Genomic DNA, 144,179 nt, shown 5'->3' with positions numbered 1-144,179 from the left:
AATGAGTTACACACAAATATCACTTTATCATACAGTCAAGTGACTGCCAGTTGGATAGTGGATAAGTCTGCTCCAAATAACATTGTGACAGATGAGAGACAAACCCATACTGACTCATGTAACCAATTTGATAGTGGAGAGGGATCCACGAAGTGGAGGGAGTATTTGAAGTTTACCACAAAATTGTTTACCACAAAGGGGCAACCTAACAGTTTTAGCACAGATTATCTACGAATATTAGGTTTCACAATAGTCTGTGGTTTTAAATAGTAATATTGTGCCATGGAGCATCAAAACTTTTTCTTATTATTATTTTTTTTTTATTGGTAAGGAATAATTTTCCCTTTAAATTCCATTTATTTTATTTTCCTTTTAATTTCCTTTAATTTTTCCGCGTTTATGCTTTTTTTTGGGTCATACAAATGTCATTAAAAATTTGATAGAGGATCTTTGTTTTTCTTCTAATAACTGGTGGAATAGATGTGATGGTTTATCTTTTTTTTTCATGTCGTGATATTTGTTTTCTCAGATTGTAGTGCGTCTGTGACTTGAAAAAGGCTAATTACCTGTTTTGGCTGAGAGCCGAGATAAGAGCTAGTTTTGGTGTATATGAAAGTTTTTGTATGAAATTCTTAGACCTATCCTGAACTTTAAAGAATAAACACCTCTGTTTGAAAATCTTTGCACTTTGCGAATTTAGATAGCGATAAGGGTTCCTGATTGAGACCGATTTTAGAACTTGGGTTCTAATTATTGGTTGCTGTGTTAAAAGTTGCCGCAATAGCCCTATCCAAGAAATACCAAACGTCTGAATTGGATTTTTATGCTGATTTTAAGTATATTATTTTCATCCAGTTTAGTCTTACCCATAAAAAGTTAATAGCCTTAGAAAATTTGCCACATTTTCGAAAAAAGGTATCTTATAGAAGCAAATGGTCGCCATTCTGGTGAAGAACCATGCTTTGAAATGCTTCATCCAAAAAAATGAATACATCATGGTTTCAAACTCGACACAGTTTTGGAAAATAGAACCAGCCAATTTCGAGATGATTTCCATAGGACTTATAATATTTTTTTAAATAAACTGGAGAAATTATACACTACAATGGAGTGGCTCGAACTTCAATCCTCCTGGTAAGGCGGAGAGTCTTAAAGCCATTGTACCATAGTAGCTGTTAATGAATGGGTAATTCTAGGTGTAACGATGTTATATATCTGGCATTACCCGGGCAGTCCCAATAGCAGGTCTAATTAATATATTACAGTAAGTCATCCTCGATTCTTTGCTGGGGATGCAAAGCATATAGAAGCTGACTAAGAGCCAGGCTTCATAATAACTATATATAATTAAAAAAATTAAATAAAACGACAAGTGTGACTTTCCTATTGGTGACAGTATTGATCATTTAGACTAGATAAAGGGAAAAAGAGTAAAAATAACTTGAAAATTGTAATTCTTAAAATAATTAAAGACAAAATAGTCAAAAAGAAAAAAGATAAAAATAATTTTGATAACCCTCTTTACTTTATCAGTAGACCTAGGGAAGAGGGGGGGGGGGGGGCAAAACCATACATTTTGAGGTTTTTGACCCTACAAGGCAAATTTCTAAAAATACAAATTTCCTTTTTTATACGTATTTTAATATTTTCATATTAATAATATTTTCAATATTTTCGTATTTTCATGGTGATTTTTTTTAATGACTTCCATCAAGTTGTTTCTTGGGAAGAGTCAAAAATTGATGTGACAAGGCTATTTGAATTACCCTTATTCCACGATTATCTACCTTAGTTCTGCCCTAGGACGGATGGATGATAGACTATCTAACAAAAAGTGAAATGAAATCATTTTTATACAATTATGACAAAGGCTTATGCTAGCTTTGCCTCTAACTCAGACTATATGTCTTGGCCATTTCTCCAATTAGCCATGGCTTGACGGCAACTTGATTTTGATTCAAATTAAAATCAACTCGCCATCCTCCCATGGCTAATTGGAGAAAAAGCCAAGACAGATAGTCTGAGTGAGAGGCAAAACTGGCATAAGCCTTTGTCAGAATTGTGTAAAAATGATGTCATTTCACTTTTATGTGCATTGACAGAAAGGTGAATATATTATTTGAAAGAATGTAAAATAAGGAGCCTAATCGCAGTACTTTTGACTTACCACGATGTTTTCTTCAAAAGAGTGGTATTTCTAGACTTACCAATTTTAATTACGAATATAATAACAAAATTATTTACGGTTAAAACTATTAAACAAGGGAAACGTAAATTTCGGTGAAAATTAGGTCATTTGCCAAGTTTTAAAATAATATGACCTACAGAGGTATTGGTAAAATTCTAGTTTAAAGCCTTTTCAGAAGGAAACAGCTCAATGAAATAAAAGTAGTACAGTTAGATTCCTTATTTTATGTTGTCTCCAAATATCCTTTTCGTATTACTGATAATGCAATCCACCCTTCTTATGGTCCTATATATAGCCACAATAAAGTATATATTTTTTTTACATCGCATGATCCGTCGCATAATGGGTAACTTCATTCATCATGCTTGCAGCAGCAGCTGCAAACTAGTAAAGAGCGAACCAAATCCCGTAGTAATCAAAAATTAAAAACGCGCATATAAGAAAACTTTCTAGTGAAAAAAAAAAAATGCCATCTGACATTGATTCGGGGATGATAACTATTATTTCTATTTGTCTTAAAATTCAAAGTTTATTGCGAAAATAAATCAATGGTGATTTAAAAAAAAGTCTGAAACTCCTCGAAAATGGTGTCTGATCAAGATGAAAAGCGTACCATTGGAATTATCATAGTCGAAAACCTAGTATAGGGAAATAACAATCCCCAACCTTAAATATCAAGGAAATTCACTTTTTTGCATAGGTAGCACTGATCTGTCTCCCGTTTTTTTTTTTTTGTTTTTTCAAGGGCTAGCGGTTTCCAAGAACATCATAGATACGCTTAATGGCTCATTCAAAGGATATTTCTCACATCTGCGTGCTTTTTATAAGTTTCACCATCTGCAAGTGCCATATGGCACTAAAGATGACACTTTATGCCATGTATCAAGTGGAAAAGCTGTGGCTAGAAGGCTACAAGAACTTCTTAGTCATGTTTAATGGCTTATTTGAAAGCTATTGCTCATATCTACGTGATTTTATCGCTGATATATGAAGCCACGAATATCAGAAATGTTTCCCCTGAACGGAATGCTGGGAATTTCTATATTTTCCACCTGAACGGATACGTTTTATGTGTTTTATTATAATTTTTTTCCAGGAGTGATTATATTGATCTAGCTGTCACTTCGAAAAAAGATTTAATTTTTTACAATTATGAAGTATAAAGGTGTCAAATATACTGGCTTTTGGTATTCAAAATTAAACATATTGAATTAAAAAATTTTATTTGATTTTCTTAACCTTTGTTTTAATGTTTTACTTTGAACAAACTACTTTGATAATGCGTTACTTTTTGCAAACACTGTGTCTACAGGCATTTAACATTTTGGTGTTTGATAACCAAATTCAAAACTGTCGATATTGTTAAAAAATATCCGTCCAACCCTTTGGCATCAGCTCATGGGTACTCTCGCAATGCAAGCAAAAGTTGACGGCATATTCTTACCGAATTACAAAGTGCAATTGCTCAAACCACTTCCTGTTGATTTGGAGGACCAATGAGCGTGCAACATAGAACAAACAATAAAATAATCAATTAAACATGTTTCGAATATTTTTATTTGACTTTTTTAAGAAAAAAAGAAGACATGAGGCATTGATTCATATCATGACACAGAATTAATTATGACGACATAGAATACATTCCTCATAAATCAGACTTTCTATTATTATCAATGGAACCGGCTACAAAGCGGCTAATGTCCCATTCACAATGAGACTGTTAATGCCAAGACTTAGGTAGCGCTTGTTTAGGCCAAACAGTATTTTTCAGCCAATCAGACAATTCTATGAAAAATCTGATTGGCTAAAATTAGCGTTAGCTGAATCTCCGCATTAACTAAATTTCATTGAGAAGGGGCCCTAACCGATGGAAACCTAATCTAAAAGAGGTTACATCGTCTGTATTAAACAGACGCTGTCATAGTGTTAGTAGTTAAAATTGATAGCCAAACTTACAAGCCCCCCCCCGCCAAAAAAAGGTAACGAAAGTTCTATCCAGCCACCCTTCTTCGCCCCTTCTAAAATCCTGGATCTACCACTGAATGAAGGCTCATTATGCTCACAAGCCATACCATCCTGAATACCACTTTTACAGACAGTTTTACACCGTTTTTTTTTTTATTATCGCAACTGAGAAGAGATATTAAACTCAAAACCTTTAATACAATTTTCCATAGGGAGATAGAAAAAACACATTCATCTTTTCTAACTTCTCTAATCCCTAAGTTACAGGCAGCCCTCTTGCTACTAAAAAAAACAAAACATAATGACATTAGAACGATTTCTATCAAAATAATAGAAAATAGACTAACAACTCACAGTATCTATCATACTTTTTACAGTTTCTATCAAGTTATTAAAAATAAACAAAAAACATTCAGGTAACCCATACATGAGATCTATAATAGCTTAAAACGTGTTTTGAAACTTCAATTCTTCCATAGGATCTTGAGGAGCAAGAGGATTTCCATAGAACACTCTTCTCAGAAAACTAAAAATTAAAAGAATTAGAACAAAAAGCCTATCAATTATTAATATTTCACTAAATAATACATACGCCAAAGAAATATTTAAGGTTAAAGCTCTAAAAGGGATTGTTTTTCTCGAAAAATATATTTCCTTGTTGCAATGTTCACTTTTTTGCTAAACATATCCCCCCCCCCCATGTGAAATTATCGCACATGCATAGTTGAGTAGCCAAAAAGAAAGTATGAAAAATTAAAATAATGAAGGAATCTGATGAAAAATGAATAATGATGAAAACACTTCTGACAAAACTAGAAAAAGAGAAGAATTAGAAAAAAAACCTCAAAATTGTTAATATTTCACGAAATGATAGGTACGCTAAGAGCAATATTTTTAAACGCTAAGACAAATATTTAGGATTAAAATATTAAATGGGATTGTTTTTCTCTAAAAATATATTTTCTTTCTGTAATCTTAATTTTTTATTTTTAGTAGGCGCATTCCCACCCTCTCCACGAAAAATTCTTCCACATGCAAAGTTGACCAGCCAAAAAGAAAGTATAAAAAATTTAAATAACGAAGAAAACTTAAAAAAAGAGAAGAATTAGAACCACAATCATCAATATTTTGTTAAGTGATACGTACGCCGAGAGCCCGAGAAAGATTTAGAATTACAACTTATAAAAGGGATTATTTTTCTCGAAGGATGTATTTTCTTGTTTTAATGTATGTTTTAATTAGACCCCGGCGCCGCGCCGGCGGATCGACCGAACTCCGCCGACGAGAGGTCCGGTCGACCGCCACCGAAGTATCGCTACGCCGCCGGCACGCAGCAGGCTCGCTGCCACCGGCAGAGGCGGCGGCTTTCGGCTGACTTTAAATTAATTTTGTGGCAATTCTTTATTGCGTCAACCGCAAAATCGGAGCTTTTCTTCTCGAGTGGTTTAGTATTTCAATTTTCTTGATTAGAAATCAAGCAGGGCTTGCACTATCCCCGAATTTTTGGGTATTTCCCCGAAAATCTATGCGTCACCCCGAAAAAAAAATTGGTTCCCCGAAAATCACGCAATCACGGTGCCACCCCTAGCGATTTATCACCAGTGACTTTCCCTGCTAAATATTACTTTGCATGCCATAATTCTTCACTATTCTCTTGTTCGTCAATTTTCGTCTCTTTTGTTACTTTGCATAAAAACCAGACAGACGCAATATGCAATTGCAAATATTGCAATATGCACAGTTCTTCACATGTTGACAAAAAAGTATCGTCTTTATGAAGTGAGTTTATATCATTTCGAATGCAGTTTCCCAATTGCTATTTCTTAGATCATTCGTATTACATTTACATCGAGGTATTACATTTAAATGATAATATCTCGAAATTTTTTATTGAAAGGAGGGATACCAAAAAGTTATTTTTTTTGTAATTTAAAGCAGAGACGGCATCCTATCAAGGGGTATCCAGAGGGGGGAGGGGGATAGGGAGCTATCATATATAAATGATAAATAATTTAAAAAAAAAAATAGAAATGCCAATAAGTTAATTTTTTTTTGTATTTAAAGCAGAGACGGTATCCTATCAAGATGATATCCAGAGGGGGCATAGGGAGTTATTATGTTTAAGTGGTAGTACCTTGATTTTTTTTTTTTATTGAAAGAAGGAGTGCCCAAAAGCTCAAAAGTTGAAAGAAATTTACTAGATTTTCGTGAGTTATACTTGAAACAGCACTTAAATAGTTTTATCGTCGAAAAGGAAAGTGACATATGCGTCCAACCCGTTTTTTTCTTATTGATGAAACGAGTTTACTTTGAAAACATTCATTCATAAGTACCAGGCAGATTCACACTAAAACAAATTGGTGTGACGAGAGCGATATCGAACTACCCACCTAACTTTGCGCTCGAGTGACAATGGCGCCCTTGGTCCAGTGCCCAAGTTACATTAAAAGGCCAGGTCATAATAAAAGCTTTCAATTTGGGAGGTTCAAGGAGGAGTCTTTGGCAGTCTTATGATCTCAGGGTACTAGATGTTGAAACGTTCTTACGTATCTACAGTTGTTTAAAAAATTCAATCACCTCACAAATGATGACCAAAAATATGCACAAATATAACAAATGTAACATTTGGAATATTATAACACTTTTTTCAAAGCTTTGAAGAAAAGCAAAAAGACTAAATACCCCTAACTACGCTTGAAAGCTATTTTAAAAAGAAACTCTTTGGAGATTTCCATGGATGTGACCATAGCAGAAGCTTTGAGTCTGGGTGGGGATCAAAGAGGAGTCTTTGAGTATTTTGACCACAGGTGACTTATTGTTGCGACTTTCTTAAATTTGGTAATTTTTGTGAGCATTGGAAATCAAAGCTTAAACTCAATAACTGATACCAAGTCTCCTAACAGTTTGCTTGGAGTAAAAGTGACGAACTAGGAAGAAAATCTCAACATCATCCTGGAGCTACTTCAGTCTGCATATTATTTCATTTAATTAAATTTAAAACGGATGAGCTTTTAATTTTTTACCTAAGAAAATAGCTGGCATTTTATTTTTCTTCATACCGAATAAACCATTAAGTGTTTTTTGTTTCATTGTAATTGAAGTGTTCTCATGTGAAGTGCTCATTATGTATTTTTTCAATTTGATAAATTTACGCCTTTTAAATGCAGTTTATAATTTAGCTGATATTAGGTATTTATGAGTTTATAATTTGGAAAGAATCCCGAAAAGAAAAAATGAACAATATCCAAAAGAGCAGCCAAAAGCAATAAAAAAAAATAGCAGTTCAGCTTTAGCCTACATGACATATATTCTATAAAGAAACCACAAAAACTTTAAAATGTGTTTTTTTTAAATTGTTATGAAAAACCAGTTTTTAATACAAGGAAAGCTTTTTAGGAATCCAAAAGAGCAAAAAAAAACAATCAATATCAAAGTCGCCCATTTCAACTGTTTTAAAGGTGACAAAACAGATATAGGCAAAGGGCATTATGAAAAAATTAAGCTTCTAAGTTCAAACTTATATTCAAAGTTTTTACCCAGATAACTGACGAATTTTGTGATACGCTATTTGAAGTTTTGTATGCAGTAATGCTCGATGAAAAAAACCCTACTAATTTTGATAATTATTTCTGTTAAGAATCCATAGCTAATAGATACTTCAACTATTATGCAAGGGTTCTGAAACACCACAGCCATTTCGTTTCTACCAGATTTCTTCTTCGCTTGATGAATAACGAAGAAGACCAGTTTCCAGCCAGCGACTTGTGAAGTTTTGAACTCATGAATAGGCTAGAATCTGTTGTAAATTTAAGCTGCGATTTGAGAAAGACTGATGAAAGCATTAATGTTTGCGGTCAACATTGATCGTGCCGGCGGCGCGCCACCGGCATCTTACCGGCGGTACGGCGGCTGCGCGCTGTTTTTGGCCCTGCCGCCGCCAGTCTTCCCTCATCGGCACGGCGCCGCGTTTTAGATGCAGTTTACAATTTAGCTGATATTAGGTATTTATGAGTGTATAATTTGGAATGAATCCCAAAAGAAAAAATGAGTAATATCCAAAAGAGCAGCCAAAAGCAATAAAAAAAAGCAGCAGTTCAGCCTTAGCCTACATGACATATATTCTATAAAGAAGCCAAAAAAAACTTTAAAATGTATTTTTTTGTTAAATTGTTATTAAAAACCAGTTTTTAATACAAGGAAAGCTTTTTAGGAATCTAAAAGAGCAAAAAAAAAACCAATCACTATCAAAGTCGCCCATTTCAACTGTTTTAAAGGTGACAAAGAGATAACTGACGAATTTTGTGATACGGTATTTGAAGTTCTGTATGCAGTAATGCTCGATGAAAAAAAAACTACTAATTTTGATAATTATTTATGTTAAGAATACATAGCTAATAGATACTTCAACTATTATGTAAGGGTTATGAAACGCCACAGCCATTTTGTTTCTACCAGATTTCTACTTCTCTTGATGAATAACGAAGAAGACCAGTTCCCAGCCAGAAACTTGTGAATTTTTGAACTCATGAATAGGCTCGAATCTGTTGTAAATTGAAGACGTGATTTGAGAAAGACTGATGAAAAAAATAATGTTAGCGGTCAACATTGATCGAGCCAGCGGCGCGCCGCCGACATCTTACCGGCGGCACGCCACCGGCGTGCCGCCGGTAAGAAGGCGCGCTGTTTTTGGCCCCGCCACCGCCGGTCTTCCCTCATGGGCGCGGTGCCGGGGTCTAGTCTTAATACATTTGAAGATAGGTCTTGTTTGTTTAATTTTATATTTTTCAGCCTACTTTTTTTTATATCTATCATGGTATGATTTCTATATAAAAACTCAAATTCAGGACGGGATGATATTAAAAACTTGTTCAATGAATATATTCTTTTTTTTTTTTTTTTTTTTTACTAAATATATGTTCAGCCATTTTTAGACACAAAAAAGACATTTACTTTACCAAAATATATGTCTAGTAGAAAATGTTTCATTTTGTCATAAATTCCCAAAAAGTGCTACTTTTTTGCCTTTTATGTCATTGTGTGACGACACATGACAATTCTTCTTTTGACATAAAATATGTCCCGTTGGGGGCCATGTTTACTAACGGATCTAACGAAATCGGAGGTGAGCATAGCACTAGGAAGATTCCTGGAGAATGGATACCTACGATACTACGGCAAAAGCTTTCAAATGTTAAATAAATACGTTTAACATTAAATAAATACAAAATTAAATTAATACATTTCATACAAATTTTGTAATTATTCGTGAGGAGTCGAAAGGAGTCATGAGGAATTATGAGGAACAATTATTCATTGAGGATTCTGTTTTTAGAAATACTTAAGACTGGTCAAAACTATATGCGAGTGGAGCTGATCATTATAAGAAGCCTCTTAATTATTATAAGAAGCCTCTATAATATATATTATAATATATATAGAAGCCTCTATAATATTAATATATATTAATATTATATATTAATTATAAGAAGCCTCTTAATTCAAACAGGGTGCGCTTGAAAAGCCCTTCTTATTACATGGAAAAACCGTAATACAAGATAATATATTGGATCGAATTTTGGATATTTTTGAAACCGAATTTTGGTTGACAATCCGAGCCAATCGAAAAGCAGGTCGTCAAAATAGTATGACATTGGAAGACTCCATAAGGAAAGGCAAAGGAAATTGGAACTTCATGAGACGGGGTGAGGAGTGAAGTTTTGAACACAATGGAGTGGAGGAGAAACCTATTCAGCTTTGTTGGGCTCAAGCGGGCCTATCATCTGAGAAGGGGAGATCTTCTTGAAGCTGTGTTTGTCTGATTGCTATTTATTTCAATGACCTTTCTCATATTATCTTTTCATAATTAATACGAAATACTTTAAACATGTAACCAATTAATTGGAAATAGTTTAAATATGATTTGATACAATTTACAGTTTCAGACAGTAAAAATTTAAAAAAGATAAATAAAGATAATATAAGATGATAAAAAAAGAAGATAAATGAAGATTACAAGAACAAGATGACAATGAATGAAGAAAAAGCCATTTTTCCTCATCATAATCCTGAAAGAAATGACTCTAAATGGAATGAAAAAGATGATAATGAAGTGAAGACAGTTAATAAGAATAGTACAAGAAGACAAAAAGACGATAAATAATGACTATAAAATAACATGATAATGAATAAAGAAAAAACCAATTTTCCTCATCACAATATTGAAAGAAATGGTTTTACTTGATAGAGATGAAATGAAAAATAGACATTTAGAAGCCACGGTAAAAACTTTCATCAAAACAGCAAATATTTTGATTTTGCATCCGACAATGTTCTATCGACGGGAAGAAGAAGAAATAAAACAAAAATAAACACTAAAATCGAAAACCAAAAACCATAAAGAACCAAAATAAAATAACCCAAGAAAATAACTCAAAATGATGAAAAACAATATGTACAATAGCCAAAAAAAAGAAGAAAAAAAGACTTAAAAGTGGAAATTTATATAAAAATCAATGGTCATTTCTAAGTTTTAGAAAAGTCATTAAAATAAAAACACAGCTACTAACGATTCACAGCAGCACCAAGCCGCCTGAGGCCAACACAACTAGTCAAGCGCCTCCTCCATCCCAACCTATTCAAAGTCTACCTCTTTAGCCCCTTCCAAGAAGTCCACATTTCCCTTAAATCTTTCCTTTAAAAATCCCCCCGCCCCATTCGGGGACATCCAACTTTTTGTTTGGCCCTAGACGGTTTGCCGACATTGGCTATCTTTGGTAATCTATCATTCTTCATCCGCAGAAGGTGTCCTAGCCATCTCAAACCTTTCTTTCGTCATATCTCTAGAAGCGGTATCCACCTAGGTTTTTCGCAGAGCTTACTGTTTGAGATGGATTCATCAGTTGGGTAACACAACAAATTGTTTTATTGTAATTCGTATCCAGTTTTTTTTGCTTTTCTAACATTGTTTGTTATTTTACATTTTGTGGCCAAGCTTTTGGCCACAGTTCGAAGTTTTTTTCAATGAAGTTTTTTTATTTTTAGTTTTTTCTTACCTTTTTCTGTAGTTCAGAATGGGCCCAACAACTGAGATATTTTTGTTATTTTTTATGTTTTTAGTGTTTTGCGTTTTTTCTATGTTTTAGTAGTTCTAGCAACCACTGTCTATGAGACATTACATACAGTCTAATAAAAAAAAGAAATTGTTTGGAGAGTTGATTTTTGTCTATTCAGAATTGCAAAATTTTACATGGCACTGTAGAAATCTAATCTCTGATATTTAACATCTGAAGCATACATATATGAAAAAAAATATTACATTAAATACTCGAATTTGAATCAACTATTGTTCAATATTTAACTCTTAGAATATATTGCAAGCCCGACATTTTAATGAAAACAGTAAAAACAGAATCACTATAGCGCTTCAGGCTGCTTAGTTCATTACAAGAAACGTAATAGATGGCGAAAGCGTTGCAAACAGAACATTTCAGTTTGCCATTTTTGAAAAAAAACAAAAAAACGCTAACATTGAAATCTTTTAATTTAATTGGTAAAAAATTACCCACCCAAGTAACGGTTAATGAAGCAAAAGTTGTAAAAGGAAAATCATAAAAATGTTTTCTGAAGGAGACAAAAACAAGAAAAAAGTCCCTTGCAAATAGAGCAACCATAAGTAAAATTCCACCATTGAGACGATTGATACCAAGTAAGTATTTGTGACATTTCGTAGTCTACAGAGTAAATACTACTGTTTAAAATCCTCCTCCGAAATGTTGAACAATACTTTTTTTTATGTATTTTCATTGAGTAAAGTTTTTTGATAATTTTTTCAAAAAACAAAAAAGAACACAAAATAGCACCCTCTCCATAGATTTTGACAATTACATTTTGTCCACTTACATCCCGATTTCCGTGAGCTGACGCCACTGATCTTTATTGCACCCAATGACAATCAGAGAAAAGAACGACAAAAGAAAGTAAAATTTGCTTACCAGTCAAAGAAAACCATTAAGTTATATAAACCGTTTTTTTTTAATTGCTTTAGTACGTCAATTTTTACAATTTCTTTCCTATTCATTTTCCGACACAAAGAAAGGACGATAAATATCGGTTACTACATCCGGCTTAACCCGAAACCCAAAAACAAAGAGAGAAAAGAAAAACACAGGAACAAAACAAGAAATAACATTTTGCTTACCAAGAAAAGAATACCGCAAGATAAATTATGTAAACAATCGCCAAAATAATCGATTGCCAAAGATGACCTCGAAGCTGATCCTGCTTTAGAAGTTCGGTAGGCTCAAACACTCCTGAGTTGCCTCTTGGTGTTGTAAAGTACCTACAAATAATTAATTTAATCAATATTTCATTTAAATTTGAATTAAATAAATTTCATTCAAACAATAATATGCAATCAATAATAATAATATAATAATAATAATTCAATAATAATATTTAATTCAAACAATAATTTAAATTAAATATTATTAATTAAATATCAATTTAAATATAATTAATTAATTAAATATTCTTTAGTTTACTTAATGATTAATAATATAAACTTGAATACTGAAGAGTCTTAGTTTGACCATATTTTTATGCCCTTAATGAGAGTGGAAAAGGGATGGGGCACTGAAGAGTCCCTGGCAGCCAGGACCGACTACAGTTTGGGATGAACATTATCTCTCGCTTGCTTTTCTTAACTTATACGAAACTAACTGATATTGAAAAAAACTTGAACTTCCTGAACTCATGTCATCCAGTGTCAGTGAATCATAATATCTTTAGGTCATAATAAATTTAGTAGATAGAGTTCTTAGAGTTTGTTCTTTAGAGTACGTCAGTCACTGCATTATTAAAGGTACACTTTGTTTCGCAATGAAAATTCAATGAAGTCCGTAATTTGTATTGCAAATAGACCCCGGCGCCGCGCCGGCGGATCGACCGAACGCCGCCGACGAGAAGGCCGGTCGACCGCCGCCAAAGTGTCGCTACGCCGCCGCCGGTAGAGGTGGCAGCGTTAGACTGACTTTAAATTAATTGTGCGGCAATTCTTTATTGCGTCAACCGCAAAGTCGGAGCTTTTCTTTCTCGTGTGGTTTAGTATTTCGATTTCCCTGATTAGAAATCAAGCAGGGTTTGCACTATCCCCAAATTTTCGGGCATGTCTCCGAAAATCTATGCGTCACCCCGAAAAAAAATTTGGTTCCTCGAATCCCCGAAAATCACGGTGCCATCCCTAGCGATTTATCACCAGTGACTTTGCCTGCCAAATATTACTTTGCGTACCATAATTCTTCACTACTCTTTTGTTCGTTAATTTTCGTCTCTTTTGTTACTTTGCATAAAAATCAGACAGATGCAATATGCAAATATTACAATATACACAGTTCTTATATGTTGACAAAAAAAAAGTATCGTCTTTATGAAATAAGTTTAAATCATTTCGTATGCAGTTTCCCACTCGCTATTTCTTACATCATTCGTAGTCGAAAATTTTATTTTCAAGTTGAATAGAATTATAGAATGCATTCACTACTATACAGCTTCAGCCTTCAGTTGGATTTTGAAATTGATAGCCGACAGATTGTTTCTACAGCTGAATTGTCAGTTTGCAGATTTTTTTTTCTTTTGCTTTTTTTAGATAAGATTTTCTTAATGTTTAATTCAAACTTTTTTAACACCTTATTTTTTAAAGAAAATATAATATTCTTTTTTAAAAAAAGTTAACCCCCCCCCCCCAAAAAAAAAACCTTTCTATTGATACAAAATTTAGCTATATAATAATCTTTGCAAACGGTTGTTAAATTAAAGATTGAAACGGAAGTTACCCCAAAAATATGATTCATAAAAAATTGTAAATTATTGCCTCTAGGGGGGGGGGGGGGCTATCATTTTTAAATGATAATACTCATTTTTTTATTGAAAGCAGGGATGCCAAAAAGATAATTATTTCTTTTCATTTAAAGTGGAGACGGAAGAAAATGATATCAAATTCCCTGGGAAACCATTGAAATATTTTAATAGACCCAGGGCCCCCCATTGGGACTTGTTCATTGTCTTGGGTATTTTGCGATTTCTCATAGGCAACTGGCCTAATTTGGCTTTTGTGTGTGCTCCCTTTTAATTTTATTCTTTGAATCTTATTGAATGCCAGGGCGAATCTATGACTCAGTTTTCCAATAATTTGAGGTATATCTGAATAATTTCGACATTTTTGTTGTTGTCTTTGTACCCCTTTACTCATACCCTCAATTTTTTTCCAAGGAACACTAAGCTGTTTAACGTTATTTTGCGTGTTTGTTTAAACCATATAGTGACCTAGTTAATTATTAAGTAAATGATTTTTTTTTAATATAAAGCTGAGACGGTATCCTATCAAGGTGGTATCCAGAGGGGGGGGGGGGGGGTTAGGGAGGTATTACATTTAAATGATAATATCTCGATTTTTTTTTAATTGAAAGCAGGGATGCCAAAAAGTTATTTTTTTTTTAAATTTAAAGCATAGACGGCATCCTACCAAGGTGGTATCCAGAGGGGGGAGGGTAGGGAGCTATCATATTTAAATGATAATACCTCGATTTTTTTTTTTTGAAAGCAGGGATGCCAATAAGTTAATTTTTTTTTGTTATTTAGAGCAGAGAGGGTATCCTATCAAGATGGTATCCAGAGGGGGGGGGGATAGGGAATTATTATATCTAAGTGATAGTACCTTGATTTTTTTTTACAGAAAGCAGGGATGCCAAAAAGTTGAAAAGTTGACAAAAATTAACAAGATTTTCTTGAGTTATACTTGAGACAGCACTTGTATAGTTTTATCGTCCAAAGGGAGATCGACACATGCGTCCAACCCGTTTTTCTTCTTATTGATGAAACGAGTTTATGGAGACGTGCACAATGGGCAGCTTGCCCAGGAGTGCTTCAATCAAACAACAACAACGAGTTTACTTTGAAAACATTCATTCATAACTACCAGGCAGATTCACACTAAAACGAGTTGGTGTGACGAAAGCGATATCGACATCCCTACCTAACGTTGCGCTCGAGTGACAATCGCCCTTGGTCCAGTGCCCAAGTTACATTAAAAGGCCAGGTCATAATAAAAGCTTTCAATTTGGGAGGTTCAAGGAGGAGTCTTTGACAGTCTTATGACCTCAGGGTATTAAATGTTGCAACGTTCTTACGTATCTACAGTGGTTTAAAAATTCGATCACCCCACAAATGATGACCAAAAATATGCACAAATGTGACATTTGGAATATTATAACACTTTTTTCAAAGCTTTGAAGAAAAGCCAAAAAGGCTAAATACCCCTAACTACGCTTGAAAGCTATTTTAAAAAGAAACTCTTTGGAGATTTCCATTGATATGAGTCATATGACCATAGCAGAAGCTTTGAGCCTTGGTGGGGATCAAAGAGGAGTTTTTGAGTATTTTGACCACAGGTGACTTATTGTTGCGACCCTCTTAAATTCGGTAATTTTTGTGAACATTTGGAAATCAACGCTTGAACATTTTGTTCGGATTAAAAGTGATAAACAAGGAAGGAAATCTGAACATATTCCTAGAGCCACTTTAATTTGCATATCATTCAAGTTTATTGAATTTTAAACGGATGAGCTTTTACTTTTTTTTACCTAAGAAAATAGCTGGTACTTCATTTTTCTTGATACCGAATAAACAATTAAATAATTATTATTTCATCGTAATTGAAATGTTTTCATGTGAAGTGTTCATCTCGTACTTTTTAGTTTGATAAATTTACTCCTTTAAATGCAGTTTATAATTTAACTGATATTGGGTATTTATGAGTTTACAATTTGGAATGAATCCCGAAAAGAAAAAATTAATAATATCCAAAAGAGCAGCCAAAAGCAATAAAAAAAAGCAGCAGTTCAGCCTTAGCCTACATGACATATTCTATAAAGAAGCCAAAAAAAATTTCAAAATGTATTTTTTTTAAATTGTTATTAAAAACCAGTTTTTAATACAAGGAAGGCTTTTTAGGAATCCGAAAGAGCGAAAAAAACAATAAATATCAAAGTCGCCCATTTCAACTGTTTTAATGGTGACAAAACATATCGGCAAAGGGCATTATGAAAAAATTAAGCTTCTAAGTTCAAACTTATATTCAAAGTTTTTACCCAGATAACTGACGAATTTTGTGATACGGTAGTTGAAGTTTTGTATGCAGTACTGCTCGATGAGAAAACACTACTAATTCTGATAATTATTTATGTTAAGAATACATAGCTAATAGATACTTCAACTATTATGCAAGGGTTCTGAAACGCCACAGCCATTTCGTTACTACCAGATTTCTACTTCTCTTGATGAATAACGAAGAAGACCAGTTTCCAGCCAGCGACCTGTGAAGTTTTGAGCTCATGAATAGGCTCGAATCTGCTGTAAATTTAAGCTGTGATTTGAGAAAGACTGCTCCCAGGAAACTTCCATCCCCATAGAAAATTCCCCCTGGAAAAACTCCCAGGTGAAAATTCGCCCACCCGCACCAGAAAATGTATGCATACTTCCCAATGACAAATACTATGCGTAAACAATGCACAAATTTTTTAGCTTAAAGACCTTCCCCCTGCGGCTGTGAGGGTTTCATGTTATATCCAAAAGCATAGTTATTGGGCCTTTCAACTATGATGAACAATATGGGTATCTCAAAATTTTGATCAGATTTTGGGAATAAGAGCGGCCGGGGAGGGGGCTTAGTTGCCCTTCAATCTTTTTTGTCTCCTAAAAAGGGCACTAGAACGTTTAATTTCAGTTCGAATGAGCCCTCTCACGATGCTCTAGGACCAATGGGTTGATACACTCACCCCTAAAAAAAACAAAAAAAACGCATCCGTGATCTTTCTTCTGGCAAAAAATATAAAATTCCACAGTTTTGTACCAAGGATCTTGAAACCTCTACAGCAGGGTTTTCTGATACGCTGAATTTGATGGTGTGATTTTCATTAGGATTTTAAGACTTTTAGGGGGTGTTTCCCCTTTTTTGAAAAGCAGGCAAATTTTCTCAGGCTCATAGCCTTTAATGGGTGGGACTAAACTTGATTAATATATCTTTGATAAAGGTAAATGTATGGTAAGGATAAATATGTCCTTGATAACTTGATAAAGCCTGATTTATATCCCTGACCCTGATTTATTATGCTGATTCCCAATCTATGCATATAAATGTACCCAATATGAATACATGTAAACGAACCTGAACAAACAAACAGAAAACACAGACCCTGATAGTAAAAAGTTCGAAATTAAACCAGGTTAAAGCACTTTACCTTATAAGCCGGGTCTTAGCCAAAACCTAAAAAGGACCTTGTCTAAACACAACAGTCCAAATCTGTCAGAATCTTGCCATTTTAAATTCTACAATCAGAAATCATTTATTTACAGACAGCTTTCATAGTCGTAAATAAAAATCACAAACTAAATTTCGCTGTCATTTACAAACCTAGTCCAAAGGCATTTTGTTATAGGCACTGGTAAAAAACGGCAGAAATGAATTGTTAAATCGATTAGTTCTGAAAGGCACTGGCACTAATTTGTTCATCTTTCTGGTATTAACTACTGAGTTGGCAGCAGGGGGTAGAAAATGTCGTGCTTGAGGTTAGCAAGGAGAAATTGTCCGAAACGCATTATCAACTGAAACCTGCGATCTCTAAGAGTTTCAATCAAGGAGGCACACTTGTGCCTCTTTGAAGAGGCGACCCACCACAATGTTAAGCTATTTCAGGTCCTAGCGGTCGCAGAGAGACGGCGGTGATCGCATTTTGTAGCCTGAGCTAAAACTAAGAAGCATGCAAAATTTCACCCCCCTCCGACTTTATGTTCATGGGGGAAAGTGGGCCGGAATTTTCGACCCTCCTACCACAGCCCCCCTTTAACGTTGTCCGATCGGGCCGAAATTTAGAGGATAAGCTTTCCTAGGGCCTGGGAGCTTATCCTCAAAATTTCAGCTCATTCCGATCACTCCTTCCTGTTTTCAAAAACCAAATATAGCCACTTAATGTTCATCAATTTTTTTTTTATCTGACACGGCTACAGGCCACAGTTGGCAACGGATCCGGGTGAATTAGGACTCATTCGAAGCGGAATTCGACCTGTTAGGGTCTTTTGATATTTTCAGACCGAAAAAATTATCCCCCGAATTTACATTTACGAATAACCTCGTTTTCGTATAAGAACCCATGTTAATTTTTGAAATTCCTAAAGGCATAGTATTTCATTGTTAAATTAGATCAAAATAGTCCTCTTAACCTGACAAGACCGACTGCAAGCTTCCAGAAATTCCAGCTCTTTCTCAAAAGTTTTTTTTTCTCGAAAAACGAAAATTTTACTTTGTATTTGCTTGCGTCGAAAATAGATTGCAGAGACTAAAAATAATTTAAGAAGAGTACTCTGATGGTACAGTGGTCACTATTCCTGTCTGTCATGCGGAAGACCCGGTTTCGATTCCCCGTCAGAGTAAATTTTTTATATATTGAATTTAAAGTAGTATCTCTTAAATTTAAAGTTTAAAAAAGAAACTCAGTTTCTTTTTTAAATCCAATCTATTAAATCCTTCGGCTCAATAGGCGTCTCCAGAAGAATATCCCAGTCGGCCTTCAGCTTACAGGTAAGTCTCCAGTGCTTTGATAACATACCATATACCCGCATGCTCGAAGAAAATTTGAAAAAATCAAATCTTACTGTGCATTTGATTTGAGCATTCAGAAATTAAAAGCCTTAACAAAAGAATCTTCAAAGGCGGGGGGTTTGGGGGCGGCAGCTTTCCTACTTTTACTCATTACACGATCAGCTAACAGTTAGTCAAGAAATAATAAGTAATAAACTGTACAAAAACGTGCAGAAATTATTTGAAAAAAACTACGTTTTCTAAAGAGTTAAAGAGGCTGAGTCACAAGTTCGAACCTTAAAACGTACAGGGATTAGGAGGTACAGTACAAGCAGACTTCGTTCGTGTTGCAAAGCATTTCTTTGCAAGGGAAAAAGTGGGGGTTGAGGGGGGCGGAAGACCCCCAAAATAAAAATCTTAAAAAAAGAGGCTGCAAAAGCAGGGAGTTTGGGGGGGCGGCAGCCCCCCAACTGTACCTCCTAATCCCTGTACGTTTTAAGGTTCGAACTTGTGACTCAGCCTCTTTAACTGTTTAGAAAACGTAGTTTTTTTCAAATAATCTTTAAAGACTCAAGAGCAGACTTTTAATCTACAAATTTTTCTCCAAGGATGATTTAACTACTCTTTGTTGGACTCCTTCCACATCATCACTTAGATATTCAATTTTATGAGCCTGAGGCCCCCAAACGGGACATGCATATTCTAATGTGGGACGTATGTATGTTAGATATGCCATTTTCAGCTGATTTACTGGGAAACCCAAGCGGCGCATTGAAATCAAAGAACGTAGTGCACAGTTGTTCTGTCTGGACTTGCCCTTGAATATGAGCTCTAAATGAGCAATCAGCGCTAAAATTAACACCCAGGATTGCAGCTGACGATACAAGCGGAAACCAGGGATCTGGGAAAACAGTATCTCGTTTCAGCGGATTGAATCTTACAATTTTGGTTTTGCTTTCATTGATCTGCACTATTTGTACTACTTTTAACTATTTGTACAAGAAATTACAATAATTTCTTGACAATCTAGTTACTTAAATTTATATCATGGCAAAGTTTAAACAAGTGTATAGCGTACAAATTTTGTGATAAATTTTATATCAGCTGAACTAATCAACAATTCTGGGGGTGATTTATGGAGTATGGTAACTCTATGGCAAATTATTTTAGAAAACTCTTTAATACCCTTGATTCTCCTCTCACTAGGCATATTTTCAGACACCCCAACCATATTGTACAGTTCTAATACATTAAATTTATTTTTAAGACAGGGTTTTAAACAATGAACAGGGGAAGCGAAAGGAAAACTCTTAGATTTGGCAATAAATAAGGGGAAATGTCATCTAACTACTAATTCAATTTAAGATAATACCTTATATATATATATATATATATATATATATATATATATATATATATATATATATATATATATATATATATATATATATATATATATATATATATATATATATATATATATATATATATAAGTGCGCTAGATTTAGGATCCTATGTCCGAGAGGACGAGGGTTCGAATCCCGATGTACTCAATTATTTGGTTTGGGACGGGGGTCAGTGGTGCGACTCTGTAAGCTCAGCCAGAGTCGACCCAGCTTTAAATGAGTACCTGGAGGTATCTGGGGGAGGTAAACAGGAAGGGTGTGCGAAAGCACAGGATAGTTGGTCAAAAACCAGGTCATTCCTGGATGGGACGAGAAAAGTAATAGAAACAAGGAATTCACAGAGGGCATTAATAGTAAAGCTTTGAATAGATTGAGGTTGAGGAGGAACATGAGCAGTTATAGTGGCTAAGCCAAGTTTCAAGAATGATGAATTGTCAAACAATTGTCGCCATCTAACTGAGACCAAACAAAAACCAGGTCATTTCTGGATGGAAAGAGAAAAAGTAATAGAAACAGGGAATTCACAGAGGACATTAATAGTAAAGCTTTGAATAGATTGGGGTTGAGGAGGAACATGAGCAGCTGTGTTGGCCTAAGACAGCCTTGTGCTGCTTTGAATTGTTAGTTGCTGTAGTAGTAGACGCAGAGCAGATAATAAATGGCATCAAGACGATAATTTTTTGGCAAAATTAAAAAAGGATCTTTTTCATTCCTTTCTATTTCGACTTTTGTTAATTTCTGGATCAATTTACCATTAAAGTGAAGCTATTTGTTGCAAACCAAACAACTAGTATCTCAAAACATCCGCAAATAGTTTGGTTTTCAATAAATAGATTCATGGTTGCAAAAAAACATTAATGTGCAGTTAGTTTTAGCCATAATCACCATTTAAACGACAGAAACTCCTCTTTAACGTATTTAAAGATAATATAATTGGGAGGAAATCTTAATTAAAGCCAAAAAAACTTGTTTCAGAACTATACTACCCCGTAAGTTTCTAGGTGAATATCATCAGCATAAGCAAGGATCCAACTGGTTATATTCACTCGTTGCACGAACTCTGATAGTTATAAAAATTTCCTTAGAAATAGAATAAAGCATGAAGTTAAAAAGAACTACCTTTTTCACGTCAAAACGATGGAGAAGCCAATAAGAGTGGTTTAGAGGGCAGTCGCCAGACGCAAATGCCCTTAAGGATCAACTTTGTAAGTACTTAAGTGCATCTATATAAATTCTGGTTAGCCCATTGGATTACTTAGAGCCAAAAATATTATATATGATGTAGAGTACAAAATAAGAAAGTTTACATTAACAGTTCGATTTTTTCATACGAATCGTTAAGAATAAGAAAATGATCGTAATTCATATAAAAAAGCAAGGCTGAAAAGCAAGATGAAATCCCCTGATAGCCATTTCACTTTTTGACCTCATGATCCCAGATCAGTATCTCATATTCTTTAGAAATTCATTTTGTAGCTGAGAGCTTTTCATCATCAATATTCATAATGATAAATTCGCTGTAAACTTCTGATTTTTATATTCTTTTTTTTGCGTTGCGTCTTTCTCCAGGTTTTGACTCGATAATACTATTCCAGCTTCTTTTAATGTTAGACATTTAAGATCAGAAACCCTATCTACTACTAATAATAATTCACCGGAGCTTTAAGCCAATTGAGTCCAGCACATCTGCGCACGCCCTTTCTCCAAATCCACCAAATATATCAAACCAAGAAAAATATAAATAAAGTACACTTACTGATAGAAAACGTAAGCACCAACTGGCAACGTCATTGCCACAACAAACCAATCTCCAGTTAGCATAGGGATAACGGTGAGTCCAAAATTCACTGCGATGTGAGGTCCAACCCACTGAAAGACAAATGGATCAACCAACAAAGTGTTCTTACAAAGTTGAACGAGAACAGAGAGTGAGAATGGGGAGAGAGAAACGAAAAGAGAGATCGCTGCACATCTATCGCAATAACCCACTGAAATCAGTAGCACCAATTAGGAAGGGCAGGGGCACGCTTTGCTCCAAAGATACTGAAAACCCCCTTTTTTTGGTATTTTCATTGAAAACACTTATTTTTTTGGCATTTACTTCAAGAAAAATTCAATAAATTTAAAAGGGCCAGCCCTCCGCTAGATTTTGAAAGATACATTTTGCCCTCACACCGGAAAAGGGGGATGTGTTTGAGACCATTGGGCTCCAAAAAGGCCAAGAACATTCAGAAAAACCTATCAGGGAATGTTAACGAGAGTGTTGATCTGAATCAAAACACACCATGTGCATGCAGATTGTCAAAAGGGCACATCTCAGGAATGGCTTAGGGTATTGAGTTGAAACCTTCAGAGAATGATGATCAATTGAGTAAAATACAATATGTTTACACTACTCCTACTTCTATTGTGACTGCTACTAAGGAAAAATGTATTAAGGCAAAAACTTGAGGGTAGGTTGAGGAGGAAATTGAACTAAATCTGAATACAGTATGTGAAAACAGGCTGTCAAAAGCGTGTATAAGCAATATCTTAGGAACCGCTTAGAGCAATAAGTTGAAACTTTCAGGGCATGATGAGGGGGGTGTTCAATTGACCAAAATGTATTATGTGCATACTACTATTTGGTATGAAGCTGAAAATTTGGAATAATGAGGAGGAATTTGAATTAAATCAAACACACTATATGTATGCAGATTTTCAAAACGGCATATTAGCAGTATCTTACAAACAACAATTTTCGTTATTTTCATCTTTGTACTAAGTATTATTCTTTTGAATTACTGGAGTATTAAGTTGAAACATACAGGTCATGCTATGGGAGATTTTGAACAAATGAAGAGGCAATATTTGCATGCTACTACTACTACTTTTACTGTTACCATTACTACTGCTACTACTGGTACTGCTAGTGCTACTACTGATAAAGCTAACAGTATTAAGACGTGAATTTCAGGAAGTGTTGAGAGGATGCTGAACTAAATGAAAATGAACTATTTGCATGCAGTTTGCCAAAAGAGTTGCGCATCAGTAATGTCGAAGGAACTGCTTAGGGTATTAAGTTGAAACTTTCAGGGTATGTGGATGGGGATGTTAAAAAAACAGAAGTCGCGCTATGCATACTGTTACTAATGCTACCGCTACTACGACAAATTACTGCTACAGATGCTATGGTATTAAGATAAAGTTTTCAGGGAATGTTAATCGGGGTATTGGACCAAATCAAAACACTCTATGTGCATATAAACTCAAAAGGATTTATCAGCAATATCTCAGCAAAGGCTAAGAGCATTAAGTTGAAACTTTCAGGGTACGTTGAGGGGGATGTTGAATTAACAAAAAGGAAGTATGTACATACTACCACTACTATTGCCCTTACGATTACTACTATTACTGAAGCTAATGGTATTAAGGTGAAAATTTCAGAGAATGTTTAATTAAATCAAAACACATTATGTGCATGCAGGGTGTCAAAGGGCATATAAGGAAAAGGAAGGATGCGGCACTAGACCCTTAAGGTCCAAACCGGCGGTGCTGATCTCCGTTTCGTGGCCCTTCAGCCAGGAAGTGCAATGGGGGGCTGGGGGCCAGCCAACCTATGCTTTCGCAAACCCTTCCTGTTTTACCTTCCCCAGATTTCTAGGTGAACAGTTTAGAGTTTTAAGGCTACTAAGGCTAAGGATATGGAGGTGAAAATTATATGGGTATTGCATTAAATCGAAACAAACTATGAGCAAGAAGTTTGTTATTTGCGCATATCGGCAATATCTTAGGATTGGTCTATTAAATTGAAACTTCAGGGCATGTTGTGTGGGGATGTTGAACTAACCAAAAGGCAATAGTTGCATGCTACTACTGCTGCTTTTATTGCTAGTACTACTACTGCTGCTACTACTACTATTACTACTTAAGATAAGGGTATGAAGGTGAAACTTTCGGGGAAGGTTTAGAGGGAATTCGAACTAAATCGAAACACACTCTGTGCATGCATGTTGTCAAAAGGGCGTATAAGCAATGATCCAGGAATAGTCTAGGGCAGAGGTTCTCAAAGTGTGGTACGCTTACCCTTGGGGGTGCGCAAAAATTTTTAGGGGGTACGCGGTCGGCCGGCAAAAAATAAACAACTCTTTAACTCTAAGACTGGCAATTTTATTTGTATTTTAGGTGTAGTTTACTTAGTACCGGTAACTGAGAAGGGATACCTAAAATTTTTTGTGGGTAAAAAGGGGTACAGTGTCTAAATACGTTTGAGAACCACTGGTCAAGGGTATTAATTTGAAACTTTGAGGGTATGTTAAGGGGGAGATTTAGCAACAAAAAGACACGTATGTGCATACTACTTCTTCAACTTGTACTACTAATGGTACTGCTGCTACAATTACTACTTCTTCTACGACTGCTACTACTAGCACAACTGGATCTAAGAGTATTACGGTAAAACTTTCAGGGAATGTTGAGGATGACGTTGAACTTAATCTCAGCACACTATGTCGATGCAGGTAATTAAAACGGCGTAAGAGCCATAACCCAGGAACAGCTTAGAGTATTAAGTTGAAACTTTTAGTGCATGTTGAGGGGGTATTGAACCAACGAAAAGGCACTATACGCATACTAGTACTACTACTTTTACTGCTACTAAGGCTATTAAGGAGAAATTTCTAGTAGAAGTAGTAAAACTACTCCCACTGCAATTAGTACTACTATTACTAAGGCTAGTGGCTTTAGTGTTGAACCATAGACACTAGCAATGTCTCAGAAACAGCTTAAAGTATAAAGTTGAAACTATCAAGGCATGATAGATCATAGGTCAGGTCGTATTGCGTATACAGTATCTACACCACAGTTTATATAATTATTATTTGAAAAAAAACTACGTTTTCTAAAGAGTTAAAGAGGCTGAGTCAAAATGGCGACCCAGACCACGTAAAGGGATTAAGTGTTACTGTGGGGGGGCGACCGCCACCCAAACCCCTACCTCCTTATATAAAGGGGGCTGTGCCCTCCTCAACGTCTTGCTTTTTACGCTAAAGTTTTTATTGTTTAAAAAAAGAGTTGTAAGAAAGTCAAACTTTAGCGTAAAGAGCGAGGCGTTGAGGAGGGCACAGCCCCTTTGATTATGATTCAGCCCGATCAGACAACGTTAAAGGGGGCTGTGGTGGGAAAAATTAAAATGGGCTCTTATAGGAAAACGAGGTTTTTCGTAAATGTAAATTCGGGGGATAATTTTTTCGGTCTGAAAATATCAAAAGGCCCTGCTGGGTCAAATTTCGGCTCGAATTAGTCCTCATTCACCCGGATCCGTTGCCAACTGTGGCCTGTAGGCGTGGCTGATAAAAAAAAAAGAAGAGAAATGAACTTTTAGTGGCTAGATTTGTTTTTTGGAAAACAGGGAAGGAGTGATCGGACTTAGCTGAAATTTCGAGGTTAAGCTCCCGGGCCCTTGGAAAGCTTAACTTCTATATTTCAGCTCAATCGGACAACGTTAAAGGGGGGCTGTGGTCGGAGGGTTAAAACTTCCGGCCCACTTTTACCTATGAAGATAAAGACAGAGGGGGGTAAAATTTTTCACATGTCTTAGCTGGAGCTTGGGCTACAAAATGTAATCACCGCTGTCTCTCTGTAACTGCTCGAACCGGAAATCGGTTAACATTATCGTGGGTCGCCTCTTTATAGAGGCACAAGTGTGCCTCCTTGATCCAGTATGATCTTTCCCTATCTCACCCATTATAAAAACCCGGACCAAGGTGCGAGTCCTCCAGAGAACGTTTTTGCAGATAGAAACATAGGCGGCATCAGATCTTTTCACGGGTAGACAAGTCAGACTGTGATCTAATCGGAAACAAGTGGAAACCCGCTATTACGAATAATGCACTGTTGGAAACAATCGGAAACAGACTAACCCGCTAATGCAGAAATAAGTGGGAGGAGCTTTTTGTTAGCACCGAGAACGAAGACCAGAAATGATCTGCGATAAGCTTACTGGATAATTATATGAACTGTGATCTACACAATAAAAATAATTTTACTGCTACTACTACTAATAGTACTACTGCTATTAAAAGTACTACTTCCAATGCTCGTACTATTACTTATGCTACTATGGCAACTACTATTGCGAATGCTAAGGGTATTAGTAAAACTTTCATGGAATTACGAGGGTAGTGGTGAACTGAATCAAAACACACCATGTACATAAGATAAGATAAGTTTTATTCTTCATTATAAATACACATACAATATTACATGCCATTATTCCCCCAAAGGCTCATTGGCCTGTACAAAGGGGGAAGACATATGAAATGCTTACTCAAAAATGAAAAACAAAACACTTGCTCACATACAAAGGAGAAGAAAAGAAAATATAGATACAATGAAAACTATAGAAGAAATAGAATAAATAAGCTAAATTAATTAATTAGATTAAACAGACTAAAAAAAAAAAAAAAAAAAAAAAAAAAAAAAAAAAAAAAAACATAAATAAAAATAACATCTACGAAGCCAAAAATTTTTAACAATTTTTTTTTTTTTTTTCCTTTCCTTTTTTTCCTAAACAAACCGAATGAGTGGCACCCTCGAGCTGATTCAGGCAACTTATTCCAAACAATATGACACGCCATTAGAGGATTAAAATCTGACCTTATGCAAGGAGTAAAAGGAGTAAAGAAGGACACTAAAGAAGGAGTAAAGAAGCCCCAAGACCTTTTTTGTATTTATTCCTTAGGAGCATTACGGAGCATACACACATGCACTTATAAATACGCACAAAGTCCTGAAACTCTTTTCGAAAAGATAATTGGTGGAGTTAAATTAAAACGTAGATTTTTGTTCTTTATCACTATTCTCTATTGTTTTCTGGTGTTGGTAATGAATTTATAAATATACTTAAAATCAAATGACTGTTTATTGTCAAAAGTTTTACTCGTTTTTATACTTTCTTCTCATTTTAAATATAGCTGGAAATGCAATGTAGTCTAAGAAATTATTTACGATGTACAAATGGACCACTGAAATTTTTGGCCACAAATGCATAAATATCTTGCATACATATTGTGTATGATTACATCAATAAATGAAGATTCTTTACCTGGCTAGACACTTTTTTAACTGAATTCACTGCATATAAAAAATTTATAAGAATCATGAAAATTCGGCACTTGTCAATTCAAAGAAACACACCCAAAAATAGAACTTACGTTAATCCTAATGATGTATACCAAAACAGGTGATAATATAATACTTTCGAAACAAAATTATGAGAACTACGACAAAGAATTATGGAAAGCAGGCCACGCACAACCAATTATATTAAATACCTGACCCAACTTAACCTAGCCCCTAACCATCTCTGTATATTAAAAAAAAAATAATTAAACACGTCTCACATAAACCCACAACATCAGGCTGTCCATCCGAAACAATTTGTCATAAATTATCAATTGACGAGGAGAGACCCTGAATGTTAAACTTAAATGCTGTCAAAGAATAATTTCCTTTGGTAACCTCCTCTCCCCCCAAATCCGAAACATATTTACTATAACAAATAGGGTTTATATTAATCGAACTTTGATTAACCTGACCCACATAATTATTTACAATACTAATTACATCGAAAGGATTATATTCAAACTCCAAAGCCGACTCTCATGTCTTAAAAAATTCACAAAAACAGGTTTTACTTGGAGTCTATTAGTCACCAGATGAACCAAAAAGAAATCTTTACTTAAATCAATTGCAAAAGAAAAACCTGTCAAAGGATTACAAACAAACAAATAACTAATTGGACAGCAGGTATTATCGGAATGAACCATAAGCACTGAAAGAGAAGCAAAAATGAAAAAATAAATAAATAAAGTAAATAAATGAAAATCAATGAACTGTGGAAGGCATTTACAAAATAAGAAAAATACTAACAAGTCACATACTAATGCATTCATGCGAATAGTTAATTTTACGTATACGAGTTTCACCCGGAACTTTGGCTAGAACTTGTCCATGATCAGACCAAACACTTCTTGGACCAAAGGAGCTGCGAGCCGCGTTTAATAGATCGTGACACTTTTTAGTTAGGTTTTCAGACACAAATACACCTGACTTAACCAACTTACTTTTTGCTGCAAACACTTTTTGAGCAATAACCAAGTTTGAAAATTTTACCAGGATGGGGGCAATTTTCACATTCTCAGTTTGAGTAGCAGGCTGACGGAATCGATTAGCCTTTAAGAGGTCCATTTTTTTGAAATCTTGCAAGCCCATTATTTTTGTTATCACTTCAATAAGATTATCCATCAATTCCACATTGGGGTTTGGTTTCACACCGTAGAAAATTAGGGTGTCAAGTAAGGTATCCTGCTCAAGTTGGTCAACCCTGTCCTCTATTATAGAAATTTTATTTTCAAGCAAGTTCACAGCTTTATAAAGTCTTTGAAGGGTTGATTCAATTTTTTCAAATTTAGCATTATATTCAAGGGAAATAGAATTATAAACTTCGTTCACAATATCTTCACTGATAATTTCAGAAGCTCGGCGGTCTTTCATTGTGTCTAATTCGACACGAGAAATGTCACTCAATAGGTTGGACTTAGTGTTCATTAGTTCCTCTTGAGTTTCATTTATTATTTCCTTTAAAGTTGATGCTGCTGCGGAAGTCAGAGTTGACGGTGCTAGGCTGGATTTTACTTTAGTTTTTTTTAGTAGAGACAAGTAAGCTTTACTCTTAGTCTTGAAAATATCAGGGAATAGGCGCTGCTCTTCAAAAGCCTTATTTACATCTTTATCTGTCCTTGTACAGGCTTCTTTAAAGTGCTCATTCCAGTTGAGGATATGAGCTTCAGCTATAATATGCTCAGAGTGGGTACCGTAGCAAAAGACTAGGTATCTAGCATGATTTTTCTGGTCTTTTGTGGTTTTAATAACTACTGATGGCCATAAGGGGTATCCCTGAAAAGAAACTAGGACAAGATCGAACTCTTTGTATTTTGCCATTATACAATCTGCAGATACGAGGGGGGGGCACTACAGGGAACAAAATTCAACTACTAAATGTTCCAATCTTCCACTCCAAAGTACTCACGCTTGTAATATGTGCTTAGTTCCTTACACAATTTCAACAAATTTCAGCAAGAACTATATCCGATTCAATTGAAAACTTGTTTAGCTCTTCACTCCTTGAACTCTAACAATGAACTGAACATATGAACATATGGGTTATCAATGGTGTTTATAAGCAATATCCCAGTGACGCCTTAGGGCATCAAACAGTTCGTGGTAACGAACTGTAAGCAAGGAGCGACCCGGCTCAATAAAACATAAAATCGCAAAGAAAGGAAGAAAACGAGGACAATTAACAGTCAGTGAATTAACAGCCAGTTTTTTCACTGGCTGTTAATTGTCCTCGTTTTCTTCCTTTCTTTGCAATTTTATGTTTTATCATGATTAGCCAGTGTGGTCTCAGAAATTATTTACCTGGCTCAATAGTTACCGAAACTCTATAAAACAGAATTTGATACAAATGGATATATCAAAAGAATCGGAGTTTTATATTGATTTCAAATATTTATGTTTCATTAAGTTTAATGTTACCCATCAAAGGTTACGAGCCTGGGAAAATTTGCCTGATTTTTGAAAAATGGGGGAAACACCCCCTAAAAGTCATAGAATCTCAATGAAAATCACACCATCAGAAAAGCCTACTGTAGAGGTTTCAAGCACATATCTGGAAAAATGTGGAATTTTGTATTTTTTTGCCAGAAGATAGATCACGGGCGCGTGTTTATTTTTTTTTTTTTTTTTGCTTTTACCAAGGGTGACCATATCGACCCGGCGGTCCTAGAATATTGTGAGAGGACTCATTCGAAATGAAATTAAAAGTTCTAGTGCCCTTTTTAAGTGACCAAAAAAATAGAGGGCAACTAGGTCCCGTCCCATGCCCCATTTTTTCAAAATCGTCCGATCAAAATTTTGAGATAGCCATTTTGTTCAGCATAGTTGAAAGGCCGAAAACTATGTTTTTGGACATAACATGACCCTCCAAGAGCCCCTAGCGAAAGGTTTTTAAGTTAAAAAATGTGCCCTTTGCTCACGAATAGTTTTTGTTATTGGGAAGCATGCATACATTTTTTTTTTGGGGGGGGGGGGGTCTGTTGGTGGAATTTTCCATGGGGATAATTTTCCAAGGCAAGGGAAGTTTCCAGGGGGGATTTTTCAGGGGGAACTTGCCAGAATTCCTATACGAAATTCTTCTTATGTCTTGCTTTCTCATTGCCGACATAATTTTATACGTGGAGATGTTAAGGGTTATTGTCCGGGGTAAATTGTTACCAGGATTGAATTGTTTATAGAATAAATCCTTGAAAAGGAGGGATTTTTCTGTGGAGGAGTAGCCGGATTTCCGAAAAATTAAGCAAGATTTCCCAGATTTCCCGGCATTATTCAAAAACGATCACAAATTAAATAAAAAATCAAACAAGTTTATTCAACTGAAAGTAAGAAGCAACACTAAAACTTAAATTGAACAGATATTTTTACGTATATGGGGGGGGGGTTACTCCCCCAAAACACCTCGCTCTTTACGCTAAAGTTTGAATTATGTCCAAATTCTTTGATAACGACTCTTGAAACACTATGTTAGTTTAATTAGAACAATAAGAAGTTTTTTTTAAGAACTAAATCTTTATTGTAAAGAACGAGGGGTTTTGGAGGAGTAACCCCCCTCATATACGTAATAATTTCTGTTCGTTTTAGGTTTTAATGTTGCTCCTTACTTTCAGTTGACTTCTACGTTTATATTACTTCTACGTTTGCTACAATTGGACTAAATCAAAATAGATTAAGTGCATACGGATTGTCAAAATAGACCAAATTGTCAAGATCTCCGGTGGGAAATCTTGGGGCTGCAATAGGGTATAAAGAAGAAACTTTAGGGGAAACTTTATGCTGCTTTAAAACTAAATCAGAAGGCACGATGTGCATGCTGGTTGTCAATAAGAAATCTCAGCAGTATCTCACGAACGACTGAGGGTATTATGTTGAAACTATCAGGGCTTCTATTATTACTACTTCTGCTCTTACTATCGAATGAAATGAAAAGGGGGTAAGTGCATTCAGGTTGTCAAAACAGCATAAATACAATGTCTTAGGAACATAATAGGATTTTAAGCTGTTTTTTTTTTCAGGAAAAGTTGAGGAAGATGTATCCAGATTGTAAAAAAGGGTGCATATTATAAGAAATCGTTGAAAATTTTTGCCAAATATATGAATAGGAAGCCAAAAATGGATTTTTATAGAGAAAAACCAAAAATATTCTTTTCTTAACCAATGAAAAAGATTAAGTCAATTACAACCAACAGAAATCAATTAAAAGAAACTTGTTCCATAAGTTTTTCAAAGAAAAGTAAAGAGCTACATTAAACCAAAGATGAGCAGAAATAAAGTCAAATAGTATTACAAGCGTAAACCTACCATAAATCACAATAAAAACATAAGTGAAATCCAAAAACGAATAGAAATTACAATAAATAACCGAGCCAAACTCAAAACGAGCAGAAACTAAAAGGGGTGGAGCTGACGCCTTCCGTGCTTTCTATTGACCAGAATAAAATTTGCAAATGCTGATTTTTCATACAAGTTCCTAATTTTCAAACTTGGCGCCCGCTAAGTGTAGAATCACCTAAGTGCATGGGGTTTCCTAATTTTTAATAAGTAAGAAAAACCCATGCATTCATTCAGTGAACAACGAATAACTTCTCTGGATTTTAAATAAAAGCTGTTTGGCAAGGTTTTATGAACTTATTTTATAATCAGTCAACAAATGAAGGTCACTTATAGCGATATTGTGTGAAACCAGTCTGACTGGTTTTTAGCAAGAAATTAGACATTAGTAGACGCTTTGTTTTACAGATAAACGTATTACTCTTTTAGATTAACAAATTTGTACGGAAAATAGAGTTTGATTTTCGGGCTGTTTAGTGTATTCCACTATTCTGAACTTTCTTCAGTATAATTTGGAGAGAGGAGCAGAAGATACAGTTATTTTGAAATCAGCTGTAGACTTTTTCGAGCTGACTGATATTGCGAAAGGGAAGAAATTGCTGTGGGAAAAGCTGTTGATTTCGAAGGCTTGTCCTAAACGTACTGGACCAAATGCTCCAATGAATCACCTGAAGGACATGCTAGAACTGATTCAGAGAATGAAAACTGGGTCTAATCATATCCTGCTCGTTTTCGTGATACGTTCCCCCTTCAGAGGTTCCATCTTTACCTGCAGTAGCCTATTCTAGGTTCACGGCAAAAATTAATGCACTTCAACAGACTTTGCTGCAAATTAAAGACAAGGTGACTGCTTATGATCTACATTTCCCTGGGTTACCAAGGGACGATGGTGCTCCTATTCCAGTTGAAACGAATAAAGCGACAATCGTTATCACGAAGACACCGCATGATCTTGACAATCCTTCGAAACGAAAAGCTGTGATTGATAAAATTCCCGGACATGAATGTGTTGAGAATATTCGCGCCTCGGGAGACAGAATAATACTGAATATTGACAGCATCGTGGCAAGTGGCTTTTGCGATTCAGCCCGTTTGGTCTTGCGCGGATCGGATGTGAAGGTTGTGGAAAAGAAGTTTTATGGAATCGCGAAAAGGATTGGCGACTCGTTTGATTTATCTCTGTTCAAGAACTGTTCTGGGGTTATTGAAGCCACCCGGATTGGCAATTCACGGTGTGTCAAGATTGCTTTTAGTGATCAAGGATCTCTTATTTCGGCTCTTAGATTGGACTGAAAGTTGAATATGAACTGATCCGTGTCTATGAATTTAATGAAATTCCAAGATGCTGTAGAAAATGCCAGTCTCCTGAACATCTAATTGCTAACTGTCCCAGTACTAACTATCCCAGTACCTCCCATAAATGTTCCAGATGCTCCAGTCCTCATGCGTACTGCAAGGAAACCCCTTGTACAAATCCCATAAAATGTGCAAACTGTGGAGGTGATCATGTGGCACTTAGTTTTTGCTGTCCCCGTCTCCAAGCTCTTGTTAAGAACGTTACTGGGCGCCTTCATAAATGAACTGTCGCAAAATCTATGTGTGTTCGTTTAACATTAACGGGACTAGAGATAAAGTGCCAAGCCTGGAAGAAAAGTTGAGCAATCTTCATGTCCTTTTCCTGCAGGAACATTTGCTTCCTGCCTCTAGCGTGAACTTTTTGCGAAGGAATCGTGATCACATTGTGTTTGGTACCAACGCTAGACGGACTCTTGCAGATTTATCCCCAGTGTACTACCACTCATCTGAGCACTTTCTAGCTGTAAGACTTGGTGACACTGTCCTAATAAATGCTTACCTGTCGCATGCCAAAAAGTCGGTACAGTCGTTCTCGAGCTTTGCCAAGTTTTGTGATAAGCTCCAAGGTCTAATTAGTGGCATCGAATCTCTTGGCTACTTGCCGGTGATCTGAATTGCAACATTCACTTACCATCCAGTCGTTCTGAGACCCTGCTAAGTGCTCTACCAGCTGCGCAAAGGATTATAAATAAAGATTGCAGCTTCTCATATATCCATAATAGTGGTGCATTTTCTGATTTAGACCATTGTGTGTGTTCGCCCCTTCTTCATTCCTCTGATGTTCATGTCGACGATGAGGAGAGGATTATGCCCACCTCCCTCTTATTTTTGATCCATCTATTAGCTCTATAATCAGCTTCAGTGCTCCTCCTAAGCCTAAAAAATGGACTTGCAAACGTGACTGGGGTAATGCAAATTGGTCACTCTATCTTTCGACTCTCGCTTTGCTGCTATCCAATATATCTGTAGCTTTTCATCTTCTTTGTGCTAGCTATTTTGTCAGTGGTGTCCTCCGTCAGCTAAATGCTTACTATAGAAATAGCACCTCTTTAATCAAACACGCTGAAACAATAGCTGTTCCGTTTATTCATGTACGACTTAAAATCCGCAAGACATTTTGGAAATGTAATTCAAAACTTAAGAAAGTATTGAACCAGGCCAAGTTTTGGTTAAAGTTGTGGATTGCTTGCGATAGACCTTCTATTGGGAAGTTTTTAGCATCAAGCAGAAAACAAAATGCTTATAAGCGTCCTCTTCGAGCAATTCGGTTTTCGGGCGCTGAATTCCCGTCTAATGGTAAACAGTGGAAAAGTGTGCTGAATGCGTCAAAACTCCAAGATTCTTGTTCCAGTGATATTATTCCAAGATTGTTGTGGATTAATCACAATACATGCTTCTTTTCCTGGATTAATTATGCTGTTCATAGCTGTTTTTCTGCTTTACTGGCAAAGGTTCTTCCTAATAGGGTGAGCCAAAGACATATTATTCCTGTTGAAAAATCTAATCTCTTCGTGAAATCTCTTCGACGGTTGAAGTCAAGGTCAAGGTCAAGGACGGCTTGTGACCTTGCAGCTCATCTTGATCCGTGTTCCACTGAGCTTATATCGCATCTCCAGTTATTATTTCAAATGTGCCTTCCTAGGTCTATTGTCCCTAATTCATTTGTATGTGGAAGCGTTACTTCTATACTAAAAAAAAGAAAAACATCTATATTCATGTAATTCGTATAGGCCGATTACTGTCGCCTGTACTCTAGGTAAATTATATGAGTATGTATTGCTTCCACACATCGGTGAACTTACAAACTAAGAGGCTAGACAATTTGGATTGATGTTAGGTTGAGTTGTAAACATACTCGTCGCGTTTTAATGCAACTAATTATGGATGCCACTCGAAACAGCTATAGTCATAATTTTTGTACCCTTGATATATCGAAAGCATTCGATATTAACTGCCATGCCCAAGCTTCTATGCTCTTAGTCAACTAGGTGTGAATGCGTCTGTGATTCTTGACCTAAGGTTTTGGTATTCAAATTCATATCTAAGATTAAATTCAGGAAGTGAGGCTTCTTTCTAACATATACCAGTTAAGTGTGAAGCTATCCAGGGGGGAGTTCTCTCCCCCCGTATCTTTATTGCTTCCATTCAATGTGTTTTGTCTGGTATACGTATTTTTTATCTTGTGGAATTTACAGACGTATGATACTTAAGCTAGGCTGATGATTTGCTTCTTTTTAGGCAGACTGAGCCTGGTTTAGTACGTTCTGTCCGATCCGTTGCCGCTGCATTTGCAAGTATTGGGTTATTCCTTAATGTTGATAAATGTGAATATCTTATTTTTAGTGGGATTAGTTCGTCTCATCCTTTGAATTGCAGCTCTTTTTCTCTGTCTGCAATTCACTAAGTTCTTTTCGGTTTCAGACAATTCGTGATGTTAAGAATAAGCTTAAACTGGGATATTCTAAAATTGTTGGAAATCGTGGACATTTCCGGCGACAACCACTAACAAAGCTGTACTCGAGTTTTTGCGACCATTCCGTGTTATCTTGCTCTGGTGTATATATGCTTCTGAACAAAGGTGACATAAAAAGGGCCAAGACGGATTACCATTGTTATTGCAAGTTTTTACTTTATTTACCACGATTATTCCGGAACCGGAGGTTAATGAGTCAGTATCAGGCATCAGATGTTGTTCTTTCCGTTGAAAAAATAAATTCGAAATTAATTGATGAGGTACCAATCCGTCTTGGTCCTAACCATCGTCTTATCCGCCTGTTTAGATAAGTTGTTGTGTCTTTTTCGTGTATTTATTATTTATTTGTAAACTAGTTTTTTGTGATTTGATATACTAGTGATTTGATATATATAAAGTTATTAGGTTTAATGTTACCCATCAAAATTTACCAACCTGAAAAAATTTGCCTAATTGTTGGAAAAAAGGGGGGGAGCCCAAAAAAGTGATCTTAATGAAAATCTCAGCGTCAGATTCGGTATAACAGAGAACCCTGCTTTAGAGGTTTCAAGCCCCTATATACAAAAACGTGGATTTTGCATTTTTTGCAAGAAGAAAGATCAAGGATGTATGTTTATTTGTTTGTTTATTTTCTCCAGCGCTGAGCGTGTTAAATAAATGTCCCTGAAAGATCGGGAGAGGGCTCATTTGATCAGAAACCAAAAGTTCTAGTTTTTTTTGTTTTTTTTAAAGAACCAAAATGATTGGAAGACCACTTCCCACGCCTCTTTCCCTCAAAGTGATCCGACCAATATTTTGAGATAGCCATTTGATTCAGCATAGTTGAAAGGTCCGTAACTATACTTTTGGAAATGATATGACCCCCACAGCTCTCAAGAGAAGGACTGCAAGTTATGAAATTTACATAGCTCTTAAATTTTCTGTTTTCCGAGGTAGAATTTGCCAGAATTCTAGTTTTTTGTTTTCTTTCTTGGTACTTCACTTTTTTCCCTTCTGTAAGTGGTAAGAAATATATCATCATTTTTTTTTTGTTTAAATGAATGTTCTTTTTATTTGTTTATTTTACTTAAAGTGTTGTGTGTGTTTATTTTTTTTCTCTCTTTACTCCACTTTTTATCACATTGTTTGTGCAGTGGGTTATAAATAAATTATTATTATTTTCAAGACGTATATGGTTGTGGAAGTATCCACTTAACAGACTTATAGAATAAAATTTCATTTTTTAATGTCCTTTGTACTTAAATGACTATCCAGATCTGGTTTCTACCCAACGATCGGATCATTCGAAAATTTTACTCAGAACTTGTAAATCTTAACCACCATCACCAAACAATAATGCTTACATAAAAAAAAAATCATTTTTATAATCACGCAAAAAGACTGTAAAGATTTAACAGTAAGAGACTAGTAAAATTTGTTTATATTGTACAAGGGGCAGTTCTTATGTTCAACTTAACTCCATTGGCTTCACAATTACATATGTTTTAGGTAAATCACAGGGATGTAGGAAGATATAAAGCTAAACTTATTACAAACATTTTCACATTCATAGAAAAAAGGTGTATGCTTCGTACACACAGTACTTTCGTATGAGGTGCAAATACATTTCGACCTGCGTTTTTTGATTCTAGGACAGACACACCACCAACCTTTCGAATACCAGCATCTAACCGAGGAAGTCTCTTGAGTGACTTTAAAGAAAGTGGTGGCGACTGGGAAATCATTTCACAGAGTTTTCGAGGCGTGGTCTGGAGACTTAGTGTGACCCTTGGTTGCGAACCAATAAGCAAAAGCCCAAGTTCGATCAACATTTTTCGATTAACACTGAGACGAATCAGATGATAGCTGATATATGGCAAGCTCTATCAGCACTTGAATACCGCAGCTAGACATGAGTATTTATGCTAGCTATGTTCATCATTGCATACGAAACAGTGTGCGGCGACTTTTTGTGTAGCTTACACGTTTTAGGTCAAAGGAGTCAACTCCTATGTCAGGATTATGTCTGGTTTCCCAGTATGTTCTACAACTGCAAAATATAAAGAGGAAGGAAAAAAAAAAACTTGCTCTCTTTTTGGGAAATAGGATATTAGGGCTGCCTCTCTGGTAAAGCAAAATATAGAAGAGTTGATTCAAGTTGTGTTTTGGGTGGAAAACAAGAGACATGCACATACACGGGAGAGGAAATCAGTAATAAAGAAAAGGATTTTATTTGATCGTTTGAATCAGAATCGCCCAAATCACTGAGAGAATTTAAGTTTCCGACGGGACGGGGGCTTCCCCCTGGGGATACGCATCTCCTTTTTGTTTTTCCTTATAGTCCAAAGGTAACTAAAACGTATGAGCCTAAGCATCTCGATAAATTTAATCGAGGGATACCAATTATCCCCCAGGATAACATGATTCGCGCCCTTGAGGTTATCACTGAGCATTGATACTTCGCGAGCTGGAAATATGATATTAAGCAACATCACATAATACCTACATAATACCCTCAGCAAGAAAAGCCAGAGATTAATTAAGGGCCGTAACATTACAAAAAAAAATCAAGGGTTATGACTTTGATTTTGAACAGCCTCATCTTGCATCTAACTCAAGTAACAAGCAAAACTAAAAGTAAAAGAAAAAAACTTACAAAATTGAGTCTCTCGCAGCATTCAAGGACATTTATCATGTCATTTTCCAGGTCAGAGAGTAAAACAATCTAAGAATTTATAGTGAAGGAACAAACTTTACATATTGCCATTTATTGCAAGTCAGAACATATAATAAGTAACATATAAGAATATACACAATATATTCCACATTTGTTTTCTAATAATCACACCGTTTTAAAATATGCACCAACTTAATCCCTGACAAAATTAATCTTACATACGTATTTGCAGGGCTGTTCCTAGGGTTGGTGGCACCAGGGGTAAGATTAATTAGGGCACCCCCTCCCCGACACAAACATAAATAAAAAAAACCACAGAAGACTCAGCACCATACTAGTCACAGCGACCAGGACAGCTTGCCCCAGTCACACCCCCCTTTGAATAGCCCTACGTATCTGCCAAATACAGCTTAGTTGAAATGAACAGATAAATGTGTTATAAAGATGTCCAAGAAACTGACGGCCCTAAGGTTATTAATTGCTCATAAGGTAAAATTACAACAATTTACTTAATACTGGTTATGCTTAAATTGCTTGGTTGCAAAATGAAAAAATTCAAGACTGAAAACCCTTTTGGATAAACAAAATCAATACAGCGCAATGAGAACGAAAACAAAATACTAAATCCCGCTGCTTAAAAAAGTGTCTCATAGATTTTCAAGAAAGTGGCTCCTAAAAGCCTCTAAATCAGTCAAAAGGTAAAACTACAACTTAAAGTTTCAAAATGTTGTGTTTAGAGCTACTAACTCTGGTCACAGTCACCCACTTGGTATTGTCAATTAATGCTCCATTCAAAGCATCAAATTCTAAAAGATCATTCAACTTTAGAACAAAACTTGCCCTCACTGATAGTAAAAACTATTTCCAAATACTCTTCACATTATTGGTCTACTTTTTAGATGAGCAAGTTCAAAACAGCTTAATAAGAATCAAAATAAAATAGCAAAGGGTCTCAGTTCCACAAAAAACTGGTTCAGTCCCAGAACCTTACTCCTCTACACTCATTAATCATTCAAAAGCCAAAATTAGGACATTAAGCTCCAAAATATAAGTTTTAGCGTAAATGAATCCTGGTTATGGTCAACAATTAGGTATTGTCAATTAATTTTCCATTCAAAGTATTGGGATCTAAAAGATTATTCAACTTGTCTTCATTGAAAATGAAAACTCTTTCCGCATATTCTTCACTGTTTTGGTCAACTTATTTGAAGAGCAAGTTCAATACAGCCCAATGAAAATAAAATATCAGAGAGTCTTGGTTCCAGACAAAAAAAAATTAAAAGTGTCTTATAGATTTCCAAGAGCCTGGCTCCTCGAAGGTTATTAATCGTTCAAAAGGCAAAATTACTACTTGAAGCTTCAAAATGTCATTGTTTAGTCCAACTAAATTTGGGTTATATTCACCATCCTTAGTATTGTCAAGCAATGTTTCATTCAAAGCATCAAAATCTACAAGATCATCAAATTTTAGAACTGAAGAGTTCTCATCAAAAATGAAAACTCTCTCCACAACTTTTGCCACATATTCTTCACCATTTTGGTCACCATAGATAATAATTCCAACTTTGAAACGTTGGTCAAAAGCGTCTTTTAAGGTTAATGAGAGTCGAACATCTCTAAAGATCATCTCAGGCACTTCTAGTTTTCCATGCCAACTTATCAAATAGCATTTTTGAAACCATACCCCTTTTGGGTAGAACTCAACAATCCATTCATGGCTTTGTTCCGAATCTTTATCTGAAAACGAATAGGGAGTGTTAAATAACAAAGTTGTTGAATGATATGGCTGCAATTGGCGAAAATTTTCAAGGGTTATTGGAGCCATCCATTTTTCAGCTATGTACAGCCTAGGGGTGAATTGCAGGGATATTTCCTCAGTGTCAGAAATAATTTTCTCAAGTTTTGACCAATTTCCAGAATGATAATCCATTCCTAAAGCCATTCTTCTGACAAAGAAATCATTATTTCGCTGGACAATCGAAAAAACGACTAATTTTGCAAGTTCAACTGGTGATAACATACCAAACCTCAAATAGGATACAATTTCTTTGACTAAAATCGACTCATTATCAGGTTCGCACAGTGCATTCACATCTAGCCATTCAATAATAGCTACCGTTAGGCTAAATTCATCACTAACCACTAAATCACTGCACTGGAGGAAAGCAATCAGGGTATCTTTGTCACAAAGCAAAAACTCTGGTTTTTTCATGAAAGAGTGAAAGTTCCATGCAATAAAGTTAAAGCAAATACTAGCCAAATCATGGTGCCCACAATTTGAAGTATATTGCAACCATGTCACTAGTTTTCCCAAATTTGAAGCAGCAAGTACATGCTGATTCATATACTTTACACACAGCATCACAAGATCTCTAACATTATATTTATCAGCAAGCATTAATATAGATAAAACAGACTCAATTTTTAGTGTAATTTTTCCAGTATACAGATATGCTAAGAAATCTCCAAAGACTCGGCCACAATCTACATTTTCTTGAAGAACTATTTCCTCAACATTAAACTCTGTCCAGTTAGGATTTAATAGCATAACTTGGAAGACATCACTAGATGCACATAGAATAAGACGATGGGCAGGGAACACTCGGTCACCAATTCTAAGGGAAACGTCACTTAGTAGCTTTTCGGCATAGAGCCTTGCTATTTTCGTAATAATTTCAGACCCGTTGTCAACCTGCATGGCTTCTCCACTTGATTCTTCCATTATTTTGATAATAGGTCAAACCTAAGACAGAAAGTTAAGGAAATATTCCGAGCTTGATGTTAAATGGACTTTTAGTTATAAGATAGAATCTCAAAAAGCTTTGCTAAAGTTATAACATACTCCTAGGCAAGAAGGGATAGAGGAATTCATCCTCCGAGATTTGTCTAAATACAGCCCTAGTAAATTTTAGACAAGATGAACTGTTTGTTTCAATACCCGAAGGCATTAAAACAAATAGTGCGGTAATTCTAATGATCAAAACACAAATAAATTTTTTTAGACAACACTCACTTGCATGGGGGGGATGGTTCCTTCAGACCCATCTTAGGAGTAACCGTCCCTCTATTCAAGAAGTATAAAGACATTCATATCCACATACAAATTATTCCCTACTAACATTGCTCAAGGTCTACTTCCTCTGGAAGAGCATTTCATAAATTTAGGCACAGAAATGTACTTTTGGTAATTTCTAACTAGGAGAACACTCTCCATCCCTATAATTTTGGAAGAATACAGGGCAGCCACCCATTAGAATTGGGATTCGCTTTTTTCTGGAAAAATTGTGGCCTATAGCTGAACATTTTGCTTCCCCTAAAAAAAAAAATTATCTGACACCTCCTTCCCTAAAAAGGCCACATGCTCGTGTGCCTCTGCACATTTTGGTTTCTGAACAAACAGATGAACTGACATGTATTAAATAGAGGGGAAATTTAGTTAATTTTTTTCAGGAGCACTATCAAACACTAAGCTACTTAAAACAGCACAAGATTTTCAAATTCTCATCTGAATGAGCCCTCTTTTGACAGCATACAACTACTGGTTTAATTACACCACTCTTGAAAAAAAAAACATGCATGCATGACCATCTTACACTGCAAAGCTAGAACATTTTGTGCTTTTGTAGATAGTGGCTTTAGGATTCATGTACATGTAGAATTGTGCTCTATAAGTTTCATGTAGACAGAGCCCTTTTAGGAGTTGTGTTGCCTGTTTTTTCTAAAATGATGCAAATCTTCATTAGCTAATAGTTTATGAATAGCAAACTTGAAACAATTGAATTTTACATATTTGGAATAAGCATAAATGGTAGATTCTGTTGAAACATCAGCTATAATCCAAGTTTTATTCTAAAGTTTGGCTTCTATTATAAAATTCGCTCTATAAACAACAGTTTGTTACTACCTACTGTTTGTTACAATTTGATACATGACTCTTTTACATGTAATTGTTTCTGCCCCCCCTCTTAAATGTTATTTTAGAATTCATTTTTAATACTTGTATAACACCACTTCTGACATCCTTGAAAAGTTCAATCCATAGAATATTTCTCTTGAAAGAGAAATATTTCTCTAAAACATAGGAGTCAACAACAACAAAATATAATAATAATAATAAAATAATGGGATTATCAGTTACATGGGATTTCTAAGGGATTCTTCAAAAAGATCTTAAGCTTTTGGCTTAAAAAGATACTTTTTTGAGCTTAAGACTCCTGGGCCTTCCCTTACAGACAATCTGATCCATAACTAGGCCCCACAGTAATTTTGAATATAATTTGTAAACAATTTTATAAAGCCTCAAATGAGGGATGTATGCAAGGGGGTAGAGCTTTAGGGCAGAGGTCTCCTCGAAATCCGAAACTTCCTTCAAACACCAGGCAATTCTTATTTAAACTTCCCTTTTTTCACATTATCCCCCCCCCCCAAAAAAAACAGTGTATGTGCCTGCCACAGGTAATTTGACACAGCTAAATAAAGCTTAGAATAAGTTGTCTACATTAACCCCTTATTTTGTACGGACTGCATGTATCTTTAGGAATGTATGCACCACTGTGCATCAAGACCTCTGAAACTACAAACCTTAGTATATACCAAAGTATAATCACCTACGGAACAAGTACTGACAAAACCTATCCTCTCCACACAAAAAAGTGACGCTTTGCCCGCGTCTCCGGAGACGATTCCATACCTATGCGAACCTGGCAACTAAATTTTTAAAGTTTCGTAGGTGATTATACTTGTTCCGTAAAAGCTGTATTAAATTTAATTTATTGGCTCGGAGCGATTAAGTAGTACAACATTTACCCTCTAGAGGCGCTGAGGTACGCGGGGTCACTTTTGGAGTTTTGTGAGTACTTGGTCAGTATGTGTTTATACTTTGGTATATACATATATTACTTAGCATACAGATGAAAAAGACTGAAACTTCACACACTTATTACTAGGCTACTACTACCACTACTAACAGCTGACTAAAGCATAAATATGCCAGAGGCCAATAGAGCTATGCACATTCCTTCTGCACCGCAAACTATTCAAAGTTTCACCCTTTGCCCCTCTACTGAAGCTCCACTTTCTGTTAGAGTGTTTCTCATGACCTCTTCCACTCTATTTGGGGACGATCTGCTCTTTGTTTGGCCCTAGATAATGACTATACTGAAAATATATGGCCCTAGATAATGACTATATACCAAAGATAATAACTTATAACCATAAATAATTAGTAAACTAAGCTCCTGTTGGGTTGAAATGAGCCAGAACTTAACTGGTTAAATAATAAGCAGTCATGGCCAACAAGCAAGTCTTGTTCTATGAGGTATCTTCAAATGCTTATTAGTTGAACTATGAGGAAACAAACAAGCAAAAACAAAAAATATGTATACTGTAAACAAAAAACAGGAAATGGGATGCCATAATAGGAGAATGCCATTGATCTTTATAGATCCAAAGTACCAAAAGCTGAAGATGCTGACCATAGTGACCAAAGCAAATGAGAGAGCCAACACAAGGCGTTTTTGAGAAGCCTAAAACCTAATGTTGCAAAGGCAGCTCATGACGACCAAAGGCCTAAACAAGCAAAGGCCTAACAGTTATTACAAAATAAAGCGAAAAGAGACAAATATGAGAATATGTAGATAGAAACAATAATAAAGACATTTATATAAATATATAAATTAGTAAAAACGAGTATCATATAAATACAATAGATATTTATCAAAATAAAGCTTATCTATGTAAATAAAGAGACGTTGTTATTTTTCGTTGTTATTATTCATTGCTATTAAGATGCTGTTATTATTTTTAAGTTTTGGCTTGTTAATTTTCTGCATCCCTATGGTATTAATGTTTGAGCATTGGAGGACACTTTTGCTAGAATTTCATGGCTGAGATTCAGCATCATACTTCTACTAAAATATACTTTTAAGATTTACTTTCAATTTTCTTAAAACTAAAAATGCCCATCAGAAACATAAGAAAAAATGGTAATTTTCCTGCTTTTTAAGAAAGTTCAGATTATTCACTAAGAAAAGTTCTGAACAATATCCTAATTCTGATTTAGTGGAGGGATATATCTGAAACTAATGAATCATTATCCTTTTTGTGCCAGCTGCAGCTGTAACCTTCTCAGAAAATAGATGTTTGTATTGCACAGTTGCACACCACTGAAGGGAGGTTGATGGATCTCTTTGTATGTGTGTGTGCAGAGACGGGGGGGGGGAGGAGCAGGAGTGTCAAAAGTAATTTTTAGGTTGAAACTTTCAGATTTTTGTGAGATATCCTTCAGATCAATATGGAGGGTGATTTATCATCCAGCCTGCCTTTCTAGCCTCTCCAAAGCATAAATTTGACATAGTATACTTGAACTAAACATCTGAGGAGGTAAAATCTCTTTCCTTATTGCTGAAATAAATCGAGTGTGAAATAAAAGATCACATCTATTCACCTACCCATGAACATGAGGAGAGAGTTAGCAGCATTCACAAGTAGTAATTGTTGTTCAATGAGCCCCCACCCCCATAAATAATAGGGGGGATGGATGTGAAAAATCACTTGTTATTTTGGACCCCAAGCCTTACAAAAATTAACAGTTTACACTTTCTTCATGGAACAGCATGAAGAAACAGATCTTTTTTTTATATGTAAGCTTCTACTTATAGACCTGTATATTGTTGGTAATTTCAATAAACCTGAAGTTTAACCTTATTTTCAAGTTCCTCTCTACATTCACTTTAATAAAAAAATCTTAAATTTAATTTAGACAGGGTTGACCTTATTCAGAGAAAGCTGACGAGAGATGGGCCTCGCATTTCGAGAAAGTCTTAAATAGACCCAGACCTGACGATCCAGAAGTAGTACCTGACAAACCGTTTTTACAAATTGACATAAGTGCTGACCCCCCGAGCAGTGAAGAAGTGATGACAGCTGAAAAATGGACGGGCACCTGGAGTAGATGGGATCATGGCAGAGATGCTGAAGGCGTCCCTTCGTGTCTGCATAACCGCTTGGACTACTCTCCTAGTGGCCATCTGGAATAGCGAAAAAGTTCCAAAAGACTGGACCAAAGGTATACTAGCAAAACTCTTCAAGAAAGGCAATGCGCTAGTCTGTGACAAATGGAGGGGCATCAACCTAACGTCTGTGCCTAGCAAAATACTAGCCACAGTCATACTAGAACGCCTAAGAACAGCCCTAGAATCACACCTCAGAGAAGAGCAACACGAGTTCCGACCTGGCAGTTCTTGTTCTGACCTTATATTCATTCTAAAGCTGATGATGGAAGAGTCAAGAGAATGGAACAAAAAGATGTACCTGTTCTTCATTGATTTTGAAAAGGTTTTCGATTCTATTGACCGAGATACTTTATGGAAGAGTCCAAATTATTACGGAGTATCTGATAAACTAGTCAAAATGATAATGGCACTTTATGAAGATAGTGAATGCTGCGTTTGCACAGAAAATGGGGACACGCGTTTCTTCAAGATAATGTCTGGAGTCAAACAAGGTTGTGTACTATCCCCGTTCCTGTTTGTCATTGTAATGGACTATATTATACGGCAGTCTTCAAGCTGTAGAGTGAAGATTAGCAGCCGGCAGATCTCGGATCTGGACTTTGCTGATGATGTTTTTCTTCTTGAAGAAGCAAAACAGCGACTGCAGCTGATACTCAAAGCAATAGATGACAAGGCCGAGAAAGTGGGACTTGTGGTGAATGTCAGTAATACAAAGAGCATGGTAACATCTGACTCCCCACTGATACTAAAATGCAAAGGCAAAGCAATTGACCAGGTCAAAGAATTTAAGTATCTTGGGAGCTGGATTGAATATGATGGTGGAATAGCTAATGAAATTGAGAGGAGAATTGGACAGGCGACATTGGCTTTTAATAAATTAAAACCAGTTTGGCGCAGTAGTAAATACTCTCTGCACTTAAAGCTAAGACTCCTAAATAGCAATGTGATGTGCATCCTCCTCTATGCTAGCGAATGCTGGAAATTAAACGTCCAACTAGAGAAACGTGTCCTAGCTTTTGAGAACATGTTCCTTAGAAGGATCCTGAACATATTGTGGCAGGAAAAGGTCACCAATATAGAAGTCCGTCGGCGAACTGGTCAGTCATTAGTTACTGACCTCCTGATGCGTAGGAGATGGACGTATTTTGGTCACGTCCTTTGTATGCCAGAGGATCGACTCCCAAAAACACTATATGAGTGGCGCCCCGAGGGGAGCCAGAAAAGAGGTCGACAAAGACACACCCTACGACAGCAGTATGACCAGGACCTGGGAAGTGCGGAGCTGTCTCTTCAACCACAGTGGGAGGATTCACGGCTGCAGCTCAGTTCCGAGATGTCTGGCGAGGCTTTGTAGACACCCTATGAGCCATTCCTGGCTCTGGAGGGTCTAAGGTAGGGTGACCTTATTCAATTAATTACTACCACTGAAAGCAAATAAGCTTATATTCAATCATGGAGTTGCCTAGAATCAAAGTAACAGACATGGTTGCATAGTAAATAGAAATCAAGGATAAAATTCCATTCTACTTTCAAAACAAAACCTGTAATTAGAATTATATTGAGAAAATGTTCTTGATTGTGGTTGATCATCCCATTGCTACATTTACTACCATTTTGCAGTACAGGCTTCTGTCATTCTCTGAGGACAGATCACATATGGAAAGTGTATTTTTCCTTGACATAATGCTTTTTTCCTACTGATTGCTTCCCCCTTTTCCTTTTTATGAAAGATAGACATGCAAATATCTTCTACATTTGCCCCCTTGGACAAGAAACCGTAAAATTATTCATTTGTATAAGCTATCTGACCCTAATATTAGCATGAATAAATCTCTATCCCGTTTTCAAAGTAAGTTTAATCATCCATGGTCAACAATTTGTTCACAATAGTTTTTTTTATATTAATGTAATGCATATAGTCACTGTTCGTATTAATGTAATGAAGAGTTTTCTTTTGTCATGTGTTTGAATTTTTAATGTGTGTTTGTGTCCTTCTTTTTCTTCTTTTTTTTTCTTTTTTGTTTTCTTTAGTGATTACTCCGTCTACTGTACCTTTTTTTGATGGGCAATAAATGAATAATAATAATAATAATATATCCTTCAATGTTCACATAATTCTTTTTCTAACAGGTCTGAAATATATGTGTGACATATGCCCACTCACTCAGGGAACAAACTGCCAGTAGCAACAAAGCAGCAAGAGGCATAGACAATATTTTCCCTAACTTTTCAGATACTCTGCATTTAACTCCATTTAATTTCCAGACCCAGTATAATATTACATCCAATTCTTTCTCACCATTGATTTGCTACTACACCTATCTTCATATTATGATCAAGTCTAGATGGTAAAGGTTCCCTTACTGCAATCATATCCCTCTTCAATATTTACCTCCATTCAATATTCGTGTTATACCCCCAAACCCCATATACCAGTCTTTATTAACTCCAAAGGTAACTGGTCCCTATTCTGGGAGAGATGAAGAAATTAGATTTCTCCTTTGTCTCAATCAATTCTGACATTAATTCATTGAAACCAAACTGGAAACCATAATATTACAGGCAGCTAATTCTGCCATATGCATGACTAGGCAGAATTTATATAGAGACTCCAAGAGACCTAAAAATTGGTGGCATGAGGAGTGTAGGGCTGCTGTTCAGGCAAATAGGAAAGTTTGCAAAATATTTCAAAAGAACCCATAACCATCAACAGCAGTTTCTTATAAGCAGTCATGTGCCAAAGTTTAACTGGTATGTAAGAAAGCTAAATAGTCCTCATCATCCAATTTCAGCTCAAATATTAGCTTTGGAACTCAATTTCAATGACTCACCAGTTTATCAGCCAAATCAATAGTGGTAAGCAGCCTAATGATGACCATAGTTATGACATTATCCAGGACAGTTCTCTAATTGTCTCTGATAAGAAGATAGCAAAGATTTTAAGCAACATCTGTAAAAATTATGGCTCAGGTTCTCATACCCAGTCACCCTCCTTTTTTTACTTTGCCATGCACGTCTTTACATAAACATGCCCTTCTGAAACTTTTTTCCCAAGATGAATTCAATGCAGCACTTACTTCATTTAATATTAAGTCTTCCCCCATGAAATGATGGTACTTATATTAAGTGGATCTTTGAGTTGAGCGCCCCAGATGTTTTACCAACTGCCCTCTTAAAACTTTAGTCTTATTTGGACAAACCTAAAGTTCCTGGATGCTTGAAAGATTGCCCAAGCATTTCCAGCTTTAAAACCCTCTTATCCATCTAGTAGCCCTAAGTTTTACTAACCTATCTCTGTTTAAACTGCTGTCAGTAAAGCCCTTGAAAGACTTATTCTGTCAAGAATTGAATGGTTTGCTGAAATTAATAATCCCCTCCAAAAAGAACAGACATGCTTCAGAAAAGGACATTGCACTTTAGACAACATTACCCACCTATAGATTCAGGTTAGTAAAAATACCCCCAAAGTGTTTTCAAAATCTAGTAGGGGTCCAGTCCCCCCACTTATTAAGGCCACTGCAATCACAGTACTTATACTCTTTTATTGAGCCTTAGCCAACTTAAGTTGTTCAGCCAAAGAGTATGCAAAATTAAATTTTAGATCCAAGTTCTTGCACAATTTTTGCTACAAACTCAAATAATTTCTTTTAAGGTAGGATAGGAGGCAAAACTGCCAATAACCCTATTTAAACTGTTTCCTAAACACATAACCATTTCATTTATAAGTAAAATTCAATAAAATATACAAACAACAAGTAAACTTTTAATTAAGGAAGTGAAAAAGATATACTAACAAAAATCTGGATTGTATGCACCACCATTTTAATATTTATAACCATGTTTCTCTTCTTTTGTTGTATAGTTTTTTCACCTCACTTTTATATTTTTGCTGCTTAGAGTGTTTTGTTTTATAAAGGCCAGAAATATTTGGGTTTTTATTGTTATTTATATTTTCACTGTTATAATGAAATGTTTTACCCATCATTAATATATTTTTGTTCGATTTTACAGATAGCCTTATTTTTCAAGGCCTATTAGCCTTAGTAGCCCTATTTTTTCAAGATGTTTTCCCTTTCAGTATGTATATTAAACATTGTTAAAATTAAAATCAGGTCTCCTCTACATGGTTACCTTGAAGGAAAACGGATTACCTTAAGTTGCATGTCCAGCAAAATAAGGTTGTGGTGAACCTCCTGTAGAACATCTTGCTGGTGGTGTGACATGACAAAGGTTTGGCATCCTAGGTTAGCCTGCACTCTGCATTGGCCCAGTCACAATCAACCCCTTTCTTAAATGCATCTATGGTTTGGGAATGGATGCTGGTTTTAGAGAGGCTGTTCCAGTAAGGGATGGCACATAGAGAGAAGAATTGCCAGTGCTCACATCAACAACAATGGGGACTTGCAGCTGCTTTGTGTGACCTCTTGTTGTATTTGCAAGGGATGAGGAGAAAACTCGACTTGAGAGGTTGTTTTCATGACCATTTTATAAGCTGTAGGGCTCAGTTTGCTTTAGCTACTTGAGCTTGTGTGTGGCTGTGGAACTTGAGTTCATCATTGACAATAACAACTTCAAGTAGGTAATCTCCAATATGGTAAGGTTGTCTAGAATTGTTGTGTCCAAGATACAGGACTTATGCATTTTGACACATTGAACTGGAAACCCCACTCAGATGACCATCTAGATAGTTGTTCTAAGTTTTCATGCATTGTTGAGTGATTGGGGGTAATTTGCGCTTGTCCTAAGAGCTTGCAATTGTCAGCATATAGTGTCAGTGGGTTGTTCAGGTTTAATGTACAGTTGTTAATATATATTCTGAACAATGTGGGCCCCAAGATTGTGCCCTGCTGGACTCCACTGATGACAGGAATTTCATCTGAATAAACAGTTTTACTGATGGCATCATAAACTACTACCCTCTGAGTTCTTCCAGTAAGAAAGGCTTCAATCCAGGCAACTATATCCTCATGTACCCTGTATGCTTCCATTTTCAGGAGAAGAACTGGATGCTGTAATTTATCAAAGGCTTTTGATTGATCAAGCAATATGACATCCACCAGAAGGCCATCATCCAAGAGTCTGGTCACAAAGTCATAAAATTCAATGAGATTTGTGTCAATTCAGCAATCTTTACAAAAACCGTGCTGAATTTTTGAAAGTGACTGATTTCTTTCAATGTAAGAGACCAGTGCATCATTTATGATGCTCTCAAGAACCTTGCATACAGCAGAAGTAAGACTTATAGGGCAATAATTACTGGCTTGGTCCTTTCTCCCTTTCTTGAAGATGGGCTTGATGTTGGCCTACTTCCAGTCACTTGGGAGCACTTTGGAAGTGAGTTATGTCAAACAATCACTGCTAGTGGCTCAGCAATTTGTTCAGCTGCTTCTTTTAATAGTCTAGGTCATAGATTATCTGACCCATCAGCTTTATTTGCATCCAGTCTCTTAAGCCTTTTCAGAACATTCTCTACACTTATAATTGTCATATACATTGGTTCTGCAAATTTGCTTTTTCTTTAGCTTCTGAGGTCTTTGTGTCATCCTTTTTCACAAGGTCTGGGATATCATGTCTAGAGGGATTAGCTGCTGAGACATGGTGCCAGAAACCCTTCAGATTCTGCTTTGAATCAGCTGCAATTGCCTCCTCATGGTTTTTTTACAATCTTCTGAGTCAAATTTCTTAGCCTGTTTCTGCATTTCTTAAATGTGTCATAGCAGTTACCACATCTGTACTTTATGTACTTGGTCCATGCTCTTTTCTTCTTCCATCTAGCCCTTATGACTTCTTTGGGTAGGTAGGGGAGTGTTTATGCTGGGGTGACCAGTATACCTGGGTATGTTTGTTTTCTGTAGCTAAGTCTACTGTTTCAAATGCCTCCCAGCTTTTTTCTATATTGCCACCATCAACCACATTCTCCCACTTTATCTTTGACAGGTCCGGCAGTATCAACTCATAATCTGTAAAAGATTTTTCAGTTTATTTTCCTTCTTAGCATTCACATGTATCTCAGTCAAGATAGAAATATGGTCACTGCTTCCAATTGCAGGGAGATAGGAAGTAGAAATAATTTGTTCAGGGTCATTTGTGACAACTAAGTCTAGTAAGAAGAGTTGTTGCTGGTGCATGAATTGGGTTGGTTGGTCAATAATATGTGTCAGTAGGTTGTCAGTGAGGGATTTAGTAGTGACACAGGAGGGGCTACTTTCAGGGGGGAATCCTATACCTTCAACCCACTTAACATCAGGCATATTAAAATCTCCAAACAAAAAGAATGTTGAATACTCATGCATTCAACCATATTGCATTCATGTTGAATGCAAAATCGAGTCTTTCAGGGTGAGGAGTAGTTAAGCCTATAGAAGATAATAATCTTTGAGAAATTAAGTAAGACCTTTGATGTTTGGGCTAAAACTGTGTAGTTCACAACCAGACAAAGAAAGGGTGTAATCTAGACCCCAGTTTGCATCCCTCTCAGATTCCAGTTTGCCCTTAACTTCTTTATTTATGTATATGAGCTGTTCTTTACATATGCACTGTTGTTGCTTTTTATTTTGTCATGTAGCAATAAGCTAAGGCTCACTGTTACTGCTTGGACACACTGAAAGGAGGCTAAACTGGGATGTCACATCATAGCCTTAACTCCACCAGCAAGATATTCTACAGAAGGCTTAATACTACTGTATCTTGCTGGATATTAAATCTAAGGTAATTAGTATAATGCTAGTGTTGTCTATGATTAAAATATTCAAGCTATGGTTAAAATATTCAAGTTATTCATATACTTAGACCATAATGAAAATTTAGACAAGTCTTACAGCCTAGAGAAATAATCCATTTTTCAGGTGCTAAAATAGAGATTTTACAGTTTTGAACTGGAGAAGAGGTGAAGAGCTGTTGAACTAGGCTACTCAAATTACCTTAAACTGCAGCTTGGAGCAAGTTAAGGACTTCAGTCCCTATGACATCTCTATGATGTCATAAGATGTCCTAGATGACATCTGTAGGAATGATTTTCTTGTTTGGCTGTTTATTAATTCCTGGGTCAGGATTTGGGTATCTAGCTTACTAGGTAACCTATCTTACCATTTAATATAGACTATAAAAATATCTTTCAGAATCAGCCAAGAGCTGATCTTCTTTACTTTTTAGTTGTCCTTTTCCAGGACTGCAGACTAAGAAAAGTTTTCATGTTTCAGTGAAGACATGGTATAGGGTAAAAGACCTCTTTTTGGGAATGACCACTTTTCTTTGGCATTCTGGAAAACTAGCAATAGGTTTTTGGACCACCCTATTTTACTACAGCATAATGCAATGTGAGGGCAATAATAAGAACCCACCTTCTAGGTCAAATTTTAACCAATAATTTGTTAGCTCAAATTAAAAATGCGGTCTCTGTTTTGATAAGCAATTGAAAAGAAAAAGTAGTATCTAATATTTGTGATTTATTGAATAAATATCAAGCAATAAAAGTTAAATTTTTAGAATCAGAAGAAAGTCAGCTTTCTGTTAATATGGGAATAAAAGACTGAAACACTAAAAGGATATATACATCAAAATAGGATAATTGGTATTTACAAAAAGAGGCTCCTATAGGTAAGTGAATAAACTAATAATTTCAAGTGTTTAATCTCAAACACTTTTAATAATAACCATATTCATATATAGCTTAGATTTTTGGCTTTTCTCTGGTATATACAATTCTTCCCAATTCCTCTTTGATAACAAGATGTGAGAGTTTTTGTTTTATGTAATTTTGCTAAATTGTATACTGTTATTTTTTTATCTACATCTAGAATTTGGGTTGTTGAGAAGGAAACATGATTCCTTAATGTCCAAGTACATAGCCCAAATAGTATACTTCCTGTGATTTCTGGCTTTTGATTTCATCACAATTGATTCATTTTATGTGTATATGTATTGAAACAAGAGGGATACATGGCAAAATACATGGTTCAAGATTTTAGATTCATACCACAAACTCAAAGCTAAATTTCACTTTAGAGTTTCATCATTGACCTTTTCTCAGATTATCTTATGCAATCTCAATATTCCTATCTAGTTTCTGTCCTGTAGGTAACCTTACCTGTATATGGCTAGCCTTCAAATAGCCAACCATGACAAAATTTTACTTTTGCTACTTTTGGCTATCTTGGAAAGGGGCTAGGTTAGGAAAATGAAACTTTCAGGGATGGGTCTACAGGCTAAAGTATGTCATGGGAAGGTATTTTGAAGTACCTACCTCCACTCCTTCTCCCTCTAGAGGGTTCTCACCTTTGATGACCTTTAAAAACCTTTGTGTTATAAAAGTGAAACCAAATATATTTTGCAAAATAGATTTTCTGCTTAAATGAAGTACAACAAAATTGTTTTTGGCATCACAACTTTGCTCAATCACAATTTGTAAGCTTTTAAAGATATGCAAATACATTTCCTAAATTTTGAAAAAAAACAGGTAAATATTTACCAGATCACATTATTGACTCACAAACAAAGTGAATATACCACTTGATGCCTTTTTTATGCTCTTTCCAAATATAATTATCATTTTTTTTGGAAATGAATTTTACCCCCAACCCTATATATACCAATTCAGGGTATTTATTTGCACATTAGGGGGGTGGGGGTAAAGTTTAAACTTACCTCCCATTTACATCAGAAGTTAAATTTGCCCCCCTAATGGGCAAATATATACCCTGAATTGGTATATATAGGGGTGGGAGTGAAATTCATTTCCAACAAAAATAATTATTTAATTTAGAAAGAGCATAAAAAAAGGCATTGAGTGGTAAATTTACTTTATTTGTAAGTCAATAGGCTAATGGGATTTGGTAAAAATTTACCAAAAACATTGATATAGCTTAAAATTCTACTCAAATTAAAGGAAATGCATTTTCAGAACTAAAGCCAGAGAAAAAGAAACTGGTAACTGAAATTTAAGGTAAAATGTTGTTTTGTCAAAATTTCAAAAGTATAGACCTGTCATGTAGGCAAATTTTAGGACCCTCTGGAGGGAGGAGTGGAGATAAGTACTCAAAATACCTTCCCGGGACATACTTTAGCCTGTAGACCCATCCTTGAAAGTTTCATTTTCCTAACCTAACACGTTTCCAAGATAGCCAAAAGTAGCTAAAGTAGAATTTTACCAAGTATATTGTGATGTATCAGTAGCAGGTAGGGTATCCCTTTAGTCCTAACTCAAGTCCTACTTTAGTCCTAACTCAATAATATGATTTGGTAGAACTTTACCCTATTACCTTACTTCAGACCTAAACATTAGCCTACTTGAAATCTAGGCTAAAAAGTGTTCTCTTCAGATTTGTTGATAAATCGCCTATATATCAACCAAAACCTCAGGTGCAAATTGGACTTTCGGCTATAAAATTCTGTTTTAAAAGGATACGTGATATACTGCAAGTCCAAGCAGAAATCCAGCTGGAATTATTGAGAACAGGAAAAGCAACTCTTCAAGGTCCATCTTTTGCGCTTATTTCTTCTATAAAGGTTCTCACCTCATTTTTGTTCCTAGTTTTGACTAATTAGAGGAATTCGAAAGATACTCTTTTGAAAATTTTTACTAGTAATTTGTACAAATAAGTAAAATAGAGCTTATAAGAACAGAAAAATAAAATATTTTAATTTTTAAAAAACGTCATTTCGCCTCTACTTATTTTATTCTAATTTAGGGATTTAAAATATTGAAAATTCCAGGACATTTAACTCCGGAAGAAAAATAGTAGATATCCGTTTTTAGAGGTAGCTTACTTAACTTTTTACTATTTATGTCTAAATTTTGCTGGTGGAAATTCGTTTTAGATATGTAATAGTCTAGTATTGTACCCTTAGTTTTCAAACGTCTAATGGGCTCAATAATTCTGGTGGTCTACTCATTACAGTACTACTCAATAGAGAGCCAGACTACTGTTAGTCCAAGTTTAGCCTGTCTTTTTTCAGATTTGATTTATAATTTCTCAATATTTTCGATTATGAAGGTAAAAGATGTATATACCACTTGAAGTGCAGTCTTTCCAAATATGTTGAATGGTAAATTTTGCAATTTGAGTCATTAAGGGGTGTTTACAAAGTAAATTTGCACTGAACAACAACAGTTTAGCTAGGGTAAAAGTGGATATATTGGTTGAAGACTTCTTCATGCTCCTTCAGAATTTTAATTGCTTCTGGGGTAAATTGCATCTTCAGCATTTAAAGGTTTCTTATTTTTTAGCCAGACCAAAAAGTTATCAGCACTAGGCTAGTAGGCTAAAGGTTTTATGAGTGATTAAAAACCTACCATTAGTTTGTAAATAAATTATTCTAAAGATAATATACTCCAAAGGCACCTTTATAACATTCAATATGCTATGTAGTCCTAGGCCAAATCCAATCTGCTTTAATAGCATTATTAGGCCTGTTTTTTCCCTCATTAATGTTTTAATATCTTACATCTTTTGTCAGAAAACACTTAAAAGTGAAATCTTTGAACAAAGATCTTACATCATTGGTTGTTTTTGTGCAAATGTCTTTCATCATTCTGCTCTAATTAGCGGTCTGAGAACAATGATGAGTAGATCAAGTTTTCGCATCATTGTTCTATATAGCAGAACAGTGGTGTTCTTCACACTTTTTGGTAACATCAGTGAGCTGTAAGATCTTAGAACAAAGATGAGTTAAAAAACGATAATCTTTGCAGAAAGATGTAAGATCTTAGTGCTAAAAAATGGGCCTATTATTTAAGGGTAGGCTAGGCCTAGGCTATACTTAATAATAGCCTAGGGCTGTTTTTTAGCACTAAGATCTTGCATCTTTCTGCAAAGATTATCATTTCTTAACTCATCTTTGCTCTAAGATCTTACAGCTCACTAATGTTATCAAAAAGTGTGAAGAACACAACTGTTCTGCTATATAGAATAATGATGAGAGAACTTTGATGATATACTCATCATTGTTCTTAGACTGCTGATCAGAGCAGAAGATGTTTGCACTAAAACAACCAAATATAAGGTCTTAGTTCAAGATTTTACTTTTAAGTATTTTCTGACAAAAGAAGTCACATTGATGATGATTGTAAAAAACATGCCTAATGCTGAATTTGTTGGGATCTGTCTGAATTTGAGTTTACTCTTTAATTCCTAGCAGTGATAAAGGCAAAGCTAAGTTTTCTATTACAGAAAATGGTTTTACTTCAAAGCAACTGCTAGATTAACTTAGGCTACTAAAACACTGAAAAACTTACCCATTAGTATTCTACAACTACACTTAACAAATCATTGACAGCACAATAGGACTCGAAGTAAAGAGGGACATCCACCACATGGCTAATATGGGAGTAAAGTTCATTTATGACGCAAATAGATGTTGCATTTAGATTGAGGATGTAATTCTAGGTATATATTTGCACATTAGGGGGTGAGGTATACATTCTGTGAATATATAGGTTCTAAGAAATTCATGAATTTCTTAGAAAAACTGGAAATACAAAGGAAGAAGTGAAGATAAAGGCTCTCCCCCTGCAAAATGTGTTAACTAGGATTATTCTGCATATTTTGGAGTAAGAATTGTTTTCTTAAAATGTTTCCTTATGTCCAGCTTGACTCCTAGGCTTAATTTAAAGATTTGTATATATATATATATACACTGTCAAATTAGCCATCTAGTGGTATCCCAGGTATTTTTTCTTCAAGGCACTTAGTGTAGAAGTTGTCATAGAAACTTCAAAAGGAGGTCATTCAATTAGAAATTGAAAGTTCTAGTGTCCTTTTTAAGAGTCAAGTAATTGAAGGGCAAGCAGCTCCAATCCCCATCATTTCTGTATATACATCCAGTAAAAATTTTGATATGACCAATTTGTTCAGTCTTGTTGAAAGGTTCAGTAACTATGTCTTTGGGGATGTTAAACCCCCCACTCACTGCCTACAGGGTAAGGATTGTAAGTTATGCAATTTGTCCATTGATTTGCATATAGTATAGATTATTGAGAAAGGTGGGTATGTTTGAACTTTACTTCCAAATTGACTAAGGGTATTCATATAATTTCAGACAAAGGGCATTCAGGGGAGTGTTGAACTAAATCAAAACATGTTCTTTTGTATATGGGTTGTCAAAAAGCATAAATTGGGAATGACTGATACGGGAGAAGATCAATCAACAAAACATGACATTATTTGCTAGCTACTACTGCTTCCTTTGCTACCACTAAAACTACTGCTTCTATAGTGAGTACTACTGAGACTGAGGGTATTGAAAGAACATCTGAAGAAATGCTGAGGGGAATTTTGAACTTCAAAATATACTATATGCAAACATATAGTCAAAATTGTGTACCAAGAATATATTTAGAACAGCTTACCATATCAAGATGCAGCTTCCAGGGTATCATGAGGGGGATTTTCAACTCACTAAAGGGCAATATGTACATGCTACTAGTGCTATTAATATTGCTATTGTTGTTAGTAGTACTATTAATACAACACTATTACTGCTACTACCAGTACTACTTTGATACTAGCACTTTTAAGGTTAAGCATATGAAGGTGAAATTTTTAACTAAATAAAAACAATAAGTGGCTACAGATTGAAAAAGAATGGATTTGGATCCTAAGTTAAAACTTACAGAGAATAATTCAAGGGGGAGGTCATTTGATGACCTCTTCCTACTATATACCTGCCACTACCACTAAACTACTACTTATATTGCAACTACTTGTAAGGCTAATATTGTTAGGATGTTAAGGGGGACAAAATGGCACATCATCAATATTTTTTCAATGGCTTACTATATCAAGATAAAACGTTTGGGGTTTCATGAGGGGAATGTTGAACTGACCAAAAGGCAATATGTACATGCTGCTACTGCTATTACTACTGTTGCTAATTTTGTAATACTACCACTACTATGATGCTAGAACTTAAGGCTAAGCATATATAGGTCAAAATTTGAGACAATATTAAGGGGAAATTTTAATGAAATCAAAACAAATTATGTGCTAAGATCTTACATCTTTTGACAGAGAACACTTAAAAGTGAAATCTTAGCACTAAGATCTTTCATCTTTTAGCACTCTTTTGCAAGCATCTTTCATCATTCTGCTCTGATCAGCAATCTAAGAACAATGATGAGTGTATCATTAATGTTTTCTTGTTATTGTTCTATATGGCAGAAAGATGGCATCCTTCACACTTTTTGCTAACATCAGTGAGCTGTAAGATCTTAGAACAAAGATGAGCTAAAAGAACAGAAATTTTTGCAGAAAGATGTAAGATCTCAATAATGGATTTGGGCATTAAGTTGGAACTCTTAAGAGAGTGCTTATATGAGAAGATCAATTTGCCAAAAGGCAATATGTGCATGCTACTACTCCAACTATTACTTGTAAGGCTAAGAATATTAAGATTAAAATCTTTGGAAGTATTTTGGGGGGAAGTTGAACTAGATTAAGATTATGAATATACAGGTTATCAAAATGACATATCAGCAATGTCATAGCAACAGCTATTTGTATTAATTCTAAACTTCCAGGGCTTAATGAGGGGGATGTTTTAACTGAACAAAAGACAATATATTGATACTACTGCTGCTGTAAGTACTAGTGGTATTTCTGTTAATTAAATGGAAAGAAATTACTGTTAATTAAATGGAAAAAAACAATTTTTCTTGACTGAAAGTAAGGAGCAACATCAAAACTCAAAACAAACAGAAATTATTTTAGGAATTTTTCTGTTTTAAAAAACAGAAGTTTTTCAGGACTTCTAAAAGGGCTTTTATTGTTCTAATTAAACAAGCCTTGTATTTCAGGAGTTATTTTTAAAGAATTGGGAGAAAATCACTGTTGATTTGTCTGGAGAAAACCAGACAAATTGAGTTGGCAAAGAGAAAGCAAGACATAAGAAGAATTTTGGTAAATTTTCCCTGGAAAATCTCCCAGCAGAAAATTTGTCCCCCCACCCATCCAAAAAATTGATGCATACTTCCCAGTAACAAATACTATACATAAACAAGGGGAAATTTTTATAACTTACAGACCTTTCTCCAGGAGCTTTTGGGGGTCATGTTATCTCCAAAAGCATACTTATCTGGCTTTTCAACTAGGTACTTGTTTAGAATCCAGAAAACATGTGACAATTGTATTGAAGATTGAATAGGCATTTTACTGGATAATGCCTAGATGCTGTATAAACAAAGGGTTTATCACTCTGGGAACTATATTTAAACTTTAGTTTTTTGAGCTTTAGGGGGAATAAAAGGTACCTAGGTTGGGTTAGGTTATGTTACAAATTGAATATATGCTATGTTTTACCCAACCCCCCCTCCCCTAATGTGCAAATATTTAGCCCAAATTTGTTTCTAAACTATAATATTTTCATCTTATTTTGTATTATTTCATTAGCATTAACAAAACTTTCACTTGTTGCATGTTTTCTGGATTCTAAACAAGTAATTTCAACTATGCTGAACAAAACGGCTATCTCAAAATTTTCATTGGATGACTTTGAGAAAAAAATGTGTCATGGGAGGGGTCCTAGTTGCCCTTGAATCTTTTTGGTCACCTAAAAAAGGCACTAGAACTTTTAATTTCTGTTCAAATTAGCCCTCTCCTGATATTCTTGCACGACTGGGTTGATATGATCACCCCTGGGAAAAACAAAGAAACATGCATCTATGGTCTCTCTTCTGGCTTAAAATAAAAAATCCCATGTTTTTGCAAATAGGAGCTTGAAACCTTTACAGTTAGGTTCTCTGATGCACTGAATCTGATGGTGTGATTTTCAGTAATATTCTATGACTTTTAGGGGTGTTTCTCCCTTTTTTTAAATCAGGCAAATTTTTTCAGGCTTGAGGCCTTAGATAGGTAAGACTAAGCTTAAAGAAACTTATATATTTGGAATTTGCATAATAAGCTGATTATTTTAATATATCTTGGTATCAGAATTCTGTTTTTTAGAGTTTTGGTTACTATTGAGCTGGGTTGTTCCCTACTTACAGTCCATTACCACAAACTGTTTCATACTACTATTATAACTTTGCCTAAGGGTATGAAGGTGAAATTTGCCGGTAGTATTGAGGGGTGGAGTTTAACTGAATCACAACATGCCATCTGTTTGCAGGTTGTCAAAAGGGTGTATCAGCAATATCTTATTAACAGTTTGGTGTGAGAAGTTGAAACTTACAGGACTTGCTGTGGGACATATTGAACTAACCAAAAGGTAATAATGGCAACATAATACTACTGCTACTACTATTACAACTGGTACCTCTACTGAAGCTAAGCTAAGGCAAACTAATTTGGTGATTATTGACAAATTACTGAACTAAATCAAATCACACTATCCTGTATAAAGGTTGTCAATTGGTTCTATTAGCAATGCTTCAGAAATAGCTTATGATATCAAGTTGAGTATTTTGGCATTGTTTGTCGAGTATTCTATCAAGCATTAAAGATTAAGCAAGGTTAGAGTAAGTAAAGGGTAAACAAGCAAGCCACTTAAAAGATATGCATTAAGCATCTATAGTGACCCAAGCACCTACAAAATAAATATAATATAAGCAACTTAATAAATAAAGAAACCATATATTAAACACTTCAACTAGAGAACTCTACATCTTCCTTCTTTTGACCATCTTGTTCTTAGATCAGTCTTACGGGATGGTCCAGGCTATAGATTTAATCTAGCCAGTACCTTTAAAATCCTTCCTCATCTAGTTGTCTTCAAGGATGTATGTTGTGGGAGCACTGTAGTTTTGGCTTTGGAACAAGATGGTGTGTTCTGAATATCCTGATCACTTGGATGTTGATTTGTTCTTGGTGTTTCAAAAGATTCTTCCAGCAGGCTATGATTTTGATGGTGTTGCTGGATGGCAGACCTTTTCTAGCAACTCCTGGGATTGTTCAAGTATCTTTGGCACCTCTACATTTATCAATGATGGCATGTAGTTTGACAGGTACTATCACTGATGAAATGGCATCTACAGCATCATCTGATTTAATAATTATCAGTGATTTCAACTTCCCATTAATCGAGTGGGTTGATGGTCTTGGTCATGTAGTATCTAATAATGGAGATTCACCATTTTTGTCTTGCTTATCTGATAATTTTTTTTACCAAACGGTTGACAAGCCAACAAGGCATTATGGCAACCAGAATCCTTCCTTGTTGGATCTTGTAATTTTGAGCAATCCAGATTCCCTTACCAGGAATGAATTTCTTCCTCCAGTCAGCAACAGCAACCACTCAGTTATCCTCTTTGTTATCCTTGAACATACGTCTCCAACCTAATGTTTGTCCTCAAACTTTTATTGACTACCAAGCAATCCAGAAGGAACTAGCCTCAATAAATTGGTCTAAACTAATTATTTCTCATATTAATATATCATGGACAAATTTTAAAGAAGCCCTATCAATTGAAAGAAAGCACTCCCGTATCATCTACCAAAAACGCTTCCATTCCTCACAAAGGATGCAAAAAGAGCAATCAACAGGAAAGCCAGAGGCTGGAAAAGGTACAACAAGGAGAAATCTCAGGAAAATTGGATAAGGTATGCAAAGGCTTGGAATCTTGCCTCTAATGTAATTAAAGAATTGAAGTCTCAGCATGAGGAAAAGCTTGCCACAAATATCAAGACAAACCCCAAATCTTTCTGGAGACATGTTTCTGCCAAAAATCTAAACTGTCACATTCCTGACCTCAGACACAATGGCACAGCCCACTCATTGCCAATAGATAAGGCCAATGTATTAAATACCCAGTTTGCCTCTGCCTTCACCATCCAACCTTGTTCAACTATTCCATCAAACTTAATATGTCATCCAATGCCAAAACTATCAATTACCAAAGATATGGTCTTAAATAGCCTGGAAAAACTTGATGGTTATAAATCCAAAGGATCAGATAGAATACACCCAAGACTTCTTAAGGAATGCTGAATTGTTCTCAGTTCTCCCTTGTGTGAACTCTTCCAGCTGTCCCTACAAAATGGAGAACTACCGTCAGATTGGAAAAAGTCCTATATAACACCAATCCACAAAAACGGCCCCAAAGATAATGCAGAAAATTACTGTCCTATTAGCATCACTTCTGTAGTTGTAAAGGTGCTTGAGAGATTTGTTAATAGAGCTTTAATTCAGCCCTTGGAAACTAATAACATCCTTACTTCCAATCAACATGGCTTCAAATCTTTAAGATCTGTTGACACTAATCTTATACACACATACGAGTATGTTACATCATTATTTGATAATGATGTAACTGTTGATATGTTGCTCCTGGACCTCTCAAAAGTATTTAACAGGGTTTGCCATGAATTCCTCATTGCCAAACTAAAAGCAGCAGTTGTTGATGACGTTATTGGCCAGTGGATACAGAGTCTCCCTTCAGAACTAACACAAGTTGTAAGAGTTCATGATTCTCAAGGTGTCCCTCATTGCTCCTTGTCTACAACTGTTTTAAGCAGCATTCCCCAGGGGACCATTCTTGGGCCAAGTCTCTTCAACTTATATATAAATGATGCTCCCAATCTCCTCTCAAACCTCCTCACTCTTTATGCTGATATTTCAAAACTTGTTGGTAAAGCAGCCACAACCTCTGACTGGCAATCTATTCAAAATGACCTTAATATTCTTGGAACTTGGGCTGATGCATGGCTTCTCTCGTTCAATCTTGACAAATGCCATGTAATCCACTTTGGTAATCATAACACACATCAGCAATACCATCTCCAAGTTAACCCCCTTTCTGCAGTCTCTGAAGAAAGAGATCTTGAAGTCATTGTTGATCATCAACTAAAGTTCAGCACCCATGCAAAATCTGTATCATTGTCTGCCCTCCTATCTCTCAGAATGATCAAAAGAATTATCTCTAGCAGATGCCCAAGTATGTTTATGAAGCTCTACAAGGCACTAGTTTGCCGGCGCCTAGAGGTTGGAATGTCCCTGGCATCACCCTATTTCAAGAAGGACAAAGAAATTCTAGAAAGAGTTCAACAAAGAGCAACCAAAATGGTCGAAGACCTCAAACAAATGCAATAAAAAGAGCGTTTACGTCGCTTGAAACTTCCTACTCTTGCACACAGGAGGAAACATGGTGACATGATAATGACCCATAAAATTATTTCCAAAAATCTTCTCCCTCATCTCCTTACCCCTCCCCCAGAACATTCTGTCACTAGAGGTCATTCCAAAAAGATCTTCAAGCAACGCTCCTTAGTCCAAGAAAGAAGCCATTTTTTTAGCCAATGAGTAAAAAAACTTGTGGAATCTACTCTCTGAAAATACAGTGGCCGCTGATTCAACAGGTGCTTTCAAGAAAAATTTGGACAAAGAATGGCTACAGCAAGAGTTCCTGTACGACTGGGAAGCTGCTGAGTCCTCAACCAAAATTTAATCCTCAATCTCAAACCCCTTGAAGTCATAACAGAGCATTACAAGGATGAAAATCCTTAATTTTGCTCCAACCTGCAATTTGAGGTAATCTAAGGTAGGTACACTCATTGGTGCTGTATCTGGGGCATATAAACTTCCTATTGTGTTGGTATACCACTACATCTTCTGTCTCTACAGTCACTGAGCAGTTGCTCAACTCATCATATATATGGGTTACTTTGGCCTTGATCCATCTTTTATTTGATTTTCGATTTTTATTGAGCCATACTGGTTGACCTGGTGTTAGTGGCTTGATTGGGTGTTTACCCCTGTCATATGACTCTTTCTTAGCTTCTTGTTGCTTTTGTCTGGCTGCCTTGTACTCCTGTATAGGCACGGCTTTGGGCATAAAGCTAGTTTCTGTTGAGGGCATTGCTGATCTTAGCTGTCTGTTCATCAGAAGTTATGATAGGGATGCTAAGTCATCTATAGGAGTGGGTTTGACATTAGCTTGGTAACACAGGCCCTAGAGATTGAACCTTGCTATAGCAACACACTGCAGGGATGGTAATAGTCAAGAAGCATTTTTAATCAGATTGCTTACTTCTAATTAACATAATCTCTAGTTTAATGTATATAGAGTTCAGTGATCATAGAAATCTTACCTAATTGGCCATAGGAGGTCTAGAAGTTTATTATCAAATGAATGTGCCAACCATGTCAAATAAATGTGATAATTTTATTTTTGGCATTAGCTACTTCCTTTATTTTCAGAAAATGCAGATTTTTGTGAAAACATTAACAGGGAAGACCATCACTCTAGAGGTCGAACCATCTGATACTATTGAAAATGTCAAGGCTAAGATTCAGGACAAGGAAGGGATTCCACCTGATCAGCAGAGATTGATCTTTGCTGGCAAACAGCTTGAGGATGGAAGGACTCTTTCTGACTACAACATTCAAAAGGGTGAGTCAAAAATAAGTCTTTGTCTCTCAAATTTTAAGTTTTCAGTTTCTCATTTTCAATATGGTTCTCATTATGGAAATTTTCATTTATTTAAATTATGAATGAGACCCTGAAGACTTGAGGGGTGTTCCACATGGCATTTTTGATTAATAATGATAAGTAATTTGCAAAGCTACAATCTTTGCCCTACTTTGTTGTTGCTCAATAACATTCTTTCATATACATTTTCATAATTTGTTAATGCTGTTTCCCAGTGGTTCCTAGTCGATTTTGGGCCATGCCCTCTAGGCATTTCTAAGTCCTTATGCCACCTTGTGATATTTAAATTTTGGTATTCAAAATTTTATGTGTTTTCACCTGAAGGAAGTTTAAAAGGCCATTAACTTGGTCTCTTTATTTGGGTTGTCCTCTAAGCATATTTTATACTAATGAAAAATATTGTCTGAGTGTGATATGTTTGACATGAAAAAAGTTGTTTCAAAATTAAAATTAAGGCTGTAAAGTATTGTCAGCCAAAGAGTGCACATTCTGCCCCTGACCCACCAAAATAGTGCCATGCCCCACTGGTTTGGCCTGTGCCCCATGTTGGCAATCATGGCTAAAGCCCTTCCTTTGCTTGCAATTATAAGAGTGGGTATAAGATGTTATGTTTTAGTTATCATCTGATTTGGTCTATTTTCGTTTTCAAATTAATTCAGACATTAAAACATTGTCAAAAATGACAGAGGTGTCACACATCTGTGTCTCAAATGTGTGACAATTGCTCTTTTTTCCTTGGCACTATTAGTATGAACTTCCCTATTCCAAGGTTCAACTTTGCTTAAACCTCCCTGAACCATAAAAGTCTATGATCTATCTTATCATTGGTGCTTTACTGAAAACACATTATATTACATATTTTCTTTACATGTTACACTATCATTACATATTATAATACAAACAACATTGAAAAATAAACATAAAAATTACGTTGAAGTAAAATCTTGAATTGCTGACCTTTCAGCAATTAATATAATTATATATTAAAGACTAAGTTTATTTTTATTAGTTCTTTCCAATGACTGTTAAGGATACGTAGTTTTCAATAAAACGCAAATGACGCAATAAGCTTTAAAATTTCACGGTTACAGAATGGGGTAGGAACCAAACTCATTTTTGTAGTGATATTTGTTTGTTTTGATTTTGACTTGAATATTCAAATTAATTTTTTTTTCATTTTAAGATTTATTCATTCTTTTATATTAGTATATGCTATCTGTATGTTTGCCATGATTGTTTATCTAATTTGTATTCGTTTTAAGTTTCAAACCAGTGTATTGTTATTAAGGATAATTGGCTTCTGGAACTGCCCTGAGATTTTAACAATAGATTTATGTTTTAAATCCATCAGGGGCAAATGGTTTTCATAAAAAAAAAGCAATAGGTCTTTAAAGAAGGCCCAAACCTATGCCATTCAGTCATCTCATTTGTTATAGCTTTTTACTTTATTGGTTGATTTCACTTTAAACATTTTTTTATGTTTTATCAAGGCATGTGATTGCGGGGTTGTACACAGGAGAAGGGGGACCTTGGGGCCAGGGTCCATCTGAAATCCTAAATTCTCCCCTAATATTTGAGCATTTATTATTTGACATATAAACAAAATAGAAATTATCATTACCCCCTCCCTCCCTCAAAAAATATTCTGCATATGTGCCTGCCACATTGGATAGGTGGTGTATTCCTTGACCTTTCTCATCTCTTGACATTATATTTAAACTATTTTGCCTTTTGGTTCTAAACATGAATTTTGTTTCTTTTGGGTCTCATTCAAAGATGGAATTGCAGGGATTTAGTGCCATTTCAAAATGATAAGTTGGTCAAAGTGATAAAAGACTTGAAAGCCTAATTAGAGTAATAAGGTTATTAGAGTAATTAAAAACCTAATTAGCCCCTCTGAGAGAGAAAGCGGGCACAGCTTTTTCAGATTGCATAAAAATGATTGATTTTACTTCTTTATATCATCCTAAGGCAGATAGGCATAGAGTAAGGCTATCTAGATAGTCTACCAGTTCTGTAAGCCCTTTGAAAATAACATGAATAGTAATATCTGTTCTTATTATGTTTGATTGTTCATCTTAATTATTGCTTGTTTTAGGTTTAACATATTATGTGACTTTAATTCTTTTTTTTTTTTTTTACATCTCTTCACTTTGCATGGGGAAACACGATGTGAAATTGACATTAAAAATGACCAAAGAAGTGTCATATTTTTATTGAAATTTATTTAGAAGCTAGTTTACCACAAATAAAAAAGATTCTGTTATAACCTAGGGATAAGTCATGCTTGACAATCTCACATTGTCTTCCAACAGCATAGATCCTCTGGTTTTTATTAAGTTTTGGAAAAGCTCTGGCTTCCAAAGATGGAATTGCTGGGGAAATTGTGCCATTTCGTTTGGCCGTTTTGTCACAATAAATTTTAATGTTCAACAAGTTCTTTCATCCTTTGTGGCCAAATTTACAGTGTATCATGCTTGGGAATATAGTTCAGCAGCTTTTGACTTACCAAACAGCCTTATCTGATACACAAGGTATACATATCTTACATTACACCATATCTTACAAGGTATAATATCCTTGGGAATATAGTTCTACAGCTTTTGACTGAAACTTGCCAAATACTAGCCATATCTGATACAGAAGTTATTTTACACCAATACACTTTGTACACTGGTATATTATATCTTACAAGGTATCATATGCTTGGGAATATAGTTCGCCAGCTTTTGACTTAAACTCGCCAAATTCCAGCCATATCTAATGCGCAATTGTTGTCTGACAATTGCATGAGGGAGCCAGTCTTTGTGAAAATGAAAAAAATAAAGTTTTCAGCTGCTATGAAATATTCGTCTTCTAAGCTGATCAAAGATGAATAAGGCACTGTGTTTGAGGACTGCATAATCATTTCACCACCAACGCATTTTGTGTAAATGTATATATAGCTGTACTAGCTTGGCAGACACTAAATGTTTGTGAAGTCCGAAAATTGTAACTAATTGCATTAACAATGCTAAAGTTTCTCAAATGGTACTAAATGACCATTGAATTGAATAGTCAAATGGAAGGAACTAAATGACCGTTGAAGAGTGAAGAGATTGACAAGTATAAAAATTAAATGCCAAGCTTCTTTTTTTTTCGTGTTCAGGCTGAACATACTAAAGGGTCGTATTCAGGATTTTTGATCGGGGGAGGGGGGGATAAACGCATGAAAATTTGTTTATATTCTTTTTTTGTTACGTTTTTACGATTCGGACAAACATTTCGGGGGGGGGGGGTTCAACCCCCATCCCTGGTTACGGCCTTGTGTTCAGCCCTGCTATTCCATGAAATGTTTCACCTTTAAGACTAAATATAACGAAAATATTTCCGGAACGTGAAAACTACATATCATACAACTAGAAAATAACTTACCTTATTACTAAGACTTGAAACTGATCAAGCACTTCTTGGGAACGAAAGTCAACCTGACCAATTTGGTCCAATTACAGTAGATACAATGATGTTGTCAAATCTGTTACATTATTCTTTAGTTATTCCTTTGCACTCTATCCTGATATTCTATAAACTGATTCAACTTCTGATTAAGCATATTTTCGATATTTTTTTTATAAATTAATTGGTTTTTGTAATAATTGTATATTTGTTACTTGACTCTTTGGTAGTAATAACAAACATAGAAATCCGAAGTAATTTAAAAACTTGTGTATTATTATTTAACCTTAAAAGATACTCGGAACATTAATGGTGATCAATTGAGGTGTAAATTTTAGTCTTCATAAGTTTCTGAAGAAGCTCGTTTTAAGTCATAGATTTTACATTATACACTCTTACTATGCACAGAAATGTTCTTGGCGAGCAGTTGACGCCCTAAACTTGTAATCCTGTCACCTTCAAGGCTGAAGTCAGAGTCCTGGTGTTGCTGCTTGTTTAGTTTGGGACAGGGGTCTGTGATGTGACTGTCAGCTCAGCCAGAGTCAACCCAGCTCTAAAGGCGTACCTGAATAAATGTGGGGAAGGTAAACAAGAGGGGTGTACGAAAGCACTGGATGGCTCTCCCCCAATTGTACTTCCTGGCTGAAGGGTCATGAAATGGAGAGTAGCTCAGCTGGGCCATAAAGTTTAGTGCCACATCTTTCATCTTTTTACTTTTACCTAAGGGGCAAAAAGTATTTTAATTTTAATGTCCTTTGGTACTCTGGAATAATCCAAATCATGCTGCTTACACACTGGTAAATTTGTATTCTTTCTTATGTACTTCAAACCATGTACCATTGAAAAAAACAGCCAATAGAGGGGGGATTTCTCAAAAGCTGTGTATGGTATTCCTTCTTTTAAAAATAACTTCCCTGCTAGTTTCCAGTGGGGCTGCCATTTCAGTTTACAGTTGGGGTAGACAAGAGCCACAAATTCTCATGTAGTATCTAAATGCATAAAGGGTCTACTTCTACCAAAGTTTATGAGTTTCTCTGGTGTATCAATAAATGGCATTTTCTGTGTCTCAAACCTTTAAAGAGCATGAATTAACCTGACATAAATTGGGGTTGGTCATTCAAATACTATTTCTTTAGTCAATGTTAATGTCAGATTTATTCTGCCTTAATTATGCTGAAATTTTGGTGTTTTTATGAAGATCTTGAAGGTTTTACTTTCAATTTAGCTCGTATATGCTTCAGTTTCAGTTTTGAAAGTATGTTAATTCGAATGACCTATGACTTTAACCCAAATACAATTGCTATGGTAACGATTTCCATGCTGATGGTTAAGTAATTTAATATGTATTTTTAAGGAAATTATTCTTCTAGTTATTATTGATAATGATTTGTTGTATATTTGAACTGTCCTAAGATCAAACATGTACAAATCTTAGTTATGGGATACAAAGCGAGCAAAATTTTAGTTTTTATTATTTTACTTGAGTTTGTTTTCCACTTCTCAGAATTTCTACTTCAGAATTCTCAGAATTCTGAGACATTGGCAAAGGACTCAATATAATGCTGATTCATTTTTTTAATACAGTTTTGAAAATACTATGTTTCATTGCAGTAATTGTAGCCTCAAAATACTTAATTACCTTAAAATACTTAAAATACCTAGAAAAAAATACTTAAAATACCTCAAAATACTTAATTTTTGAAAAAATGAGAGCTTCGAAAATTTCTTTTCTGGTTGCATTAATTGTATCTTAAATTTCATTAAACGAGTTGTTTTGACAGGGTTTTAACATTGCTGAGATTATTTCAAAAGGTATAAAATTGCTGCTTTTTAATTTAAAGAAGAACGTTATCGAAAATTTATTCTTTCTATTAAACCTGGTTTACCTTGTATTTCATTTTATTGTTTATTTCAAAAAGAATAAATTGCAATAAATTATTTTCAGAATCGACCCTCCATCTTGTGTTGCGCCTCCGTGGTGGCGTCATTGAACCCTCTCTTCGCCTTTTGGCTGAAAAATACAACTGCGACAAAATGATTTGTCGTAAATGCTATGCACGTCTTCATCCTCGTGCCTCTAACTGCAGAAAGAAGAAGTGTGGACATACTAGCAACCTTCGCCCAAAGAAGAAGCTCAAGAAGTAAACTGTTTACTTATGTATTGATGATTGTGTAACGTCAGTCATAATACAAAACTGTTTGTGATCAGTGCCATATTCTGAATATTTTTCAGGGCAGAGATTTGGTGTACATTGTGTAACGCACATTCCGAAAGTAGGCTACTATACCTAAAAATGTAAATTAATTAGAAAATTCTTTCCGTTTGTCTTATCTCCTTCAATAACATTGTCACCAGAGATGCAATTTGTTGTAAGGGAGGGGGCAAATGACCCTCCCTCCCGAACCCCAGTTTGCCCCCCTTCAACTAAAATTTAGCATCTTCAGAAACATTGTCAAAACTAAAATATGCCTACATAATTCAAGCATCCACAGAAACAAATTAGTTTTCTTAAGTAAACTTTGCCTATATGGTACTATATATCTCATTTTTCATTTTCACTTGACTTGGAAAAATTGGCTCCAACTTTACCCCCCCCCCCTCAAGATTTGGACGAAGTTATGCCACTGATGGTCACGGGGAATTCTGGAATTCTTTTTGGGCATCACCGATGCTAAATTGACAAATTCTTCCAGTGGTAGGGGTAGAAGTTATATTTACTGTCATAGCTTTTTTTTCATTCAAAGGGATTGGGGTTTACGTAAAAGACCGATCTGAGTCCCCTGCTGAAACTCAGGTAACTGGTGCTCAAGTTTCAAGCAGAATCCTTTTTCAAGTCGCCTATTCAGCTGTTGATTAGATTGGGGTTCAAGCATTGCAACCCCAATCTATTTTTGTTTTGCGATATTTTGTTAGGAGGTTTCTTCTTTTAAAAGTTGGGTGGGTCTTAGGTGGGGTGGGTCTGGGTGGGAATTATTTTCAGAGCTTTCGACTGGAGATGACGTTTTCTTTTAGCTTGCCTGATACTTCAAGTGATAAAATGCAATCAAAGATCAGGTTATGAGTTGACTAGGCTAGAACTTTGACGTGTTGGCAATTACGTCATGACTTGAAGCTCGTTCAACGCATTGATTAAAGATTGGTTGGAATATAACCATATGATGCATCATATTATCTGCCTTTTTTGAGGATTAGGGCTTCGTCTGACCCTAATTGCACATCTAAAGTAATTCAAGCGATCGCAGAAAATCTTTAGTTTTTTCAGCCATGGCAGTACTAATGGTGTACTTTTTGTGTCGATCCGACGCCAATTTTAGGGGGGTTCAGAATATTTCTGGGGGTATTTTGGGCCGTGTTCGTCCTGTACAAGGTTGCAGCCACCACTACAACCATGATTTATTTATTTTTATCAGGAAAGTTCTGTGAATGGTTTCCCTTGAAAAACACCTTTGTCATAGAAAGGACTTTGCCACTCAAATTCCCTATACAGACGCTTTGCATTTTTAGTGACACAGCAGGAAAATTAAAAAAAAAAGTTCGATACCAAGTCATGAAAATGCTGGGCGTAGGGGCAAGAGTATTTTTTAAAATCTAAGGTGATTTTGATGTCTTTCCGATTTTTGCAATGAAAATACAAAAAAAAATATTTTCAGTGAAAATATCGAAAAAAATATTTTTCAAAATTAAGGAGGGTAAGTACTCCCCCCCCTACCCAAAAACACATGACTGATTACACATTCTATATTTCTTTTTTTTAAGATTTGGAAAATTAAACCTAATAATTATATTGAACAAAGTTCTAACTCTTAATTATCGGTAGCTCACATGACACTGAAATTGTCTTGCTACTCAAATCCGAGAAAACACGCTTGGAGATTTGGAATGTTGCCGAGAGGAAAATAATATGAGCATTATTTTTTTGCCGTTAACGATAGATTTATTTTTATAATATATATTATAATTATTTTTTATATAACCTCGATTTATTTATTTTTATTAGGAAAGTTCTGTGAATGTTTCAATGAAAATATCGAAAAAAATATTTTTCAAAATTAAGGAGGATAAGTACTCCACCCCACCCCCCCCCTACCCCAAAACACATAACTGATCACACATTCTATATTTCTTTTTTTTAAGATTTGGAAAACTAAACCTAATAATTATATTGAACAAAGTTCTAACTCTTAATTATCGGTAGCTCACATGACACTGAAATTGTCTTGCTACTCAAAGCCGAGAAAACACGCTTGGAGATTTGGAATGTTGCCGAGAGGAAAATAATATAAGCTTTATTTTTTTGCCGTTAACGATAGTGAAAACAAATAAATGGTGTAAGATAGTCTGGCTGGTAGGACCATTCCATTCTAAGAATATTTATCGTTTCCTGAGCCCAATAACCGTCATTCTCATAAGATTTTTCTTCTGGTTGTTACAAAGTTGAGAAGTCTTCGTCGCAGGTCAACATTTAAAAAATTTCTGAGACCTCACTGGCTAAGCATAAAAAAAGTGAAAAAAAAATGTAACGAAGAGAAAAACGTGTGGATACCCATCCAGTGAAAAAAAAAATAGTATGCATATATTTAGATTGGGCCCTACGGTTTTTCCTGTTTTTATTTAGTTCTGAGGACTTCCATCTGTTTTTTTTTCTTTGCCCACTGTTCCCTTTATTGCATGAGGATGGTTGAGTACTTCTCGATCGAAATAAAAACTTTTTTTCTTTCTTTCACTGGCTGGAATTATCCTCGTTTTTTCAGAAATGGATAAGTTAATGTTGGACAACATATGGTTTTGGAGAGCATGTTCCCTCTAATCCTTTGGTAATAATATATCTTAGGGAATATGTTACGGAATGTTAAATCTGGAGATTCAACTAATCCATAGTCCCCAAATGGAGAATCATGGTGCACCTAAGCTCCTGGAACCCTGGCCCTAAGCAGGATTTGGGTATTGTAAATATGGAACCTTATTTTATTATCGCATTTGAATTTTCAATTCTAGCCAATGGAAAGTCAATGCCATCACCAACTGAGATCCCTATTGTTCTAAGTGTAAGCTCGGAATCTGTTTTGATCCCGTAATAATGTGGAGGACCGCCACAGTTCCTGATTAAGTTGAAGTTATAATGTTTACTAAAATACTCAAGATCATACTCGTGAATCAATTTTTCTGGGAGGGGGGGCAGATGCTGTCAAAAATAGGTGAATTACGTGGAAATCATAGAATATCTGCTGGCGGTTTAAAAAGAGCTAGTCAGTTCCCCCGTCTGGCGATTGTAATTGTCGGGTCTTGCCGTTCATTTTTCTTTAGAAGAAAGTAATTTCATTCCAGAAATCTTTCTAAACAGTAAAGTCTAATTCATATACAACAATTAACATAAATGATTTATTTAAAAAGATATAATCCATCAAACACTAATTTATTAGCACTTGGCAACACGAAAGGGCTTCTGACCTGTAAAGCTTGTCTTAAATATACGTTTCTGCCAATTGTGTTTACTGTCGTTAGCCAAAATGTTGAAAGGGACAGAGAACGGATTTATACCGACTAGCTGGTTATTTTACTAAACAAAATTAAAATTTCGCTAAAAATCGCGGATAAATTGCCAAGATCTTGATAAAACTGTGTGCTTACTGTTGCAAATTTACGGGCTTATTACCGTTTTGCTTAGATGACCACAACCCCTTTGTGGCTCTTTATGGATTTCCTCGGTGCCTCTGGCGGTACAGTAGGAGTTAAGGTTAAAAAGCTGTGGGAGGTGGCTTCTTCCCTCCGCCCCTCTCCCAGGTGCGTAACGCATCTGTGTTTTGGTCAGAAAACCTGACGTGTTATCATCAAGAATGCTAAAAGACTACGGCGTTGGGATGAGGAATGCCTTTTGCAAAAGAAAACTCAAATGAACCAGTTGTCTTTTAGTGTTTGATTTTTATAGTTAATCTAGCATAGGGAGGCAGTTGCCCACTACCCGTGTGGCTACGCCTGATTGCAAAAACATATCCCAGATATATTTGTTCATAAAATATGAATTAAAAAATAAAGGTATCTCTAAGTGTGCCATTCATAAGCCAAGATAAATAATTCTTTTTTTACCATGTTTTTAAATTTAACCTCTTGATGCTTTGTCATTGCTAAGTTTTCTATAACTTTTCTTTATTATTCATTTACGTACTCCTTTCGTATCCATGAACGGCATCAAGGATGATTTTTGGGAAAATCAAAATATATATTGAAATTAAGCAAAATTAATCAGGATATTAATCAAAATTAATATTGTTAATTTCTCTAGAATTAAAAAAAAATTCTACATTTCTTTGAAAAACCGAAAAGAGATTTTCTTTATTCGTCTCTCCAAATCAACTTTTCGTAATTTTTTTTTTTTTTTTTAACAAATTAATTATTAACGGTGATTATTAAATTTGATAAATGAATGGCTCGCTTCTATAAAAAAAAAATGTTTGTTTTAGAATAATTTTACAAGCTTTCTTCCACCAATTCTTCTACCAAAGGCACCTTCTCCGATATAAGCATCTTTGGTTAAATCAATATGTCTGTAACTGCGTTGCCCGCTATTTTGTGCATCGTAACCCTGGTAATTCTTTCCTTGTTGTGGTGAATTAAAATTCTGGGTAGTTGGACCCTCAGGAGAGAAGTTATTTACCCCTTGGTTATATGCTTGGGTTTGCTTAGCTCCTCCAAAGCCCTGCTCACCCTGTACCTGGGACGGGACTTGACTGGTAAACCCAGTTGCTTTTGCATAACCATTGTTTTGATTAGCAGAGTTAAAGTTCACATTAGGTGACACTTTTGTGACCTGTCCTGTTGCATAAGCTTGGGAAGTTTGAGTTTGGGATGCGAAACCGTTTGTATTTCCAGCATTTGTGGGTCCTTGTGGGCTGAAACCTGCTGGAGCTGCTGACTGGATATTCTGTTGTGAGTAGCCAGGGTTAGATTGCTGCTGGGCAAAATTTGCTTGTGTAGAGTCAGGACGAGTTGCTGAAGATGATGCTTGTTGATATGTTTGAGGCTTTGCTGCGAAATTGCTTTGGGCTCCAGTACTCTGCGATCCTTGTGCGTTATAGCTGGAAGAAGCAGCTGACTGGGGATTCTGCTGTGAAAAACCGTTAGATACTGCTGTTTGTTGTTGGACAAAATTCACTGGTGGAGAAGGAGGTTGTGGAAGCCTTGAAGCTTGATTTGGCTGAGAGCCTCCTTGAGCTGGGGGTCTCTGGGAGAAAGCATCAGGGCGAATTTCACCTTCATATTTGACGTCAGCAACAAAACCGCTATCACCCTCTACTCTATAAGTGACAATCTGAGTCCTGCCGTCTGGAAGAAGCACACTGTAAGATCCAGTGACGACCTGTCCATCGGATTTCTCATTGTGAGAGTAGTCGTTTTGGCTAGGATCGTCTTTTACAAACCAAGAAAACTCATATGGCATTCCTTCGCCCTGAAATAAAGATCAGTTAGAATAAGTGGTAAGTATGTAAGCACATCCTAAAATGTATCAAATCCAAAAAATATTAAAAATGGAAGTTTCGGTATTATTGTGAATCAGGTTCAGGATACCATTTTGGAAAAGGTCTAACAATTTTTTGGGGAGAATGAAGACTTCAAAAGCAATATATTGGCTGGTCAAAATTGCACATGAAAACAGATTCAGTTTTTACATTTATTGAAGGGGTGGTATCTTAACCTGCAGAATACACAATGGGCTCCCAGTGTTTTATACTTCCGGGCTGCCACTGAGAATTAGACAATAATCCAAGATTTATTGGCGAAAAATCCCAGGGTTTAAAAAATATATATATATATATATATATATATGTTAATCAATAGTAATATACATGTTTAAGGTATTTTTTGAGAGTTATGTTTAATATATATATATATATATATATATATATATATATATATATATATATATATATATATATATATATATATATATATATATATGTGTGTGTGTGTGTGTGTATGTTTGCTGTTTTCAGTTTATTGCTACTCAATATACTGTTTCATTATGCTGCTAAAACAGTTTTCATACTCCCAAGTGCAGGACTGAAATTTAAAGCCCTTGGGAAAAACTCCAAGAAGTGGCAGCATTGGTTTATTTGTTTGTTTTTTTACAGAAGGAAATGTATCAGACTACTCAGCATAGAATATCAGAAGAAGATTCATTCATTTAGAAACTGGAAGCTCCATTGCCCTCTTTAATTAACAAAAGAGATAGTGCCACAGAAAGTAAGGATATTTGCAATTTCATGGTGTAAAGTAAAATCATGTCCCGACGAAGGCAATATCAAGTGGAAGTTCATAGAAAGTAACTTTGTTTGCAACAATGGAAGGGTTATTTTTTGTACCTTCCAGTCCGTGAAGCTACAATACCGTGGAGTGGCGCATTTGGCCCTAAACATTATTATATTTATTTTATAGAAAATGAAGTCATTATAGACAGTTATTTTTGGGTATCATTTGATTGATTCATTCATTTGATCTTTCAATAATCTATCTACGGTAATGTATAGTTCCACACCGATCTACACTCTGCTTGTATATTTGTAAAATATAGTATCTGCTTATGTTTCTCTGTTTGTGTGCGCACTGTTCAGGGCCGTTCCTAGTGTTGGTGGTGCCTGGGGCAGAATTAATACGGCGTCTCCTCCTCCCAACTCAAACAAAAAAGCCACTGCCATGGTCCCCCCATCGCCATGGCACCCCCAGCCACAGCGCCTGGGGCAGCTTGCACCTGTCGCCCTCCCCCCCTTTTGAACGGCCTTGACTGTTCAAGCTACACGCGTAAAATTTTCACTTTAGTATTGGAAACCTAGGCATAGTTTTTGGCTATAAACATTAAGAATGCCTTGACTAAAAACGAAAATTCTAGAAAACAGAACTTGGAATGGCGTTACACGAAGGCTATATACCCAAATGTCATCCAAATGAAGCGCTGACTGAGCATCCGAGGTAATTCTATATTTTTCAGGCTCTCGCAAATAGATTCCAGGGTACACGCCGCTTTGTGGGCTGCAGATTAATCCAAAATAGTCACAAATCTTCTCTTTAGTGCTCTTTGTTGTTTATATTTGTTGAATTTAGACAATTTTGCTGCCGAAGTAATTATTTGCGGAAAAGGCTGTTACACTAAATTATCTTCTCTTTTTTGAATTGGAGACTTATTAAAGTATTCTTTTTTGAATGTTGTAATTTGTTCTCATCGCCTTATTTGAAAAATGAGGTGTGTTAAATTTCAATTATTTGCTAATTTTAGTGGCTCAGTTTAAAACTTGATCCTTGATCTTTAAAGGTAAATTGTCAGTAATTTCTATTGTTTGCAGTGTAGCATTCGCTTTATACGCAGCCTCATTTTTACAAAAGTAAATTAAAAATTAGCAATATCAATTATACAAAAAATTGCACAACTACCAGGGTTAGCAACTATCGAAGGGTTTATCACTCCCTGCCACCCGATGTACGTTTTTGAGTACCACTTGTTCTGTAACACGAGGCCCAATTCTTTACCACACATGGTGCACTTTGTACCACTCGGTGTACAATTTTTTTTCAAGTGCACAACCCCTGGGCCTCGATTATAGGAACTGGGATGTGTAGTTCATAAACTAATATCCGAATCTTTTTTTATTTTGGCTACATTTATAGTTAACCCTAAGAGGCTCAGGTCAGTTCCTGGACAGGGGGAAGGGGCATATACCTCCCAGTTTTTCTGACATTTAATTTCATTTTATTTATATTTTTACACTCCTATGGTATACATTGCCCCCTCCCCCCTAAAACCGCTACTGCTCAGGAGCTTTCTTGAGCTGAAAAACGGCTAAACTATTCAAGCTAGAAGTTTGAAATTTGCATAGTTATTTAAGAACCACGAGAATATTTTTAGTTTTTCCTCAGATGGTTAAGCCTTTCAAACACTTCTGAACTTGACATTTTGAAAAGCACTCTTTACCTATTATCAATTGAATTTGCAATTAGTACGAAGTTTTTTTTTACTAAAAGTAAGGAGCAACGTTAAAACTTAAAACGAACAGAAATTATTCCATGTACAAAGAGGCTGCCCCTCCTCAATACCCTGCTCTTCACACTAAAGTTTTTTAGTACTTAAAAAAAAAAAAATTCTTATTCAAATTAAACAGCCCTTGGGTTTCAGGAGTCGTCCTTAAGGATTTGGACGTAAGGTCAAACTTTAGTGGAAAGGGTGGGGTATTGTGGAGGCAGCCCCATCCATATACGGAACAATTTCCGTTCGTTTTGTGTTTTAACGTTTCAGTTGAAAAATCTTGCTTTTTCGTTTAATTTATGATCATCTTTCATTTAATGTCGGGAAATCCGCCTCCCTCTGCCTGGAAAATTTGCCTGCCCCACAAAAAATTCTCCATGGAAAGTTTCTCTCGCATAAAATCCTCACTTCCGGAGGGGGGTAATATCCCGGAGGAAAATTGTCACTGCAAATTCCCTCTAGAAAATCTCTTGCGGACGATTCCGCCTAAAAATTCTCCTTGGGATACTTTCATTTAAAAGAGAGACCAGTTTTTTATTTTATATCTGATTGTTTTTTTCAAGTCATGCCAGAACCCCCCCCCCGTCTATATGGGAAATTCTACCCGTAGACCACCCCCCTCCCGAATGGAAAATTTGTCCTGCAGAAAATTTCCCCTGGTGATAATCCCCTATGGTGAATTTTCGCTGCGGAATAAGCCCCCAGCCTCGACTGAGAATTCCTCATGAGAATTTCAACCCCGCTGAAAATTTCCCCTGGACAATTCCCCCATAACACATCGACATGTAAATTTAAGTCACCAAAGAGAAAGTAAGATAAATACAACTAATTTCGTATATGAATTCTAGGTAATTCTCCCCGTGTAAAATTTCTCCTTGAAAGATCACCCCTGGAAGCTCCCCCCAACAATCTATTATCCCCGGAGAAAATCCCCCCTTGACAAAATGTCTGTATACTTCCCACTAACAAATAGGCTAATTTCATAACTTGCAGCCCTTTCCCCGGGGGCTTTGGGGGTTATGTTATCCCCAAAGGCATAGTTACTGGACCTTTCGACTATGGTGAACAAGAATGGCTATTTCGAATTTTTCATCAGACAACTTGGAGGAAAAAAGGCATGGGAAGGGGGGCTAATTGCCCTCCAATCTTTTTGGTCACATAAAAACGGCACTAAACTTTTGTTTTCCATTCAAATTAGCCCTCTCCTGATCTTCTAAGACTCTTGGTTCTATAGGGTCGCCCCTGGGGAGAAGAAAAAAACACACACACATGCATCACTGATCTTTTTTTCTGGCAAATAAATAGAAAATTCTACATTTTTGCAGATGGGAGCATGAAACCTCTACAGTTGGGCTAACTGACATGCTAATTTGGGCTAACTTTTTGATATGCAAATTTTCTCTGGCTCTTAGCTTTTGAAGGGTAAAATTAAACTTAACGAATCTTATATATCTGGAGGCACCATAATAGCGAATTCTTTGGTTGTATCTTTTGTTATTAAAATTCTGTTTTAAAAGTTTCGGTTACTATTGGGCAGAGTTATTCCTTACCGCGTTCATTACCACGAGCTGTTTGACATCGCTAAAGTTCGAAATCAATTTTAGATCCTTTAGTATTGCAAAGGGACTTCAGAGGCCTAGCTAGGCTTAAAGGGGGTACAGTTACCCCCGCGCGTCCTATCAGTTGTGTGCCGTTTAAATAAGGGCTCTTTTGTTTTTTTTTCTATCCTCGGTATTGGTTAGGGAGAGGAGGGCGAAAATTAATTCGGGACGATGAAAAATCTACCTACACCCATGGAACCTTCGATTGTTCTTCCTTTTTATTTTTAAGTCTTGGACAGGTATATCTCATGGTCAAAAGATTTTAATGTTGACCTGCTTCAGTAAATTCACCCTAAATTGCTTAAGTGTTAACCATGGTTGTCTAATGATAAGTGTTTACCAAGTTGAATCCTGATAATAATTGTTCATTTCTAACAGTTTAACCGAGTCATTACAGTTTCTACATTGTTTTATGCAATTTCTGTGATTTTTTTTTAGTATGCTAGCAGGATCAACACTAAATAGAGCTCTCTTCTAATTGCTTACCAATTCATAAGACAAGAACGTTTCGCAAAAGAAAATGTGTGTCTAGATGCCGACTAAATTTGCTAGGTAAATTAAAATCTAAACCCTTAACGTGGTCCAAATCCTCTGTGGAACGGGTAGTTTATGGAACTTAAAGATAGTTTAGGGAAGGGATAGTTTATGGATAGTCTGTGGAAGGGATAGAGGCATTTAGACCTCACAGATGGCCTCAGAGTTTAAACCCCCAGGGTGCCTCTGGATTTTTCATAATTCAAACAACAACAGGTTAAACAATGAGGAATTAATCCAAGATAGTGAAATGGTTTATCCCTAAACAAATATTTCGGCTTTGTGTCCAAAGGCCGTTTTCAGCAAAGCACAGATAAAATAAATAACTAATAGATTATAAATAACTAATAAATAACTAATAAAATAAATAACTAATAGATAAAATAACTTGTAATACAATGCGGGATCATTAAAAGTAAAAATTGAAACAGCCCTCGAATCATCACTTCAAGGAAGTTCAAAGACCTTGTTTTACCCTTGTTGTTTGTATGATGGAAAGGCAGTGTGGTCTGTGTCGTTATTTTTTCAACATTGCTTGTTAATTTTGCCGTTTTGTGACGTTTAACAAATTATACAAAGCTTGTTCCAAGTCTTGTGATTACAATGATGATCTTAATCTATTTTTAAGACTTGTTGAGAGTTCCAGTCTTGGAAAGATTTGTTTTTAGTGTATTGACCTTTTATCACAGATATAGAAAAAGGAACAGAGGTCAGGTTCTGTGAAATTTAGCGGTCAGGTTACGTCGTCAACCCAAAGTTTATTCTGTATATTTATAATGATTTATAATGATGATCTTAATCTATTTTTAAGATTTGTTGAGAGTTCCAGTCTTTGAAAGATTTGTTTTTAGTGTAACGACCTTTTATCACAGATATAGAAAAAGGAATAAAGGTCAGGTTCTGTGAAATTTAGCGGTCAGGTTAGGTCGTTAACCCAAAGTTTATTCTGTATATTTATAATGATTTATAATGATGATAATCTATTTTTAAGATTTGTTGAGAGTTCCAGTCTTTGAAAGATTTGTTTTTAGTGTACTGATCTTTTATCACAGAGATAGAAAAAGGAATAGAGGTCAGGTTCTGTGAAATTTTGCGGTCAGGTTACGTCGTTAACCCAGCGTTTACGCTGTATATTTACAATGAAGTTTTTGTTTTGGAAGAACGGAATAAGTAGCACCAGTTAACTAATATGTGACCTCTATTCCCTGTTCTTTATCTATCCATTTATTCTGAAATTTATAAACTGCCATATGAATAAACAATTTGTTGCATGTGTCAACACTGTGCTAATCACCAGAAATAAGAATTATATGATACTTTTTATATCTGAAATTAGCACTCCAATGCAATATATTTTGGCTATATGTGCAAAGGATAAAACCAGCAGTTTGTTGTGTTGTTTAAGGGGAGTTCATACCTTAAAGGATCATTCTTGCCCGTTATAAACTTTTTTCAGTTTGTGTAGCCAAACTTTTTAGAATTAATTTGTCGGTATTGCCAGAACTTGCAGAGCCCGAATAAGAGATCCGAATAAACGACAGAAAACCAAAAGCCGAAATCAACTTTTCAGAAATCTTGGAAAAAACATTTAACTTCTCCCGTTTTGTGCCGGGGTTTGGTGCTGCGGCGAGTTGTTAGCAGTAGTAGTAGTGGTAGTTATGTGCCGGAGATAGAGATACTCAGATTTAATAAATATTACATCCTTAGTAAGTGTGAATTTTGTTTTGTCGATTGAACGAAGCAGAATTGTCTTTTTAAAGCTCAGGAAAGGGCAGTCATTCATAATATTCTAACATACCTACTTGGAAAACATTAAAAATCAGCTTAGATGGGAGCAGCATTTTGAGTAATTTGGCAGCTTTGGGAGTTTACCGTTGTGCTTCTCGCCTTGATTGAAAACCTTGCCGACACAGAATGCATATTATTCAGGCTTGACGAGTTTACCGTTGTGCCGTTGAACCGTTGTGCTTTGGGAGTTTACCGTTGTGCTTCCCGCCTTGATTGAAAACCTTGCCGACACTGAATGCATATTATTAAGGCTTGACGAGTTTACCGTTGTGCCGTTGCACCGTTGTGCTTTGGGAGTTTACCGTTGTGCTTCCCGCCTTGATTGAAAACCTTGCCGACACTGAATGCATATTATTTAGGCTTGACGAGTTTGCCGTTGTGCTTTTGTGCCGTTGCACCGTTGTGCTTTGGGAGTTTACCGTTGTGCTTCCCGCCTTGATTGAAAACCTTGCCGACACTGAATGCATATTATTTAAGCTTGACGAAAGACAACGCTTTGCTTATCGAAAATTAAGAGATCATAGGTTTTCTTTATTTTAAACTAAACCCTCGTCAGCTTTTCGAGCTGTTGACACATCCCCTATCAAATTTTATCATAATTGCTTTGGGAGTTCTCTGTGGTGCTGGGATTATTCGCTAATGGGCCCTTTATCTCTGAGACGGTCTGTTGAAGTTTAGACTCTCAGAATTACTGTTAAGGTATTGAATCGCCTTAGCAATGTCATCAAAACAAACAATTGAACAAATGTTATAAAACATTTGTTATAATTAAATTTTTTATGTAATGAAAATTTTTATAATGGCTAGGAATTAATATAAATTGCTTGGTTTTCACAGCTTGAGGAATAATTAGTGTCTCATTTATGTCTAAAGCATAATGACTGCCCGCAATAATAGAAAGTCGGACTGCCTTCACAATATTTGGTGATTTATATCTTAGCGCCGCTATCGCCACACCTGTTGATATAAAAATGCACAATATTTATGGATGATATACGTTTTGCCTTAATTTTTATGTCACACTCGTACTACAAAAGAGGAAGCTCAAAATGATAAGAAATTGGTTTGAAAGGCCTATTTCAACACTTATTCGCTCTCAAATATTTTCTGCAAATACTGTCTTTATTTTTAATCAGACTCATCACGCAATTCGAAAAGCTACTTTTCAAGACTTTCATATTACCTGATTAAAAAGAAAATATGCCGCAAATATGCACTTTGAATAATCAATATTGAAGATTACACTTAAAAGTTGAATATTGCTTTACTCAACAAATTACGCGTGGGATACATTATTGGAACTGCGGTTGTGTGTAATTTTGAGTCAATTTAAAAGTTTGACTGTAATTTGGCATGACCTCAGGGCCGTGTCCAGGGGGGAGGGGTACCGGGTTTGAATCTCCCCTAAATTTTTGTCTGACTCGTAAAAAAGTAACTAAAGGCATATAAAACAATTGTTGATGTGTTTTGTAAGTTTTTTTGTAACCCTCCATAGATAGAAATTAAATTTATCTCATTAGCTGGTCACAAATAGTTGAGACAGAACTTCAATTTTCCATACAGTTTTTCTAAACAGTAAAGGTGGATAATAAAGCTCTCGGATTGGTTGACCTTAGCTAAATATCAAATTATATCAAACAAATTGAATTTTGGTACTGGCTTCGACTAGCTTTAGTATTTAACTAAATATTTTTTTTAATTTTCATTTTTAGCTCTGAAGATCGAATTTTTTCCAAATTTTAATTTTTTTTTTAAACTTACATTGAATTCTAGGGGCTCCAAATACTTAATAAAGCCTATTTCAACCTTCATTTGCTCCCGAATGCCGTATACTAATATTATCTCTTTGTATATTCTGGAATTTCATTATACAGATAGTAAAACTGCAATAGAAAAATTTATGCTTGAAAGTTGAGCATTCTTCAACTCAGTGAAGACGAGATAGATGCATTACTGCAACTATAGCAGCACAAAGTTTTGATTGCGCCAGCATATGACTACAATGTATGATATATGACTATATATATGATATATGACAATATATGACTACATTGCATGATATATGACTATATATATGATATATGACAATATATGACTACAATGTGACTTCAGCATAAACTAGAAAAATATCATCATAGCTTTTTCATCCCTTATATTTTCTAAATCAAAGTTTTTGCGTAATAGGGATATTTTTTACTACTAAGGGAAGGAAAAATGGTGATGTAAAAAGTTCTGGATTCAAAAAAAGAAGTGTAGAATTTTGATGTCCACACCAAACGAAAAAATTCGTTAACTATTTTTTCGTAAAAAATTCTGTGCAAAGAATAAAAGAAAGATTTTACCTGTGGGTTGTTCTCATTTGGCTGAGCCAAAAATCCTTGATTCTGCTGATTTCCTAGATTTACTGACGGTGGGTTACCAAAATTGCCAGGGGGAGCAGCTTGATTGCCGAAGTTGGTGGTTGGAGCAGCTTGACCACCAAAGTTGCTGACTTGAGCAGCTTGGTTGCCAAAGTTGCTGGCTGGGGCAGCCTGATTACCAAAGTTGCTAGCTGGAGCCGCTTGATTACCGTAGTTTCCAGCTGGAGCAGCTTGACTACCAAAGGAACCAGATGTTGCAGCTTGATTTCCATAGTTTGCAGATGGAGCAGCCTGGTTACCAAAGTTGCTGGTTGTAGCAGCTTGATTACCGTAGTTGGCAGCTGGAGCAGCTTGATTACCAAAGCTATCAGATGATGGAGCTTGATTTCCATAATTGCCAGACAGAGTAGCCTGACTACCGTAGCCGCCTCCAGAAGGTGATTGATAACCCTGACTTTGCTGGCTTCCATAGTTCGAACCCGTTCCTTGAGTGCCATATTGACATGACGCAATGGTAACTAACGTAGTTGCTAGAAAAAGCTGTAAAAAAAATCCATTGTCAATATCAAATCTGTGTTTGTTAACACATAATTACTATTTACATAAGACATGAGCAAATGTTTAAATTGACATCTTTTCTGGTACATCCTTATTGATATAGCAAGAACCAATGATATGTAAATGATTTTTACACCCCACAGCCCATTTAAAAACAAATGAAGTTAGACAAAAAACTGGTAAATAATTTAGAATACAAGTTCTTAATTCTTCTTCAGCGGAGGAATGAAAAAGAAAAAAAAAACAGGAAGAAGAAAAAAACAGAAATCACATATGAGAAACGGAAAAATATAACAATGAATATAATATGTCAAATCTAAACCAGCTAACTTTTATACCTAGAATTAGAATCGCCATCAATATTATGAGTAAAAATTTGTGACTTGATAAATGTTCTAGCATTATACTAATGATTTTTTTATTGGATTTTCGAAAATATAATTTAGTTTTTAATAAATAAGTGTTAGAAAAAAATGTTTTTTTTTTCTCTCGGAAACAACACACGCTCGCTTCAGAAGTAGTTATGTATGAATTTCTTTATCTTGAACTCTATCATGAAATTTGGACCAAAATATTATAGAATAGAATAGTCTCAAATTTTCAAACTAAGATTGGTATCCACACCCTTTCTAACTGGGCACGATGGATATACTGGTGGAAACATATTTTCTAATTTGTTAGGTAGTTCCCAATATTTTTAAACGTTATTTAAGATTTTTTTCGAAGGACCTTTAATATTCCCTTTATAAAGAATAGGCATTTAATGTGAGGCATTTGGCACCAAATTATCCTTTCTGAGCTCCTTAAACCCTAAAAAGCACCTTAATTCAAACAAGGTGCCGCGTTACTTGCAAAGAAAAGTAATTAAAAAAAGGGAATGTGACATTTTATAGCCCCGTAAGCCATAAAAAGCCCCTTAATTCAAACAAGATGCCGCGTTACTTGCAAAGAAAAGTAATTAAAAAGGGGGGATGTGGCATTTTATAGCCCCGTAAGCACTAAAAAGCCGCTTAATTCAAACAAGATGCCACGTTACTTGCAAACAAAAGTAATTAAAAAGGGGGTATGTGGCATTTGATAGCCCCTTAAGCCCTAAAAAGCCCCTTAATTCAAACAAGGTGCCGCGTTACTTGCAAAGAAAAGTAATTAAAAAAAGGGTATGTGACATTTTATAGCCCCGAAAGCACTAAAAAGCCCCTTAATTCAAACAAGATGCCGCGTTACTTGCAAAGAAAAGTAATTAAAAAGGGGGGATGTGTCATTTTATAGCCCCGTAAGCTCTAAAAAGCCCCTTAATTCAAACAAGATGCCACGTTACTTGCAAACAAAAGTAATTAAAAAGTGGGGATGTGGCATTTTATAGCCCCGTAAGCCCTGAAAAGCCCCTTAATTCAAACAAGGTGCCGCGTTACTTGCAAAGAAAAGTAATTAAAAAGGGGGCATGTGGCATTTTATAGCCCCGTAAGCCCTAAAAAGCCCCTTAATTCAAACAAGATGCCACGTTACTTGCAAACAAAAGTAATTAAAAAGGGGGGATGTGGCATTTGATAGCCCCTTAAGCCCTAAAAAGCCCCTTAATTCAAACAAGTTGCCGCGTTACTTGCAAAGAAAAGTAATTAAAAAAAGGGAATGTGACATTTTATAGCCCCGTAAGCCCTAAAAAGCCCCTTAATTCAAACAAGATGCCGCGTTACTTGCAAAGAAAAGTAATTAAAAAGGGGGGATGTGGCATTTTATAGCCCCTTAAGCTCTAAAAAGCCCCTTAATTCAAACACGATGCCACGTTACTTGCAAACAAAAGTAATTAAAAAGTGGGTATGTGGCTTTTGATATCCCCTTAAGCCCTGAAAAGCCCCTTAATTCAAACAAGGTGCCACGTTACTTGCAAAGAAAAGTAATTAAAAAGGGGGTTTTGGCATTTTATAGCCCCTTAAGCCCTAAAAAGCCCCTTAATTCAAACAAGATGCCACGTTACTTGCAAACAAAAGTAATTAAAAAGGGGGGATGTGGCATTTTATAGCCCCGTAAGCCCTGAAAAGCCCCTTAATTCAAACAAGATGCCGTGTTACTTGCAAAGAAAAGTAATTAAAAAGGGGGAATGTGAAATTTTTCTTAGACTTGAGGTTCATAGTCTAAGACAACGGTATGTGTCGATTTGTTAATCCCTATATACCTAACATATACCCGTATACAAAGACCCCCTATAAGTTATAGAACCTTAATGAAAATCACACAATCATATTCAGCGTATAAGAGAACCCTACTATAGAGGTTTCAAGCACCTATCAACAAAAATCTTGAATTTTGCATTTTTTGCCAGAAGAAAGATCATGGATGCGTGTTTATTTGTTTTTTTGCTTTTTTCCCCAGGGGTGATCGTATCGATCCAGTGGTCCTAGAATATCTTGGGAGGGCTCATTGTAACGGAAATTAAAAGTTCTAGTACCTTTTTTAAGTGACTAAAAAAATGGAGGGCAACTAGGCCCCCTCCCACGCTCATTTTTTCCCAAAGTCGCCGGATCAAAATTTTGAGATAGCCATTTTGTTCAGCAATGTCAAAAATATGATAACTATGTCTTTTAGGAAGACTTAATCCCCCAAAGTCCCCGGGGGGAGGGCTGAAATTTATGAACTTTACCCAATGTTGCTATATAGTATTGGTTATTGGGAAGTATACAGACGTTTTCAGGGGGGATTTTTTCTGGTAGTGGGGGGGGGGGTCGGAAGTTATGTGGGAGGATCTTTCCATGAAGTAATTTTTCATGGGGGAAGAGACATTGTTTAGAAGGGGGCGCCGGATTACCCAGCATTATTTAAAAAAACGATCAAAAATTAAATATTTAAAAAAAGCAAGTTTTTCAACTGAAACTAAGGAGCAAGATCAAAACTTAAAATGAACAGAAAATATTGCTTGTATGATTGGGTTCAACCCCTAGTCAATCCCTCGGTCTTTAAGCCAAAGGTTTTGTAGTACTTTCATAAGAGCTATTATTCTAATTAAAGGCCTTTGTGATTAAGGGGTCATTTTTTAAAGAATTGCAACAAAATTCTATTTTTAGCTTAAAGAGCAAGGTATTGGCTAGGGGGAGAACCCCCTAATATACGTATTAAAAATATATGAATATAGAATTTCGTTACGTAAATTAATTCGTAAGTTACGTATATTTATTACTAATAAAATCGTTCGTAAATAAAATTAAACAAGTTTTGAGAAAGCCACTTAACCAAGTAAAAGTAAAATTAATATGCAAATTTTGTTTTAATTATTCATGTACGGTGAGCCAAAATCAAAACCTGCATTAATTCAAAAACGTTCAAAAATTAAATAAAAAAAAACAAGTCTTTTTAACTGAAAGTAAGGAACGACGTTAAAACTTAAAACGAGCAGAAATTATTCCGTATATGAAAGGGGCTGTCCCCTCCTCAATACCTCGCTCTTTACGCTAAAGTTTGACTTTCTCACAACTCAATTTTTTTAAAACAATAAAAAACTTTAGCGTAAAGAGCGAGGCGTTGACGCCTCGCTCTTGTTTAAAATTAAATTAAAAAAAAGTTTTTTAAACTGAAAGTAAGGAGCGACATTAAAACTTAAAACGAACAGAAATTATTCCGTATATGAAAGGGGCTGTCTCCTCCTCAACGCCTCGCTCTTTACGCTAGAGTTTTTTATTGTTAAAAAAAAAAAGTTGTGAGAAATTAAAACTTTAGCGTAAAGAGCGACGCCTTGAGGAGGGGACAGCCCCTTTCATATACGGAATAATTTCTATTCGTTTTAAGTTTTAATGTCGCACCTTACTTTCAGTTTAAAAAACTTGTTTTTTTATTTAATTCCTGATCTTTTTTTAGTTAATGCAGCTTTTATTTTGGCTCACCGTCATTGAATATGTAAACAAAATTTGCATAAAAATTTTACTTTTCTTTTGCTAAATGGCTTTCTCTAAATTCTGGCTTTCTCTGGTTCTGACGTAATTTACAAATTAACTTACGTAACGAACTATAATATTCTTATATTTTTATTACCTATATTATGGGGTTCGCCCCTTAGTCAATACCTCGCTCTTTACGTTAAGTTCAAATCGTGTTCCAATTCTTTGAGAATGGCTCCTTAATCACAAAGGCCGTTAATTAGAATAAATAGCTCTTATGAAAGTACTAAAAAATGTTTGGCTTAAAGAGCGAGGTATTGACTAGGGTATGAACCCAATCATATAGATAATATTTTCTGTTTGTTTTAATTTTTGATGTTGCTCCTTACTTTCAGTTGAAAAACTTGTTTTTTTATATTTAATTTCTGATTTTTTTTTTAAAATAATGCTGGGGAGTCCGGCGCCCCCTTCATAGCAATGTCCCTTCCACCGTGAAAACTTCCTTCATGGAAAGATCCTCCCACATAACCCCCAACCCACCCTCACCCCCCACTACCAGAAAAAAATTCCCCCTGAAAACGTCTGTATACTTCCCAATAACCAATGCTATATGTTAACATTGGGTAAAGTTCATAACTTTCAGCCCTCCCCCTGGGAGCTTCGGGGGGTTAAGTCATCCTACAAGACATAGTTATCACATTTTCGACCATACTAAACAAAATGGCTGTCTCAAAATTTTGATCGGGTGACTTTGGGAAAAAAAATGAGCGAGGGAGGGGGCCTAGTTGCCCTCCATTTTTTTTGGTCACTTAAAAAGGGCACTAGAACTTTTAATTTCCGTTCCAATGAGCCCTCCTACGATATTCAAGGACCACTGGGCCAATACGATTACCCCTGGGGAAAAAAAAACAAAAAACAAAAAACAAAAAAACAAATAAACACGCATCCGTGATCTTTCTTCTGGCACAAAATGGAAAATTCCTTATTTTCGTAGATAGGAGCTTGAAACCTCTACAGTAGGGTTCTCTGATACGCTCAATATGATGGTGTGATTTTTGTTAAGGTTCTATAATTTTTAGGGGGTCTTTCTCCCTTTTTTTGAAAATCAGGCAAATTTTCTCAGGCGCGTAACTTTTGATGGGTAAGATTAAACTTAATGAAACTTGTATATTTCAAATCAGCATAAAAATCTGATTCTTTTTATGTATCTACTGGTATCAAAATTCCGTTTTTTAGAGCTTCGGTTACCATTTAGCCGGGTCGCTCCTTCCTTACAGTTTGTTACCACGAACTGTTTGAAAAAAAAATGTTAAAAAAAACTTGCTTTTTTTATTTAATTCAAATAAGAGATCGGGTTACTAGCAGAAGAAAAGTGTCACTAATTCAGTAAAGCATAGCATATATTAAATACGTAACCTAACCTAGGTACCTTCCCCCCGTAAACCCCCAAATAACCAAAGTTTAAATATTGTAAACGCAATCAAAAACCACGGTTTGCAATCCAATTCTGTATTAAAAGACTCGTTTGACTAGTTTCTTAAGCAACTTCCCTATACAATATATCGCGTGGGTTCCGGCTAATTGATAAGTACCGTGAGCTTTTGGTTTGAAAACTCTTTTTTCCAAAATTCCTTTTGATTTGTACTGAAACTAAATTGACCTTTTTGAGCATTATATGCTCTATATGAAGTTTACAGGATAATCATCATTTACTGTTGAAAATACAGAGTTGGGGGATCTATTTTGGCTTTTGGTAAAAGTAAAAAAAAGGTTGATTTTTCAAAATCTACGAGACAACTACCCCCCTTCAGTTGGAACCCATTGAATTTCCTTAAAAATTTATTTCTTGTCTAAGCAGTCTTGTCAGGGTCTTCGGTAATTTTTCATTAGTCATTACATTAGTCATTACTAGTCATGTTCTTAACGTGTGTCAGATTGACCTAATATTTTGAACAACCTTGGTACGCTTCACAAGAAGTTGCATCGTCATATACGTTTCAGCAAACTTACCAGACCGCAAAAAATAAATCCGTAACGAGAAGAAAAACCATTATTTTAAGAAGTAATTACTGTTTTGAGTCCGTGTCATCCTCAAGACTTGAATTCAAGTCCTTGACTTTTGAGCCGCTAATTATTTCAAGTTTGCTGAACTTTCGCACTACTATATTATTTAAACAATTTTTTGTATATGTTCCATCTTAAATAAAGCGATTTTGTGACATAGCCTACAATTCGTCAGTCAGGTATGAAATGGTCGTATCTCCATAATTGCAGATTTTCAGAAGAGCAAAAAAACCTCCCAACTTTTTTATCTCCCTTCTGATAGCTGTAAAACATTGGTTTTATATATACATCCGTTTTTGTTTTTACGGTTATTGGAGGGGAAATAAAAAAAGTTGTGAGGTTTTTTTTTCTCTCCTGAAAATTTACAATTATGGAGATACGACCTTTTGATACCCGACTGACGAAATATAAATTGCACAATAAGGACAAAATATTTAGATCATTGGAGTTATTTACCTCAGAACTATCCACTCCCAAGCCGGAGTTATGACGTTACTTGGACGTTTCCTTCGAGAAGGATCTAAATTTTCTTAAAATGTAGGAAATTTGTCCTTTTTTCAGCAGTTTCAACTAATATTCAATGTATTTTTAGTCTAAAAAACTTGTAAACTAAATCTCAAAATTTAGTTTGGTATAGAGAGATGAAGATGAATCTTAACTAGGAAATGATAGCAAACTTGTTGTCCTTCGTGCGATATTGTCGTTCGTGTGATATTCGTACGATTATTAATTACGATATTACTTAGACCTTTCCTCTGAGAAGGACCTATAAATTTTTATTCAATAGGAAAATTATCTTTTTTCAACAGTTTTCATGTAATATGAAAAGTATTTTCAATCTAAAAAGTGTTTAAACCAAATCTCAAAATGTATTTCGGTAGATAAAATCACAACTATGGAATGATAACAAAATTATAGTCATTTGTTAATATGTTAAAATCGTAGGAAAGCAGAAAAGTAACATTCAAAAAATAGCACAGAAAAGAAAAACTTTAAAATCGATTAATTAACTGAATTATAGATGACGGTGATAATCAGTCGTACTTGGGTGGGGGAAGGGGATGGAAGAGGGAAATTTCCATCCTTCCCTTGTATTCTGAAAATAATTTGGCAGCTTCGTTGACAAATACTCTTTTTCCGTATTTCCGTTGAATAAATGAAAAGAAACAAAATCAACCCCCCCCCGCCCCAACTAGATTTGAAATATAGATTGTGTCCTCCCCTCTCCAACGTTTTCGTGAATTGGCACCATTGCTAATAGCACAAATCAATATGTGCATTTTCCTCCTTTACCAGCTCGGTGAAGATATATGTAGATGCTGATTTGCATTATCAGTACCGTAGTGTGTTTCTAGTTAACATATGTGAATAACCAGTACCGAAGGTATTTTATTTTCCTAGTACCCCTTTAGGACAGCTTAGGGAGACCTCTCCGTTTTCGTGGGGAGACCAAAAAATTGAATTTGAGAGAAGCTGTTTTTCATGCGTATATATATATATATATATATATATATATATATATATATATATATATATATATATATATATATATATATATATATATATATATATATATATATATATATATATATATATATATATATATATATATATATATATATATATATATATATATATAAGCCTGGTACATAGACAGAAGTTACATTTCGGGGGAGTGTTCTAGAGGAGTGTGAAGAACTAAAAATGAAAACAAATTAATTGATGTACTATTGAGTAAATGTGAGAAATTATGTGGAAAATTTAAAGAAACCCGATTTTTCTGGGGGGAGGGGGACTGGTCCAACGACCTCCTTAAGCTGCGTACATACTTTTGATGGTATGAGATCCTTTGATGGACTGAATGTCCTTTCTTAGATTATCCCCCAGTTCTAATTTACCCCCTACGAACCCGAAATATGGTATAGCCCCAATAACATCTGCTTTGATTTGCTTGTTTACTTTCAGCCTAATTCTTATTGAATACGACGGGGATATTGATGCCAAATTTGTACTCCCAGTTTTCGTGTTACATTAGGCACGCCGCAAGATGATAAAATAATTCTTGATTTTACAGCTATTGATCCCGAAACGCTACACAGAAATCTAACTTTGATTGTGAGACATTTTGAAGTAGTTAGGGTTAGCATTTGCCCGCGTGGGGGCCTTTTTGTCATTCTGTTAATTCCAGATTCAATGGGATAAAATCCATAAATAATTCTTAACCATTTAAGTTTAACTTATTTCTTTACACTCTTTTATTATGCAGTTGTATTTGTCATTTGTGGTCAACTGGTCAAGCAGCCATATCCTCTCGCTCCATTCATTATTTAATTAATTAAATAAAAAAAACAAGTTTTTTAAACTGAAAGTAAGGAGCGACATTAAAACTTAAAACGAACAGAAATTATTCCGTATATGAAAGGGGCTGTCCGCTCCTCAACGCCTCGCTCTTTACGCTAAAGTTTTTTATTGTTTTAAAAAATAAAGTTGTCAGACAGAGTCAAACTTTATCGTAAAGAGTGAGTCGTTGAGGAGGGGACAGCCCCTTTCATATACGGAATAATTTCTGTTCGTTTTAAGTTTTAATGTCGCTCCTTACTTTCAGTTTAAAAACTTGTTTTATTTATTTAATTTCTGATCGTTTTTTAGTTAATGCAGCTTTTATTTGTATAAAAATTTTACTTTTCTTTTGCTAAATGGATGTCTTTACAAATTAACTTACGTAACTAACTTCTATATTCGTATATTTTTCTTCTGGCAAAAAATACAAAGTTGCAGATTTTTGCAGATATGAGCTTGAAACCTATGTAATAGGGTTTTCTGATACGCTGAATCTGACGGTGTGATTTTCATTAAAATTCTTTCACTTGTAGGGGATGTTTCCCCCTCTTTAAAAAATCGAGTAAATTTTCTCAGGCTCGTAGCCTTTGATGAGTAATACTAAACTTAATAAAATTTATATATTTAGGATCAGCATTATAAACACATTCTTTTTATTCATTTATTGACATCAAAATTTCATTTTTAAAAGTTTCGATTACTATTGAGCCGTATCGCTTGTTTTCTTATTGTTTTTTTTATTACGTATATGTTATTACTTATATGAAGGGGTTCTCCCCTTAGTCAATACCACGCTCTTTACGTTAAAAGTTAAAAAAAATTTTGATTCAGAAACCCCTGAATCACAAAGGCCGTTTAATTAGAATAGATAGCTCTTCTGAAAGCACTAAAAAAAAAACTGTAGCGTAAAGAGCGAGGTACTGACTTGGGGGAGAACCCCCTCACATACATTATAATTTATGTTCGTTTTAAGTTCTAATATTCCTTCTTACATTTCAGTTGAAAAAACTTGTTTTTTTTTATTTAATTTCTGATCGTTTTTTAAATAATGCTTGGAAATCCGGCGCCCCTTCATAGACCTGTCTCTTACCCCAAAGAACCATCCTCCACGGACCTCTTATCCCGAGTAATCCCCTCCTCTAGCCCCCCCCCCCTCCAGAACAAATCCTTCCTGTAAATGGTTGTATACTTCCCAATTACCAATAAATAATGCTGGCAAGTCCGGCGCCCCCTTCATGGCAATTTCCCTTCCCCCATGAAAACTTCCTTCATGAACAGATCCTCCAACATAACCACCGACCCACCCTTCCCTCCCACTACCAGAAAAAAAACCTCCTGAAAACTTCTGTATACTTCCCAATAACCAATACTATATGTTAACATTGGGTAAAGTTCATAACTTTTAGCCCTCCCTCTGGGAACTTCGGGGATTAAGTCATCCTAAAAGACATATTTATCATATTTTCGACCATGCTGAACAAAATGGCTATCTCAAAATTTTGATCGGGTGACTTTGGGAAAAAAATAAGCGTGGGAGGGGGCCTAGTTGCCCCCCATTTTTTTTATCTCGTAAAAAGGGCGCTAGAACTTTTAATTTTCGTTACAATGGGCCAGCTCCCTATATTCTTGGACTACTGGGTCGTTACGATCACCCCTGGGGAAAAAAAAAAACAAACAAACAAACAAACACACAAATAAACACGCATCCGTGATCTTTCTTCTGGCAAAAAATGTAAAAGTCCACATTTTTGTCGATAGGAGCTTGAAACCTCTACAGTAGGGTTCTCTGATACGCTGAATATGATGGTGTGATTTTCATTAAGGTTCTATAACTTTTAGGGGGTCTTTCCCCCTTTTTTTGAAAATCAGCCAAATTTTCACTAAACTTGATGAAAGTTATATATTTGAAATCAGCATTGAAATCTGATTCTTTTGATATATCTATTGGTATCAATAACCCGTTTTCTAGAGTTTCGGTTACCATTGAGCCGGGTCGCTCCTTACTTACAGTTCGTTACCACGAACTGTTTGATTAGGCTTATTGAAGTAGAACTTGTAAATTTACGGGTGGGTGTAAACAGATTGATTATTGTTTGGTTACTTTAAAGCCAGTATTCGTTTTGGAAAAAATCTCAATAAACTAGATTAGGCATAACCAAGGGCTTATACAGGATTTTGGTTCGGGGAGGGGTACTTGTTTCGGAGGGGGTTTTACATTTTTTTTTAACTCATCAAAATCTTTTTATATGCATATTCGTTACGTTTTTACGAGTCAGGAAAAAATCAGGGTCAAACCCGGAAGCCCCTCGAATCGGCCTCGAGTAATCGATTCGGCCTTTTCGAGATATCTGTGAAACAAGTTAAAAAGTTAAATATATTAAGCGATTATAAGTTTAAACCAGTAGAAGCATTAAGAAGAAAAGATGAAATTATTCTTCCAGACTTTGAGTGCTATTCTATGTCTATGGACCACACCTAACCTACGCCATGGTCAAATCTGTTGATGAAAAAAAAAATATGAAGGATTTGAGTTTATCCTAGATTTTAACGTCAAACTTGTACTACAGAAGAAAGAAAATGAAATGACAAAAAATCAGTTATATTTTAATATTAAAAAGATTTAATATTATTATTACCGACGATTATCTTTGGATTGATCACCCTCTATTACCTATTTTAAGATGCACAAGTTTCACTCTTTTTTTTCTCGTTTCATTACACAAGAATATCATCTTTTTTAATTAAAAAAAAGAATAATGCCTTAAATCTATCTAGTTCCTTTTTAAATTATAATACATTTTAACAGAAAAGGATGTTCTGAGTTTATATATTCCTTTAGTTAAAAAACAACCCCTTAAATCTATTTTTTTAAATACAATATTTTGTATCATGAAAGGTTTTTCCAAGTTCATATCTTTTTAATGTAAAATTCATCTTTATTCTTTTTTAATTAAAATCTTTCTTCAAAAATCATACAGTTCCAATTTTCTACCTTTTTTAATAAGAGAAAGAAGAAATAATGCCTTAAATCTATCTTTTTTTTTCAATTAAAATATTTTTCAGTAAAAAAAAGGCTGTTCCAAGTTTTAACTTTTTAATCTAAAAAAAAATAATGCCTTAAATCTATCTTTTTTATTGATTAACATCTTTTTTAACCAAAATTGCTGTTGCAGCTTTCTCTCTTTGTTTATATTTTTGAAAAAGATGAAAATTATTTTACTTTTTTTTTAAATGTTCACTCTGATTGATCAATTAGGAAATTACAGTTACAAGTTGAACATTGCTCAACTCACTTAATAACTCATGGGGTGTGTAGTCATGCGCCACTTTCATTTTGTCCACATTCTGACTATAATGAACAGTAAGGCAAAGAATGCATACTATACTGTCCCTCCCGGTGGTGTTGATCTCCGCTCCACGGCCCTTCAGCCAGGAAGTGCAAGGGGGATTGGGGACCAGCCATCCTGTGCATTCACACACCCACTTATGTTTCACCTTCCCCAGATTTCTCCAGGTCCCATTTAGAGCTGGTTTGACTCTGGCTGAACTTACAGTCACGCTACAGACCCCCGTTCCAATTAAATAGCCAGTGACACACAGTGGCGGATCCAGAGAGAGGCGAAGGGGGCGCGCACCCCCTAGCGTAGTCTAAAGTATTGTAATTTAACTAATTAACTCAAGTTTTCGTTAATTAAACTTTCTGCTAACGCAAGTTTATCGGATCAACCTATTTTGCGGCCCCCCTAAAAAAAATAAATCGGATCAACCTATTTTGCCCCCCTCCCTTAAAAAAAATTCCCGGATCCGCCGCTGGCGACACAATGACCTGAACCCCTATCATCACGGACAAAGGATTTCAAATCTAGCGAACTAACCACTGACTATAATGTAGTTCGGGCACATCACTAATCTGTATTAACTGTACGAAAATATAGGTCAAGAACTTAGAGAACTTATTGTGTTGTAAAGGCCATATCTATTTAGTCTGTGATCATATAGCATTGCTCTTGTAAGGAATGTTTTGTTTTTTATAACTGTAATATCTGCAATTATAATCAGATTTAAGCGGAAAAAGTACCATATGTTTTTCAGCGACATTATTATTTTTGAGATTCGATTATGTTAATTTACTGTGTATAACATCCTCTTTGTGAGAAGATGATTTAAGGAGTTTTCTTTTGTATGACATAAGTCGTGAAAATGAACTAGGTTAAAAGAAAAGACGAAATTTTAACGATATTTGAAATACTTTCGATCCCTCTTTCAAACCCTTACGCCAAGTGGTTTAGTCAACTGCAATTAAATATATATATATATATATATATATATATATATATATATATATATATATATATATATATATATATATATATATATATATATATATATATATATATGAGATTATTATATAAATCATTATTAGTTTTCAAGAGGGTGAAATTGGTAAAATTTCTGCCAGAGGATAATGTCTGAGAAGACTACAGAGAATTTCATTTTCAATGAGACTTAGCTGGATTCCACATAACGACGTTAACTAGTCACTTTCGCTCAACAAAATCTATCGTCCACTGTCAAAACTTAGCTTGAATTTTACAAAGTTTTTTTGTAATACTCCTGAAAAAAAATATTTTGTAACCCCCCCCCCTCCCAAAAAAAAAATTCTGGATACGGCCCAGCTATCGGTTAATTCAATTCATTCTTCTTTGTACTTTTATGTTATCACAATACTTAGAAGCTGCTGATTTTTGTTTTCTCAAAAAGCGCAGTCTTTTTTTTCATTCACAGGAGCAGTTTTGAATCTTTGGATCGTAATTAGTTTTGCCTTATATTTGTATTACTTAAAATCCTTTCCTGTACAAAAATACTCTCCGAAAAAAATACTAGTCCTTGATAAAAAAAAAGTAAAAAAAAAAGTTTGTTTTCCTACTCTTCAGTAAAATTTACACAGTTTTATGTATTTAACACGTTTTAAAATTTTTCATATTGTACATGTAGTATTACAGTTTTACATATTTATTTACATGTTTAATCTTTGTTTTGTTTACTATAGCTGCGTGCACTTGCTTTGAATGCACAAAATGTTGAATGCACAACAATGTATAACTGATACGAAAGTACTTGTACTAAAATGTCTTTGAAAGCGGTTTTGGAAGCGAAAAGATTATGTAGCACAAGTCAAGTCAAACACCATAAAACTGCACTATAATGAAGTGGCTTGGGAGAGGGCTCTTAGGATTGTAAGCACAGGATTGTAAGCACAGGAAGCACAGGAATCACCATTGCTGAAAACCCCCTACAGGAAACCTACAGTCCCCTGGCAAGAACAAGAAGGAAAATCTTCCTTTTTTGCATGAGTCCTCTTCACTGATTTCGGGGAACTGGAATATGGTAGAAGTTTGCTTAAGATTTCATATGAATAATTCTTAAGACCAATTTGACCCACTGTGACGAAAACAATCCAAGATCAAGGCCGTATCCAGGGGGAGGGTAGGAGGTTTTAGCCCCCTGAAATGTTTATCAGGCTTATGAAAATGTAAAAAAAATGAATATAACAAAATTTAATGCGTTTTATTAAGGTCCCCCCCACCCGAAAAAAAAATCCCGGATATGACCCTGTCCAAAGTCTTAAAAATGTGCTGACGTAACTATTAGAAAAATGAAAAATATTTTTAGTTTAAAATAACGTCTCTTGATCTACTTCAAGCTAGCTTAGTCTTTTTTTTTTTTTTTTCACTTTGGCCCGTGAGATCTATACACTGGTCCGAAACACAAAGGTATCATACAGTTCTGGTAACCAAATGGTAACGAACTGTAAGTAAGGAGTAGTTCGTGCTATTAATAACCGGAACTCTAAAAGATAAGTTATTATATCAAAATAGACATCGAGAGAATTGACTTTATGGTGTCTCAAAATATGTAATTGTCATTAGATTTAAGTCCCGAGCCGGAGAAAACGTGTCCTATTTTCGAAAAAGGGGTAACACATCCCCAAGCGATGCCGATAAGAACATAATGTTGGCCAGGTAATTTGTTAGATGTACTCAAAAACGCCGATAAGAATACGATGTTGGTCAGGTAATTTTTTAGGTGGGCCCATTAATCAAGCCAAGTCCCCTTCAGCTGGGTGTTTTCTCTGTTTTTCGGAACTCCGAATCTAACTAAATTAACTATTTATTTTTCACCAAATACCAGCCCACAGTACACTTTTTAAAATTGTACATTTTTTTAATTACCCTACTTTTGATTATAACTGTCCTGGAATTTATCTATCACTAAAAAGCAACCTTACCATTTAGAATCATGCCTGCAGTGGTAGTTGAAACCTACTAAAGGATGAACAACAGCCCATAGTATCCCCCCCAAAAAAAAAATATTAAAAAAATGGCTAGTGAGATAAAAGTTGCCATTCACTGTTGATTGAGGAATTGTAACTATTATATCGAATAGTCTTAATAGTAAAATGTTATTTCAAAAGGTAATTTATGAGAATTTCGAAGTCACTCCAAAAGTGAGGGTTTTTAATTACAGGGGAAGAAATACTTCCGTAAATCTACTTCCTGAATAAATTAAAGCTTAAGACTTTGGAGGGTGGACAAAAAAAAACTTGTTTCTCAGTTAGGCTACGAAGCACTAATAGACCAGGCAACATTTAAAAGATGTTCTATCTTAAAACTAAAGCCTTATCTGTCAAAATCAAGGATACAAAGAGGTACCAAGTGTAACAAAGTTTCGGTGAAATTTCCTCCATCAAAGTAATCAATAACTTTTATTAAATTTATTCTTCGTCATTTTTATTAACAAAGTTTATTTAATGATTTTGTTTGAAATCATCAACAAAGTTGATGATTTTGCTTTGTTTTATATTTTTAGGGCAAATATTTTGCCCCAAAAATATAGCAAAGAAAAGGTGGGCTCAACCGCTATTAGAAACATCTCCAGAGGGTTTAACAGATTCTTTTTTTTCTGAATTTCGGAACTAACAGGTTTTGACTAAATATTACAAAAATCCTACTAAATATTGATATAAAGAACTTACCCTAAACATATTGATGCTCACTGCTCCTTCCAATCAACTAAACTCAGGTAATAGACTGATGATGATCCAATTTAACCGACCGTCTTATAAGTGAATTTTAACCTCCAAAAATCACTTATGGGTGGGACTTACTTCTGGAAGACACTAATTAAAGCCATCACGACTGGAGTTTCATGCCTGAAGGGCAAGATGAGCTTCCAAGATATATTGCCAAATGTACAAGATATATTGCCAATTGTTGTACAAAATAATTGCTCATGACTTTGGGTTGATTCAAATCAATAATCTTCGTAAAAAGTTTTCGTTTCGTTCTATTCGTTTATAATTTCTGTCACTTTTTTACTTTGTACTTTTTGAAGAGGGAAATCAGGTCATTTTGCAAAAAAAAAAGAAAAAAAAGTGCATGCTCTAGTCTTAAAACCCCACCAAACATTTGGAACGGCATTCCATATTTATTCAATTTAATCGATGTAGTTCTGCAGTCAGTCTGATTTTAGAGCCAAATTTCCCAAAAACTTTATCTGCTTAAATGGTTCACGATTAAAATTTAGCTCATCGTTGAGTTTTGAGCAGTGAGGCTGTTAAAGCTTGGATTCTTTATAGGGGGTGGTCAATCCACCCCCTATATTGAGCCACCTTCTTTTGCCTCCTTTTGCCTCCTTTTGCCCACCTCCTTTTTCAGCCTCCTTTTGCGGGAACACGTCAATTAAGCACAGATAATAGCAAGGTATAAGAATATCTTTCGAGAAAGGGGCTTTCTCGCAGTAGTCCCAGGGCTTAATAAGCTGAATAGTATTTTCAATGTTAGCAGTAACCAAGAATTTCGGCTGTGATAATTAAACGGCGTTAAGTGACATTTTTGCAGCACTTAGATTGCAAGTTCAATCCAAGTAAACTCCTCCGATTGCTTCAATCCCCAATTGGTTTCCCCAATCGTATTCATTTCTCATAATATCTGGGAATTTCAGTCCCCTCCAACAAATATCCAAAATGGATCGAATACCCGCTGGGCACATTTCATAAATTAGATGTTAAGCTGGTCGTGGACAGGGTTGACATGGTTGTGACATGGTTGACTGGTTGACATGTAAGAAATGATTGTGGAGCATAAGCTCCGATAGCTGGTATGGTATATGATAAGGAGGGGAAATTGTGTCCCTAGTCCCTAAACATTGGTTTTCTTTCTTTTTTTTAGTGGTTGAAGCAATGGGCCTTTGTGGCCTGAAATTCAGCTTAGTTTGGGGAATGGGCCCATCATAACAATAATGAACATCCTATACACCTATTATATTTAAAATAGAAATCTTTCAACTAAAAGTAAGGAGCAATATTAAAACTTAAAACGAACAGAAATTATCAAACAGGTCGTGGTGACGAATTGTAAGTAAGGAGCGAACCGGCTCAATAGTGACGGAAACTCTAAAAAACGGAATTCTGATATCAGGAGATACATCAAAAGGATCGGGTTTTTATGCTGATTTCAAATATATAAGTTTCATCAAGTTTAGTCTTACCCATCAAGTTACGAGAAAAAAAAATGAAAAAATTGCCTTATTTTCTAAAAAGGGGAAAAACCCCCTAAAAGTGACAGATTTTAATTAAAATCACACCATCACATTCAGCATATCAGAACACCATACTGTATAGGTTCCAAGCTCCTATCTGCAAAATTGTGGAATTTTGTATTTTTTTTTTGCCTGAAGAAAGATCACCGATAGGTATTTATTTGTTTTTTTTTCAGGGGTGATCGTATCGATCCGGCGGTCCTAAATATCGTGAGAGGGCTCATTCGAACGGAAATTAGAAGTTCCAGTGCCCTTTTTAAGTGACCAAAAAATTGGAGGGCAACTAGGCCCCCTCCCACAATTTTTTTTCCCGAAGTCAACTGATAAAAATTTTGAGATAGCCATTTTGTTCAGAAAAGTCGAAAATCTAATAAATATGTCTTTGAGGATGACTTCATCCCCCACAATTACCGGGGGAAGGGCTGCAAGTTATGAACGTTGCCCATTGTTTACATATAGTATTGGTTATTGGGAAGTATACAGCCGTTTTCATGAGGTATTTTTTCTCGTGGGGGGGGGGGGGTCGGACGAGGGGGTGACGTGGGAGGATATTTCTATGGAGGATTTTTTCATGGGGGAAGGGATATTTCTATGAAGGAAGTCCCTTCCCAATCTGGGAAGGGACATTTCCCAGCATTATTTAAAAAACGCATTATTTAAAATGGGGCTCAATCCCCATGGAAAAATTCCCTTCTCCCACGAAAAATTCCACCAATGGAAAGATCCTCCCACATACCCTCCCTTCCCCCCGTTCCACCAGATAAATTCCCCCTGTAAAACGTCTGTATACTTCCCAATAACCTATATGTAAGCAGTGGGCAAAGTTCATAGCTTGCAGCCCTTCCCTCAGGGACTGTGGGGCCGTCAATTCATCATCAAAGACATAGTTATTAGATTTTTTTACTAAGCCGAAAAAAATGACTATCTCAAAATTTTGATCGGGCGACTTTGATGAAAAATGAGCGTGGGAGGTGGGCTAGCTGCCCTCCAATATTTTTGGTTATTTAAAAAGGGCACTAGAACTTTTGATTTTCGATCAAATGAGTCCTCTCCAGATCTGCTACGATCACTGGTTTGATACGATCACCCCTGGAAAAAACAACAACAAATAAATAAACACGCATCCTTGATCTTTCTTCTGGCAAAAACTGCGAAATTCAACATGTTCATCGATAGGAGCTTGAAGGTTTTCTGATATTCTGAATTTGATAGTGTGATTTTCATTAAGATCACTTGATGCTTTGGCGGTGTTTCCATCCTTTTTCAAAATTGGCCAAAATTTTCTTAGGCTAGTAACTTTTGATGGGTAACGTTAGATTGGATGAGTTTTACATATTTTGAATAAGTTTCAGAATTTGACACTTTTAATGTATCTATTTTTATCAAGACTCTGTTTCTTAGAGTTTCGGTTACTATTTAGCCGAATCGTTCCTTACCCTACAGTTCATTACCACGAACTGTTTGCTCACTCACAGAACGTGTTTGGAAACAGAGTTTTGGTATCAAATGCGTTTTATTCGTTTATTAAATGCCTAAACATCTCTTGCACGAACGACTAGTGCTTCGCAGCTGTAAAAATAATAATAATAATAAAAAAAAAAAAAAAAAAAAATAAGTTTTTCTGCTATCCTTCAAAAAATTTTTTTGTGTAATATAACACCCTTTGAATATACCGCAATCAAGTTAGTGGTTTTTTGGTTCGTTTAGTGCATTTTTAAGTGTTATTATTTTGTTGTGCAATTGTTCGTCTTTTTGAAAAAACACAAGTATACAAGTAATTGCATTTCTGGAATTGTCAAACCGAAATGAAAGAGAATTCGTTCAGTTCTTTGGTGAAAATGCGCTTTAAGTTTATTGGTTTATCGATGACACATTTTCGTGAGTCGATTAGGTTATCTGTTATTTCTGGAGAGACAAATAACTCAATTTTATTTCAAAATATAATTCGTTTTAAAACTCTTGCAGGATATTTTCGGTCAATAAAAAGAATGAACACAGAGATACAAAATTTTTACAAGCTAACTCTCCCTGTGGTCTCTGTGGTATAAGACGTAATGTCTCTTTTTCTCTTTTACTTTTTCTCTCTTTCTCGGTAATCTCTATTTCTTTCTTTTCTCGCTAAGGTCACTTGTTGATTTAATCTCTCTTTTTTCTGCTTTCTTGTAAATTCTCTCGTTTTTACTCGGTAATCTCTCCTTCTCGGTAATCCCTCTTTCTGTCTTTTTCCACAGAGAAATCTGACTAGAGAGAAATCTCCAAAGGCAGCCTCTATTTCTATGTGGTGTATATCCATCCCAAAAAAGCAGAAATCAAGCCCTGATTTGCATTAATTTAAGCAAATATGGCTCTGCATTGCTAGTAAAGATAAGGTGAAGAATACGGCATTGAACTTTACAGTCGCTACCGGCGGTATTGATCTCCGTTTTATGGCCCTTCTGCCAGGAAGTGCAATGGGGAGTTGGGGCAAGCCATCCTATGCTTTTGCTCACTCTTCCAGTTTACCTCCCCCAGATTTCTTCAGGCACATATATAGATCTTAACTGTAATTAAATCTTCATTTTGTGATACAAAAAAGGGGAGAGCATTAAAACCAAATATTCAATTGGCAAAACTTTGATCAAACAGTTCGTGGTAACGAACTGTAATTATGGAACAACGCGGGTCCATAGTAACTGAAACTTTAAAAAACAAAATTTTTACATTAATAGGTATATCAAAAGAATTGGCTTATTATGCTGAGTCCAAATATATAAGATTAGTTAAGTTTAGTGTTACCCAATAAAAGCTAAGAGCCTGAGAAAATTTGCCTGATTTTCAAAAAACAGCGGAAACACCCATTAAAAGTCAAGGAATCTTGATAAAAATCACACCATCAAATTCAGCGTATCCGAAATTCCTGTTGTGGAAGTCTCTAGCTCCCATCTGCAAAAATGTGGAACTATGTATTTTTTTTTTTTTTTGCCGGAAGAAAGAGATCGCATTGAACCAATGGGCCGGGAAACATTGGGAAAGGGCTCGTTTAAACGGAAATTAAAGTTTTAGTACCCGTTTTAAGTCATCAAAAAGATTGGAGGGCAACTAGCCCCCTCGCACCCCCTATTTTCCTAAAAGTCGTCCTATCAAAATTTTGAGATAGCCGTTTTGTTCAGCATAGTTGAAAAACTCAGTAACTATCCCATTTGGAATAATATGACCCCCCAAAACCCCTGGGGAATGGTCTATAAAGTATTAAATTTGCCTATTGTTTACGTATATGACGTATTACAGAAATATACAGACATTTCTCGGGGGAAGTTTTTACTGGGTGAATTATCCAAGAGGATAATTTTACGTGGAAAGGGATGTTTCCGGAAGGTGAACTTTTGGGATGTTTCCGGGGGGGGGACTGTTGAAATTCTTATACGAAATTATTTTTATTTATCTTACTTTCTCTTCGCCAACCCATTTTTACATGTGGAGATGTTAAGGGGAATAGTCCAGGAGGATATTTTTACCGCGTTGGAATTGTCTAGAGTATCTTTTCATAGGGGGGAGGAGGAATTTTCCACGAGAGGAATTCTCCAGAGGGAATTTTCTGCGGGAGCAGCTTTCTAGTAGGGGGCGGGGAGGGAGGTATTTGCGGGAAGAATTTTTAATGGAGGGGTGGTTTCCGGAATAAGTTAAAAAAAAATCAGAAAATAAAGTGTTTTTCAAATGAAAGTGTATTAAGACAAATTTTTCAGGCGTAACTGTCCGTAGGAATTTTTCCGGGGGGATTTTGTTTAGCTAGAATAGAATTGTCTGGGGGGAATGTTCCTGATGGGGGAGGGGGTTAAGTTGGAAGAGCTTTCCATGAAGGCAATTTCCGTGGGGGAAGAAATTTTCCATTTAAAGGGAGCCGGATTTCCTGGTGCTACTTAAAACAGTAGGAAATTAAATAACAGACAAGTTTTTTTTTCAACTTAAAGTAAGGAGTAACATAAAAAATTGTAACAAACAGAAATTATTATGCACATGAGTGCGGTTTCCCCCTCCTCATTACCTCGTTCTTTACCATAAAGTTTAATTTATAACTTCTAGAAAAGTCAAACTATAAAGTAATTTTAAAGTTATTCTAAAAAATCACTGCGTTTTAAGTTTTAATGTTGCTCCTTATTTTCAGTTGAAAAATCTTGTTTTTTTATTTTGCTTGTTTTTATGTTTCTGGCAAAAATACAAAATTCTACATTTTTGTCGATAGGAAGTCGAAACCTCTATAGTAGGGTTCTCTGGTATGCTGAATCTGATAGTGTGATTTCTATTAAGACAACTTGACTTTATGGGTGTTTTTCACCCCTTTTTCGAAAATTTTCTCTGACTTGTAGCTTTTGATGGGTAATGTTAAACTTAATGAATTTTAAATATTTGTAATCAGCATAAAAAACCAATATTTGATATTCTACTTGCTTTTCCAATTCTGTTTTTTAGAGTTTTGGTTAATATTGGGTGGTGTTACTCCTTCCTTACAGTTTAATATCACGAACTGTTTGATTTCTGTTTGGTTTAATATCACGAACTGTTTTGACGCGATAACGTGTTTGACGAACTGTTTAATGGGAATACTTCTTCTCAACCTGAAATCTAACTAGGCTTAAAGAGTATCCAGTATCTTGATATTCAGTTACCCGTACTCTTTGACTAGGCTTATAAATCATTATGACCTTTAAGTAGACTGCATACCTTGGTCTGCTGATCAGGGAAACTCTAAGATACACACACGAAGGCTGATTGTGAGGCATATCGAGGAGAAAATTAGGTAAGGAATTTCAGGTCACTGCGTTCTCAGCTTTTTCCCACAGCCACTTTAGCCTGTATTCGATAAGGTTTGCTATTCTGGAGCCTATTGAGTAATCAGAAGAAAGTATCTGTAAGTTGAATATTCTTCAGCCGATTCCTACTTGAGGTGCCATTAAGAACAAGCAATTCGTATCTAATGAGGCAGAACCTGATCCGGTTGCTGCGGTGTTAGCGTGTTTAGAATAACACCACAAAAGCATAGAGGCTATTAACCATCCGTGGACAGCCTTAATAACTTAGTTGTGTATTTCCTGTTGTGTTTTTCTGCGTCTTGTATTTTGTGTTTCCCTTTTGTTTCTTTCCTTTTTTATCCATTTGTTGTTGCATTGTGATAAGGTTTTAACACTTTAATTCAATATTACAAGAAAAGTCAAGGCTTGTAAAAATAATGGTGCTATCCATCAAGGCCGGATCCAGGGGGGGGGGGTTACCCGGTTTGAACCCCCCCCCCCCTGAAATTTTTGACCGAGTCGAAAATAAGTCGAAAATTAGTAAAACCTAGGTAAAAATCAGTTAAAGTAGTCGAAAACTGATTCAAAAATTAGTAACCCCCCCCCCCGAAAAAAAAATCCTGGATCCGCCCTTGCTATCCACCCCTCCCTCTCGAACCCCCCTAAAGCGCTTGAGTGCCATATGAGTTTTTATAAACGATAAGTATTTTCAAGAGTGTTTTTATTTTTCAAAGCATCAACACTGAAAAAAAAAATCTAAATAATAATTAATGGGGAAAAAATCAAGGTTGACTGATTGTTTAATATATTTTATAATAATTTTTGGAAGTTTCAGCAATTGTTTTTTCAATGTTATCCTTATAAAAGAGAAAAACTTTTAAAATATATTTTACTTTCAGTAAAGTGCGAATAATGATCTGCCCTGTCAGTTGCAGATCCAGAGGGGGGGGGGAGAGGGGGAGCGCTCCCCCCTAGCGTAGTCTAAAGTAGTGTAATTTACTTAATTAACTCAAGTTTACGTTAATTAAACTTGCTCCTAACGCAAGTCTATTGGATTAACCTATTTTACGCCCCCCCCTATTTTTTTTTGGATCAACCTATTTTGCGCCCCCCCACCCTAAAATAAATCCTGGATCCACCCCTGTGCCCTGTAAAGAATTTTTGGCTGCTTTTTGACTTGATTATTCATTTTGATTTATGTTGGCTTTCGGCTTCATTAATTCAGTGATAGTCATTTCTTGTTTGTTTTAAGTTTAAATTATTATATGCTATTATTTCTCTTGGTCTTTACTGGCTCTTTATTTTTCTTTGAAAAATCCGTTTTTGGAAAAAAATCTTGAAAATTTTTTTCTTGGGGAGTGTATTTTTTGCGGGGGAGCCCCCTTGGTTACAGTCTTTTAGAAAACCATAACGCAATCTGAAAAATCTTTAGATTGGGAAAAGGGTGGGGGCTTGGAGTTTTGTTCTCTGCACTGGCCTAAACAAAATGATGACAATTAATAATAAAATGATAAATGAAATGAGAAAAACGATTGGAAGGATTCAAATATGGAAGTGTGAACACAGTTTTCGTTTGTGTATTCCGCTTTTATTCAGGGATAAAGCATTATTCTGAAAATATCTTAACAACGGCCATTCAACCTTTTTAAAAAACCAATCGAATGTTATTACTGTTATTTTTTTTATGTTTTATTCTTCCCCCACCAGTGGCGGACCCAAAGGGGTGAGGGGGGCGAGAGCCCCTTAGCGTAGTCTAAAGTAGTTTAATTTAGTTAATTAACGGAAGTTTGCGTTAATTGAACTTGCTCCTAACGCAAGTTTATTGGATCAACTTATTTTGCACCCCCCCTAAACAAAATCCTGGATCTGCCCCTGTTCCCCACTGCCCAAAAATTGGATTCCTGAATCACATTTACACTTATGTACAGTTGTCTGTAAAAGAGAAGTTGCTTTACTGACAAGCAGGGTTTCCCGCGTTCTTTCTATTTAGTGATTTTCTTCGATAACCTAGGAATTTATGTGCTGATTTGGTGATTTTTTGTTTAGGTAACATAAAAAATCACTTGAAATAGTGATAAATCACTAGGGGTGGTAACCCTGCTGACAATAGGTAACCGATTTACGTTCACATTAATATTTAAGAGGTCATATGGTTGTAAATCGATGGACCGTTGAATTCGCGCTTTAGTCTATCACACAATAAATCAATAATATCTTCCACTGTACTGTCAGTATGTAATTGAGTTGTAAAAAATTTTCATCTATTAATAACCTCAAAACCGAATTTGGATCTTTAATTAAATTTCATCGATCTATATCTTCTACAATTTAAGAGGCTGTATATTTGCAAATGGGATTGATTTTTGGTGCACATTTGGCAAGCACAACTGAGTAAAAAATATCTTCATACCAGGCCTTTACCTAAATTTTTGATTTGGAAAGGGTTTAACATATTTCAAGGAGGATTCTACCCCTAGGGGGAGGGGTAGCAAGTTGTATCATCTGTTCTTTGTATCATTATATTTTATTGTCTCTGATTTTTCACTTTGCTTTTATAAGGCTGAATTCATCTGAATATGAAATTATCTAATAGGCTACATTGGGGAAAAAAGGCCAGAAAATAATGTAAAAACTCTAGCCTTTAGAGGGTTTAAGGAGGGGGGGGGGGTAGAACACTTTTATTTTAGGCAATTTCTATTCGTTTTAGGTTTAATTTGTTCATTCTTTTTAATCTCTGTTCGTTTGACGTTTGGTTTATTTTATTACTAAAAAACAAGTTTTGTTTAAATGAAAGTAAAGAGCAGCATCAAAACTTAAAACGAACATAAATTAATCCATATATGAAAGGGGCTTCTACATCATCCCTTAAACCTCCGCTCTTTACGCAAAAGTTTGACTTTTTCCCGCGATGCTTTAAAAATGATTAAATAAAATGATTAAATGATTAGCTAAAGTTTGAATTTAATTTCAATTCCTTAAAAATGACCCTGAATCACAAAGCCGTTAAATTAGAATAAATATCTCTTTTGAAAGTACTAAAACAAACTTTAGCATAAAGAGCGGGGTATTGACGAGGGGCGGAACCCCTCATATACGCTATAATTTCTGTTCGTTTTAACTTTTAGTCTTGCTCCTTACTTTCAGTTGAAAAAAGTTTTTTTTTTATTTAATTTCTGCTCGTTTTTTAAATAGTTCTGGGAAATCTGTTGCCCCATTGATGAAAAATTTTCTCCTCCCATAAAACATTCCTCCAAGGAAGGATCCCCCCACGTAGCCTCCTCCCCCCAACCCCCCCACCCGAAAAATCCCCCCAGAAAACGTCTGTATACATCCCAATAACCAATATTAGCCTATATGTAAGCAATGAGCAAAGTTCTTAACTTGTAGCCCTTCCCAGAGGGAGTGTGGAGATCGAGTCATTTTTAAAGACATAGTTATTAGATTTTTCGACTACGCTGAACAAAATGGCTATATCATGTTTTGATTGGCGACATAGGGAAAAAATGAGCATGGGAGGGGGCGTAGTTGCCCTCCAATTTTTTGTTCACTTAAAAAGGGCACTAGAATTTTTAATATCCGTTCGAATGAGCCCTCTCGCCATATTCTAGGACCACTGGGTCGATACGATCGTCCCTGGAAAAAAATAATAATAAATAAACACGCATCCGTGATCTTTCTTCTAGCAAAAAATACAAAATTCCACATCGTTGTAGATAGGAGCTTGAATCCTCTACAATAGGGTTCCCTGATACGCTGAATCTGATGATGGGATTTTCACTAATATTCTATGACTTTTAGGGGTTTTCCCCTGTTTTCTGATGTATAGTAACTCTTGATTAAAAAAAAGTTTTTTTTTCAACTGAAAGTAAGGAGCAACATCAAAAATTAAAATGAACAAAAACTATTTCGTATGTGAGGGGGGCTCACATACGCCCCCCTCTCCTCAATACCCACTCTTTACGTTAAAGTTTTTGTTACTTTAAAAAAGAATTCTAATTCTAATTAAACGACCCTTGTGTTTCAGGAGTCGTTCTTATAGAATTGGGACAAAAGGTCAAAGATTAGCCAAAAGAACAGGATATTGCGGAGGAGGAAGCCCCCTTCATATGCGGAATAACTTCTCTTCGTTTTAAGTTTTAATGTCGCTCCTTGCTTTCAGTTGAAAAAAAATGTGGTTTTACTTAATATCTGGTCGTTTTTCAAATAATGCCAGGAAATCCACCTCTCTCGATGAAAAATCCCCCTACTAAAAATTCTTCCATAGAAAGTTCCTTCCGCATAAAATCCTTCCCAACCGAAAAATTGCCCTTGGAAAATTCCATTCTCGCTGCAAATTTCCCCCAGAAAATTTCTTGTGGACGATTCCAGCTGAAAAATTCTCCTTAGCATACTTTCTTTTTAAAAAGTTTTATTTCTATTTAATTTCTGATCGTTTTAAAGGTCATGGCGAAAATCTCCTCTATATGGAAAATTTTCCCTGGAAATCCCCCCCAAATGGAAAGTTTCACACCCGGGAAGTTTCCCGTGGAGAATCTCTCCCGGTGATAAGTTCCCCATAGAGAATTTTTCCCTTGGAAAATGCCCCCCCCCACGTAAAAATCCCCCAGAGAATTTCATCACCGCTGAAAGTTTCCGTTGGAAAATCCACCCAAGACCCCTCAACTTGTAAAATAGAGTCGCCACAGAGAAAGTAAGACAAATAAAACGGATTTCGTATATAAACTATGGGAAATTTCCTCCGTATAAAAATTTCCCTTGAAAATTCACCTCCAGAAACTTCCCTCACAATGGAAAATAATCCCGTACAAAATCCCCCAGAAAATCTTTCCCCCTCCCAAAAAACAAGTTATGTATGCTTCCCTATAATAAATACTATACACAAGCTATGGGCAAATTTCGTAACTTACAGGCCATTCCTCAGGGGCTGTGGGAGGGGGGGGGGAGTCTGTCATCCCCAAATCAATATTTATCGGAAATTTCAACCCTGCTGAACAAAATGGCTCTCAAAATTTTACAGGGGGACTTTGGGTTTTATACAGAGTTGTCCTTTAGTTTTCTGATCACTTAGAAAGGGCACTAAAACTTTTAATTTCCGTTCAAATAAGCCCTCTCCCTATCTTCTAGGGCTATTGGCTCAATAAGGTCATTGCTGGGGGAAAACAACAAATAAATACGCATCCGTGGCAAAAAATAAAAAAAGAATCCCACATTTTTGCAGATGAGAGCTTGAAACCTCTACAGAGGTTCAACTGTAGGGCTGTCTAATACGCTGAATCGGATGACGATTTTCATTAAAATCCCTTGACTTTTGGGAGGTGTTTCCCCCTTTTTTTTTATCGAAAATCGGGCAAATTTTGCCAGGCTCGTTGCTTTTGATGAACAACATTAAAGTTAATGAATCTTATATATTTGGAATTAGTGTAAAAAAAACAATTCTTTTGATGTATTTATTGTTATCAAAATTCCTTTTTTAGAGTTTCAGTTATCATTGGGCCGAGTTCCTACTTACTTAGAGTTTATTACCACGAACTATTTGATAAAATATTCCATTCAAATAGTTTCAATGGTTTCGTTAGGGCTAACTACATTTGCCCTACTCATAAATGCCTTCTCAGTAAAGCACCATAAAACACTAGTACAAACAGCAGGTGTTTTAGAGGGGAAGGGGTAGGCCCCTCAAATAAAGAAAAATGTATATTCAGGTAAGCATTAGTTAAACTTTACTGGTACAAGTGCGAAGCTGAAGGGGAGACAGCCCTGTCATAAACGGAATGTCTTCCGTTCCTTTAAAATCTTGATGTCACTCTTTACTTTCATTTCAGTAAACCTCGTTCTTATTCTAATTGCAGTTGGTTCTTAATATTATATTTCGTGTGATACAAAATATAAGGGGAGATTTTACGGGGAAGTTTAACTTTTGCATAACGAATTTTCAAAAATGAGAATCACTCTTTAAGATTTTTAGAGAGGGACTTGAAATACTATATGATTTTTCAAGAAATAGTACTCATTTTTTATGGGGAAGTTCCTTGCGAAAATGCTGCTCTTGGGAAATACCATTTCACTCTTCCGCCTTGGGGTATACGTATACCCCAAAAATACCCGCATTCGGGTAGGAATACGACATGATATTAAACAGTTTGTGGTAACGAACTGTAAGTAAGGATTGATAATGCTCAATAGGGATCGAAACTATTAAAAAAACTAAATTTTGATATCAATCAATGTATCAAAAGAATTGGCTTATTATGCTGATTCCAAATATATAAGAAATATCAAGTATAGTGTGACCCATCAAAGGCTACGAGCCTGAGGAAATTTGCCTGATTTTCAAAAAGGGGAAAATCCCATCACCCGCATATACAGCATATCAGAGAACCCTATTATAGAGGTTTCAAGCGTATCCGAGAACCCTAGTGTAGACGTTTCAAGTTCCTGTCTGCAAAAATGTGAAATTTTGTATTTTTTTTCCAGAAGAAAGATCCCGGTGCGTGCTTATTTTTTTTCAGGGGTAATCCTATCAAACCTATGGTCCTAGAACAACAAGATAGGGCTCAATCGAACAAAAATTAAAAGTGCTAGTGCCGCTTAAGTGAAAAAAAAAAGATTGGAGGGCAAGTAGCCCCCCTCCCACGCTGATTTTTCCACCAAAATCTTCCAATCAAAATTTGAGACAACAATTTTGTTCAGGATAAATTAAAGGTCCAATAACTATGCCTTTGGAGATAACATGACCCCCACAGCCTCTGGAGAAAGGTCTTTAAGTTATAAAATTTGCCCATTGTGTAGCCTAGGTATAGTGTTTGTTATTTGGAAGTGCGTATACATTCTTGGGGGGGGGGGTTATCCTGCCGGGGATTTTCAATGGGGAGAATTTTCCATTGTTGGGGTGTACTTTTGAGGGTAAATTTTACACTGGGGCAATTTGTCAGATTTCCTATACGAAATTCTTTTTATTTGGTCTTACTTTCTGATTGCCGACTCCATTTTACGTCTGGAGACGTCAAGGGTAGTTGTCCAGGGTAATTTTCACCGGGATTGAATTGTCTAGGGGCGTATTTCCATGGGGGGATTTTTCCATGGAAGGGAAGCCGGATTTCCCGGCATTATTTAAAAACGATAAGAAATTAAACTCAAAGTAAGGAGCAAAATTAAAACCTAAAACGAACAGAAATTATTGCGTATGTGAGGGGGAGTGACCCTTTTTCAACACTTTGCTCTTTACGCTAAAGTTTGAACGATGTCCAAATTCTTTAATAATGAATCCTGAAATGAAAGGGTCGTCTAATTAGAACAATAAAAAGCTTTTTTAAAAGTACCAAAAAACTTTAGAGTAAAGAGCGAGGTGTTGAGGAGGGGTCAACCCTCCTCATGCTCAAAATAATTTCGGTGGAAAAATGAGCGTGGGAGTACTTGCCCTCCAATCTTTTTGTTCACTTAAAAGGCACTAGTACTATTAATTTTTGTTCGAATGAGCCCTATCTTGTTGTTCTAGGAGCATTGGTTTGATAGGATTACCCCTGGAAAAAAAAAGCACGCATCCGTGATCTTTCTTCTGGCAAAAAATACAAAATTCCACATTTTTACAGATAGGAGCTTGAAACTTCTATAGTAGGGTTCTCAGATACGCTGAATCTGATGGTGTTACTTTCATTAAAGTTCTATGACTTTCTGGGGTTCTTCCCCTCTTTTTTTTCAAAAATAAGGTAAATTTTCTCAGGCGCGTAACGTTTGATGGGTAAGACTAAACTTGATGAAAGTTATATATTTTAAATCAGCATAAAAATTATATTCTTTTGATGTATCTATTGGTATCAAAATTGGCACAATGATGCAATACTGTATAACCATTACTTTTAAATAAAAGTTCAAATAGGGATAACATCCTTTTAATAGACAGTGTTTTTTATAACAATGATAGAAATTCACAAAAATACCAGATATTTCGGTCACATATACAGTGACCGTCATCAGTGGTAAAACTAAAATAAAACAATTTAAACCAAAAGTTTATATACTAAATCAAATAACACTACATATTGTTTGAATCTCTAATTCTTTTCAAAGCAAAGGCGGAAGCTATTCTCTTTGACCTTCTTGGATTCGCTTCATTAGCGTTCAATGATATAACATTTGGACAAAGGTCAACTACATTGGGTGAATTGAACTTTACTCTGTCAGATTTTAATAAATTATCATAGATAGAGTCCACCCCATATTCACCTGTATCCCGATTCAAAGCAATATTCTTGAATAAGATTTTCTTTATTTCAAGAGTTTTACGAAAAATTTGATTTAAACCCCGATCCCTAGAAATCAAAGAGACATTCTCGAACAAAATAAAATGGTCTGGAAAATTAAAAATATGTTCTGAAAGGACTGAAGTGAAATCTTCAGACTTAGAATCTTGCTTTAAAGCCGAAGAAATAGAATCTTTGTGTTGTAATAATCTCATTTCCAAACTCTGGTTAGTACGTCCCACATATGAGCTTCCGCAAGTACAAGGGATCTGATAAACCCCACTTTGTTTCCCCAATAAAATTTGATCCTTCCCATAATTTAGAAAACTACTCAAAATATTATTACTCTTTGAAGCTACCCTTGGACCATTGCTCTGTAAAATTCTTTTAAGTTTTTAACTTAACCCGGTTACCTATGGTCAGGATCTAAAGACCTCCTTCTCCCAAGTTGTCTCAAAGACTTCCTTGCAAATCTCCAGAAACCTTTTCCTTTTTTTTGAAACAGTCTGGTTAATTAAAAGCTCTGAATACATATTGCTTATTAATAATTTCTTTAGAAAATACAACTCCACCTCAAAAAATTTTGGAGAGTAAATACTAAAGATCCGATCAGTTAAAGACATGATCAAGCAAATTTTTACTTGGCGAGCGTGACCGGAACTATAAGACAAAAAACTATTGTTATTTGTCGGTTTTCTGTAAATTTTAAAATCCAGACTATTTTGATTTTTCAAAAGAAGAACATCAAGGAAAGGAAGTTTCCCATTCTCTTCCAATTCAACGGTAAACTTTAAATCCCCTCCCAAACAATTAAGATGTTCCAAAAATCCTTTTAATTCCCCCTCCCCATAATCCCATATTGAAATTATATCATCCATATACCGGCCGCAAAAAATATGTTTAAAAAAATATGAATCTAACCCAATTGTTTCAATATTCTCCACAAAAATATTAGCTAATAATGGAGATAAAGGAGCCCTCATAGGTAAACCATTTATTTGTTCGAAATACTCCCCTCTAAATTTAAAAAAATAAGAGAACTTATTGCACAACCTTACTAAATATATAATAACAGAAACTTCCAAATCTGTTTTGCCACTAATCAAATCCAAATTTCTTAACAGCTTTCCTTCTAGAAGAGTTTCGGCTGCTTCTACATCAATATTTGTGTACATTGATACAATGTCGAAGCTTGAAAGCAAAGAATTCGAAGAAATTTATACTTTTTTCAGTTTTTCAACCAAATTCGAAGGATTCTTAATATACGAAATTTGTGTAGACAAAAGTGGTTTACAGATTGTCACTAACCATTTGCTCAAAACACTTGTTGGTGACCTTGTACTTGACACAATTGGTTGTAATGGTAGGTTAGGCTTATGAATTTTGGGAAGTCCATATAATTTAGGGCACAAGGAACTGCGTGGCAGGCATTTGTAATAGAGTTGAGGTGTAATTTTTCCTTCATCCTTTAAGCACTTCAATTTTCTCTTAAACTTATTTGTAAAAGAGTCTGTCGGATTATACGATTGCTTCTTCTATGTTTTTTCATCCTTTAGTAAACTTCTTAATTTTGATTCGTAGTCCTCAGTATTCATCACAACTAAAGCGTTACTCTTATCTACTTTTGTAATGTTAATTGAATCATCCTTTTTCAAGTCTTTAAGAATTCTTATGTCTTTGATGGTCGTACTAGGAAATTTCGGTTTCAATACATAATTAGACAGGGTTTTTACGGTAGAAGCTCTTACTAAGCTAACATCTTTTATTAGATTTGCGTTTTTATGCAAAGATGTTTCTATTGAAGAGATAATGTCTTCCACGGGGACTTTATCCGGTTTAAAAAATCTGGTTTTTGTTTTAAACCGGATAAAGTCAACCCGAGACAACTCGGGAGAAGGATGTTTTTTGTTCCTTACCATAGGTACCCGGGCTAAGTGAAAAACTTAAAAGAATTTTACAAAGCAATGGTCTAAGGGTAGCTTCAAATAGTAATAATACTTTAGGCAGTTATCTAAATTCTGGGAAGGATCAACTTTTATTTGGGCAACAAAGTGGGGTTTATCAACTCCCTTGTACTTGTGGAAGCTCATATATGGGACGTACTAATCAGAGTTTTGAAATGAGATTATTACAACACAAAGATTCTATTTCTTCGGCTTTAAAGCAAGATTCTAAGTCTGAAGATTTCACTTCAGCCCTTTCAGAACATATTTTTAATTTTCCAGACCATTATATTTTGTTCGAGAACAACAAACTGTTGGACTTTTCACTCTTCTTTCTAGATTTTAACATCGCTCTTCCAAGATTTTCTTTTAAAATATTTATTCAATTTATTTAATAAAGAAAATTTTGGTTAAGATAATCCTGCTGTAAGAAAAAAAAATTTATTAAAATTTCACGGGTCATACCGAAGTTTATTTAAAGGAAATCATTTACTTCAACAACAATGTAAGGCATTACATTGTTAAAATCGTCAAGCATGTACAATTCCATTTCTAATTACAGGGCAACGCTTTGGAAAATCAATTTATACTATTTAACTCATCCTTACATCCTTGATAATAAACTTTAAACTTTATTTCTTTGTTACAGTCTTTCACAAAGTTAAACTGAAACATGATGAGCGGTGAATTGAGCTATTAAAAGGAGTCTAGATTATGATCAGCGATAAAATAGTCAAAAAGTTTATAATTATTGACCGGGAAGCTAATATCATCGTCAGAAACTTTAGGGATTTAGCACGATGCCCTAGAATCGTGAATTACTCTTGGCAGTTATTGCCAAGTTTTTTTAGGCCAATTTTTTTGCCATTATTAGTTTAATAATCATGTACTCTGATTCCAGGGGAAAGCTCAGTCATCCTTGATTAAGATTTTTTCTTGAAAACAAGACGGAAAATTTAATTTTGGCAACCTTGTGGGCTTTAATGAATGTTGATAAAGTGGCAGTTTTCAAACTTCTGTGTCAAATTTTGGGCTTTTATGCGAAAATGAGGCTTTTTTTTATCGTCGGACAAAGTATCATTCGACTGTAAATTGGAAGTTCGAGTGCCATTTTTAAGAGTTAAAAGTGACTGGATTAAAGTAAAGCTACATTTTTTGGCTGGAGTGCCATTATGCATAATGACACAGGTTGCAACAAACATTTACATTTATAATTAACATACAGTGATGATTACCAACTTTTACAGTAATATAATCCCTAAGAAACTGTACTCCTTCAAAAAGTTGTAAAGGGGGGGGGGGAGGGTGAAACAAATTTTTCTTCCATTAAGCATTAATGTGTTGAAAATGTATAATAATAGAAAACTTGAAATATTTCCATTTGGCAAAACCAAGGCTTCGGGGGGCACTTTTCCCTCCCCCTCCTCTACCTCTTTGTGCGTCATATGACACACATATGAGTGTCATATGACTCATATACGTTGTCATATGAGTGTAAAAATATTTTATTAACAGATTGGGAAAATCACTTAGAGCCCTAAGCCCCTGCATATGTGCCGCAGGGGGAATAACAAATATTTCATTAAAAAATATTTTATTTAAACGTTACTCCCCTCCTCTTATTAAAATCTTGTTCAGCCTCTCCCTCCCTCGTAAAACAGTCCTTACCAGTGAATTTTCTTTTTACGACTTTCCCTATGTTGAAATAACACAGCCACAAGTACTTCTCAACTTTTCAAGTAAAGAAAAAAAAAAAAAAAAAAAAAAAAAAAAAAACGAACATCCCAAATCAGAATATAATGAGATATTAAAGGAAAATAAAAAAAATTTATAAGGTCTTCAGTGTTCTTCAAGCGTTAAACTTCGGATGTTTAAAATAAATATCTAGAAAAGTGTACCTTTTTATATTATTATTGTCAATTTGTGGGAGGAGGGGGTCTATGTCGTATGTGCTCCCCGACTTCTGAAACTTTAAAGACTGCTAGTGCTTGGATATAAAGAGCCACTAGACTAAAATTTATTTGGGAGAGTTATTTAAAATCTAGCTATGTTCGTAGAAATATCAAGCGAGATCAGAGACTTCCGCGAAGAAGCTAAGTGTCTTTAGGAAGTTTTATAAACCTCTGAAGATCTATTTCTGAAGAACCTCTGAAATTTTCTTTTCCCAAAAATTGGCTAGAATATTATTTTGGAACGACATGAAACTCACATCTGGGAATACATCGGGCATGACGACCCCCCTCCCCCAAAGAAATCTGGAGCAAAATTTGGTTTTCTCTAAAATGAGTCAAAAATTAGCTTTCTTGATCGGCTGAAAACTTGCATCCGTATATTCATTGGTTGAGACAACCTATTGTAAAAGCTGAACTTGAAAAAAAAATGTTTTTCCTGAAACAAAAACGGGCCTGAATTATTTTCAGTGCATTTTTTTGTCTTTCAGTTTGAAAATCACTTAACGCTATGACAAACCACGCTTTCCGATCCAATTCTCTACTGACTGATACCCGTCTGACTAGTTTCCTTTAGCATCTATCTTGCATCTGTACTAGCTAATTGACATGTACCATAATATTATATACTAAAATACATAAAAATCTCGAACGTTGGTAAAATTGGTAATTAAAAATATATATTAAATATAATAACTATACGTGTCTGTTGCAATCTTCTTTGGATTCAATCTTCCCTAGTCTATCAATAAAAAAATTGGCAACTCTTAATAACATACTGCAAAATCATTGGCAATTTTTGCAAAGACAGGAAAAATTAATGCACTGTCTTTAATGACAGAAAAAAAAACAGATGGCGCGTTTAAAAATGACATGAAAATCCATGACACAATAATCCCAGTGTGTTTTTCCTAATTTTTAGCCATATCTACTGACCTAATACTTTCTAAGGATAATCGGCCTATCCCCTAACACCCCCTCCTTCTCCCCTAAGCTATTAAATAATATGTCTGTGTGCTAACCCCTGACAATGTTTAAATGTTGTAACTGCTGCTAATGCAAATCCCTACTTTATCAAACTCCCCATCTCTGACGCATAATGAGTTACCGGATTTTCTATGTTTAATATCGTTACTTTTATGATATTTTTTTAGGGCAAAAATATATTTCTATAGATATTTTCAAATTATCTCAATCTTATTGCTTAGATTCAAAATAAGAAGGGTCAGAAAACTGCTGGTATATAGTAATGCATAAGGAAGAGGATTTAATAGAATAATTCCCAAAAGCAGCTTATTAAAATCTACTTATGACATCCGACTCTTTGTCAAACAAACCGAAACTGATAAAGGTTAAGGACAATTCACACGTAAATTGCAATAAAGCAAAATTGCTTCAATTAAATTAATTTGGGAGATGAGGAAAATAAACACGATACTGAATAATTATGGAAAATTATAATCATTTTGATTACAGCGTGGTCGGTGCTTCAAACAGTTTGAACCTTAAACAATAAAACACGGAAAAGGGTAGCGAGCCTGGTAACCTCAAATCCGGCAAAATAATACATGAATATATGCATAAAAAACCCTAATGTGAGCAAGATGACGGCCTGTAGAGGGGTGCGGTAATCGGGGAGCAAAATATTAATATTGCTCATATTACTTGTGGAGGGTGGGGTACTGCCCATTATGTTCTACAAATGGGTCTTTGATTATTCAGATTAAAAATCCTTGAATGACTTTCACTTCAGCAAGGTATAATATGTTAGTCTTACCACTGAAACATATTTATGGATACTCAGTTTAGTGAATATTTGTATGATCTTGAGCTCATGTCTGAAGGGCTTCACGGATCATGTAACCTCGGAAGCCGCAAGTTTTGGACCTTTCAGCCATTATAATTATTTTATGGTTATTCCAAATTTTTTATCCAGCGTTATATGGTAGTGCGGGAGTATCTTGGGAGCACATAAGGTTCTGGAAGGGTGACTTCCTGTCCTCTGATCGGTTTCGGTTTGTGGAAGTATCTTGGGAGCACAAGAGGTTCTGAAAGGGTAACTATCTGTCCTTTGAACGGTTTCGGTTTGTGGAAGTATCTTGGGAGCACAAGAGGTTCTGAAAGGGTAACTTTCTATTCTCTGATCGGTTTCGGTTTGTGGGAGTATCTTCGGAGCACAAGAGGTGCTGAAAGGGTGACTTTCTCTCCTCTGATAAGCTTTGTCTGCGGCAGCACCTTGAGAGCAGACGAGGCTCTGAAAAGGTGACTTTTTGTCCTCTGATTGAGTTTGGTCAGCGGGAATATCTTGGGAGCATAAGAGGGGCTGAAAGGGTGACTTTTTCTCCTCTGATTGATTTTGGTCAGTGGGATTACTTTTGGAACGCAAAATTGCTGAAAATGTGATTTTCTGTCCTCTTATCGGTTTTGGTCTGCAGGAGTACCTTGGGGGCATAAAAGGTGCTAAAACGGTGATTTTCTTTCCTCCGATCGGTTTCGGCCCTTAGAAATGGTGCTTATATTTTTATTATGAACGATGAGGCCTCAAAAGGAGACATGTTCGCTCTTTACTAAAGAGAGATATTTGTGACTTGGCTAGCAAAGCCATTTTCCCTTTCTATTGATGTTCAAAACTAGTAGAAAGCTGTCAGATAACTATAAGAGAGTTAGCAAGAATTAGTTGACATGGAAAGCAAATCCAGACAGCTAGTGATAGTTCTTCATAGAGATTAATTAAAAGAAACATTTCCGAAAAATAAGTTTTTCAAAGAAAAGTCAAGGCCATTTTAAATTTAAGCTCAGCAGATACAAATACCTGTTAAAATTCAAACTCATAACAACCAGAAATTACTATTAAAGAATAAATGAAACCCAAAACGAACAGAAATTAAATAAACAATCATAGGACAAAAACATAACAAATAATAATATAAGTGAATAAATATATATGACAGCGAGTAATTATTATACTGAATATTAAAAAAAACATTAAAACGAAAAAAAAATAGATTTATATTAAATTATAAATTAAACTTTAAACTAACATAAATTAAATAATAAATAACAGAAAAAAAAAATACAATATATATTAATTTAAAATATTAAAAAATTCTTAAAACGAGTGAAACTGAAATTTAATATGTAAATCAAGTTTGAAACGAACAAAAATCACTAAAAAGAAGAGTTTGAGTATCGGCTCCTTCTCTAACTGTAAAACTCTAAAACCTACTGAGCCATTGGCGCTTTACTGAAAACCAATTTTAAGTCAAATATTTTCTTTTGTACTCAATGTTGAAAATAAACTTTAAAATTATGTTAAAATTTTTAATTGATGAGCTTTCAGCAATTAGTATCATTATGAATCAAACATTCAGTTTAATTTATTAGTTCTTTCTAAAGTTGTTCAAGACGAATATAGTTTCAGTACAAACAAGAGTTTGGATACTGCCCCCTTCCTTAACTGTAAATAAAAACCAAAAGCCTACTGCGTCATTGGCGCTTAACTGAAAACGAATTATGTTACAAATATTTTATTTTCCAGTTATTACAGCATTGAAAATAAAAATAAAATTGCAGTGGAATAAATTCTTGAACTGATGGATCATTCAACAATTAATATCATTATACATCAAATATTCAATTTGATGTTGTGTATACTTTCCAGGACTGTTCAAGACGCATATAGTTTTCAGTAAAGCGCCAATGACGCAGTAGGTTTTAGACTTTTATAGTGAGAGAAGGAGCTGACACCAAAACTATTGTTTGCAGTGATTTTTGCTCGTTTCAAGCTTGATTTGCATATTCAATTTAAGTTTCACTCGTTTTAATATTTATTTATTCATTTACATTAATATCTATTGTATGTTTGTTTGCATTGATTGTTTATTTAATTTCTATTCGTTTTAAGTTTCATTTATGCTTGAATAGCAAAATATTTTTTTTTCGTTTTAAGCTTGATTTTCATATTCAATTTAAGCATTACTCACTTTAGGATCTATTTATTCATTTTTATTATTACTTGTTGTATGTTCTTTGCTATGATTGTTTATTTAATTTCTGTTCATTTTGGGATTCATTTATTCTTAAATAGTAATTTCTGGTCGTTTTGTATTTGAATTTTAACAAGTATTTGTATCTGCTGAGCTCAAGTTTAAAATGACCTTTACTTTTCTTTGAAAAACTTATTTTTCGGAAATTTTTTTTTAAATTAATTTTTGTTTGTTTTTGATTGCAAAAAGTTTCAAGTTTAAAAAATTCCTCATTTCAAAATTAAACTTAAAAAAATCAAATGTTCATCAAAGTATTAAAACTGGTATCAAAGTAGCAATATCAAACTGAAAAATGGGTTAGTGTCAACCTCGGAGTTTTTATTATCTTATGTTTGAACTATTTTTAACAAAATGGCTATCTCAAATCTTTTATCGGATGGGCATGGGGGAAAAAGGGCGTGGGTGGGAGGCTACTCGTTCTTTGGTCCCTTTCGACTCTTTAAATTTGAACTAGAACTTTCTATTTTCAATCAAATGAGCCCTCTCTGAATTTTATACGCATCCCTTTTATAAGAACCATGTATACCCCCAGAGTATAACTTACAACGCCTGTCCCTGGGCCCTGGGGTTTTGTTTTGACCCCGTAGTTTTAATATAGATGTTTGAACTATTTTTAAAAAAATGATCACCTCAAATTTATCCATCCGATAAACCCGAAGGCGTGGAGGGCGGGAGGGGCTAGTTGCACTCCAATCTTTTTACTCTGAGAAAATAAACTACAACTTTTAATTTCCATTCAAATGAGCCCTCTCTGAAGTTTATACGAGCTCTACTTTCATAAGAACCATATACAGCCCCAGGACACAGCTTACAATGCCTGCTCCCCAGACCCTGGGGGGTTGTGTTGACACCGTAGTTTTTTTTATCTGACCTTTGAACTATTTTTAAAAATAGCTATCTCAAAAGTTGTATCGGAAGGATTTGGGGAAAAAGGGCGTGGCGGGGGCTAAGGGCCCTCCGATCTCTTTTGACTCTCAAAAATTGAACTAGAACTTTCAGTTTTCATTCAAATTAGCCATTCAAGTTTATACAATCATCCCTTCCATAAGAACAATATATGCCCCCAGGGCATAACTTGCACCGCTTTTTATCTTTAATTGAACTATTTTTAACAAAATGGTTACCTCAGAAATCTTTATCAGATGCATTTGGGAGAACAGGGGCGTGGGGGGGGATAATTGCCCTCTGATCTCTTTTGACTCTTAAAAACTTAACTACAACTTTCAATTTCCAAAAAAATGAGCCTTCTCTGAAGTTATACGAGCACCCCTTCCACAACAGCAGTATATGCCCTCCAGGCATAATTTACAACGCCAACGGAGTTGACATAACTGTCAACCCTGGAGTTTTCGTCGTATGATCTTTGAATCATTTTGAATAAAATGGCTCTCTCAAAGTTCTTATCGGATGGGTTTGAGGAAAATAGGACTCGGAGAGGGGGGCTAGTTGGCCTCTGATCTCTTATGACTCTTAAAAAGTGAACGAGAATTTTCAGTTTCCGATCATAAGAGCCCTCTCTGAAGTTTATTCGAGAATCCTTTCCATAAGAACTATATGTGCCCCCAGAGCATTACTTACAACGCCTGCCTCCGGGCCCTGGGGGGCTATGTCAACCCCAAAATTTTCATTATATGATCTTTGAACTATTAAAAAAAAAAAATTGGCTATTCCAAGCTCTTATCGGATGGGTTTGAGGAAAAAAGAGCATGGAGGGACGGGCTATTTGCCCTTCGATATGTTTTGACTCTTTAAAAGTAAACTAAAAACTTTCAATTTCCAATCAAATGAGCCCTATCCGAAGTTTATACGAGCATACCTCCCAGAAGAACCATATATGCCCCCAGAGCAATACTTACAACGCCTGCCCCTGGCCCTGGGGGTCGCGTCGACACAGTTTTTCTTATCTGACGTTTGAACTATTTTTAACGAAATGGCCATACGTAAAGGAATTTTTGTTATATGATATTTGAACTATTTTTAACAAAATGGCTACCTCAAATTTTTTATCAGACGTATTTGGGGAAAAGGGGCTTGGAGGGTGGGGGGCTAGTTGCCCCCCGGTCACTTTTGACTCTTAAAAAGGGCACTAGATCTCTCGATTTCCAATCGAATGAGCCCTTTTTGAAGTTTATACAAAGACTCCTTCCATATGAAGTGCCTCTGGGAAAAAATAATGGAGTGTGGGGGGAGGATAGTTGCCCTCCGATCACTTTCGATTCTTAAAAAGTGATTTACAACTTTCAATTTCCAATCAAATGAGCCCTCTATGAAGTTTATGCGAGCATCCCTTCCATAACAACCATATATGCCCCCAGGGCATAACTTACAACGCTTACCCCCGGGGCCCTGGAGGGCTGTGTTGGCTTTTCTTATCTGACCTTTGAACTATTTTCAATGAACTGGGTATTTTAAATTTTTAATCGGATTGGTTTGGGAAAAAATAGTGTGGGGCGGGGGGGGGGATGCTAGTTGCCCTTGAATATCTTTTGACTCTTAAAATGTGAACTAGAACTTTCAATTTCCAATCAAATGAGTCATTTCTAAAGACTATACGAAAATCCCTTTCATAAGAACCATATACGCCCCCAGGACAACACTTACAACGCCTACCTCCGGTCCCTGGGGGTTGTGTTGACACCGGAGTTTTCGTTATATAATTTTTGAACAATTTCCGAAAACTGGGTATCTCAAAATTTGTAGCGGATGGTTTTCGGGAAAAAAGAGCGTGGGGGGGGGGGGCTAGTTGCCCTTAACTCTCTTGACTCTTTAAAAGTGAACTAGAACTTTCAATTTCCAATCAAATGAGGCCTCTATGAATTTTATACGAGCATCCCTTTCATAAGAACAATACATGACTTTAAGGCATAACTTAGAACGCCTTACCCTGGGTTCTGGGGGCTTGTATTGAAACCGGAGTTTTTTTTTATCCGACTATTGAACTATTTTTAACAAAATGTCAACCAAATGAGCCGTCTCTGAAGTTTTTACGAGCATTCCTTCCGTAAGTACCATATATTCCCCCAAGGCATAACTTACAATGCCTGCCCTCAGGCCCTGGGGGGCTGTGTTGACCCCAGAGCATTCGTTGTATGGTCTTTGAACTATTTAAAAAAAATGGTTATCTCAAAGTTCTTATTGGATGGGTTTGAGGTAAAAAGGGCGATGAGAGGGGGGGGGGAGGTGCCCTCCAATCTCTTTTGACTGTTAAAAAGTGAACTAGAAATTTCAATTTCCAATCATATGAGCCCTCTTTGAATTTTATACGAGCATCCCTTCCATAACAACCATATATACCCCCAGAGCACAACTTACAACGCCTGCCCCCGGGCCCTGGGGTGGGGCTGTGTCGACACCGGAGTTTTTATTATATGATATTAAAACTATTTTTAACAAAATACCTATCTCAAAATTTTGTATCGGATGCATTCGGGAAAAAAGGGCGTGGGGGGGGGGAGGCTCGTTACCATCCGATATCTTTTAACGCTTAAAAATTGAACTAGAACTTTCAATTTCCAATCAAATGAGCCCTCTCTGAAGTTTATGCGAGCATTCCTTCCATAAGAATCATATATGCCCCAGAACATAACTTAAAACCCTTACTCTGAAGACTGTGGGGGGAGTGTCCTGCTCAAAGATATAATTTCCAGAACATTCAACTACGTTGAACAAAATGGCTATCTCAAAATTTTGATTAGATGTGTTTGGGGAAACGGTGAGCTTGGAAGGGATGTTAGTTGCCTTCCAATCAATTTGACCTTTAATAAGGTAACTAGAACTCTCGATTTCCAATCGAATGAGCCAATCACTTCGATTAAATTTCCAATCGAATGAGCCCTCTCTGAAGTTTATACGAGCATTCCTTCCATAAGAATCATATATGCCCCCCGGGCGTAACTTATAACCCTTGCCCTGAGGGATGTGGGGGGGGGGGTTGTCCTCCTCAAAGACCTAATTTTCAGAATTTTCAACAACGTTGAACAAAAAGGCTATCTCAAAATTTTGATTGGATGTGTTTGAAGAAAAGGTGAGCGTGAAAGGGGGGTTAGGTGCCCTACAATCACTTTTAACTATTAAGAATGGCACTAGCCCTTTGAATTTCTAATCGAATGAGTACTTTTTGAAGTTTCTACTACAAAGCTTTCTATAAAAACCTTATATGCCCCCAGGGCATAACTTATAACCCCTGCCCTGAGGGCTATGGGGGGAGTGTCCTCCTCAAAAACATTAGTTTTATCTGGTAATCAACTACGTAGAACAAAATGGCTATCTCAAAATTTTTATTGGATCTGTTTGGGGAAATGGTGGGCATGGAAGGGGTGTTAGTTGCCTTCCAATCACTTTTGACCCTGAAAAAGGGCACTAGAACTCTCGATTTCCAATTGAATGAGCCCCCTTTGAAGTTTATACGACGACCCTTCCATATGAAGTGCCTCTGGGAAAAAAAATTATAATAATAAATAACAAAACATTGGAGCGGTATAGCCTTAACTATTGGCAACGCTATAGCGTTGCCTCTGATTTCAGTTAAACGTCCTACCGTTCAAGTTGTTCATTCATTGACGCATTATTGAACGGCTTTTTTTTGTTAGCATCTTTCAGCTTAGCATGAGATGAGACAAAGAGAACTGAAACAATAGATAGAAAATATATAATCTAGGCTACATGTTTGCACATTAGGGGGTGGGGGTAAAGTATTTGGACAGTGTGAAGTTAGAAAACAATTCTTATTACATAATATGCAGAATGATTGTACCTAACACATTAGGCATGCCGACCCACTATACTTTGCCCCCGCCCCCTTAATGTGCAAATATGTAGCCCAAATTATACATTTTCAATCTATTCTGTCAGTTCCCTTGGTCTTATCTCATGCTAAGCTGAAAGAAACTAGCGAAAGACACCAGTTCTATAATTCATCAATGAATGAGCAACTTGAATGGTTGGGCGTAAATCATACAAGTACCGAGATTTCTAGTAGCCTACCAAATTATAATTTTACCCTTCATAGTTTCACAGCTTTATAAGAGCTATTTTCTTTATTTTATAAATCACAGCTGCTAGGCTGCTATTACTACTGCTACTACTAAAAACTAATTCCAGTTCCAAGTTTCCTCAGGCCAGCACAGCTGCACACACTCCTGCTCCAAAATAATAAAACTTCAATCTTAAATCCTTCTTATAAACTTTAATTTCCTTTCAATCATTTATTATGACCTATTCCTACCTCAATGGAACAGCGGCGGTTCTGCTTTTTGCTTAACCTCAGATGATCCGCCTAAAGACAGCTTAAAGAAATGAACGGCATTATAACTAGCTTGCAACCACTAACACCATTCTATTGAAATAAATTGCCTAGAACAATGGGAACGTGGCCAAATTCTAAAAAGATTGGGCTTTTGTTCCATAATTTCAATAGTTTTCATAAATGAGTCATGTGAGTCAGCTTGGACTTCCGTTGGATATTCGTGACTGGTACTGTTTTGTTCGCTAAAAAGTTGACACTTCAAAAAAAAATACTTTTTACACTCTGAGGCCAGCAGCTGGCCTTAAATTGTTTGTTTATTTTTGTCTAAAAGTTTTGTGAAACTTAAAGAAAGATTGTGCGATTCGAAAACTACTCAACAATTTTAATAAGGGATCTTCCAGAGCCATTGCTGGCACATAGGGCGTTGAATCGACATGTAAATCCCCAAGGTATGTAAAGCCTTTGACTTACCCAAAAGATTGTGACTCAGCATATGCAGATTGAATTGTTCAAGAAGTTGAGCTATTTGTTGGATTAAGACAGTATAATATCCCCTAAATGGATATAAATGTCGCAGTTATCAGCGAATAAAATTCGACAGCAATGCAACATCTGAGCATGTCATATAAGCTCCATGTTTGACAATAAGTATTTTGAATAAAAGAAGAGCCAACTTTCAATTGCTTCTTATCAAATTGCAGTTCTTGGACTGTATTATATACAAACACTTTTGGGCCTTCTTTGACTGTCTCTTGACAACAACATGTCATAGACTGACCAGTCCAATTTCACACTATTCACGTCATGTATCTGACCAGTCCTGGAATGTGCATGTCCTCTCTTTGCTGGTGCTCCAATTAGGTGCACCTCTCCTTTTCGGCGTGTTCAAAACCGATCATTTCGCGCAGCAATTTCTAGCAACTCTGATGCCAAACCCCTGTGGTTGACCGTTTTCACGTGGCGTCAATGTCAGTGTTCTACAAATACATATATTGCCCACCATCTGAGGAGGTATCAAAACTCGTTCCAGACTTAACAAAGCCTTTGCGATCAATTCGCGAAAGTATATCCCAGCAGGACTACCTTGTGAAGGGTATACTCGACAGGAATACTTGAAGATGAGTTTCGCTCGACGATCCGGCGCCACATGGAATTGCCTCCCAGGAGAGGTAATCCCAGAAAATCCTTTCCTTGAGGTGTTCAAGAGATGGTTTAATGTAAATGTCTAAAAAGTAAAAAGCGAGGTAATTACCAAGACTAGCGGCATATCCTCACTTGTGATGGAGACTTGAAACCTGTAATAATAAAAAGCGTGATTGTTTAAATTTTCTTGCTTGAAAGCAGAAGAACTCGACATCTTAAAAAATTGAGACCAAATGATAACTTACAAGTTTTTAAAGAATGGAGTTAATACCATCTTAAATGCACACACTCCAAGACAAAATTACTAATATATGCCTAGATTTAGTTAGAAACCCCAACATGGTTAGTGACAAAACATTTTTTTTATACTTCTTACAGAACCTCCTTACACAAGAAGTTTGCTCAGTTACAAGCTACCACATTCATATTAGTATAAAAGTTCATTGAATACAAACGTTACTGAATACAAATGACATCAATGAATCTAAATGTAACTGTCATCAGCAAAATGCCATATTGCTCCTCCCTAACGTGCTCAAAATCAAAAGCTCACGCAGCAACTTTTGGAAACTCTGATGCTAGGCCCCCGATCTAGGGTCGTTTCGACGTCATAACTATTTCAATCTTACAAATATATGTATTCCTCATTCAGTGGAGCTATAGAAGGGTTGACTTCTTTTTATAAAGTAATTTTTGTTTAGTTTTGTTACAAAATGCGGAAACTTATGCTCATTTTGTTTCTGCGTAAAACTTCAGTTTCTACGCTAAAATTCAAGTCATATTTCAAACAGTTCGTGGTGATGAATTGTAAGTAAGGAGCGACTCAGCTCAAAAGTAACCGAAACTCTAAAAAATGGAATTTTAATATCAATAGATACATCAAAAGAATCAGCTTATTATGCTGATTCCAAATATATAAGATTCATCAAGTGTACCCATCAAAAGTTACGAGCATGGGAAAACTTGCCTGATTTTCAAAAAATGAGGGTAAGCCCCCCAAAAGTCAAGGAATCTTAATGAAAATCACACCATCAGATTCAACGTACCATAAATTCCTATTGTAGAAGTTTCAGACTCCTATCTGCAAAAATGTTGAATTTTGCTATTTTTGCCAGAAGACACATCACAGATGTGTGTTTATTTGTTTTTTTCCCCAGGGGTGGTCTTATCGATGTAATGGTCCTAGAAGATCCCAAGAGGGTGCATTACAACTGAAATTAAAAGTTCTAGTGCCCTTTTTAAGTGACCAAAATAAATTGAAGGGAAACTGGACCCACTCCCACGCCCATTTTTTCCCCAAAATTATCTTATCAACATTTTGAGATAGCCATTTTGTTCATTATAGTTGAAAGATCAAGCAATTATGTCTGTAGGTGTGAAAAGACCCACTACAGTCAATGGGGAGAGGCCTGTAAGTTATGAAATTTGTCCATTGTTTACGTCTAGAATCGGTTGTTGGGAAATATACAGACTTGTTTTAGGAAGGGGGGGCTTGGGGAGGATTTCTATAGGGATAATATTCCTTTGGGAGGGATTTTTTTTGGTGGGGGAGGGTGAATATTCCAGGAAAAATGTTACACTGGGGGGACTGGGGACACGCGAAATTCTTTTTAATTGCCTTACATTCTCTTTGCCAAAATTTTCATGTGGAGATGTTCTGGGAGAATTATCCAGGAGCTTTTTTCCCATATTTTGATTTCTGGGACAAAATTTCCACGAAAGGGGGTATTTCTTGAGTGATCGAGAAAACGATTAGAAATTAAAGTTTTATTCAAATAAAAGAATGCTACGGAGAAATTTTCAGGCTGAATCGTCCGCAAGCAAATTTACATGGAGGGGGGAATTCTAAGCGAGGACGGAACTCTCGGGAGGGAATTTGACGGGGGGGGGGTGTAATTTACGTTGGATGAAATTTCCACGGAGTTTTCAATGAGGTGGAGGGGTATACTTCATAGAGGGTGAGCCAGACTTACTGGTGTTATTTGAAAAAAGAACAGAAATTATTCCATATATGAATGGTTACCTCCTCCTCAATACCTTGCTCGTTACGCTAAAGTTTGACCGTTTGTCCCAATTTTTTAAAAGCGTGTGCTGAAACTCGGGAGCCGTTTAAATAGAATATGAAGCTTTTATTAAAGTGCTAACATCTTTAGCATAAAGAACAAGGTATTGAGGAGGGGGCAACCCTTCATATACGGAATAAATCTGCCTAAATTAATATGCAATTTTTTTTTAATTTTTCATGTACGGTGAGCCAAATTCGAATCCATTAGTTGAAAATTGTTCAGAAATTAAATAAAAAACAAGTTTTTTTAAACTGAAAGTAAGGAGCGACATTAAAACTTAAAACAAACAAGAAAGTATTCCGTATAAGAAAGGGGCTGTCCCCTCCTCAATGCCTTTCTCTTTACACTAAAGTTTTTATTATTTAAAAAAGTAGAGTTGAGACAAAGAGTCAAACTTTAGCGTAAACCGAGGAATTGAGGAGGGGATAGCCCCTTTCATATACGAAATAATTTCTGTTCGTTTTGAGTTTTAATGTCGCTCCTTACTTTCAGTTAAAAAACCTTGTTTTTTTTTAATTTAATATTTGATATAAATCACATCGTGAATTCGAAAATTATTGAGAAAAATTTCGAGCAAACTGATAAACTTGGGTGCTACTGCCAGAAACGATAGAAACTTAGACCACGCTATTTTTCTGAAAAGCTTGTGTTTTCAGTTAAGCACAAACTATGGTGAGCCATTTGTTGTGAGGATTAGGGTTATGGTGGTTACTTCTGTTGGTTGGAATAATCATAACTTAAAATCTAAAAAAAACTGAAGCTACTCTGTGTTTTTAGAAGCTTGTACTTCCAATCTATTGAACAGGAAACACATTCCAATTATTTTCTTTAAATTGCTTCCGCAGTATTGAATGATAGAATAATAAATTATATTAAGCTTAACCTCCTTTAACCATATCTCTGGGTATACTTTCTCTTATGTGTTTGATCGAATTATCAGTTCCATAGCTCACAGAATGCTCGAAGTCAGCATGCTTCAACGGTCAGATCTGATTCCATTCCCTTAGTTGCGTATCAAATTTATCAAACAGTTCGTGGTAACGAACTGTAAGTAAGGAGCGACCCGGCTCAATGGTAACCGAAACTGTAGAAAACGGAATTTTGATACCAATAGATACATCAAAAGAATCAAATTTTAATGCTGATTTCAAACATATAAGTTTTATCAAGTTTAGCCCTACCTATCAAAAGTTACGCGCCTCAGAAAAATTGGCTGATTTTCAAAAAAGGGGGAGCGACCCCCTAACAGTTATAAAACCTTGCTAAAAATCAGACCATCAGTTTCCTGGTATTAGATAACCTTGCTGTGTAAGTTTCAAGCTCCTATCTACAAAAATGTAGAATTCCGTATTTTTTTCCAGACGAAAGATCATTGGTGCGTGTTTATTTGTTTTTTTTTTTTTTTTTTTTTTCCCCAGGGGTGACCGTATCAACCCAGTGGTCCTAGAATATCGTGGGAAGGCTCATTCGAATGGAAATTAAAAGTTCTACTGCCCTTTTTAGGTGACCAAAAAAATGGAGGGCAACTAGGCCCCCTCCCACGCTCATTTTTTTCCAAAAGTCACCCGATCAAAATTTTGAGATAGCCATTTTGTTCTGCATGATCGAAAATATGATAACTATGTCTTTTAGGATGACTTAATTCCCCAAAGTCCCCGGGGGGAGGGCTGAAAGTTATGAACTTTACCCAATGTTAACATATAGTATTTGGTTATCAGGAAGTATACAGACGTTTTCAGAGGGGATTTTTTCTGGTAGTGTGGGGGGGGGAGTGGGTCGGGGGTTTTGCGGGAGGATCTTACCATGAAGGAAGTTTTCATGGAGAAGGGACATTGCTATGAAGGGGGTGCCGGATTTCCCAGCATTATTTAAAAAAAGATCGGAAATTATACATAAAGAAAACAAGTTTTTTAGCTGAAAGTAAGGAGCAACATCAAAACTTGAAACGACAGAAAACATTACGTATATGATTGGGTTCATCCCCTAGTCAATACCTCGCTCTTTAAGCCAAAGATTATTTAGTACTTTCATAAGAGCTATTTATTCTAATTAACGGCATTTGTGATTAAGGGGTCATTTTTAAAGAATTGGAACAAAATTTGAACTTTAGCTTAAAGAGCAAGGTATTGACTAGGGGGCGAACCCTCTAATATACGTATTAAAAATATAAGAATATATAAGTTTGTTACGTAAGTTAATTCGTAAGTTACGTATATTTATTACTAATAAAAACGTTCGTAAATAAAATTAAACAGGTTTCGAGAAAGTCATTTAACCAAATAAAAGTAAAATTAATATTCAATTTTTTTTTTAATTATTCATGTACGGTGAGCCAAAATCAAAACCTGCATTAATTCAAAAACATTCAAAAATTAAACAAAAAAAAACAAGTTTTTTTAACTGAAAGTAAGGAACGACGTTAAAACTTAAAACGAACAGAAATTGTTCTGTATATGAAAGGGGCTGTCCCCTCCTCAACGCCTCGCTCTTTACGCTAAAGTTTGACTCTGTCTCACAACTTTATTTTTTAAAACAATAAAAAACGTTAGCGTAAAGAGCGAGGCGGTGAGGAGGGGACCGTCCCGTTCATATACGGAATAATTTCTGTTCGTTTTAAGTTTTAACGTTATTAAACACGCTTTTACAATCAGAATTTTTTGATTGACATTTGCAAAAAAGGGATAAGGAATTCGCAAATTGGACTCTATGAACGATATTAATTAATGTTTGAATAATAGGAGTGTGATTGATTCTAATTAGTGATTGGATAATTTTTTAACATGAAATCTCTGAATTTTTGGAGGGATGGGATGATGGGAGCGAGGTGTCTTAGAGTACATATAATGGTGTTATTTGGGGAGATTACGTTCCTTGGCATCTTTTCAGAGCATGTACTTATGGATACCTTTCAAACCAACGTGATTAAACACGCTTTTACAATCGGAATTGTTTGATTGAAATTTGCAAAAAGGGATAAGGAATTCGCAAATTGGACTCTATGATGGATATTAATTAGTGTTTGAATAATAGGAGTGTGATTGATTCTAATAAGTGATTGGATAATTTTTTAACAAGAAATCTCTGAATAAAATATTTTTGGAGGGGTTGTCTTATTCCGTGTGATTTTTTCTTTACTTTGTGGTCATTTAAGAAGCAAGGATTTCTGGTAGATAAACAATGTGTATACATGTTACAATAGTTTTTCAGGTTTTAAAAGATTATGATATCTTAGTCCTTGTAATTTTATCTTTACTTGGTGGTCATTCAAAAAGCGAGGATATCTGTTTATAAATTAATTCATATACCTTTTATAATTGAAGTACAGGGTTTGTGAGTCTGTTGTCTCATACTGTGTGATTTTTTCTTTACTTGGTGGTCATTCAAAAAGCGAGGAGTTTTGTTAAAAAAATAATTCTAAAACCTTTTATTTAATATTTACGGGGTTTTAGTGACTCTGTTGTTATATAACGTGTGCTTTTTTATTTACTTGGTTGTCATTCAAAAACCGAGGATTTTTGTTAAATAAATAATTCTTATACCTTTTAAAATAGCTTTACGGGGTTTCAAAGACTCTTTTGTTTCATTCCATGTGATTTTGTCTTTACTTGATGATCATTCAAAAAGTGAGGATATATGTTAAATAATTAATTCCTGTACCTTTTAAAATAAATTTAAGGGGTTTGAGAGACTCTCTTGTTTTATTCTGTGTGATTTTTTCTTTACTTGGTGGTCATTCAAAAAGGCGAGGATTTTTGTTAAATAAATACTTCTTATACCTTTTAAAATAGCTTTACGGGGTTTGAGAGACTCTGTTGTTTTATTCTGTGTATTTTTTCTTTACTTGGTGGTAATTCAAAAAGCGAGGATTTCTTTTATATAAATAATTCTTATATCTTTTAAAATAGATTTACAGGATTTGAGAGACGCTGTTGTCTTAGTCCTGGTGGTTTTTTATTTACGTGGTGGTAATTAAAAAAGCGAGGATTTATGTTAAATAAATAAGATTACCTTTTGAATGAGCTTGACGGGGTGTGTTAGTTTATTTTGTCTTAGTCATATTAATTTTTTCTTAACTTTGTTGTCAATAAAAAAGCAACTATTTCTTTGAAATAATTATTTATTATACTTTTTAAAATAGCTTTACGGTGGTGGAGAGACTCTTTGGTTTTATTCTGAGTGATTTTTTCTGTACTTGATGGTCATTCAAAAATTGAGGATTTCTGTTAAATAAATAATTCTTGTACCTTTTAAAATATCTTTACTTGATTTGAGAGACTCTGTTGTTTTATTCTGTGTGTTTTTTTTTCTTTACTTGATGGTCATTCTAAAAGCGATGATTTCTGTTAAATAAATAATTCTTGTACCTTTTAAAATAGCTTTACGGGGTTTGAGAGACTCTGTTGTCCGTTGTAAAAAATTTAGACGGGGTTACGTGCGCGCACGTAACCCCGTCTAAATTTTCTTTTTCATAATTTCCTGAATTAAATTTTTGTATTGTGTATCCAAGAGGTGAATTAAAGAAAGAGTTTGTTACTTACTTACTTACCTACTTACTCACTTACTTATTTACAATTTTTTCATAATTGCATAATGACATATCCAACAACGGATGTTGATAAAGAATTTATTCATTCTGATACCTAGATTTTGTCAATGGTATTCCGATGCAACTGAGAAATGGATGTTGATATAGAATTTAATCAATCTGATATTTAGATTTTGTCAATTTTATCCGATATTTTATCCTTTGTATCCGAGAAAAGGATGCTGATATAGAATTTAGTCACTCTGATACTTAGTTTTTGTCAATTTTATCCGACATATCCGATAAAGGATGTTGTTAAAGCAGTTATTTATTCTGAAATTTAGATTTCGTCATTTTATTTGATGCATCTGACAAAGGATGTTGATAAAAGAAAAAATTATTCACTCTGACACTTAGATTCTGTCAATTTTATATGATGTATCTGACAAAAGATGTTGATAAATAAAATTTATTCACTCTATCCCATGTGTCTGACAATAGATGTATGCAAATTCCTTTTCTTACATCTCCAATGTTTTAATAGACATTCTAAACGTTTGATATGCTAGCTCACTCTAAAAATAATGAACACATAACAATGTAATGCATAATATATTTTTAATGAAATAATGCCATGTAGAATATTAATACAAAAATATATTATGATACATTATTAATATCAATGATCAACTTTGGACATTTTGAATCTGTTTCATAAAATGGTTCACCGTGTTCTCTCTTGATATTGTAGCTATTGTCTTCTCTTAACTCGTAATCGGTAGAATAATCATTATTCCATTTTGAGTCATACACAATATTTACTGGTGTGTCACCGACAGGTTCAATATACGTTTCATCTTTGGTATTATTTGATTCATCGAGTGTTTAATTAATGGTATGAACGTTTGCTGGCACTTTGTTTTTCATCAATTCATCTTGATATTACATAGTGATATTTTCTGACAATGCCCTTTTTATTTTTCTGGCAATTTAACTGTCTATTATCACATTTTTTTTCACAGGTAACAGTTTCGGCATGTAGCCAAGATATGGTTTACGATATTAGTAGAAGAGTAGGCCTTTCTTTTATTGACCTTCCGTTGAATGCTAATACCTTAAAGATGACGATTGGATGTATCAGTAGGTAATGTGTTACCTGCAACAGTAGCAAGGAGTTGTCCTCTCTCATCAACGATTATCTTTATGTTGGCATTTTCTTTGAGTGCAATTATCTCCGGAGATCTCAATCTCGTATATCCACCATTTGTACAACGGAATCTTTTCGGTATTACAAAGAAATTGAATTCCTTACTGTCATGACAATGCATGCATATATTTCCAATAGTGATACCACTTGTACTTGTTTCATAGTTTAAATACTTCTCCTTGTTGGTATTCAATGATACAATAACCTTGTTTTGTGAACACACTTTATTAAAATGCTCCATCTTAACTTTTTTTTAAGATATGACTTATGTGTTTATCGTTCCACTGCGCAAAAAATACTGATTTAATACATGCAATAAACTAGGTAGTGTCGATAACCGGCCATAGAGTACCAGTGGGAAAGCCGCATCGTGTCTCAGAGAAATCATAGAGCACAATTGTTAGAACCGTAAGCATATTTTATCATTTTAAGATACGTACAAAAAAAAGTAAAAAAATAAAAAAATAAAGTTGAATAATTTCGAAGTTTAAAAAAAAATATTGAATTAGAATCATCAGTCCTCATCATTATGAGTATCCAAAACTGGACTTAAGTTTCACATTTGAACTAGAGAATTGTATTTTCTATAATTTTCTTACATGAAAATGAATGAAATTTCGGTATTGTGTATTCAAGAGGTGAAGAAACTTTTTTATAATTTAATTTTTGATCGCTGGGGACAACAGAGTTTCTCAAACCCCGTGAAGCTATTTTAAAAGGTAGAAGAATTATTTATTTAACAAAAATCCTCGCTTTTTTGAATGACCATCAAGTAAAGAAAAAAACACACAGAATAAAACAACAGAGTCTCTCAAACCCCGTAAAGCTATTTTAAAAGGTATAAGAATTATTAATTTAACATAAATCCTCGCTTTTTGAATGAACACAAAGAAAATAATATACAACACGGAATAAAACAACAGAGTCTTTCAAAGCCCGTAAAGCTATTTTAAAAAGTACAAGAATTATTTATTTCACCAAAATCTTCGCTTTTTGAATGGCCATAAAGCACAAAAAAACCAAACAGTATAAGACAAAAGAGTATCTTAAGCACCGTAAAGCTATTTTAAAAGGTACAAAGATTATTTATTTAACAGAAATTCTCGATTTTTTAATCAATAACAATTAAAGAAAAAATCACACAGAATAAAACAACAGTCTCTCAAACCCCTTTAAGCTATTTTAAAAGGTACAAGAATTATTTATTTAACACACATGCTCTCTGTTTGAATGACCATCAAGTAAAGAAAAATAACACGGAATAAGACAACAGAGTCTCTCAAACCCCGTAAATCTATTTTAAAAAGTATAATAATAATTTATTGAATAGAAATCCATTCTATTTGGATTATCACCAAGTAAATAAAAAACACATAGAATAAAACAACAGAGTCTATAAAACCCCGTAAAGCAATTATAAATGGTACAAGAATTATTTATTTGACATAAATCCTCGCTTTTTTAATGACCACCAAATAAAGAAAAATCACACAGAATAAAACAACAGAGTCTCTCAAACCCCGTAAAGCTATTTTAAAAGGTACAAGAATTATTTATTTAACATAAATCCTCGCTTTTGAATGACCACCAATTAAAGAAAAAATCACACAGAATAAGACAACAGAGTCTCTCAAACCCCGTAAAGCTATTTTAAAAGGTACAATAATTATTTATTTAACAGAAATCCCCGCTTTTTGAATGATCACCAAGTAAAAAAAAAAAAACACAAGAAATCCTCGCTATTCGACTTATCATCAAGTAAATAAAAAATCACACTTAATAAGCCAACAGAGTGTTTAAAAACCCTAAAATCTATTTAAAAAGGTACACACATTATGTATTTAATAGAAATAATAGATTTTTGAATGGTAACCAAGTAAAGAAAAAATCACACGGAATAAGACAACCCCTCCAAAAATATTTTATTCAGAGATTTCTTGTTAAAAAATTATCCAAACACTTATTAGAATCAATCACACTCCTATTATTCAAACATTAATTAATATCGTTCATAGAGTCCAATTTGCGAATTCCTTATCCCTCTTTGCAAATGTCAATCAAACAATCCCGATTGTAAAAGCGTGTTTAGTCATGTTGCTCGGAAAGTTATCCAAAAGTAAATGCTCTGAAAAGGGGCCAAAGAACAGACTCTCACCAAATAGCACCACTATAAGTACCCTTAAGACACCTTGCCCCCATCACCCAATCCCTCAAAAAATATTTTATTTAGAGATTTCATGTTAAAAAATTATCCAATCACTAATTATAATCAATCACACTCCTGTTATTCAAACAATAATTAATATCGTTCATAGAGTCCAATTTGCGAATTCCTTATCCCTTTTTTGCAAATGTCAATCAATAAATTCCGATTGTAAAAGCGTGTTTAATCACGTTGCTTGGAAAGGTATCCAGGAGTACATGCTCTGAAAAGGTGCCAGGGAAGTATAGGTGTGAGAGGATACTCACTCTCTTTGAGCGTAATCTCCCCAATTGTTTCATAACATGCTTTTCTTGCAGGCGTGAATGTAGGTGTGATAGTGTGCATATTCTTGTAGGCGTGAATGTACGGTTGAATGTACGGTTCAAAGTGCATACACGGTTACTACTTACGGAATACTTATTTTGTCTATAAAAATCCGATTTTCATTAATAATAGCTTACTCTCTTCTTTGCCTGGTTTGTCATTAAAAAAAAACAAAAAAAAAGAAAGTAAAAATTGACTTATTAATCGTTAATCAGGTACCGTTTTAAGTCTGAATCACTATAGGACTTTATTTCTGCTTGTCTTAAGTTTCGACACCAGGAGACCGAACTTCAATCACTGATGTAAGTTTTAGACATAAAAACGATGTCCGGCGTGCCCTCCCTATAGATAAAAATATCTTCCCTTTGAGGAAATTTAATTCCCCCATACCCTGTTTCACACAAGAAAGAACCTTGTTACCTAAGTCTTCTAGATTTACTCGTGCTGATATTTGTTTTCCCTCCCCCTTCTTTTCCGGCCAGGTAGCCTTTGTGAGGATCAGTTCATTATACTTGTTTCATGTTTTTTTTTGTCGCAAAATAGATCTTATATACCTAAGTAATACCCATGGTCAGACGTATATGCATTGTCTATATTATGGTGAATGTCCGCAAATTGGATAATGTCGACATTCACCGGTGAATGTCCGAAATACCTTTTTTTTCCTCCTTGGATTTAGTCACTGTTGCCAGTCAATATTTTCAATTCAATACAAGGTTTGATGATGGGAGGTTAGGTTAGATTAGGTTTGGTCAAACGAGGTTAGGTTGGTTTAGGTTAGCTTAAGTTAGGTTTTTAACCCATTTCTGATATTTAGAAAAAAAATCTAGCCTAACTTTAACTTTTACCATCATAGGTTGCATAAGACTGAAAAAGCTGACTCGCTAAGCTAATTGAATCGAAGTATAGAAAAATGCATGTCGAACATTCACCGGTGAATGTCAACATTAACTAGATTTCGAATATTCACCGTAACATATACAATCAATAGCCATGTTACGCGTAAGTACGGTTTTACCAACCCTGAAGAAGAGGCACTGTCGCAAATTGATCGATCTAATTTGTAAGTCAGGTCCCCCCCCCTTGGCCAAAATTTGACAGCAGTATTCGGCATTTGTTTTTGGTTGTTGTGCTTTTCTTTTGTTTGTATCAGAAGAATTAGTGTCTTGTCTTTTTTGGTTTTGTTGTTCTTTTTTTGTGCTCCATCTGTTTTTTTCTTCATTGATGGGTATTAAATTCATTTATTCATTCATTTATTTATTCCTTCATTCATTCTTCATTCATTCAATAACCAGTTTTCTTCAAACAATTTTCTCTTCATCCACCGGCAGAAAAAAAAAAGGAATAAAAGAAAGAGAACTTAATTATATAGCTTCAGGAAACTTTCAATTAAATAGTGATTTTACACTATTAGCCTTTAGTCGTCTGTCGTTTAAAATCTACTAAATGAGCTGGAAGTTGAAAAGTCAATGAAAGTGAGTTATAGTTTTGATTTAATAGGTGTTCATAAAGGTTTGAAACACCCTGAGCAACGCAATGAAGTAATCATTCATCTAAAAATTATTTACCACAAAGCTTTCATCCTAGAATTTAGCCAAGGCCAGCCAATCAGAAAAACACGATTATTAATGCTTAGCTGTGCAACAAAAATTCTATGGGAATCAAGGCATACATTAGCAGGGCCCAGAATTTGATTTGGGTGAAGCATTATGTACGCATTAGTATCAAATAGTAAAACGAGGAAGAAGAAAGAATTATAACTTCTAACTCTGGAGTGGCAGAGGTGATTAATCTTTGATTGACAATATGGGCCTGGGGTTGAATCCCACTCACCCAAGATCGAGAAACCGATCTTGGGGCATTTCTGCCCCCAAAGGGGGCATTTTTGGACTAATCGAGAAACCGATTAGAGATTAAAGTCTTATTCAAATGAAAGAATGCTTAGGAAAATTTTTCAGGGTGAACCGTCCGTAAGCAATTTAACAGGGAGGGGAATTCTCAGTGAAGATGGACCTGTCTGGAGGGAATTTGACAGGGGAGAGGTGCACTTTACATTGGATGAAATTGCCAAGGAGGAGTTTACCATGAGGAGAGGGGTATATTTCATGGAGGGTGAGCCAGATTTACCCCCATTATTTGAAAGACGATCAGAAATTAAATATAAAAAATGTGTTTTTTTTTACTGAAAGTAAGCAGCAACATTAGAACATAAAATGAACAGAAATTATTCTATGTATGAATGGTTGCCCCCTCCTCAGTACCTTGCTCTTCACGCTAAAGTTTGAATATTTGTCCCATTTTTATAAGAATGGCTACTGAAATAAGGGGCCGTTTGATTAGAATAGGAAGTTTTTTAAAAGTGGTAACAGCTTTAGCGTAAACAGCAAGGTATTAGGGAGGGGGTAATTCTTCATATACGGAATAAAAATGCCAAAATTAATATCGAAATTTCGTTTTAATTTTTCATGTACGGTGAGCCAAATCCGATCCTGCATTAATTGAAAAACGTTCAGAATTTAAAAAAAAAACAAGTTTTTTAAACTGAAAGGAAGGAACAACATTAAAACTTAAAACGAACAGAAATTATTCCATACATGAAAGGGGCTGTCCCCTCCTCAACGCCTCGCTCTTTGAGCTAAAGCTTGACATTTTGTACCAGCTCTACTTCTTAAAACAATAAAAATTTTAGCATAAAGAGCAAAATATGCAAAAAAGATTGATTCCAATACAAATTTAGAAAAAAATTATACCAAATAAAGTTCCTGTTTGGACAGTGCTTAACAAGTATAGTCCAATTAGGGCAAGTTGTAATGCAGAAATCACAAATTTCGGTATTTTCCCATTTCAAAGATCTTCGTTTTTCATCATGAATTTCCCTAACTGTGCTGAAAACTCTTTCGCTTAGGACAGAAGAAGGGGGAGAGCAGAGATACTTCCGAGCAACTTATGCCAGTCTCTTGAAACGGCTCCTGTTATTGCACCACCACTCTAACGGACAAATTTATCCTGTCAATGACAGCCTCACTCATGTACCTTTCCAGTTCCTGGTCAATACTATCTGCTGACTGTACTTACTCACTTGTTGAAGTTGCAAGTATGTTATAAAACAGACAGTCAATTCAACTTGCTGTAACTTCTCTCTTTTGTTTTGGGTTTTCCTCCTCTTCTGCAGTGGTTAATTTTGTTTCTTCCAATGTCTGACTCTTGAGTTTCTCACCTTTTAGCGTTACTGAGTGCCCCTTGATTTATGGGTCAGTGCCTGTATCTGACATCCAGAAGACAAGCAAGAACAACTTCTCTGGTTGACAGTTCTTAAACTTTCCCCTTTTCCCTAATAAAAAAAGAATAATTTAGATACAAATTTAGAAAAAAATTATACCAAACAAGGTTCCTGTTTGGACAGCGCTTAACAAGTCTAGTCCGATTGGGGCAAGTTGTAATGCAGAAATCACAAATTTCGGCATTTTCCCCTTTCAGAGATCTTCGTTTTTCATCGGAGGGCTGTCCCGTCTTCAACGCCTTGCTCTTTACGCTAAAGTTTTTTATTGTTTAAAAAAATAGAGCTGTGAGAAAGTCAAACTTTAGCGTAAAGAGCGAGACGTTGAGCAGGAGACACCCCCTTTCATATACGGAATAATTTTTGTTCGTTTAAAGTTTTAATGTCACTCTTCAGTCTACTTTCAGTTAAAAATCTTGTTTTTTTAATTTAATTTTTGAAAGTTTTTGAATTAATGCAGGTTTTGATTTTGGCTCACCGTACATGAATAGTTAAAACAAATTTTGTATATTAATTTTACTCTTATTTGGTTAAATGGCTTTCCCGAAAGTTGTTTAATTTTAGTTACGAACGTTTTTATTAGTAATAAATATACGTAACTTACGAATTAGCTGACGTAATGAACTTCTATATTCATAGATTTTTAATACGTATATTAGGGGGTTCGCCCCCGAGTCAATATCTTGCTCTTCACGCTAAAGTTCGAATTTTGTTACAATTCTTTAAAAATGACCGCTTAATCACAAAGGCCTTAAATAAGAATAAATAGCTCTTATGAAAGGACTAAAAAATCTTTGGCTTCTAGAGTGAGGTATTGACTAGGGGGCGAACCCGATCAAATACGTAATAATGTCTGTTCGTTTTAAGTTTTGATGTTGCTCCTTACTTTCAGTTGAAAAACTTTTTTTTTTAATTTAATTTCTGATCGTTTTTTTAAATAATGCTGGGAAATCCGGCACCCATTCATAGCAATGTCCCTTCCCCCATGAAAACTTCCTCCATGGAAAGATACTCCCACATAACCCTCGAACCACCCCCGCCCCCCACCACCAGAAAAAACTCCCCCTGAAAACATCTGTATACTTCCCAATAACCAATACTATATGTAAACATTGGGTAATGTTCATAACTTTCAGCCCTCCCCCCGGTGACTTTTGGGGATTAAGTAATCCTAACAGACATAGCTATTATATTTTCGACCATGCTAAACAAAATGGTTATATCAAAATTTTGATCGGGTGACTTTGGGAAAAAATGAGCGTGTGAGGGGACTTAGTTGCCCCCCCCTCCATTTTTCGGTCACTTAAAAAGGACACTAGAACTTTTAATTTTCGTTTGAATGAGCCCTCCAACGATATTCTAGGACCACTGGGTTGATGCTATCACCCCTGAAAAAAAATAAAAAATAAACACGCATCCGTGATCTTTCTTCTGAAAAAAAAACTAAATTCCACATTATTGCAGATAGTAGCTTGAAACCTCTACAGTAGGTTTCTCTGATACGCTGAATCTGATGATGTGATTTTCATTAAGGTTCTATAGCTTTTAGGGGTGT

At 35.4% G+C, this 144,179-nt stretch overlaps 4 protein-coding genes across 4 annotated transcripts; 1 reads left to right on the top strand and 3 right to left on the bottom strand.

Moving 5' to 3' along the window:
- Positions 1-3,727: 3,727 nt before the first annotated feature.
- LOC148949976 (protein cornichon homolog 4-like) lies at positions 3,728-29,277 on the bottom strand. The gene is made up of 4 exons (XM_089092044.1): positions 29,259-29,277; positions 21,945-22,057; positions 12,351-12,491; positions 3,728-4,679 (listed from the first exon to the last, which is right to left on the bottom strand). Exons 2-4 carry the CDS (start codon positions 22,007-22,009, stop codon positions 4,598-4,600), a joined length of 288 nt encoding a protein of 95 aa, XP_088948170.1. The 5' UTR covers positions 22,010-22,057; positions 29,259-29,277; the 3' UTR covers positions 3,728-4,597.
- Positions 29,278-38,235: 8,958 nt separating this feature from the next.
- On the bottom strand, positions 38,236-54,678 carry Tango10 (transport and golgi organization 10). The gene is made up of 2 exons (XM_089092041.1): positions 54,577-54,678; positions 38,236-40,903 (listed from the first exon to the last, which is right to left on the bottom strand). The coding sequence occupies exon 2, from the start codon at positions 40,880-40,882 to the stop codon at positions 39,437-39,439; it is 1,446 nt and encodes a 481-aa protein (XP_088948167.1). The 5' UTR covers positions 40,883-40,903; positions 54,577-54,678; the 3' UTR covers positions 38,236-39,436.
- A 136-nt stretch (positions 54,679-54,814) lies between these two features.
- RpL40 (ribosomal protein L40) lies at positions 54,815-70,176 on the top strand. Its single transcript, XM_089092043.1, has 3 exons — positions 54,815-54,929; positions 64,302-64,494; positions 69,914-70,176. Exons 2-3 carry the CDS (start codon positions 64,305-64,307, stop codon positions 70,111-70,113), a joined length of 390 nt encoding a protein of 129 aa, XP_088948169.1. The 5' UTR covers positions 54,815-54,929; positions 64,302-64,304; the 3' UTR covers positions 70,114-70,176.
- Positions 70,177-73,334: 3,158 nt separating this feature from the next.
- Positions 73,335-100,255, bottom strand: LOC148949973 (uncharacterized). The gene is made up of 3 exons (XM_089092040.1): positions 100,126-100,255; positions 84,244-84,801; positions 73,335-75,413 (listed from the first exon to the last, which is right to left on the bottom strand). The coding sequence occupies exons 1-3, from the start codon at positions 100,132-100,134 to the stop codon at positions 74,424-74,426; spliced, it is 1,557 nt and encodes a 518-aa protein (XP_088948166.1). The 5' UTR covers positions 100,135-100,255; the 3' UTR covers positions 73,335-74,423.
- Between the last annotated feature and the right edge of the window lie 43,924 nt (positions 100,256-144,179).

Source organism: Artemia sp. Qi Xiang Cuo, chromosome 7 (genome assembly GCF_049724085.1).
Source record: "Artemia sp. Qi Xiang Cuo chromosome 7, ASM4972408v1, whole genome shotgun sequence".
In the NCBI taxonomy this organism is placed as follows: domain Eukaryota; kingdom Metazoa; phylum Arthropoda; class Branchiopoda; order Anostraca; family Artemiidae; genus Artemia; species Artemia sp. Qi Xiang Cuo.
Note: the sequence above shows the minus strand (reverse complement) of the source record. Positions and strands in the feature narration are given on the sequence as shown.

Excerpts from the sequence above, each read along its gene's own strand:
- LOC148949976 (XM_089092044.1), bottom strand. The coding sequence starts at position 22,009 with ATGCTAACTGGAGATTGGTTTGTTGTGGCAATGACGTTGCCAGTTGGT. Across the intron at positions 12,492-21,944 it reads GGTGCTTACGTTTTCTATCA|GTACTTTACAACACCAAGAG; the intron begins GTAAGTGTACTT and ends AATTATTTGTAG. Across the intron at positions 4,680-12,350 it reads CTTGCGGTATTCTTTTCTTG|TTTTCTGAGAAGAGTGTTCT; the intron begins GTAAGCAAAATG and ends TTTAATTTTTAG.
- Tango10 (XM_089092041.1), bottom strand. The coding sequence starts at position 40,882 with ATGGAAGAATCAAGTGGAGAAGCCATGCAGGTTGACAACGGGTCTGAA.
- RpL40 (XM_089092043.1), top strand. The coding sequence starts at position 64,305 with ATGCAGATTTTTGTGAAAACATTAACAGGGAAGACCATCACTCTAGAG. Across the intron at positions 64,495-69,913 it reads TGACTACAACATTCAAAAGG|AATCGACCCTCCATCTTGTG; the intron begins GTGAGTCAAAAA and ends AATTATTTTCAG.
- LOC148949973 (XM_089092040.1), bottom strand. Across the intron at positions 75,414-84,243 it reads CAAATGAGAACAACCCACAG|GGCGAAGGAATGCCATATGA; the intron begins GTAAAATCTTTC and ends TCTTTATTTCAG.